Here is a 144179-nt window from a genome sequence, read left to right as displayed (position 1 = left end):
CTTGTTGCCAAGAAGGCCAATGGCATTTTGGGATGTATAAGTAGGGGCATAGCGAGCAGATCGAGGGACGTGATCGTCCCCCTCTATTCGACATTGGTGAGGCCTCATCTGGAGTACTGTGTCCAGTTTTGGGCCCCACACGACAAGAAGGATGTGGAGAAATTGGAGAGAGTCCAGCGAAGGGGAACAAAAATGATTAGGGGTCTGGAACACATGACTTATGAGGAGAGGCTGAGGGAACTGGGATTGTTTAGTCTGCAGAAGAGAAGAATGAGGGGGGATTTGATAGCTGCTTTCAACTACCTGAGAGGTAGTTCCAGAGAGGATGCTTCTAGACTATTCTCATTGGTGGAAGAGGACAGGACAAGGAGTAATGGTCTCAAGTTGCAGTGGGGGAGGTTTAGGTTGGATATTAGGAAAAACTTTTTCACTAGGAGGGTGGTGAAACACTGGAATGCGTTGCCTAGGGAGGTGGTGGAATCTCCTTCCTTAGAAGTTTTTAAGGTCAGTCTTGATAAAGCCCTGGCTGGGATGATTTAATTGGGGATGGGTCCTGCTTTTGAGCAGGGGGTTGGACTAGATGACCTCCTGAGGTCCCTTCCAGCCCTGATATTCTATGATTCTATGAAAACCTTTCTGTAAGTTGACTCAGCTTTTCATCTCTACAGCTGATAGGATGAAGGGTCTCCCAGTGTCCACACACAGGATTTCTAACGGGATCACTTCTTGCATTTGGACCTGCTACGAGTTAGCGGGAGTCCGTCTGCCACTGATCATCAGAGCCCACTCGACTAGAGTGCAGGCATCCTGAGCGGCCTTCCTGGCACACATTCCTATCCAGGACATCTGTAAAGCTGCGTTCGTGGCCCACTATGCCATCACACAGCAGGCTAGGGATGATGCTGGGTTTGGCAGAGCTGTGTTGCAATCTACATCTCTGTGAACTCCTTACCCACCTCCGGGGGTACTGCTGGGAGTCACCTAAGTTGAATGGACATGAGCAATCACTCAAAGAAGAAAAGACAGTTCCCTTTTTCCATAACTGGTGTTCTTCGAGATGTGTTGCTCATGTCCATTCCACGACCCACCCTCCTTCCCCACTGGCTGAGTTTCTGGCAAGAAGGAACTGAGGGTGGAGGGGGCTGGTGGTGCCAGAACCAGTCCCCTACGGATACTGCTGAGGGAAAAACTTACGGCACTGGTGCATGTGGCGAGCACACACACCTAAGTTGAATGGACATGAGCAACACTTGTTGAAGAACACCAGTTACGGAAAAAAGTAATTGTCTTTGCTTCACTATCACTTTCATTTTTAGTGGGAACTTCTTTTCATAGTCTAAGTTAATTATGGTTGTGTAAATCCCATCACTGGCTTTAAAGGGGCTTTTTAACAAATAAAGAAGATTGTTAGACTCTAATAGCAACACTCCACTCCAGAGTATGCATTCATTGGCTGTTGCTGCAGCTATTGAGCGATTGAATGCAAAAGGATGAAAAATGCACCTGTCATATACTCAAAGCACACAGGGGATTGATAGTTTGGGTTTTTTCCTATAATAAAATGACTGTCTCTGTACTGTGTTTTTTTTTAAATGTTGTTCTTCAAGTGCTTGTCTCTAGGTATACTGTATTTCAAGTTGTGCATGCACTGGAGACCGAAGAATTCTTCCTAGGAGCATCCGCTCACTGTGTGCCAATACCCCTGCTCTCCTCATGCTCCATGCACATTATGTAAGTAGTTGTGGTGGACCCTGCCATCCCAATTTCTTTGCGCCACTTGTGGTCCAAGACAGATCACACAAGTGTTCACAGTGCCTATTTTGGCTTCTCTGTGCTAGTTTGGGACCTAAATTTGGTCTTATTGCCCTGTGGGGGTGCCATTTGAACAGCTGTCATACTCCCTGCTGGCATTTTTCCATGATGTTGGCATTTCTGGCTCTGATCATGTTAGCCGGGAGCTAGGGGTGCCTATGGAAGATCTCCTCTAGCATGTTCCACAAGGACAAAGTATCTATGCGGTTACACCCAAGATTGATTCCTAAAGTGGTATTGAACTTGCATACTAACCTGTGTTCTATGCTAAGTTGCACATTTGCAGGCAGGATGAGTTTACACACCTTTGGATGTGCTTGGGGCCCTGGCCTTTTACCTGCAGAAGACTTAAAGCATGGTGGAAGTTCTGTTTGTCTACTTTGCAAAAAGGCTGAGGCCATTTCCACTCAGAGGCTGTCAAAATGGACCTGAGGCTGCTTAATGCTGTGCAATAAACTGAACAAGAAGAAAAGGAGTACTTGTGGCACCTTAGAGACTAACCAATTTATTTGAGCATAAGCTTTCGTGAGCTACAGCTCACGTATGCATCTGATGAAGTGAGCTGTAGCTCACGAAAGCTTATGCTTAAATAAATTGGTTAGTCTCTAAGGTGCCACAAGTACTCCTTTTCTTTTTGCAAATACAGACTAACACGGCTGTTACTCTGAAAGCTGAACAAGATCCCTCTTGAGCGCACTTGAATGCACACTCGACGGGAGACCCAGTAGCCTCATTCATGGATGTCTCTGTCACAGACAGCTGCAGAATGGCTACAGGGGCCTCAGTTTACACCTTCGCAAAACACTATTTTGACACAGATTGCTAGTTCAGCTGCCTTCCTAGGCAAAGGAGTCCTTCAATCAATAGTAGAACAAGGGTCCAAACACCCCCTGCCTTGGGGGGGGTACTGCGTGTGAGTTACCTGAGGTGCACTACACATTGTGACAAGCACTTGAAGGGGGAGTAGTTATTCACCTTGTAGTAATTGCAAAAAGAAAAGGAGTACTTGTGGCACCTTAGAGACTAACCAATTTATTTGAGCATAAGCTTTTGTGAGCTACAGCTCACTTCATCGGATGCATACTGTGGAAAGTTTAGAAGATCTTATTATATACACACACAGCATGAAAAAATACCTCCTCCTACCCCCCTCTCCTGCTGGTAATAGCTTATCTAAAGTGATCACTCTCCTTACAATGTGTATGATAATCAAGATGGGCCATTTCCAACACAAATCCAGGTTCTCTCACCCACCCCGCCACACACACACACACACAAACTCACTCTCCTGCTGGTAATAGTTTATCCAAAGTGACCACCCTCCTTACATTGTGTATGATAATCAAGGTGGGCCATTTCCAGCACATAGCCAGGGTTTAACAAGAATGTCTGGGTGGGGGGGTAGGAAAAAACAAGGGGAAATAGGCTACCTTGCATAATGACTAAGCCACTCCCAGTCTCTATTCAAGCCTAAATTAATTGTATCCAATTTGCAAATGAATTCCAATTCAGCAGTTTCTCGCTGGAGTCTGGATTTGAAGTTTTTTTGTTGTAAAATAGCGACTTTCATGTCTGTAATCGCGATCTCTCTGGTCACCATGAGTGGAGGTACCAGGAGGGCAAGCCTCTGAGGTCCCAATTGTTCAACCTCATCCGCCTCGCACAAAAATGGTTATGACCCGAGGCATGCAACCCGGAGGAAATGTTGGAAACTTTGGTCATAGACCGCTATATGAGGGGATTATTGCCGGCTCTTCATGCATGGGTGGGTCAGAACGACTCCTCCACTTATGATAGTATGATTAGATTGGTTGAGAGACAGATAGCGGCCTGAGAGCTGTCCTGACTACCCCGAGAAGCCCCCTCCCGAAACAAGTACGCAGCCCCAATCCTGGAAGGACAGACAACAAAGCAGTCGGGAAACCCCAGGTGGAAGAGGGTAGTGGCCACAGAGCAGCTGGGAATTATTACCCCAGAGGTGGGGTAATAGCCTGAGGTAAGGACCTCTCATCCAAGAGACAGAGGAGCACCTAGAGCCCTTTCTAGATGTTACGCATGTGGAGAATGGGGACACCTAGTGGCACAATGTCCCAATACTGAGGAGCCCATGCAGTGTAACCCGAGGGACTGGACAACCCCATGCACTCTAATTAACCTTGTGGGGATTGCAGTCACCCCACATCAATATACAAAGCCAGTAAAACTGAATGGGGTAGAGACCATGGTGCTTGTGGCCTCGGGGAGTGCTATCACCCTGATTTCGGGGAAACTAGTGAAATGCAGCCAGTTAATACAGGTTAAGTGTACAGGAGTAACATGTACATGGAACTGTTTGTTATTATCCTGTCATCTGAGTAAGGATCAAAATCCAGGGAACCATCACCAGGGTAAAAGTGCGGGTGGTCCCTAAACTCTCATTGGAAGGGATTTCCCGGGTTTTGGAAAACTGATCCTGCCAGAGGGGTGGGAGAGAGGAGAAGACCCAGAAGTGAAGGAGTCATCCCTAACAGAAAGTCACACCTCCCTTTTTGTCAAAGTATCTCCAGTTGTTCCCCACCCCCAGGAAGGGCAGAAAAGCCAACAGGGAAAGGAGGGTGGTGAAGGCTTTGGGCACCCGAATTCTGCTTCAGGGCCAGAACATGGTAGCCCGATAGCCCTGGTAGCCCGATAGACATGGGAAACTGAGGAAGAGACCCCCCCCCCCAGAGGGGAGGAGGAAGCAGAGGCTGGTCCCAACCCCAATGCCACTGAACTAACCAAGGAGGTGGAGGCCAGTTCCTCGGAGTTCGGGTTAATAGGTCCCGGAGGAGAGACTTCCGGGCGAGACCAGGCAGAAGACCCCAGCTATGATAATTTCAGAAAAGAGGTGGCTGAGATAGATGGGGTGCGTGTGGAGGGAAAGGCCAAAGGGCCAGCACCCTATTTCATGATTAAGAAGGACCTCCTGTATGGGGCGGTACAAATGCAGGAACAAGCAGTAAACCGGCTCCTGGTACCCCAAAAACACCAGAAGGCAATATTAAGTCTCACCCACCGTCATCTTTTGGGAGGACTCTTGGGGGTAGAAAAGACCCAAGCACAGATCTTGCACAGATTCTTTTGGCCAGGAGTACGTGAGGACGTCTGGTGGTACTGCGTCTCCTGCCCTGAGTATCAGTTGCACAGCCCTCACCCACAGCTAAGGTACCCCTACCAATCATCAAAATCCCTTTTGAGTGAGTAGCCATGGACCCGGTGGGACCTCTAGAGAAGACAATTCGAGGTCACCAATATGTGCTTATCTTGGACTATGCAACCAGGTACCCAGAAGCCATTCCCCTATGAAATATGGCCTCTAGAGGCTAAATAGCTGGGCTACATTGTGGAGCGAGGTGTAGTGAAACTCCAACTCAGTAAAACAGAGGCCATCCAAAACTGGCCCTGACTGGTTCGCAAGAAACAAGCCTGGGCATTTTTAGGAGTAGTGGGGTACTATCTACGCTTTATCCTCCATTTTGCCACCAGGGCAAGTGCCCTGACGGACCTAATAAAAGCTTGGGGACGTGAGATGGCATGATGGACAGACACAGCAGAAGGCATTTACAGATCTACAGACAGCTCTCTGCAGTAACCTGTACTCATAGCCCCGGACTTCACTAAGGAGTTCATCCTGCAGACAGATGCATCTGAAGTAGGACTAGGGGCTGTCCTATCCCAGATGGTCAGAGAAGAACAGCCGATCCTTTACCTCAGTAGGAAACGCTTCCCAAGGGAACAGAAGTATGTGGTGGTCGAGAGGGAATGCCTCACCATTAAGTGGGCCATGGAAACACTGCGCTACTACCTGCTAGGGAGGCAGTTTGTCCTCATGACTGACCATTCCCCTCTGCAATGGATGCAGCAGAACAAGGGAAAAAATGCCAGGGTGACCAGATGGTTCTTATCCCTCCAACCCTTCCAGTTCCACATACAGCACAGAGCTGGAAGTCGATGTGACTCAGGAAGAAATAAAGCAATAGTGCCCCAAGGTGTTGAGCGGGGGGGCGGGGAAGGATATCTGACAGACTCAGACCAGAAAGATTTAAGAGAGAGTAGTCCTATTGGATACTGGGAAGTGGGTGGCAGTCCGCCCACACCTAAAGGCCCCTCCCCCAGCCTGGGGAGGAACTACTGAGCCCAGACCTCAACTAAAGTCGTGCGACAACGAAGGAAAAAAATGGGACAGGTGTGGGGGTCAAAGGGCCATAACTAGGGAACCGGAAGGAAACACCAAGCAGAGAACCCCAGACAGTGCCCACTACTCCTCAAAAGCATCCAAGAAGCCAGTGGATGCCACCCAAAGGAACTCTGTGGGGCCTGTTTTCGTTCTTTCATCTGTTCAGTCACAGCCCTCCCACTCAGCCAACCTCCTCTCCCTGGTGTTATAAATGGCCACTTTGGCCATGGCTAGGAGGAGGTTGACGAGGTAGTCCCGCAACTTCGTGGGCCCATGGATGGGGTGAGCATATAGAAAAAGATGCAGGGAAAAGTGCAGTCAGAACCTCAACAAGAGGTTCTGGAAGAGCCAGAAGAGGTACTGCAACCTGGTGCAGTGCAGACAGACAACATGGTGCAGTTTCCCTCACACCGCAAAAAGGGCAGGTGTTGGGAAGAGGGATGAACCGTACCAGGTACACGCCTGTGCTCACGGCTCCATGAAGGAGCCGCCAACTAATGTCCCTGGCGCGTCGTCGAACCAGAATGGAATACAGGCTGGCCTACCGGGGTCCCCCACCCTCTGCAGCTGGTAAAAGGTCCAGCCGCTTAGTATCGGGGCGGGATGTGAGGGTGGGGACATGAAGAATGTGGAGCATGAGCATGTAGAGGTGGTCCCGTGGCGCAGTTTGGAAATGAACAGGCTGCAAATTGTGCAGCTGACTTGGGGTACAAAGGGGTGGGGGTATTGAAGGTTCATGGGACAGGGGCCCGCTTAAGAGAGCCGGAGGGCCTGGGGTAAGGGGTGGGCGGGGAATACCCTCTCGCAGGACCCGCTCGACGAAAAACCGAGAAGTGGGCAATAAGGCTGCCTCCACCTCCCAAAGTACGCGCCATGGGGTGCCAAGGGCGGAGAGCCCCATGCGCCTACCGAGCACGTAGGGATCCACCCAGTCCCCCCCAGTCACTGAGACCAGCTTTCAGGTCCAGGGAAGGTTTTGGTAGAAGACCAGCAGCTTGGAAGGGTCTCATGGAAGACCTCTCAGGTGAAGATAAAAGAGCTGCCGGTCATATCGGACGTGGGGGAGGAAGGTGTGCGCCAACATATTCCACACCGAGCTACCTCGGTGAGCACTGGGAGTTCATCCCAAAGCACCCCAGAGGCATTGGCTTTGGTCAGATCCAGGGAGAAAAGGCCAGCGTAGAAGGCCCTGGTCCTCTCACACATCTCCACCATATCCGTGAGGGGGGTGCAATTGTGGCAGATTTTCGTTACCCATCTGCCTGGGGCATCAGTTGATCAGGCTGATGCCGCAGGATCTTTGGGGAGGAGATACGGAACACATCATCAAGTGTCTAAGTTTTAAAGCTTTATTGATAAAATAATAAAACAGCAGAGAGTGCTGGGAACACTCCCACATCACTCAGGGGAAGAAATAAAGCATTAGTGCCCCAAGCCCTAACCTACTTTCATACTCACACACGCACTACCCGAGACTGGCCAGACCTGGGTGTAACGTCAGAAGAAGAGGGGGGGAAGGGTGGACGGGAGTGGTGTCCTGGGCCCAGGTTGTCCAAGGATCTACTATTGATCTCTGAGGTGCTCCAGCTCTCAGGAGGGTTTTAATCCTGGGCTCCTTGCGGGGTATTCCACTCAGGGACCTCTGCTTTTGGTGCTCTTTGTGCCAGTCCAGACCGGCTTGCTGTGGCCTCCTCGGTTTCCCAAACATCCCGGCTCTGGAGACTTTGTTTTCCCTTCTATTGGTCTTTGCTGTTGCCGTCTCATTTGCTCTCAATGTTCTCGCTGCTATCTCTGCAGCTCTGCTCAACTTAGTTCTCCTCTTCTCACGGCTGGGCAGCTGCAGATTTCTCGTCAAGCCCATGACCTTGGGCTGGGGCCAGCGTCTTATCTTCACATAGAGCTAGCTGAAGTGTTGACTTAGCCCATTCTCTGCTCTTCTTCTTGCTCTCCCCCACCCCAGGTTTCTCGTAGTCTGCAAAGGAAACTTCCACTCTCCGCTCACACACCTTTGACCCTCCCCAATTGCGATGCTTGCAACAGTGTTAGCCACATACAATGCTGATCTTCCCTCCCTGGAGACTCCCTGAGGGAGGGGACCATTTGGGTGTGACACCATTCTCTGCCAAAAGGCAAAGGATGTACTTTTTCACCCCCCTCTTTTTTTTCTAAGGCATAGAAGCACGAGCCGCGATCCATCTCCTGCAGGAGATGGATGTGAGATTAAACAAAGGCACCCTGGGCCCGGAGATCATCAAGGGCCCGGAGCTCCTCCTGCTTCTCCCAGCACGCTCCACAGACGGATGGATTGCCTCCAGCTCTAAGACCTCCTGTTGCAACTGCTCTATCGCCACATCCCTCTGCCAGCTGGTGGCCTGGGTGTACCTATGGCAGAAGAGCTGGGCGCAAACCTTCCCCACATCCCACCACCGTTGCACCAAGGGAAAGGCCTGCCTCTGCCCGCACCAGGCCAGGCAAAACACCTGGAAGGTCACCGCAAAGCCCACATCCTCCAGCAAGCTGTTATTAAAGTGCCAATAGCCCGGGCCCAGCCTCTTCGCAGTACGAGAGGCCTTCATGGCCACCAGACGGTGGTCCAAGAACGGGGCTGGCTGGACGCTGGAGGAGTGGGCCTGCGAAAGATGGTAATGAGATAAGTAAATACGATCCAATTGTGAGTGGCATGACCAATCAACCTCCACCTGGACATACGTAAAGGTGGAGTCATCATCTGCGTGGTGGTCGTGCCAGACGTCCACCAGGGAGTGATCTATAATCTCCCAGAGGAGGTCTGCGGCGGCCTGGCACTGCTCGGTCCCCATGTGGTCCCGCTTAGAATCATAGAATCATAGAATATCAGAGTTGGAAGGGACCTCAGGAGGTCATCTAGTCCAACCCCCTGCTCAAAAGCAGGACCCATCCCCAATTAAATCATCCCAGCCAGGGCTTTGTCAAGCCTGACCTTAAAAACTTCTAAGGAAGGAGATTCCACCACCTCCCTAGGCAACGCATTCCAGTGTTTCACCACCCTCCTAGTGAAAAAGTTTTTCCTAATATCCAACCTAAGCCTCCCCCACTGCAACTTGAGACCATTACTCCTTGTCCTGTCCTCTTCCACCAATGAGAATAGTCTAGAAGCATCCTCTCTGGAACTACCTCTCAGGTAGTTGAAAGCAGCTATCAAATCCCCCATCATTTTTCTCTTCTGCAGACTAAACAATCCCAGTTCCCTCAGCCTCTCCTCATAAGTCATGTGTTCCAGACCCCTAATCATTTTTGTTGCCCTTCGCTGGACTCTCTCAAATTTCTCCACATCCTTCTTGTAGTGTGGGGCCCAAAACTGGACACAGTACTCCAGATGAGGCCTCACCAATGTCGAATAGAGGGGGACGATCACGTCCCTCGATCTGCTCGCTATGCCCCTACTTATACATCCCAAAATGCCATTGGCCTTCTTGGCAACAAGGGCACATTGCTGGCTCATATCCAGCTTCTCGTCCACTGTCACCCCTAGGTCCTTTTCCGCAGAACTGCTGCCTAGCCATTCGGTCCCTAGTCTGTAGCTGTGCATTGGGTTCTTCCGTCCTAAGTGCAGGACCCTGCACTTATCCTTATTGAACCTCATCAGATTTCTTTTGGCCCAATCCTCCAATTTGTCTAGGTCCCCCTGTATCCTATCCCTGCCCTCCAGCGTATCTACCACTCCTCCCAGTTTAGTATCATCCGCAAATTTGCTGAGAGTGCAATCCACACCATCCTCCAGATCATTTATGAAGATATTGAACAAAACCGGCCCCAGGACCGACCCCTGGGGCACTCCACTTGACACCAGCTGCCAACTAGACATGGAGCCATTGATCACCACCCGTTGAGCCCGACAATCTAGCCAACTTTCTACCCACCTTATAGTGCATTCATCCAGCCCATACTTCCTTAACTTGCTGACAAGAATACTGTGGGAGACCATGTCAAAAGCTTTGCTAAAGTCAAGATACAATACATCCACTGCTTTCCCTTCATCCACAGAACCAGTAATCTCATCATAGAAGGCGATTAGATTAGTCAGGCATGACCTTCCGTTGGTGAATCCATGCTGACTGTTTCTCATCACTTTCCTCTCATGAAAGTGCTTCAGGATTGATTCTTTGAGGACCTGCTCCATGATTTTTCCGGGGACTTTAGTGATGCTTGCTGGCCTGTAATTCCCAGGATCCTCCTTCTTCTCTTTTTTAAAGATTGGCACTACATTAGCCTTTTTCCAGTCATCCGGGACTTCCCCTGTTCGCCACGAGTTTTCAAAGATAATGGCCAATGGCTCTGCAATCACAGCCGCCAGTTCCTTTAGCACTCTCGGATGCAACTCATCCGGCCCCATGGACTTGTGCACGTCCAGTTTTTCTAAATAGTCCCTAACCACCTCTTTCTCCACAGAGGGCTGGCCATCTATTCCCCATGTTGTGATGCCCAGCACAGCAGTCTGGGAGCTGACCTTGTTAGTGAAGACAGAGGCAAAAAAAGCATTGAGTACATTAGCTTTTTCCACATCCTCCGTCACTAGGTTGCCTCCCTCATTCATTAAGGGGCCCACACTTTCCTTGGCTTTCTTCTTGTTGCCAACATACCTGAAGAAACCCTTCTTGTTACTCTGAACATCTCTTGCTAGCTGCAGCTCCAGGTGCGATTTGGCCCTCCTAATTTCATTCCTACATGCCCGAGCAATATTTTTATACTGTTCCCTGGTCATGTGTCCAACCTTCCACTTCTTGTAAGCTTCTTTTTTATGCTTAAGATCCGCTAGGATTTCACCGTTAAGCCAAGCTGGTTGCCTGCCATACTTACTATTCTTTCGACACATCGGGATGGTTTGTCCCTGTAACCTCAACAGGGATTCCTTGAAATACAGCCAGCTCTCCTGGACTCCTTTCCCCTTCATGTTAGTCCCCCAGGGGATCCTACCCATCCGTTCCCTGAGGGAGTTGAAGTCTGCTTTCCTGAAGTCCAGGGTCCGTATCCTGCTGCTTACCTTTCTTCCCTGTGTCAGGATCCTGAACTCAACCAACTCATGGTCACTACCTCCCAGATTCCCATCCACTTTTGCTTCCCCTACTAATTCTTCCCGGTTTGTGAGCAGCAGGTCAAGAAAAGCTCCCCCCCTAGTTGGCTCCTCTAGCACTTGCACCAGGAAATTGTCCCCTACGCTTTCCAAAAACTTCCTGGATTGTCTATGCACCGCTGTACCGCTCTCCCAGCGGATATCAGGAAAATTAAAGTCACCCATGAGAACCAGGGCATGCGATCTAGTAGCTTCCGCGAGCTACCGGAAGAAAGCCTCATCCACCTCATCCCCCGGTCCGGTGGTCTATAGCAGACTCCCACCACTACATCACTCCTGTTGCTCACACTTCTAAACTTAATCCAGAGACACTCAGGTTTTTCTGCAGTATCGTACCGGAGCTCTGAGCAGTCATGCTGCTCCCTTACATACAGTGCTACTCCCCCACCTTTTCTGCTCTGCCTGTCCTTCCTGAACAGTTTATTACCATCCATGACAGTACTCCAGTCATGTGAGTTATCCCACCAAGTCCCTGTTAGTCCAATCACGTCATAATTCCTTGACGTCACCAGGACCTCCAGTTCTCCCTGCTTGTTTCCAAGGCTTTGTGCATTCGTATATAAGCACTTGAGATAACCTGCTGATTGCCCCTCATTCTCAGTATGAGGCAGGAGCCCTCCCCTCACAGACGTTCCTGCCTGTGCTTCCTCCCGGTATCCCGCTTTCCCACTTACCACAGGGCTTTGGTCTCCTTCCCCCGGTGAACCTAGTTTAAAGCCCTCCTCACTAGGTTAGCCAGCCTGCTCGCAAAGATGCTCTTCCCTCTCTTCGTAAGGTGGAGCCCGTCTCTGCCCAGCACTCCTCCTTCATGGAACACCATCCCATGGTCAAAGAATCCAAAGCCTTCTCTCCGACACCACCTGCGTAGCCATTCGTTGACTTCCACTATTCAACAGTCCCTACCCAGGCCTTTTCCTTCCACGGGGAGGATGGACGAGAACACCACCTGCGCCTCAAACTCCTTTATCCTTCTTCCCAGAGCCACGTAGTCCGCAGTGATCCGCTCAAGGTCATTCTTGGCAGTATCATTGGTGCCCACGTAGAGAAGCAGGAAGGGGTAGCGATCTGAGGGCTGATGAATCTCGGCAGTCTCTCCGTCACATCGCGAATCTTCGCCCCCGGCAAGCAGCAGACTTCTCGAGGGTAGCGTTAAAATCCCCACCCAGGACCAGACGTTCGTGAGGATCTAGAGAGCTGAGGAAGGCAGACACCTGCTGGAAAAAACACACCCGCTCCGGGCCCGATGTTGGGGCATAGACATTGATTAAGTTGACTAAGTTCAATGTCATCCCCTCCACCTGGGCCCAGAGGTGCAGCAGGTGACCCGGCATGACCTCGGTTGTCCCCAGCACCTTGGGCTATAGGTCAGGGGAGAACAGGGTAGCCACCCTGGCCTGATGAGCCAAAACGTGGGTAAAATACATCATGTTGCCCTACTCCAGCTGCCAGTTAGCTTCGGCTGCCAGATCTGTGTGGGTCTCCTGCAGGAAAATTACCAAGTACTCTTCACCATTGGGCTGCGCAACAATCTGTGAGTGATCCTGTAAGTAAGCAGGGAGTCATGGAAGCAGTGCGTTCACTGGTAGGCCAAAGAGCCCAGCCTCCTGGACCCTCTACCCTCCCTCAAAATGGCCCTCATGGCCTGGAGGATTTCATGAAAGTCCCCCCAGAGCTGGAGAGTGAGCTGCACCCACGGTCATTCTGGAGAAACTCTCGCAGCCTATCAGGAGGCGGGGTCCCTGGGCCCTCGCCGCCCTCCAGCGGGGCCCCTGTCGAAGCCCTGTGGCCTATCGAGATGGGCAGGTAGGGGGTGGACCCCCAGTGTGGCACCCAACGTGCTGGTCCCTTGCAGCCCGCCTCAGACCCCAGCTCAGTTGGGGGTGGTGGAGGGAAAATAGCAGCTCCTAGGTTATCGGGACAGGCGAACGAAAAGGCCGCTCTGTGGGGGTCATCCTCCGGGAAGGGGAAGGAGACAGCCCAGGGGCAGCAATAGCAGCATGGGAGGTGGAGGGGAGGGGGGTGGGGTTGGCATCAGGCACAGGGGCAGGACAGGGATCAGAAGTAGGGTTGGGGATAGGTCCGGAAGCAGGATTGTGTGCCCCAGCAGCCAAGCCACTGGGGAGTGGCACCTTTTGGCCAGGCTCAGGAGTCTGTGGAGTGGGCCCTTGCTGATGCCAGGCTCGGGCTCCAGGGTGGGTGTTTCAGCCACAGCATCATCAGATGGACAAGCGGCAGTGGGGTCCCCACCTGGGAAGGGTGTCGGCCGCCCTGCATCAATGAGGGATACCCCTGGTAACTCAGGTCCCGGCCGCGCTGCACTGGTCATCACCTCAATTGGCTCGGTGGCCAGTAGCAGGGTGCCATCCATGGCTGGGTTGCTGGAAGAGTCCAGGGGTCCCTCAGAGGCGGTAGCAGAAGCAGTGTGTAGGGGGAGGGAGCATAGGGAAAGGGGAGCCAGGGTGAGGTTGCACAGATTGAGGCCCTCTGGCAGAGGGTCACCCTCCCCCTGGGTGACTGGGGTCAGATCCAGGGCCTCGATCTCCTCAAAAATGGAGGAAAGATCACACACACACACAAACACACACACACCCCGGGACCTCTTTGCCGATGCCCGAAGTGATGCTCGCCTCAGGGCTTGCAGCGGCCTTAGGTGGCAAGGGGGCAGGAGGGGCTCTATTGGAGGCCCCCTCGAGGAGGGATTCTGGAGGAGGGGCAGTGCTACCCTCCATTGCTGCCACATCATCCCCAGCTGGCTCCAGCAGATGGAATTCCCCTGGGGGAAAGGCAGAAGGCTCGGTGTCACTGGCCCCCTTCCTGGTCTTTTGAGGGGCCTCCGCCTCAGATGGGAGGAGCGGAGCTCAAGTCTTCTGCTTGCACCACTTCTCCTGAACTTGGACCCAGCCCTCCATGGTATCATCGGTGGGCTGGTGAACGGGGTGGGGGCATGGCATGAGGGAGGGAAAATTCCCCTGGGGCGGGCCTTTTCCCATGCCCGGCCGTAATCCCGCAGCACCCTCCTGCAGAGGCCCTGCCAGACTGCATGCAGCAGAGGCAGGGCTCTCCCGCTCATCTAGGCGCGCTGCGGGAGGTGTCCCTATGGCCTGAGCAGGAGCAGTTGTGGGCTGGGGAGGAGGAGGGGCAGTTCTCTACTAAAGGACCTCCCCCAGCCTAAGGGGAGGATCCACAAGGTCCAGGATCTCAATTAAGTACGAGGGACAACTAAAGATATAACAGGTATGGGAGTGAGGTCACAGGGCTAAACAAAGGTAACCAGACAGGGACACGGAGCAGAGAACCCTAGACAGGAGAGCAGCTGCAGAAGAAGCAGGTCCCAGGATAGCTAAACAAAGGCTACTCCAGGCCAATCTAGACACCTGATGCCAATTAACTAGTTAAGGTAGTTAGGCTAATGCCAGCACCTAACCCCAATTAACTGGCATAGGGACAGTTAAGCCCATTAGGCTAATGGAGACAGCTGGAACCAATTAAGGTCCCACTCATACTGCTGAAAAGCTGTTCTTTCCAGCTCTCTTAAGAGCCTAGGTGAAAGGAGCAGGAGGAGAAGATGCAGCAGTATTGCTGAATCCTGAGGTAAGGGTGCAGTTGGGAGAAGGGGACTATGGGGAAGTAGCCTAGGGAATCAAAGCAACATCAGTGGTGAGGGGAAAGCTGCCAACAGCTGCTACCATTAGGGTCCCTAGGCCAGAACCCAGAGTAGAGGGTGGGCCTGCGTTCCCCCCTTCCCCCATACTCTACAGAGATCCCCTTGAGAGGGGACGCAGGACTCGGTCCAGGCAAGAGGCTGAACTGCACCCACAGAGCTCTACGGAGCAACAGAGACTGTGGGGTAATCCCCCTTCCCATCTACCATACTGGTCTGTGATGAAAGTAACTCAATAGACTGATTCTTACTGCTACATTGAGAAAGGGAAGTCATATTGGGGTCTTATTGAGTTTGAGGCCACTGAATCCACCCAGAAGCATGGGACCCACCACTACAGGCTTGGAACTTTGTCACAGTGGCTGATGGTACATTAGTAAATTTAGGTAAATTCCATTAGAGATGTAATTATCCCTACTGATGCATAATCTTTGCAAATTCAGAATTTAGTTGCACTTAAAAGAAATCCAAGCAGATTAAGATAAGAAAAGCATAGTTAAGGCACCCAAAAAATCTTAAATCTGCCCTAATGAGACATAGGGGGAATATTTGTTTTAAAAATATATTCTATTGTGTGATTGTAGACACTCATGTTGGAAAATAAGTGCCTTATTTTGAATTAGTTTAATTCACTTTGGAAGTCAATTAAGCTAATTTGAAATAAGGAACTCTTATTCCGGTATAAGAACTCCCTCTGTGGATGCTAATACAACATAGTTAAACAGGAATTGCTATTGCAGACAAACCCTAAAATGTGTATGGGTAAAGCATACCTTGCTGACAGACATCCAGTCTTGGCTAGGTGAATGGTTAGTGCACAGCAAGCTAGTCTGTCATGCACTAATTGTCTTTGTGGACCCTGCTGCCACATGCTAAAAGTTCTCTTGTGTTTTCATCTATTCCCATTTCAAAGTGGGGAAGATCAATGTGCACTAGAGAAGTTGTGCTTGGCAGCAGGGTCCACAGGGAAGGCATTTTTTAAAAAAAAAAGTTACTGATTTGAATTTATTTAGCTTCAGCTTCCAGTAGCCCTTTAGTATCTAGTATTTTCCTCCCTGTGGAGGCACTTACACATAAGTCAAATCCCTTCTTGGCCTGCTTTTTGGTAAGATTTTTGGCAGATTGAGTTCCTTGAGTCTCTCACTGGATGGCATTTTCTCCAGCCCTCAAATCATTTGTTACTCTTGTCTGCATCCTCTCCATCTTTAACATGTGGACACCAGTAGCATACAAAGGATTCTAGTATCAAGCACATCAATGTTATATACAAAAGCAAAGTTGTCTCCCTACTCCTATCCACAATTCCCCTATTCACACATCCAAGGATTGCATTGGCCCTTTTTGCCACAGAATCAGTGGGAGCTCATGTTGAATTTGTCCACTATGACCCCTAAATCCCTTTCAGAGTCACTGCTCTCCAGGATACAGTCTCCCAATCTGTAGGAATGGCCTGGGTGCCTTGTTCCTCAATGTATAACTTTTGTTTGAATGGGCCTAGGATAAGTGATCTCACTCTGTATGACTGCCATGTCTTCATTATGACAGGTTTCAGAGTAACAGCCGTGTTAGTCTGTATTCGCAAGAAGAAAAGGAGTCCAGCAGGACAGTGGGGTGGGAGGAGGTATTGTTTCATATTCTCTGTGTATATATAAAGTCTGCTGCAGTTTCCACGGTATGCATCTGATGAAGTGAGCTGTAGCTCACGAAAGCTCATGCTCAAATAAATTGGTTAGCCTCTAAGGTGCCACAAGGACTCCTTTTCTTTTTATGTCTTCATTATTTATCTCTTCCCCAAACTTTGTCATCTGCAATTTTATCAAGTGATTTTTTTATTTACTTCCACATTGCTGATAATGTTGAACAGCATTGGGTTTTAGTACTGATCCCTAAAAAATCCCACTAGAAGCCACCCATTTGATTATGGTTCCCCCATTGACAACTACTTTGAGGTGTCAGCCAATTTACAAGCCTGGTAATGTGTTATCAATAGTGCTAATTTTGTGACCAGAATGCCATGTCTTACTAAAGTCTAAGTATATTACATCTATGCAGTTAATCAAAATGTGTGTTCAAAGAATGAAATCAGGTTTAACAAGATTTTTTTTCCCCTCCCCATAAAACCAAGTTGGTGGTTGTTTTATGTTTGTTTACCCAGACATCTGTTGGGGAAAATACAACAGGGCACGGATTATCCAAAAAATTCTGTGAATGCATTGGAGACAACCTTTTAGTACAGAAGGTAGAGAAAGTGACTAAGGAAGAGTATTCTGGATTTGGTTCTGACAAACAGAAGAACTGGTTGAGAATTTGAAGTTGGAAGACAGTTTGTGTGAAAGATCATGAAATAAAGACCGTGGACTTCAAGAAGGCAGAATTTAACAAGCGAGGCTATGGGAAGAAAGTTCAGGTGAATTGGGCAGTTTTTCAGATACGTTATTATACAAGAGCAAACTATCCCAATGTATAGGAAAGCAAGGAAGTATGGTAAGAAAGGAAATCTTCAATGACCTGAAACTAAAAAGTGAGTCATACAAAAAGTGGAAACGAAGTCAGTTTACAAAGGATGAATATACAGAAGCATGTAGGGACAAATTTAGAAAGGCCAAGGCACAAAATGAGATTAAACTAGCTACGGATATAAAGGGTAACAAGAAAGCATTTTACAAATACATAAGAATCAAGACTAAGGACAAGATAAGACCATTATTAAATGAGGGAAAGACAACAGATACTGCAGCAATGGCCCAAGTGTTAAATGCTTTATACCAAACTTTGACTTGAACCAGTTGCTTAATTTTCCAACAATTACTACAATATGGTAGGAATTTTGGTACACAGCTTTTATAATTACAGTAGTCTGATCTGGAGCTCCAAAAGATCTTTCCATAATGCTGCTTTTCTGGGGATTGTCACAGTGGCAGCATGGAGAGTAGGGAGAACCAGACCACCTTTTCCTCCGCAATGGGATACAGCTCCTCCTGGGGGATTCCACGTGGGCACCAATGATACTGCCAAGAATGACCTTGAGCGGATCACTGCTGACTACGTGGTTCTGGGAAGAAGGATAAAGGAGTTTGAGGCGCAGGTGGTGTTCTCGTCCATCCTCCCCGTGGAAGGAAAAGGCCTGGGTAGGGACAGTCGAATCATGGAAGTCAACGAATGGCTACGCAGGTGGTGTATTTGGATTCTTCGACCATGGGATGGTGTTCCATGAAGGAGGAGTGCTGGGCAGAGACGGGCTCCATCTTACGAAGAGAGGGAAGAGCATCTTTGCGAGCAGGCTGGCTAACCTAGTGAGGAGGGCTTTAAACTAGGTTCACCGGGGGAAGGAGACCAAAGCCCTGAGGTAAGTGGGAAAGCGGGATACCGGGAGGAAGCACAGGCAGGAACGTCTGTGAGGGGAGGGCTCCTGCCTCATACTGAGAATGAGGGGCGATCAGCAGGTTATCTCAAGTGCTTATATACGAATGCACAAAGCCTTGGAAACAAGCAGGGAGAACTGGAGGTCCTGGTGATGTCAAGGAATTATGACGTGATTGGAATAACAGAGACTTGGTGGGATAACTCACATGACTGGAGTACTGTCATGGATGGATATAAGCTGTTCAGGAAGGACAGGCGGGGCAGAAAAGGTGGGGGAGTAGCCCTGTATGTAAGGGAGCAGTATGACTGCTCAGAGCTCCGGTACGAAACTGCAGAAAAATCTGAGTGTCTCTGGATTAAGTTCAGAAGTGTGAGCAACAAGAGTGATGTAGTGGTGGGAGTCTGCTATAGACCACCAGACCAGGGGGATGAGGCTTTCTTCTGGCAACTCACAAAAGCTACTAGATCGCATGCCCTGGTTCTCATGGGTGACTTTAATCTTCCTGATATCTGCTGGGAGAGCAATACAGCAATACAGACAATCCAGGAAGTTTTTGGAACGCGTAGGGGACAATTTCCTGGTGCAAGTGCTAGAGGAGCCAACTAGGGGGGGAGCTTTTCTTGCCCTGCTGCTCACAAACCAGGAAGAATTAGTAGGGGAAGCAAAAGTGGATGGGAATCTGGGAGGCAGTGACCATGAGTTGGTTGAGTTCAGGATCCTGACACAGGGAAGAAAGGTAAGCAGCAGGATACGGACCCTGGACTTCAGGAAAGCAGACTTCAACTCCCTCAGGGAACGGATGGGTAGGATCCCCTGGGGGACTAACATGAAGGGGAAAGGAGTCCAGGAGAGCTGGCTGTATTTCAAGGAATCCCTGTTGAGGTTACAGGGACAAACCATCCCGATGTGTCGAAAGAATAGTAAATATGGCAGGCGACCAGCTTGGCTTAACGGTGAAATCCTAGCGGATCTTAAGCATAAAAAAGAAGCTTACAAGAAGTGGAAGGTTGGACATATGACCAGGGAAGAGTATAAAAATATTGCTCGGGCATGTACGAATGAAATCAGGAGGGCCAAATAGCACCTGGAGCTGCAGCTAGCAAGAGATGTTCAGAGTAACAAGAAGGGTTTCTTCAGGTATGTTGGCAACAAGAAGAAAGCCAAGGAAAGTGTGGGCCCCTTACTGAATGAGGGAGGCAACCTAGTGACAGAGGATGTGGAAAAAGCTAATGTACTCAATGCTTTTTTTGCCTCTGTCTTCACTAACAAGGTCCGCTCCCAGACTGCTGCGCTGGGCATCACAACATGGGGAGTAGATGGCCAGCCCTCTGTGGAGAAAGAGGTGGTTAGGGACTATTTAGAAAAGCTGGACGTGCACAAGTCCATGGGGCCGGACGAGTTGCATCCGAGAGTGCTAAAGGAATTGGCGGCTGTGATTGCAGAGCCATTGGCCATTATCTTTGAAAACTCGTGGCGAATGGAAAAAGGCTAATGTAGTGCCAATCTTTAAAAAAAGGGAAGGAGGATGATCCTGGGAACTACAGGCCAGTCAGCCTCACCTCAGTCCCCGGAAAAATTATGGAGCAGGTCCTCAAAGAATCAGTCCTGAAGCACTTACATGAGAGGAAAGTGATCAGGAACAGTCAGCATGGATTCACCAAGGGAAGGTCATGCCTGACTAATCTAATCGCCTTCTATGATGAGATTACTGGTTCTGCGGATGAAGGGAAAGCAGTGGATGTATTGTATCTTGACTTTAGCAAAGCTTTTGACACTGTCTCCCACAGTATTCTTGTCAGCAAGTTAAGGAAGTATGGGCTGGATGAATGCACTATAAGGTGGGTAGAAATTTCGCTAGATTGTCGGGCTCAACGGGTAGTGATCAATGGCTCCATGTCTAGTTGGCAGCCGGTGTCAAGCGGAGTGCCCCAGGGGTTGGTTCTGGGGCCGGTTTTGTTCAATATCTTCATAAATGATCTGGAGGATGGTGTGGATTGCACTCTCCGCAAATTTGCAGATGATACTAAACTAGGAGGAGTGGTAGATACGCTGGAGGGCAGGGATAGGATACAGGGGGACCTAGACAAATTGGAGGATTGGGCCAAAAGAAATCTGATGAGGTTCAATAAGGATAAGTGCAGGGTCCTGCACTTAAGACGGAAGAACCCAATGCACAGCTACAGACTAGGGACCGAATGGCTAGGCAGCAGTTCTGCAGAAAAGGACCTAGGGGTGACAGTGGATGAGAAGCTGGATATAAGTCAGCAGTGTGCCCTTGTTGCCAAGAAGGCCAATGGCATTTTGGGATGTATAAGTAGGGGCATAGCGAGCAGATCGAGGGACGTGATCGTCCCCCTCTGTTAGACACTGGTGAGGCCTCATCTGGAGTAGTGTGTCCAGTTTTGGGCCCCACATGACAAGAAGGAGGTGGATACATTTGAGAGAGTCCAGCGAAGGGCAACAAAAATGATTAGGGGTCTGGAACACATGACTTATGAGGAGAGGCTGAGGGAACTGGGATTGTTTAGTCTGCAGAAGAGAAGAATGAGGGGGGATTTGATAGCTGCTTTCAACTACCTGAGAGGTGGTTCCAGAGAGGATGGTTCTAGACTATTCTCAGTGGTAGAAGAGGACAGGACAAGGAGTAATGGTCTCAAGTTGCCGTGGGGGAGGTTAAGGTTGGATATTAGGAAAAACTTTTTCACTAGGAGGGTGGTGAAACACTGGAATGCGTTACCTAGGGAGGTGGTAGAATCTCCTTCCTTAGAAGTTTTTAAGGTCAGACTTGACAAAGCCCTCGCTGGGATGATTTAATTGGGGATTGGTCCTGCTTTGAGCAGGGGGTTGGACTAGATGACCTCCTGAGGTCCCTTCCAACCCTGATATTCTATTCTATGATTCCCCAGCATTCCCAGGCCAGCCAGGAGATATAATCCCTTCAGCATGTCCTGAGTTGGCCTCGGGGCATCCGCCCAGTGGGACATGCTTGGTATAGTTCCAATGGAAGTCTCCCGGGGGCATCCTTATCAGGTGCCTAAACCACATCAACTGGCTCCTCTCAATCTGGAGGAGTAGTGGCTCTACTCTGAGGCCCTCCCAAATAGGCGATCTCCACACCCTCTCTCGAAGAGTAAGCCCAGTCACCCTACAGAGAAACCTCATTTCCACCACTTGTACCTGTGATCTCATCCTTTTGGTCATTATCCAAAGTTGATTACCATAGATGAGGATGGGGATGTAGAGCTACCTATAAACCAAGAGCTTCATCTGAGAACTCAGCTCCTGTTCCACCACCACGGATTGGTACAGCACCTGCATCAACGCCACCACTGCACCAAACCACCAGTCAGTCAATCTCTCATGAACAAGACCCCTAGATACTTCAATTCATCCACTAAGGGCAGCTGCTGCCCTCACCTGGTGAGAGCAGTCCACCTTCTTCTGGGAGAGAACCAAGACTTCCAATTTGGAGGTGCTGATTCTTATCCCAGCTGCTTCACACTCAGCAGCAAAACATTGAAGTGAGCATGCAGAGATGCCACCAAGTCCCCATACCAGATGACTCCACAACCTGGCTGTGCCTTGATATCCTGTCCATGAAAATAACATATTATGGCCAGATTTAAGCCTCTTTGTGAATTACTTTCATTATGCTTTTTCCCCAGTATTGAATCATAGAAGATTCGGGTTGGAAGAGACCTCGGGAGGTCATCTAGTCCAACTCCTTGCTCAAAGCAGGACTAACCCCAACTAAATAAACTTGAGAATAAGTTTATACCTTTATGTTACTCCCTCAAAACAGACCCAGGATACCAGCACAATAGCTCACCTATTACCTCTTCCTGGATTTCCAAGAGTTTCCCATCAGTTGACTCATTTATCTGTTTTTGTAAGGTGAAAGGGGGGGGGCAGCTTTTGAGAAATTGCCATGGTTTTGCAGGAAACTTAGGAAAAACATCCTACTCCAGCTTAAACCGTCTGCCTTTGGGAGGACACAGATACAGTCCTCAGCTATAATTGATTGACCTCCTGATCTTCCAACCCTAATCTTCTATGATTCTATGACATCCAGGCAGTATTCTTCCAAAACAAAGTATTTTATTTAGTTAGTGTAAACAGCCTTCCTTGATACAATTGTGACATTCTATACCTTAGGACAGCATCCTGTTACCCCCATATTTTTTAAAATGATCTGACAAACTGCAGAAATGGTCTCAAGTAAATAGGATGAAATTCAATAAGGACAAGTGCAAAGTACTCCACTTAGGAAGGAACAATTTCAAAATGGGAAATCACTGCCTAGGAAGGAGTACTGTGGAAAGGGATCTGGGGGTCAGTGTACCGCTGCTGCTGCAAAAAAAACCACAGACAAATCATTCTGGGATGTATTAGCAGGAGTATCATAAGCAAGACACAAGAAGTAGTTCTTCATTGTACTCTGCACTGATTAGGTCTCAAGTGGAGTATTGTGTCCAGTTCTGGGCACCACATTTCGGGAAAGATGTGGACAAAGTGGAGAGTCTAAGAGAACAAAAATGATTAAAGGTCTAGAAAACCATGACCTATGAGGAACGATTGGAAAAAAAAAATTGGGTTTGTTTAGTCTGGAGAAGAGAAGACTGGGGACATAAAAGGTCGTTACAAGGAGGAGGGAGAAGAATTATTATTCTTTCCCTCGATCTGCTGGCAATGCTTATTCCCCCCCTATTTGGCACTAGTGAGGCCACACCTGGAGTACTGTGTCCAGTTTTGATCCCCCCACTACAGAAGGGATGTGGGCAAATTGGAGAGAGTCCAGTGGAGGGCAACAAAAATTAGGGGGCTGAAGCACATGACTTATGAGGAGAGGCTGAGGGAACTGGGATTGTTTAGTCTGCAGAAGAGAAGAGTGAGGGGGGGATTTGATAGTTGCCTTCAACTACCTGAAAGGGGATTCCGAAGAGGATGGAGCTAGGCTGTTCTCAGTAGTAGCAGATGACAGAACAAGGAGCAATGGTCTCAAGTTGCAGTGCGGAGGTCTAGGTTGGATATTGGGAAACACTATTTCACTAGGAGGGTGGTGAAGCACTGGACTGGGTTACCTAGGGAGGTGGTGGAACCTCCATCCTTAGAGGTTTTTAAGATCTAGCTTGACAAAGCCCTGGCTGGGATGATTTAGTTGGTGTTGGTCCTGCTTTGAGTAGGGGACTGGACTAGATGACCTCCTGAGGTCTCTTCCAACCCTAATATTCTAGGATTCTATGATAGGACAAGAAGCAATGGGCTTAAATTTCAGTACAGCAGTTTAGGTTGGACATTAGGAAAAACTTCTTAATTGTCAGAATGGTTAAGCACTGGAATAAATTGCCTAGGGAGGTTGTGGAATCCACATCATTGGGGATTTTTGAGAGTAGGTTGGACAAACCTGTCAGGGATGGTCTAGATCAGTGGTTCTTTACCTGGGGTGCAAAATGCCCTTTCTGGGGGTGTGAGACATGCCAGATTTTTTTAGAAGGTAAATCAAACACAAATTAAGCACAGGCATGTAAGTACAACTACTTTGCTTCATCAGACCCATGTATTTATAAACAATTACTGTAATATAGAAAAGAAATCTAGGTTTAAAGAACTGACCTACTTCAACAATTTTATAATGGGCGCGAGAACATATTGAGAACCAAAAGGGTGCAGGCTGCAGTAAAGGTTAAGAACCACTGGTCTAGATAATACTTAGTTGTGCCTTGTGTGCAGGAGATCAGACGAGATGACCTTTTGAGGTCCCTTCCAGTTCTGTGATTCTATATTCCTCATTTATATACAATTGTGATGTTCCATATAAAGCATGCCATGTTTGGAATCAGGGGAAAGGTTATGATCTGCTGAAAGTCATTGTTCTATCATTAATGCATACAAAGTTATGAGAATGTTTTGTATGGTTGTCACTAAAATATGCTGAGAGTCTGGGAAGCACTCAGATACTAGCTCTCCAGAGACAATGACAAGGGTGGTAACCAATGCCCAGGTGTGTGCTGAACAGAGATCACCAGCCATTGTCCAGCAGAGGAGTTACAATTCAATGACTCTCACAGGACGCACACCAGGGTATTGCTTCACCTTGTGACTCAGCAAGGCCCACATACCTGGACTCTCCAAGCACATGGACTAAGGGTATAAAACAAAACACCATGGCCTGATGCTTAGCCTTTCTCCTTCCCCCACCTATGCTGCAAGCAACAAGGACGTTGCCAAGCCTGCTCCCAGTAAGCGTATATTGCCTATTCATTTCTTTAAGTAGCGTGTTTCTTGTTTGGGGGCTTTTCTGGGGGTGTGGCTTCTGCTTTTTTTTTTTTTTTTGGTTGGTTTGTTTTTTCCTGCTGGAGAGCATGATTGCTCAACTGGGAGACAATCTGCTTAAAAAAAAAAAAAGCTTTAAAAGACTGCTTACTGTTCATTTAAGAGTGAAGACTCCAACAGAGGGGACTGGCCCAGGTTTCAAGGATGAAACCTGTGTACTATGAACTGCAATATCCAGTGGGGTGAGGAAAAACTGCTTAATCTAGAAGTTTCCCAGTCTAATAGAGTTGAGAGTTTAGACTGCATGCTTATATTTTCTTTTGGTAACCACTCTGACTTTTTGCCTATCACTTAAAAAATTTATCTTCTGTAGCGAATAAACTTGTTTTATTGTTTACCAGCAAGTTTGTCTGAAGTGTTTGGTAAATCTGCTCACGTTTACAAAGGCTGGTGTAAATCCACTTTCCATTGATGAAGTGATGTACCAATTAATAAATTTGCATTGCTTAAGAAAGGGTCTTGAGCAGTGCAAGATGTTATATTCCTGGGATACAAGGCTGGGAGGATTTGGTTGGTGCCTTTCTCTGTGTGATTCATGAGTGGCTCTGAGGGCATTTGTTCAATCTAGCTGGTTGTGGGGCACCACATGCTGTTGTGCTGAGCGATAACAGTGCTTGGAGGGGTTTGCTGCTTGTCTCTCACCCAGTATTGAGAGAGACAGCCCATGCTGGAGAGTTAAGGGGGCACAGCGATCCCGGGCTGCACTCCAGGGGTCTTGTCACAACAATTAATCTAAACTAATCAAAACAAACAAACCCCTTAACACAATCTTTGGGTAAGAGTTAAAGTTACCCAAACGATAAACATCTAGTTAGAGCAATACTAAGCAACTACATTTGGTGATCAGTCGGTGACAGCATTCTTATTGTTTTATAAGTTTAACATTCATAACATCTTTATTCACAAAGATACAGACATAGAAATTGGATTAATGAGTATCTGTTTTACACTATAGCTAGTATGCTTTTCCTAGCTCCCTAGCTTGACTGACTTGCCTTCTGACTGCCTCTCTTTTATTCTGTTTTTATCAGCCACTAGACCATTTCAGATTGGCTTGTTTCCCAATCTTGATATTAGCATACTCTATCCTCCAATCACGTTTAAAGCCTTTTTGATTAGTCTGTTCTTATAGAAGAATCATAACTGCTAAATGCTGGCTGTCAATCACAGCAGTTGCACCACTAGCCTGAGTATTCTGATCTGTTTACTATTATGGTCTAGTTTCAGAGTAGCAGCCGTGTTAGTCTGTATTCACAAAAAGAAAAGGAATACTTGTGGCATCTTAGAGACTAACAAATGTATTTGAGCATAAGCTTTCATGAGCTACAGTGAGCTTATGCTCAAATTTTGTTAGTCTCTAAGGTGCCACAAGTACTCCTTTTCTTATTATGGTCTAGTGACTTACCTAGTTTTGCACTGAGCATACCTGACTGACACTTCCCTGCAATGCTGGAGTGACCTTTATCTGATCTCAGTCCACATTTGTCTTCCTGCCAACAGATCAACTATATACTAAGGTCAAACTGCTAACTCATTTTTCTTGGCTGTGCATCAACATTCCACACAGCAAATTACCACAACTATAAACAACCTCATCCTGTTAATTCATGCATCTTAATTTTATGGTCTGTTGTTGCCACCCTATTTTCAGTTAATGGTGACAATACTTTTAGTACTATGCTTAGGAAACAGTAGAGCAGCTCAAAATCTCTCCAATCATATTTGGTTTGGTAGGATCATTTTTCTTCAAGATTGGTATAAATGATGCCTTTAGTCAGTACCTCCCCTTGCTCTCATACCTTCTTGCATATTTTTTCTAATGCTTTGATACCACTTGTTACACTGGCTTGTAGCAGCTTATTCTTGTAGCTGTGGACTGGCATCAATTAGTCTCATCCTTTAATTATATTTCAGTTGAATCCCTTATCAGCTTTTCTGTTACTTTGCCTGGGGTTGATGTCAGGGTCACCAGTCTATAATTACCCTGGTCATCCTGCTTGACCTTTTTTAATATCGGCACAGCATTACCACTCTTCTAGTCTTTTTTTGAATTTCCCTGGTAGTCCAAGATTTACTAAAAAACACCAGTAAACCAGAGATCTGAGACAGCTCTTTTATGATTCTTGCATGCAAGTTATCAGGGCCTGCTCATTTTAAAAGATTAGTAGATGCTGTTTAATACCCTCCTTAGTTTAATAGATTGGAAAGTGTCTCTTCTCTGTCCTGCCAGATGGCCTTGAGGAAGAATTGCAGAAAGCAGGCAGTCAGAGATTCCAGCCAGTAGAAACCAAAATAGCTAAAGTAGGGACCTTTTTCACCTTTGGACATTAGTCAAAATTATAAAATACTCTCTCTGCTCTGTGTTTAGGTGTTTGCTCAAACAGCTTCCCCTCCCTCCAAGTCTCTTCAGCTCAGCTTCACTACACACCAACACCTCCTAGCCTCTCCTCCCCTTTTCTTTCTATTTAGCTGATTCCCACCTAATTAAACCCATGCCCTCCAAAATCATGGCACTGACGTCCCATTCACTGCTATCAGATTGTTCACCCTGTTTGCATGTTATATGCCTTCCCCTACCCTGTATCTTCCTTGTCTATTTAGACAATATTGCCTCATTATTTCTTTGTACTTTGCCATCTGCCTGTATCCATCTGTTGTCTCCTTCTTAGGGCTAGCCTACAGTAAAAGGCTTTGTCAATACAGCTATGCCTCTACAGCTATAACAGCAGAGACCACTACACATGCAGCTTATGCAGGCTGCAAGAGGGAGTTTGGGTGCAGGCAGGGACTCCAGGGCTGGGGATGAGGGGTTTGGCATGTGGGAGGGGGTGTAGGCTCTGGGCTGGGGCAGGAGGTTGGGATGTGGGAGGGTGATGGCTCTGGCTAGGGGGTGTGGGCTCTGGGGTGGAGCTGGATGAGGGGTTTGGGGTGCAGGATGGGGCTCAGCTGTAGGGAGTTGGGGAGGGGGTTCAGGCTTCAAGGTCCCAGCAGTGCTTACCGAAGCTCCCAGGAAGTCCTGGGATCCTGCTCAGCAGCATACTCTTCAGGACAGTCCTTATCTGCTTCAGGACACTGCCCCAGTCTCACCCCCTTCCAGGGAAGGATGTTATTAACAGCAGTCCTTCTGTCTGCACCTGCCTCGGTGGCTAACCACAACCCTGTAGTCTAGCCCCTTATCTCAGGGGCCAGTCGCTATCTGTCTCAGCTCTTCTCCTTGATGGCAGGTGCAGTGCAAAGGGGGGCAGGACCCAGGCCCACCCACTACTCTGGCCCCTGACCCAGGGACCCTCTAACAGCAGCCTCCCTCTGCCCTTCTTCCTTCCCCTCTTGCCTGCTCGGTTTCCCTAGGCCACTTCTCCTTTGGCCCTATACACCTTCCTGACTTTTTGCAGCAGAGCTACAGCCTAGCAGGTAATGGGCTAGAGCTCCTATCTACTCCCCCATACCTGCCCAGCACTGTTCTGTTTGCTACTCTTTTCATCAGGAACTAGTCCTTCTCCTTTGCTGGCCAGGGAGTGACTTCATTCTCCCTAGCTGGGCAGCCTTTATATAGGACCTAGCCCAGTCCTGACTGGCTCTGGATCCATGCAGCCTCTTTGGCCTGGTTCAGCCCTTTTTCTCAGGGAGTGTGGCTCTGCCCCAGCACAGGTGCCTAGGCACATGGGAGGCCAGTGGGGCTCCATGCGCTGCCCCTGTGGATCCCATTGATCATGGTTCCCAGCCAATGGGAGCTACTTATTTGGCATTGGGGGCACAGGCAGCACATGGAGGCTCCCTGAACACTTAGGGGCCACAGGGACCTGGTGGCCACCTTTGGGAGCTGCGCAGAGCCAGGGCAGGTAGGAAGCCTGCCTTATCCCTGGGGCCCTGCTGTGCCACCAATCGTACTTTTAATGGACCGGAGCCTCCAGGGTCCCTTTTCAACACTACTCTTTGGGTAAATTCTTCAAAAACACATCAAGTCAGTGGGTCTTATGTCACTTGGGCCACTTTTGAAAGTGATAACCTTCGTTGCTAGATGTATGACCTTGCATTTGGCCACATTAAAAAAACCCAGCATGTTGCTTGAATGAACTCAGCTTACCCAGCGACCTAGACCGCTCTGTTTTATCATTATTTACCACTCTATCAATTGGTGTATCACCTTGTTTACAAGCAATGGTTTGATATTTTTCCAGATGGCTAAAAGATAGCAAATAGCTCCCTGGTTCTGACTGTATTCTCTGCAGTACCCAAGAGATGGTGATACAAATGTTTTAGTCCCTTTTTTTTTAACCAGTGTTGTGGTGACACCGGGCTGAAAGTCAGCGGGGGGGGGGGGGTTGGGTTCACGGTGACAGTGGTGGGGTTTGCAGTGACTCCTGGCCGGAAGCCGGGGGGGGGAGAAGGGTGTGCAGTGACGCCAGACCAGAAGTGGGGGGGGTGTGCAGTGACGCCAGACCAGAAGTGGGGGGGGGGGCGGGGTGTGCAGTGACCCCCCCCAGGCCAGAAGCCGGGGGGGGCGGGGTTTGCAGTGTCTCCAGGCCGGAAGCCGGGGGGGCGGGGTTTGCAGTGACGCCAGACCAGAAGTGGGGGGGGCCGGGTGTGCAGTGATGCCAGGCCGGAAGCCGAGGGGGGCAGGGTTTGCAGTCACTCCAGACCGGAAGCCGGGGGGGCGGGGTGTGCGGTGACGCCGGGCTGGAAGCCGGGAGGCGGGGTTTGCAGTGACGCCAGACCAGAAGTGGGGGGGGGGGGCGGGTGTGCAGTGACGCCTGACCGGAAGCTGGGGGGCGGGGTTTGCAGTGTCTCCGGGCCGGAAGCCGGGGGGGCGGGGTTTGCAGTAACGCCAGACCAGAAGTTGGGGGGGGGCCGGGTGTGCAGTGACGCCAGGCCGGGGGGCGGGGTTTGCAGTGATTCCGGTCCAGAAGCCGGCGGGCGGGGTTTGTAATGACGCCGGACCGGAAGCAGGGGGTGGGGTTTGCGGTGACGCCGGGCCGGAAGTCGGCAAGGACACGAGGTGGCAGCGGTTGCGGGTGGGGCGCTCCGTCATGGCGTTGCCGGGAGAGCTCTGGGCTGAGCTGACCATGGAGAAGCGGATCTTCTGCTCCGTGCTGCTCTTCTCCTGGGCCGTGTACCTGTGGGAGGCCTTCCTGGCGCGTCGGCAGGTGCGGGAGGGCCCGGGTCGGAGCACAGGGCGGCTGGCGTGGGGCAGAGCGGGCGGTGAAGTCCCTCTGCGGCCGCCCGCCTCGTGCCCTGCCGAGTGGGGAGCGCAGGGACCGAGGAGACGGCGGCGATTCGGGAGGGGAGAACGGGGAGCACACAGAGCTCCTGGCGTGGGAAATCAGGAGAAGCCCGTAAAGCTCCTAGGATGTGGTGAAAGGTGGGAAGGGAGGGGACCCGGAGCTCTAACCCTAACCCTTCCCGAATATGATATTAAAGCCCTGGCTTATGGCATTATTTAGGCCTTGCCTGAATGCATGGTACTACTAGTGAAGTCAGTGGGATTGGTGGGCAGAATTTGGTCCTCTGCCTAGATTCTGCTCAGTCATCACCATGGCGCCCCAAGTCATGCTGTGTGAGACAGAGCGTTCCTGGGATCTTCATAAACCGTTTTTGAAAATCTTTTAAAATAAGAGAAACAAATAGACAAGCAACTCCAGTGTCAGCTTCTGGTCTCTGAAATAATAAATCACTCCGGCTTTACATTTGTCATTTGATAGGGTTTTGAGAACAACAGTTATTCTATAGATTCTGTTGCCATGTAGCTTTGATACATAAATAATCACACAAACCTAGTACTGGATATTGTTTCATCTTTACTGAAATTAAAATAACAAATCAAATATAGAATTTTATTAGATCATAAGAATGGCCATCCTGGCTCAGACTAATGGTCTGTCTAACCCAGTATGCTGTCTTCTGACAGTGGGCAGAGCCAGATGCTTCAGAGGGAGTGACCAGAAAAGGGCAATTTGTCAAGTGATCCATCCTCCGTTGTCCAGTCCCAGATTCTGGCAGTCAGAGGTAGGGATGCTTAGAGTATGGGGTTACATCCCTGACCATTTTGGCTAATAGCCATTGATAGATCTATTCTCCATGAACTTATCTAAATCTTTTTTTTTTACCCCAGTTGTACTTTTGGCCTTCACAATGTTTCCTGGCAACAAGTTCCACAGGTTGACTGTGTTGTGTGAAGAAGTACTTATGTTTGTTTTAAACCTGCTGTGACCCCCCCCCCCCCTCCCTCTTTGGTTTATTTAACATAACACATCCTTATTCACTTTCTGTACACCATTCATGATTTTATCCCCCCATGTCATCTCTTTTCCAAGCTGACCAATCCCAATCTTTTTAATTTCTCTTCTCCCTTCTCTAGTTTTTCTAATTCTAATGCATCTTTTTTGAGAGGGGTGACCAGAACTGCATGCAGTATTCAAAGTGTACCATGGTTTTAGAAAATATCATAATACCACTCTATATCTTATTATCTGCCCCTTTCCAGTTTCTAACATTCTGCTTGCTGTTTTGGCTTTGGCTGCACATTGAGCAGTGCTTTCAGAAAAGTATCCACAATGATTCCCAGATCTCTCTTGAGTGGTAACAGCTAATTTAGACCCCATCATTTTGTATCTATAGTGCCCACTCAGTTTTGTGAGATGCCTTTGTAACCCCTTGCAGTCTGCTTTCGACTTAACTATCTTGAGTAATTTTGAATTGTCTTCAAACCTTGCCCCCTCACTGTTTACCCCCTTTTCCAGATCATTTACGAATACACTGGTCCCAGTACAGATCCTTGAGGGACCCCTCTATTTATCCCTCTCCATTGTGAAGTTTGACCATTTATTCCTACCGTTTGTCTCCTATATTTTAACAAGTTACTGATCCATGAGAGGACCTTCCCTCTTATCCCTTGACTGCTTACTTGCTTCAGAGCCTTTGGTGAGGGACCTTATCAAAGGCTTTCTGAAAGTTCAAGTCACCCTAGTCCACGTTTGTTGACCCCCCCCCCCCCACGAGAATTCTAATAGATTGATGAGACATGATATCCCTTTACAAAAGCCATTTTGACTCTTCCCCCCAACATGTTAATATTAATATGTTTTTCTGTCTTTCAGAGGAAGGTATATAGAACAACAACACATGTCCCATGGGAATTAGGACAGATCATGGATTCGGAAACCTTTGAAAAGTCTCGTTTGTATCAACTGGACAAAAGTACTTTCAGTTTTTGGTCGGGCCTATATTCTGAGCTAGAGGGCACTGTAAGTACCATAGCTGCTGTATAATTTATACAATACTTGTCAATGAATCTGAATGTAAAATACTTTATATTTAATCCTTCAAGTATAGCTATACAACTCCAGGGTAAATGCTGTGGCATGCCTTATAAGTCTCATACTGTGAGTGCAGTCTTTAATAAGGTTTCTCGCTTTGGGTTATGTTGTCACTGCCAAAAAAGTGAGTTTCTGCACCAAGATTGCTATCTCACTGTCAAAATACTTTTTATTTAGTCAGTGCGAACACAGCAGAACGTTACTTCTCTATGTTAGCAAGAAAGTCACTGTGCTGACACAGAGCCCTGTGCAGATACAAAATTTGTTTCTGCTTCCGATCCACAACCCGCAGAAATGATCCGTGGATATCCGCATCAGTGGCTGAAGATACCTGCAGATATAAAGTGGATATCAGAGGATTTGCAGGGCTTTAGATATAAAATTTGGATCCACCTCCATCTGTGATCTACAAAAATGGTTTGCAAATATTCGTGGATATCTACAGATTTAAAGGGCTCTACCAACACTTTCATAACAAGGGTCTATTTGTTTGTAAACTGCCTTGGGTAGTTTCCTTGCTAGTACAGCATGCAGACAGGTGCCATGTTCATCTGGTAGTAATTCATCCTCAGCACGTAAGCCTGCTAGACTTGGAGATCTTATGTTATGATTTTGCATTGTCCCTCTTTTCTTTTCCCAGGCAGTATGTGTGCATTTGTATTGATTATTTTTCCTTTTTAAAAAAAAAACACACCAAAAAAACCTAGAAAATGTAAGGCAAAAGTTTGAATCTGCAACTGTAGTTCTGTGCCTTTGTGTGGATGCATTATTTAAGTCTTTAATTACATGATCTATTTCTTAAGTGTATGTAGAAAACACTGTAAATTTTCATGATAGCATTTTGTAGTACTGTCTGCCAGTGTTCCTTCTAATTTTTCCCACCCATGTGTGGAATGAATTTTATGTGCACCAATATGGAGGTGATGTGTCACACATGACGTTCATATTGGTGCACATAACAAAATTCATGGGGTGGGGGTGGGGCCAAGGGGTTTGGAGTGTGGGAGGAGACTCAGGACTGGGGCAAAGGGTTGGGGTCCAGAGGTGTGAAGGCTCCGGCTGGGGGTGTAGGCTCTGGGGTGGGGCCGGGGATGAGGGAGTTGGGGTGCAGGAGGGTGCTCCTGTGCTATGGCAGAGAGAGAGAGGACTCCACCCAGTTCTCTCTCTCCCTGCAGCAGCTCCTGGGCTGGGGGAAAGGGGCCTCTCCCCTCTCCAGCACTTGAGCTTCAGGATAGGCGCCCCTTCCCTGGCCCCAGCAAGTTCCTCTGGGGCTGGGTTTGGGCTGGGGAAGGGGCCCCCAGCCTAGCCTGGGTCTGCACCGCCCCAGCTGCACATGAGACTGGGCCGGGCCGGCCCATGCCTGAGTCTGCACCTCTGCAGCTGCAGCAGAGTTGGGGACCAGGCTAGGTTGGGGCTAGGGGAGGGGCGCCCCTCACCCGGCTGGTCCCTGGCTGGGCAGGTCCCCGGGCGGATTTCCTGAGTGCCTGCATGGTGCTAAATAGGTTGCTGTGTGGCCACACAGCGTACAGGGAACTTAGCTATCTGCTATGGTGGGAAAGTAGTGAATGATACGCACAACAAAATATTACAGTAAAATGTAAGCAACATATAAATCAGGGGTGGGCAAACTTTTTGGCCTGAGGGCCACATGGGGGTTGCAAAACTATAGGGAGGTCTGGGTAGGGAAGGCTGTGCCTCCCCAAACATCCTGGCCCCCGCCCCCTATCTGCCTCCTCCCACTTCCTGTCCCCTGACTGCCCCTTGGGTCCGCCCGCCCCCTTACCGTGCCGGAGCCAGCCATGCTGCTGTGCTTCCTGGCAGGAGCGGTGGGTCAGAGCGCCGGTGGCCCAGTGAACTGAGGCTGCGAAGGAGGAGGGGCTGGGGGCTAGTCTTCCCGGCCAGGAGCTCAGGGGCTGGGCAGGATGGTCCCGCGGGCTGGATGTGGCCGCGGGCCGTAGTTTGCACACCTCTGAGATAAATGCATTATAATAAAATGTGATATGGCATTATCAGTTTTCATATACAGTATTAATTAAAGTTCTGTAACTACAATATTCAGTATCTTTTTAAAAAGAATAGGAGGACTTTCTCATAAGTCTCATAACTCAAAGCTTATGGTCAAATAAATTGGTTAGTCTGTAAGGTGCCACAAGCCCTCCTAATCTTTTTGTGGATACAGACTAACACGGCTGCTACTCTGAAACCTGTATCTTTTTTAGTATATTTTACTGTTTCCATTGTATTCTGTACTTAAAACACTCCTTTATAATAAAATTAACAGTTAAGCTAGAAACATACCTACATTTTAATGTCAGTTTTATGGGGTGGGAGTTTAGTTTTCAGAGTAATTTAATTAGAAGTTAGAAAAATAATCCTAGGTTGCAAACACCCTTCAGAGGTGTAGCTATTTCCAAAGCAAGGTGTGGAAAACAGATTATATGACACATTTGTCATTAAAGTTATACCATAAAGTTATGATCATGAACTGTTATGTGAGAATGTAAAGCTGACCAATTATAAAACAAGGTTGGGAAAAGAGCATCAGCTTGAAATAGTATAAGATCGTATAATTAGACTATTGTAAAACATACACACAAGGGAGCAGAGTTAAGAGAGTAAGTTCCATCTTAACTTACGTTTCTTCAGTGCTTTTTGTGAACTTCAAGTTGCATTTTGTGTTTGTGTGTATACATGTATTTTACAGTTCTTGATATAACACTCATGTTCATGGTACGTGACTTAGGATTTTTGTAGCCGATTGTAAAATTGTTTGACACACAACTTTTATTTTATTTATTTTTTTTTTTTGGACCAACTTCAGACCTGATTAGAGGTTTTTTAAATTGTCCTAATTTTGAAAACCAAAACTGAAAAAAACTAAAAAATTTGTTAAACTGTCATTTCTCTTTTTTCCCTTCCTACACTAGTGGATTAATGAACAGATGGTCTCATGGCACCACCTACTAGAAGCAAAAAAGCAAGGAGTTCTGAAACCTCATCCTGATAATATTAGCCTCAGTCAGAACAGCCCCTCCCCAGGTTTGTTTTCTCTATGCAGAAACTTAGAGGCTTCGCTTCATCTCCTCTTTTTAGTCTCTACACTCTACACTGCGAGGGGGATCTGTCCTGCTTTGAGCAGGGGGTTGGACTAGTTGACCTCCTGAGGTCCCTTCCAACCCTGATATTCTATGATCTATGGTACGCAATTTCAGCCCCGAGAATAGTGTAGCTGAAGTCAACGTATCTTAGGTCGACTTACCTCACGGCACAGGGTCGACTGCCGCCGCTCCCCCGTTGACTCTGCTTCCGCCTCTCACCACGATGGAGTACAGGAGTCGATGGCAGAGCAATCTGGCGGGTAGTGTAGACGTACCCTTTGTCTTGTAGGGACGCTAATGGAAAAACGTGAGGCCGCCGCACTGCATTAAATCAGTTAGTGTGTGGAAGGCAGAGCTCACAGCTCTTCAGCTGAGCAGTGCCCTGAATCAGGGGCTTTCAGCTGGGGTCTGCCATTCACAGATTGTGAATCCCACTGGTCAGAGGCATGCCAGTGTGTCCGACCTTCCCCAATCCTCAGAAGTAACACCTCAGAAGTAATATGATGGTCATGAGCCCACATAAGGAATGTTGGTGTGTTCAGTCTTCCCTCATGCTTAGAATTCTGGGCTGCCACAAGAGGGACACTTAGCTCTAGCAATCTGTCTGCCTATCAACTTCTTTGAATGCTTGCTCATGTCCATTCCCTGCTAGGTGTGTGCACGCCATGTGCACAATTACTGGAGATTTTTCTCTCAGTGGTATCCATTGGGCTGGCTCTAGTGCTCTCTGGAGTCTCATGCAAAGAGAGCTGCTGGCCTCATGCCCTCTCAGTTCCTTCTTAGCACCCAGGACGGTTGCTGGAACAGCCCCTCCTGTTGCCACAAGGCTTCTTTCTCAATGGTTTGGACTTTCTCTGTACATATGTTGTATAGTTATTGTAGTTAGCATATATAGTTCTTAGAGTTAGTGTATATGGTAGTGCTAGTAGTTGCATAGAATCATAGAATATCAGGGTTGGAAGGGACCTCAGGAGGTATCTAGTCCAACCCCCTGCCCGGAGCAGGACCAATCCCCAACTAAATCATCCCAGCCAGGGCTTTGTCAAGCCTGACCTTAAAAACTTCTAAGGAAGGGGATTCCACCACCTCTCTAGGTAACGCATTCCAGTGTTTCACCACCCGTCTAGTGAAAAAGTTTTTTCCTAATATCCAACCTAAATCTCCCCCACTGCAATTTGAGACCATTACTCCTTGTCCTGTCATCTGATATCACTGAGAATAGTCTAGATCCATCCTCTTTGGATCCACCTTTCAGGTAGTTAAAAGCAGCTCTCAAATCCCCCCTCATTCTTCTCTTCTGCAGACTAAACAATCCCAGTTTCCTCAGCCTCTCCTCATATGTCATGTGTTCCAGCCCCCTAATCATTTTTGTTGCCCTCCGCTGGACGTTTTCCAATTTTTCCACATCCTTCTTGTAGTGTGGGGCCCAAAACTGGACACACTACTCCAGATGAGGCCTCACCAATGTCGAATAGAGGGGAGCGATCACGTCCCTCCATCTGCTGGCAATGCCCCTACTTATACACCCCAAAATGCCATTGGCCTTCTTAGCAACAAGGGCACACTGTTGACTCATATCCAGCTTCTCGTCCACTGTCACCCCTAGGTCCTTCTCTGCAGAACTGCTGCCTAGCCATTCGGTCCCTAGTCTGTAGCGGTGCATTGGATTCTTCCATCCTAAGTGCAGGACTCTGCACTTGTCCTTGTTGAACCTCATCAGATTTCTTTTGGCCCAATCCTCCAATTTGTCTAGGTCCCTCTATATCCTATCCCTACCCTCCAGCGTATCTACCACTCCTCCCAGTTTAGTGTCAGCCGCAAACTTGCTGAGGGTGCAATCCACACCATCCTCCAGATCATTAATGAAGATATTGAACAAAACCGAACCTTGGGGCACTCCGTTAGATACCGGCTGCCAACTAGACATGGAGCCATTGATCACTACCCGTTGAGCCCGACAATCTAGCCAACTTTATACCCACCTTGTAGTGCATCCATCCAGCCCATACTTCTTGAACTTGCTGACAAGAATACTGTGGGAGACCGTGTCAAAAGCTTTGCTAAAGTCAAGGAATAACACGTCCACTGCTTTCCTTTCATCCACAGAACCAGTTGTCTCATCATAGAAGGCAATTATATTACTCAGGCATGATTTTACCTTGGTGAATCCATGCTGACTGTTCCTGATCACTTTCCTCTCGTCTAAGTGCTTCAGAATTGATTCCTTGAGGACATGCTCTATGATTTTTCCGGGGACTGAGGTGAGGCTGACTGGCCTGTAGTTCCCAGGATCCTCCTCCTTACCTGTTGTTGAGGGACTTTTCACCCCAGGGGCTGGGCTTCAATCCGTGTACCTCGTGTGGCAAGCTGATGCCAGTTGGTGACCTGCATCCTAGCTGCCTAAACTGTTTCACGTTAAAGAGAAGTGCCAGACCTGCAGAGATTTCAAAGCCCGCATGAGAAAGGATACGGACATTTGGCTGAAGGCCATTCTTATGAAGGTGGCCCTCAGACCAGTCTCAGAGCCGAGCTGCTCTGAATCAGTGCCAAGAACCTCAACATCCATGTGGAGTGCTCCCCAGCACAGCTCTCCATCCCTGGTGCCGAGGAAGAGGCATAAGAAACAACGAACCAAGAGAGGGTGTTCTCCAGGTCAGAAGAGGGACAAGCAAGGAGCGACTAGTGTAGTGAGAGCTGCATCAGGCCACTCATCCTCCCCTGAGCCTCTGATGGCACTGCCAACTCTACCTAGAGTGCTGAGTCCAGTATGGGACCAGCCTCCGACTCCCTGGAGCAGTGGTGTGATCAGGCGTCTGCTGGTTCCTTCGATCCCAGAGGCTTTCCAAGCGGCAAAGGACCTGCTGTCACTCCCGATCCCGCTGGCCCCTCAAGGACCCTGGTCAGCCAAGGCAGCCGGGGACAGAAAGGAGCAAGGGTCAACAAGCTCCATGTGGCACCATCCAGAGGCAAGCTCTCCATGGTCCCGATGGACTGGTCACTGGCCTGTCCCCAGTTCCCCGGCACGGCCAGAGACAGAAGTGGATACTGCACTGCTATGGTCTCCAGGGGAAAAATAGTCTTCTGAGTCTGAAGGGGAATCCTTGGCTCCACCCAAAACCTACTGGTACACAGCCTACACGCCAGACTTTGGTACCTGCCCTCCTGCTGGTGCCTGGCCACTGGCTAATACAGTAGCAGTATTGGAATCCTTCAGCGTTTCCCCGGTACTGGGCCCCCCCTTCCCAATGCTCATACTCAGTGATGTCAGAAAGATAAACTACTCTCTCTTCCTGTCTGGCACTGGACCCTGATTTCAGTACCGATCCCGGTAAATGGCCCCAATGGATGTGGTGGAAGGTAGAGGAGTAGGAGGAAGCCGCCTCCTCTGGCGCAGGCCGCCTCCTTGTCATTCCCAGACGAGACTGTTGTAGGCCCTAGTAACCCACTCCTGCAGGACAACTTCGGGTCCCACCAGGAGTTCCTGAAAAGGGTCACTGCGAATTTGGGCCTGGAAATTGAGGAGCTTAAGGAGTCAGCACACAGCCTAATCTGGAATCCTGGCTGCAGTTGCTCCCTCCAGAGTGGCCTTGCCTGTTAACAAAGCGGTCATTGGGCCCCATCAGAACACTGTGGCAGACTTCTTCTCTGCCCCCCACCCCCAAAAAGGGCAGAAAAGAAATACTGTGTCCCAACCAGTGGGTTCAAGTACCTTTACTCGCTCCCCTTTCCCCTCACTGGGGTCTTTGGTAATGTTGGCAGCAAATGGGTGGGACAGACGGGCAGTCGAGTGCTACCCACAAAAATAGAGTCCAAGAGACTGGACCTGTTTGGATAAGAACACAAGAACAGCCATACTGGGTCAGACCAAAGGTCCATCAAGCCCAGTGTCCTGTCCTCTGACAGTGGCCAATGGCAGGTGCCCCAAAGGGAATGAACAGATAGGTTATCATCACGTGATCCTTGCCCTGTCACCCAATCCCAGCTTCTGGCAAACAGAGGCTAGGGACACCATTCCTGCCCATCCTGGCTTATAGCGATTCATGGACCTATCTTCCATGAATCTATCTAGCTCCCTTTTGAACCCTGGTATAGTATTGAACTCTGGTATAGCCTTCACAACACCTTCTGGCAAGGAGTTCCAGAGGTTGACAGTGCGTTGCATGAAAAAATACTTTTTTGTGTTTGTTTTAAACCTGCTACCTATTAATTTCATTTGGTGGCCCCTTGTTCTTGTGTTATTTACTCCTTCTCATAATACTTCCTTATTTACTTTCTCTGTACCACTTAGGATTTTATAGACCTCTATCATATCCTCCCGCAGTTGCCTTTTTTCCAAGCTGAAAAGTCCCAGTTTTATTAATCTCTCCTCATACGACAGGTGACCTCCAGTTACATATCTCCAACCAGCAGGCTCTACTGCAGAGATACAATTTTAATCTGTGGGACTCATTGTCCAGATTTAAGGAGAGACTGCCATAGGAGTCAAGGCAGGAGCTCTTCACAACCATCCCAGAGGAGGGCTGGACTGTGTCCAGGACTTCCCTCCAGGCGGCTCTGTATGTGGCTGACTCAGCAGCCAGTACTGTTGCATCGGCAGTCATCAGCAATCATGTGGCCTCCATCTTGAAGTGCAGCAGTCCATCCAGGACCTCCCCTTTGAGAGCACCTCCCTGTTCTCTGAACAGACAGATTCAAAGTTTCACAGCCTCAAGGACATGAGGGCCACCCTTCGCTCCTTGGGCCTTTATACACCTGCATCTTCCAGGAAGCACTTTAGGCCCCAGTAGCCTCTCAGGTTTGCAGTGTCTCTCAAGGAGGAGCCCTACAAAAGAAAAGGGAAGGGTTATAAGTGTCGCCAACACCTCCCTCCTACCTAGGCCTCCTAAACGGGCTCTCATAGATATCCCAGCAGGGCCAGGCAGGCTTTTTCAAGGTACGTCCGAGGGCAATATGCCAGTCTTCACCCCAGATCCATCTCCCCTTTTATTTTTGGACTGCCTGTCGCCCTTCAACCCAGTGTGGTCAGATATAACATTGGACCACTGGATACTGAGTACAGTAACTGTAAGTTACGTTCTCCAGTTTTCATTCACCGCTCCCTCCCACCCTCTACCCCCATCCCTCTTCAGGAACGATTCTCACAAGCTACTTCCCGTCCAGGAGGTGCAAACCCTCCTACTTGTGGGGGTCATAGAGGAGGTTTCTCAAGACTTGAAAGGGAAGGGGTTTTTACTCCTGATATTTCCTAATCCAGAAGGTTGGGGAGTGAGGGAGGGGGGAAATCTACGGCCTATCCTGGACCTGTGTCGTTTCAACAAATATTTCAAGAAATTGAGGTTCTGCCTGGTCTCCTTGGCCTTCATCATTCCCTCCCTGGATCCAGTAGACTGGTATGCCGCCCTTGACTTAAAAGATGCTTATTTCCACATCTCTATCTTCCATGGTCGCAGAAGATTTCTAAAGTTTGTAGTGGATCAGTATCGCTACCAATTCACTGCTCTTCCCTTCAGCCTATTGGCAACCCCACAAGTCTTCACGAAGTATTTGGTGGTGGTAGCAGCCATCCTCAGGCATCAAGGCATGTAAGTCTACTCATACTTTGACTACTGGCTGATCAAAGGTCAGTCACAGGCTCAGGTGCAGCACAGCATCAGTACAGTACTGGCCACCTTCCATCTGCTGGGTCTGTTAAGAAACGGACAACCCTGGTTCCGGTTCAGAGTCAACAGAAGTCATTTCTAGTCCTAGTTCAGAGAATAGAGTTCTTTGGGGCAGTGCTTGACTTAACCTAGGCCAAAGCCTCCCTTCCGGAAGCCCAATTTCGAGCTATATCAGACCTGATATCCAAAATCACGATCCCCCCAATAACGACTGCTCGGTTATGCAAACTGTTTAGACACATGATGGCATGTACCTGCATGGTGCAGTATGCAAGGTTGTACCTCATACCCCTCCAGATATGGCTGGTTTCCCCGAGCAGACACCACCTGGACTCTACTCACAATTCTGCCTCCAGTCTTCGCTGACATGGTGGAGAGGCCCAGGATACGTAATGGAAGTGGTATCCTTTGCTGCCCCTCAGCTGTTGATAATCCTAGTCTTGGATGTGTCAGCCTGGGATGGAGAGCCCACCTTGTCAGTATCATCTTCCAGAGGTGGGGGCCTCCCCAGGTGTACCTGTTTGCCACCAGACAGAACAGGAAATTCCATCAGTTCTGTTCGCTGCATGGGCACAGTCTGGGCTCCCTTTCCGATGCCTTCCTGCTCTCATGGGCAGACCACCTACTTACTGTATGCCTTCCCACTGATCACCTTGGTTCATAGGGTCCTCCTAAACATCAAACAGGACAAGGTGAAGGTTATCCTGAAAGCACTGGCATGGCTATCCTAGCATTGGTTCGGTACTCTTCTGAACCTCTCAGTGGCAGTGATATTCATGCTTCCGCTCCTTCCAGACTTGATTTCACAAGACCATGGCTAGTTGATTCACCCAAACCTCACCTCGCCTTCCTGCACCTAACTGCATGGGGGTTGTGTGGCTGAATCCTGAGGAGCAGGCCTGCTCAGATCAGGTTTGACAGGTCTTGCTAGGTAGTAGAAAGCCTTCCTCCAGGGTTACTTACCTGGCCAAGTGAAAACGTTTCACGTGTTGGGCCTCTGAACAGAATCTTTCTCCATCTCGATCTTCTCTGCATTCTATCTTGGACTATCTGCTCCACCTAAAGCATCAGGATCTGGCACTGTCATCTATTAAAGTTCACTTGGAAGCCATCTCAGACTTCCACCCTCCTGTGAATGGCAGATCAGTGTTCTCCCACAAGATGACGGTCAAGTTTCTCAATGGGCTGGAAAGACTACCCTTAGACTCAGAACCGACCCTCCTCTTCTCCCCCCCCCCCCCCAATGAGACTTAAACCTGGTCTTTTCGAGGCTCACAGGGCCTCCCAGCAAGTCATTAATATCATGTCCCATACTGCTTCTCTCTTGGAAGGTCACCTTCCAGGTAGCGATCATCTCAGCTAGAAGGTCTCTGAGATTAAGGCCCTTATGTCAGAACTCCCTTATACGGTGCTCTGCAAGGACAAGGTCCAGCTGTGTCCCCATCCAGCCTTCCTACCAAAAGTGGTGTCGCAGTTCCAGGACATTTTTCTATCTGTCTTCTTTCTAAAACTTCACAAGACTGCTGGGGAACGTTGGATGCTAGGCGGGCCCTCACAATCTATATTGAGAGAACTAAGCCCTTCAGCAAGTCCACACAACTCTTTGTAGAAGTAGTGGAAAGGATGAGAAGGGTACCTGTGTCATCCCAAAGAATCTCATCCTGGATAACTGCCTGTATCCAAACTTGCTACAAACCAGCAAAGGTTCTGCTTCTGGCCATCGTGCTCACTCATTCCACAACAGCCCAGGCTTTCTAGGCAGCATTCATCACACCAGTACCAATCCAGGACATCTGCAGAGCTGCTGCCTGGCAGTTGGTTCGTACCTTTGCTTCCCGCTACGCCATCATCCAACAGGCCTGTGAAGATGTCAGTTTCAGGAGAGCAGAATTGCAGTCAGCATGTCCATGATCTCTGAGCCCACCTCTAGGGGTACTGCTTGTGAATCACCTAGCATGGAATGGACCCGAGCAAGCACTCAAAATAAAAAACAGTTACTAACCTTTCATAACGGTTGTTCTTTGAGATGTGCTGCTCATGTCCATTCCAGAACCGACCCTCCTACCCCTCTGTCGGCATTACCGGCAAGAAGGAACTTGGCAAGGGGGCGTGGGGCTGGTGGCGCTCTTTATACCAGTGCATAACTGCACAACTCAAGGGCTGCTAGAGCTGGACCAACAGATACCGCTGGGGGAAAAATCTCTGGAAGAACAACAGTATGAAAGGTCAGTAACTATTTTATCTTGCCTCAGCTTGCAGCTTGGTGCCATAGCTGATACAGCTCTGTAGTAGCATCTTTGCATCCACAAAGTCCAGAAGTGCAGTTCTGGTAAGTCCCACTTTTGGGAATAACTGACTAGATGGTGGTAGTGCTGAAAAGAATCTGGGGGTTAGAATGGATCACAAATTGAATACGAGCCAACAATGTGGTATAATTCGAAAGGCTGGTGTCATTCTGGGGTGTATTAACAGGCATGTGTAAGACATGGGAGTTCTGCTCTAGCTGGCCTCTTCTGGAGTACTCTGTTGAGTTCTGGACACCACACTTGAGGAAAAATGTGGACAAATGGGAAAGAACCCGGAGGAGAGCAAAAAAAATGATAGAAAGTTTAGAAAACCTGCCCCCACTGGAGTGGGTTACCTAGGGAGGTGGTGGAATCTCCATCCTTAGAGGTTTTTAAGGCCCAGCTTGACAAAGCCCTGGCTGGGATGATTTAGTTAGAATCATAGAATATCAGGGTTGGAAGGGACCTCAGGAGGTCATCTAGTCCAACCCCCTGCTCAAAGCAGGACCAATCCCCGACTAAATCATCCCAGCCAGGGCTTTGTCAAGCTTGACCTTAAAAACTTCTAGGGAAGGAGATTCCACCACCTCCCTAGGTAACGCATTCCAGTGTTTCACCACTCTCCTAGTGAAAAAGTTTTTCCTAATATCCAAACTAAATCTCCCACACTGCAACTTGAGACCATCACTCCTTGTTCTGTCATCTGCTACCACTGAGAACAGTCTAGAGCCATCCTCTTTGGAACCCCCTTTCAGGTAGTTGAAAGCAGCTCTCAAATCCCTCCTCATTCTTCTCTTCCGCAGACTAAACAATCCCAGTTCCCTCAGCCTCTCCTCATGTGTTCCAGTCCCCTAATCATTTTTGTTGCCCTCCGCTGGACTCTTTCCAATTTTTCCACCTCCTTCTTGTAGTGTGGGGCCCAAAACTGGACACAGTACTCCAGATGAAGCCTCATCAATGTTGAATAGAGGGGGACGATCATGTCCCTTGATCTGCTGGCAATGCCCCTACTTATACATCCCAAAATGCCATTGGCCTTCTTGGCAACAAGGGCACACTGTTGACTCATATCCAGCTTCTCATCCACTGTAACCCGTAGGTCCTTTTCCGCAGAACTGCTGCCTAGCCATTTGGTCCCTAGTCTGTAGCGGTGCATGGTATTCTTCCGTCCTAAGTGCAGGACTCTGCACTTGTCCTTGTTGAACCTCATCAGATTTCTTTTGGCCCAATCCTCCAATTTGTCTAGGTCCTTCTGTATCCTATCCCTACCCTCCAGCGTATCTACCACTCCTCCCAGTTTAGGGTCATCTGCAAACTTGCTGAGGGTGCAATCCACACCATCCTCCAGATCATTTATGAAGATATTGAACAAAACCGGCCCCAGGACCGACCCCTGGGGCACTCCACTTGATACTGGCTGCCAACTAGACATGGAGCCATTGATCACTACCCGTTGAGCCCAACAATCTAGCCAGCTTTCTATCCACCTTATAGTCCATTCATCCAGCCCATACTTCTTTAACTTGCTGGCAAGAATACTGTGGGAGACCGTGTCAAAAGCTTTGCTAAAGTCAAGGAACAGTTGGTCCTGCTTTGAGCAGGGGGTTGGACTAAATGGCCTCCTGAGGTCTCTTCCAACCCTAATCTTCTATGATTCTATGACCTATGAGGAAAGGTAAAAAACACTGTGGTTGTTTAGTCTTTAGGAACGGAGAGTGAGGGAGTACCTAGTAAGTCTTCAAATATGTTAAGGGCTGTTATAAAGAGGACTGTGATCAGTTTTCCATGTCCATTGAGGGTAGGATAAAAAGCAATTGGTTTAATATGGAACAAAGGAGGTTTAGGTTTGATATTAAGAAAATGTTTCAATTGATAAGGATAGTTAAGCTCTGGAATAAGCTTCCAATGAACATTGTGGAATCTCCATCATGGAAGGTTTTTTAAGAACAGGTTGGACAAAGACCTGTCAGGGATGATTTAGGGTTACTTGGTCCTGCTTCAGCAGAGGGGCCTGGGTTAGATGACTTTTTGAGTTCCCTTCTAGACCTGCATTTCTATCGTTCTGAGATTTCCTTCTGTCAGTATGAGTGCATCTTAAAGACCAGGGATTCATCTTGGGATCCCTCAGTAAGGCTTAATCTTCATTAACAGGCTAGGATATGTACCTTTCTTTGACACTTTAGGGCAGACTTCTGTCCTTTAAGATACTTTCTTTGTTGCTGCAGTCTCACAATGATGAGGGCGTGAGCTCCTCTTTAATCATCCCTTCTCCTCACCCTCTGTTTTTTCCAGGAAGTTTTTTTATTCGCTTACTCTTTGTCCCCAAAGTGAACACCCAGTTCCATGTGAGTGAACTCATTGTTCTTCATCTGTCTGAACCCGCTACCCTCTTCAGACAATAGGCTGTGTTTTGTTAAGCGTGTTCTCAAGTTCGATCTTAATTCTCAGGAATTTAGGAAGTCAAAACAGCTATCTCTGTTTTGAGGGTTTTAAAGGCTGCAGCTAATGCCAGTGTTGTGCTTTAGGCTGCATTAGTTTGCGCTTTAGGCTGCATTCTTGCAGTATATGACCAGGTTGGTGGACTTGGCTTGGATTTATCAGGTGCTACTTGGCTAGAAAAGCCTCCTCTTTATGGGCAGTGAGCATTCATTTCCTAGGTATATAAGGTGGCAATGTGGTGGTCATCCTGCTTCTTGATATACTTCCTCATTAACTGGGTCTCTTTGCTTCTCAGGCTGTCTTTTGGCTCCAGGACCCTGCTAGCAACACAGTAGGGTAGGCCCCCTTCACCTCCTGTGACAACTATTTGTTACATACACTGTCTGTCCAGTAATGTACTTTCGTAGGTGGGAGAAGTGAGAGGCATATGACAAAGGAAAATCACTTACTGGTAATCTGCTTGTCATAGTTTCCTCTTCTCCTCCCCCCAACCCCTTTACAGGGTGCTTGCCTATTATTTCTCTTGGTGTCTTATAGACTGACTTTGGAAGTTAGACTAGAGGGAGGCTTTCTGGCTGAAACTCATGTAATCAGGATGGGATTTCAGAACTCTTTGACTCCTTTCTTCAAATAGGTGAAACTACAGCACTGTCTGGCCATTAATTCTGTGTTGTAGAATGATCGAAGAGGAGACTGCAACTAACAGAATTACCAGTAAGTGATTTTAGTATTTTCCCTTTCAACTCACTTTATTCATGATCTTTTACCGAAGAGAGTTAACAACTTGTCTTTCTATGACCATTCATCAATAACTGAAATTCTAGGTGTTAGGTGCCAAAAGGTTAGAGGCAACTTGCAAGAGCAGAAACACAGTTTTTCTTGTGTCCTTTTGCCATCTTTTATTATATCTAAACTTCAACCTGAAAGTTGGTTTTTCTTTAAATAAATAAATAAATAAATAATCGGCTTGTTTTTGTAAATCAGAAATTACATCCTATCCAGGCTGGAAGATGCTCTGATGACTTGAGATCTAGCGCAAGGTGATATCACACTAGTGAAGGAAGTAAAAGTCTGACTGTTTGAAAGTCTGTTTTTGTTTTTTATCAGCTATTTAACTTCACTGGTTGTCTTTCTAAATAAGGAAGCCTTTGTTAAAGATGTACCCCCAAATCTTCAATTAAGGTAGTAGAGGCCACAGTAACCATGCCCTGAGATGTACCAACATTTCCCAAGTGAAACCAAGGAAGGTCTGACTTGCTATTCCTGATGTCTAAGGTTAAAAAGGGAGGGGAGGGGGAGCTAAAAAACCTTGCAGGTGTTCTTTATATATTGTAAAGAAGCAAAAGGATGTAAAAAAAAAAAAAAAAATTCCATGTCACTTTTCAAAATTGGTCTTGTCCTTTTCAGGCTTTTTTTACTCCATGATAGCACAGAGTGAATTGAATCCATTACATGTTTTTTGTTATAGATGATTCTTCTCTGTGGAGGAATTCCTTTCCTTTGGAATGTATCTGGACAAATCTCTGGTCGTGCTGGTTTTGAACCAGAATACGAGGTAAGCATTTTTAACTGTTTCTGAAAATGGTGGGTTCCTAAACTGTGTGTATAACAGAATTTATGTTAAAGATCCCATTTACTTTTATTGTACTGTATTGTATTGTAGAGAAAGAAAGGATTATATATTTATAGTTAATTTTCTGATATGGTGAACTGGATGGTTCTGAGGAATCATAATCGTATATGAAGCCTTTTGTTACTAGGTCACTAATTCAAATCCAGCCTGGTCTCTGACCATCAAACAGCTTTTTATCACACAAGTCAGTTGAGATGGTTATCAGATTTTTAGTGGCACCCTTTTGCAATCTCAGAATGGACACAAAGAGGGCTCACTCCTAGATGTGGTCTTTCGAGATCAGAGATGTGGGGATGAAGCGTGAGGCTTCCTGGGTGATGTCTGTTTGGTGAATGAATTAGTGTTCTCAATGCTGAAAGCCCTGACAAGTAAGAGAAATTACTTACAATTAATAATTTTAAAATGGAAAGAAAAGCTTTTTTCCCTTCTTCCTCATTGTGTTGCCTTTCCAGATCCCATGTAACCACCACAGAGGAGATAAATTACCTTTCCTTACCCATCCCTCAGTTCTTCTCTTTTCACTGGCCATGGTAGTCATGGATCCCAACCTCCTTTGTGCATGGTCTGTTGCTACACTATGGGCACTATAGTAATACAGTTGTAGGGTAGATGCTTTCTGTTGTTCCATAACTGTAGGCACTCCACCTCCTCGAGTGGTGGTAGCTAGGTTAATGGAAGCATTGTTCTATCAATGTAGCTCTGCCTGCATAGGTAGGTTGGCTTAGCTAGGGCACTTGGAGTGTTGTTTGTTTTTTTTCCCCACACTCTGAGCACCATAGTTATGTCAACTTTAATTTTAGCAGTAAAAACTAAGACCTGGTCTACACCCTAAAAGTTAACACCATGTAAAACTTATCTTTTGTTGAATAGTTCTTAGTATAAGAACTGATCCAAACCCATAGAAATAAATGGGAAGACTCCCTTTGACTTCTGTGAGCTCTGTATAAAGCCCATAGTTAAGATTTGTTTTTGTAGCATTTAGGATTTATCAGACAGAACTTGCTGCTTTGGTAGACAGAGAGTGCAGAATAGGAGAAGAGACTTTCCTCTTGCATTGCTGGTTTGAACGTGACCTACCTGAACAGCAACTTCAGCATTTTTGTTTAGAAACCATTTTAAGCCACAGTCCCACAATCAAGAAAGAAGGCCATACCTGGTTTAGAGTGGAAGTGAAAGAAGATATTAAAACAGACAAAAAACAAACGGAAGAAAAGGGAAGTTGATAGTAATGAATATAAATCAGAAGCTAGGAATTGGAAAAAATTGATGAGGGAAGCAAAGTGACACAAGGAAAAATCTATTCTGCAGAGTTAAGGACAATAAGAAGTTTTGTTAGCATTTGTTTTAATCCTAATATGCTTATAATGATATTGGTCCTTTACTAGATGGAAATGGTAGAATAATCAATAATAATGAAGAAAAGGCAGCAGTGTACACTTAAAAAATTTCTGGTCAGTATTTGGAAAATACCTCACCATATCATGGGTGGTGATGGATACCTCACCATATCATGATGGTGATGACACACACTTTCTATTCCTATAATAACTCAGAATGATGTTTAACAGCAGCTACTGAAGTCAGACATTTTTAAATCATCAGGCCCAGATCACTTAGAATCATAGATTCATAGAATATCAGGGTTGGAAGGAACCTCAGGAGGTCATCTAGTCCAACCCCCTGCTCAAAGCAGGACCGATCCCCAATTAAATCATCCCAGCTAGGGCTTTGTCAAGCCTGACCTTAAAAACTTCTAGGGAAGGAGATTCCACCACCTCCCTAGGTAACACATTCCAGTGTTTCACCACACTCCTAGTGAAAAAGTTTTTCCTAATATCCAACCTAAATCTCCCCCACTGCAACTTGAGACCATTACTCCTTGTTCTGTCATCTGCTACCACTGAGAACAGTCTAGAGCCATCCTCTTTGGAACCCCCTTTCAGGTATTTGAAAGCAGCTATCAAATCCCACCTCATTCTTCTCTTCCACAGACTACACAATCCAAGTTCCCTCAGCCTCTCTTCATAAGTCATGTGTTCCAGACCCCTAATCATTTTTGTTGCCCTCCGCTGGACTCTTTCCAATTTTTCCACCTCCTTCTTGTAGTGTGGGGCCCAAAACTGGACACAGTACTCCAGATGAGGCCTCACCAGTGTCGAATAGAAGGGAACGATCACGTCCCTCGATCTGCTGGCAATGCCCCTACTTATACATCCCAAAATGCCATTGGCCTGTTGACTCCTATCCAGCTTCTCGTCCACTGTAACCCGTAGGTCCTTTTTTGCAGAACTGCTGCTGAGCCATTCAGTCCCCAGTCTGTAGCGGTGCATTGGATTATTCCGTCCTAAGTGCAGGACTCTGCACTTGTCCTTGTTGAACCTCATCAGATTTCTTTTAGCCCAATCCTCCAATTTGTCTAGGTCTCTCTGTATCCTATCCCTACCCTCCAGCATATCTACCTCTGCTCCCAGTTTAGTGTCATCCGCAAACTTGCTGAGGGTGCAATCCACCCCATTCTCCAGATCATTTATGAATATATGGAACAAAACCGGCCCCAGGACCGATCCTTGGGACACTCCACTTGATACTTAAATCTAAGAGTTTTAAAAGAACTAGCAGAAGTGCTCTCTAGACAGTTTTTTTTTTTTTTTTTTCAATAAGTCTTTGAACACTGCGGAAGTCCCAGAAGACTGGAAGAAAGTGAATGTTGTGCCAGTATTTAAAAAGAGTAAACGGGATGCTACAGGTAATTATTGGCCTGTCAGTCAGTCATTGATCCTGGGCAAGACAAATGCAAGGAGTAGGAGGAATTAAACAGGAAGAACTGAAAATATTAGTACATAAGCTAAATTAGTACTTAATTGTCATCATAGAGACTTGATGGGGGGAATATTAGTATAGAGTGGTATAGCTTGTTCACGAAGGACAGGCAGGGAATAAAGGGAGGAGGTGTTGCATTGTACATCAAAATATATATGCTTGTTCAAATGTCCAGAAGGAGGGGAGAGCCAGATAGTTAACATCGCTGGGGGGGATAAATGGAGGAAAAAAAGGGGACATCATGGTAGGGGTCCACTATAGACCACCAAATCATGAGGAGGAGATAGATGAGGCATGTCTAGAACAAATATCAGGAATATCCAAAACGTAAAACTTAGTAGTAAAGGGAGACTTTAGTATCCAGGCATCTGTTGGAAAAGGAATAAGGCAAAACACAAAATGTCTAATAAGTTCTTAGCATGCATTGGGGACAAGTTTTTTTTCAGAAGGTGAAGTAACCAGGGGGACAGCTATTTTAGATTTGATTCTGACTAATGAGGAGGAATTGATTGCAAATCTGAAGGTTAAAGGCAATTTGGGTGAAAGTGATCATGATTTTAAGGAAAAGGCATGAGAGCAGCAGAATAAGGACACTAGACTTCTAAAAAGCAAATTTTAATAAACTCAGAGAATGGGTAGATAAGGACCTATTTGAAAGAAAATGTAAGGGGAAAAGGAGTTCAGGATAGCTAGCAGTTTCTCAAGGAGACTGTATTAAAGGCACAGCAGTAAACTATCCTGATGCAAAGGAAAGATAGGAAGACTAGGAAGAGACCATTAACAGCTCTTTAATTACCTGAAAATCAAAAAGGAATCCTACAAAAAGCAGTAACATGAACAAATTGCTAAAGAGAAGTAAAAAGAATAGCACAAGGATGTAGGGACAAAATCAGAAAAACAAAGGCTCAAAATGCATTACAACCATGCAAGGGGCACAAAAGGCAATAAGAAGTTGTTCCATAAATAGATTAGGAGCAAGACAGTGACAAAATAAAGCGTAGGCCCTCTACTTAGTGGGTAAGGAGAGCTTATAATGGGCTACTAGGATGATCCGAGGAATGGAAAATCTATCTTATAAGAGGAGAGTCAAAGAGGTTACCTTGTTTAACCTAACCAAAAGAAGGCTGAGGGGAGATGTGATTGGTCTTCCCAAATACATCATAGGGATAAATACCTGGGAGGGAGAGGAGTAATTTAAACGCTAACATTAACAGAAGAACAAATGGATATAAACTGGCCATCTACAAGTTTACGCTTGAAATTAAACAAAGGTTTCTAACCATCAGAGGAGTGAAGTTCTAGAACGGTTTTCCAGGGGGAGCAGTGGGAGCAAAAAATCTGACTGGCTTCAAGACTCAGCTTGATAAGTTTATGGGGGGGATGGTACGATAAGACTACCTACTATGGCATTCAGCCCATCTGCCACTGCTAGTAGCAAATATCTACAATGACTGATGATGGTACATTAGATGGGGAGGGCTCTGAGTTAGTAAAGAGAATTCTTTCCCATGTGTCTGGCTGGTGGGTCTTGCCCATGTACTCAGGGTCCAACTGATCTCCATATTTGGGGTAGGGAAGGAATTTTCCCCCGGTTCAGATGGTAGAGACCCTGGGGTTTTTCACCTTTCTCCAGAGCATGGGGCATAGGTCACTTGAAGGTTGAACTTAGTGTCAGTTGCAGGTTCTCTGTTACTTGAATTCTTTAATTCATGATTTGAGGACTTCAGTAGCTCAGTCAGAGGTTAGGGGGTCTATTACAGGAATGGGTGGGTGAGATTCTGTGATCTGCAATGTGCAGGAGGTCAGACTAGATGATCATGATGGTCCCTTCTGACCTTAGAGCAGAGGGGCTGGGGCCATGACCACCCCACTTTTTAAGAAAATAAACCACCTTGGTGGGCAAGGACAGGTAGTGCTGGATTCGCTCTGCTCCAGAGAGGCACTGTGTTCTCCTCCTCCTCATCAGCCCCATATCACCTGGGGCTGCTCCGCCTCCTACCTGCATCTCATGGGCGAGCTCCCTGTGTGGCTGGAGCTCAGCCTGGCTCCGCAAGCAGCAGGTGAGTCCCATTGCAGGCAGAGGAAGCCCAGCTCATACTGAAGATGGGTGGGGATGCCCACCGCAGTGTTGAGAGAGGGGAAGGGGAGTCCATGGGTGCAGTTTGGGGGGCAGCAGGGGGTCATTGGCTCTTCAAACAGAGGCAAGGCGTGGTGTGTGTGGGGTGCATGCTGAGTCAGACACTGCTTCCCCCGCCCATCCCCCAATTTTTGCAAGCATGGAGCTGCTGTGTTCTGCCTGGGGGAAAAGTGGGCTCTGTCCTTCTCACACTCTCTCCCTCCTCTCCTGCATGTTCCTGGCTCACTCAGTCCCTCTCCCTGCCTCCTGCAAGGGTGGAGGCAGTGGGGAAGGGGGAAGGCCAGGAAGTGAAGGGGAGGGGATGGAGCAGGGAGGGGGAAACTCAAGGCTATTAGGAGAAATCTTCCTGGCAATGCAATCTCTGCCTTAGGCTGTGGAATAATCTCCCAAGGGAAGTGCTAGAAGAAACCAAGTCTTGAGACTTTTAAAAGGAGACTGGACAAAACATACCATAAGGATCAGCCCTGCAATGGCAGGGGGAGAGATCGAGCCGGGATGATCATTGAGGGCTTTTTCTCCTGTAACTTCTGTAATCCCATCTCACTATTCAGGGAGTACAAATTCTTGTACTAAAGGCCTGGTGCCTGGATCCTATTGGACTGGGATTGTGAATTAATACCTTGATATGCAACTTCTACTGGGCCAGTAGTGCAGATCCTGCTGCTAGTAAAGCTGTTTGCATGTGCCCTTGTGTTTAGCTAAACCATTGCCCTCAATCCCTGAGTGTATCCCCACTATACTGACAGAGTGTGCACTGTGACACTGCTATCCTGCTGTGTGGATCCCAGAGTGCTTGTACCGTGAATTTTTGACATGCTGCTATATTAGTCTCATTGTGCTGGTAGTACTAGTTCCCTGGTGTAATGATGACATTATGCTAGGAATATGAATCCTGAAAATAGTGCTCTGGTGTGATGGTCACTCTGGGCTGAATCCTCCATTTTTGTATGCAATATTGTTGTTGCTCTTCTTACTTCTGTCGGTGAGAGAGAGAGAGAAGCTTCTGAGCTTATGCAGAACTCTTCTTCAGGTCTGTAAGCTTGAAAGCTTGTCTCTCTCACCAATGGAAGCTGGTCCAATAAAATATATTACATCACCCACCTTAAAAAGAAAAGGAGTACTTGTGGCACCTTAGAGACTAAGCTGTAACTCACGAAAGCTTATGCTCAAATAAATTTGTTAGTGTCTAAGGTGCCACAAGTACTCCTTTTCCTTTTGCGGATAGAGATTAACATGGCTGCTACTCTGAAACCTATCACCCACCTTGTCTCTCTAATATGAATCCTGTCATTATGGCCCTTTTGGGCTGTTATAAAGAGCTGTTATAAAGAGGACTGTGACCAATAGTTCTCTGTGTCTGCTGAAGGTAGAATAAAAAGTAATCAGCTTAATCTGAAGCAGAGGAGATTTGTTAGATATTCGTGAAAACAGTCTAAATATACAAGTCGTTAAATTCTGGAATAGACTTCCAAGAGAGGTTGTGGAATTCCAGTTGTGACAGATACGGCAAATTTCCTGAAATGCCCTTTTGAGACCTTGAATTAAATTTGTGTTTTTGAGGTCCATTGTGTTAAATGTATTATTGTGGGCTGGGATTGTATGTAATGTGACAGATATGAGACTTGAGGGTTCAAAGTACTGTATTAGACAATGTGCAGTCAAGCATGGACTTCAGGAAAAAAAGTGTTAAGGTGAATGCAAAAATTTAGCCTTTTGAAGTTCTGCACTGAGGAGTGTGCCATTGTCTGCTGATCACATGTTACATGAGGCCAAGATCGAAGGCTCAAGCTGTAAAAAGAAGAGACTGAATTAGTCATGGTTGTTCTGGTTCTGAATCTGAGACAGTTATGAACATGTAATCATGCGGAAAACCCAGTTGTGGATTTTAAAAGACTGACATCTGCCAGAGCCCAAAGTTGGAGTTGGGGGTGACCTCTGGTAAGCTTTTTAACATGCATGTGTGTTCTTTTATTGTTTATAATGTTTTCTCTGTAATGCTTTCACCTTAAGAATATATGTGGTTGGTTAGAAAGAGCTGTGTGGTAACTTGTAACTGCTGGCAATTACCCTATTTCTAGCCTGAGGAGAGAAAGCAACGTACAGATGCTGGCCTGTTTAGGCAGTCTGGCTTGCTGGGGATACCACAGTGTAGGCAGAGAACAGCTCAGCCTGGAAAAACCCTGGCCAGGAGGGAGGGAGTAGTGGGTGTCCTTGAGGGACCAGAGAGCGGGCATACAAATGTAAAGATGGTCTAAGTGTAGTTGGACCTCCCTTACCACAAGGGAGTCCCTTCCTGACTTACATTGCTATGATTCCAAGGTAATGGAGTGGCTGATGTACAACTTGATTGATAAAGAATTAATGCCAGTCAATGTGGGTTTATGGAAAATAAATCCTGTCAAACTAACTTGGTATCTTTATTTGATGCGATTACAAGTTTAATTGATAAATGTAATAGTGTTGATGTAATATACTTAAACTTTCTCCTTTGAGTGTCCTCTGCATATTCCTATTCATGGGGTGCTCCAACCAGTGCAGCCTGAATGGTAAAAGTCTACTAGCAATGTGCCCTTCCCCCGAACTCTAGACATTCAAGGGCATGGGTTTAAAGGGAGTGTGGTGCTCCAGCACCTCAGTTCTTTCATCCGCCATCAGCTGAATGATTACATTCTTGTTGTATGGTCCTTACAGAAACATAGTAGCTGGATAGTTTGTATAGTGTTATAGTTTTAAGTTGAGATCGCTAAAGGATAACATGTCAGATCAGATGGCTAAGAAGTCTTGTTTCAAAAGACATGTCTCATGCCTGGCATAATTCCCAGTATCCGATGCACATGCCAGATGCTTGGAATGTTTTAGGGAACGTCATCCTCGCTCTAAAATGTCCACACTGCTCATTGTTTACTACAGGGGTGTAGAAAGAGAGACAAAACAGGCTCCCAGCAATTTTATTGCAGGAAACTCTGACAGCAGTGGTAGCTCCTCTGAGCTTTGGCTCCAAACAATTCAGCCGGAAAGAAGTGAGATTCAGCTTCTTTGTCAAGCGCAGAATCTTAGAGTTAAGGATGCGGAAGAGAAGAAGAGGTTTGGTTCAGTGAAAGACTCTGTTCCCAGAACTGTCCTGTTTCAGAAAGATTTGGTTGCGCCCCTCGGTGTTGGCCTTATTACAAAGAGAGGAGGACTTACAGGGACAGACTCTTATTATGAAGCCAGACTCTTGGGTCTGCAGGAGTTTAAGGATCCAATTAAAAGAGCTGATGAGAGTTCATTAACTAGTACAGCTCTGCATAGTATTACTATTAAAGCAGTAGTTCATCAGGCAGACCTGACTACAGCTCTGTTGACAGTTGAAGTGAGTACTGCATCTCAGGATGTGTCATGTGTTACTACAACCAATCAGGCTGTCTACTTCTCCGAGAGTCGTCAAAGAATAGGAAAGAGTCAGAGCTCTCTGTTGCTGCCTCCTCCTAAGATCACTTCTGGAGAAGAACTCCTTGCCGCTTTCCTTTTTAAGGAAGTTATGGTCTCCATTTCCATGGGAGCCGTGAATGGATTGGGGCCAGAGAGATGCAGATCACAGATTAGAACCAGGAAAAAAATATTATAATCCGTTCAATGCAGCCTCACTGGACCCGCAGGCACAGAAATATTTCCAGCCGGATCCATCGCTGGGGTGGTTCTTCGAGCAGTGTATCTATGGGTGCTCCACCTCAGCTCTCATCCCCTAATGCCCCTACTCTGCTTGCGCTAGATTGATGTCATCTTCATCATCTGGACCCATGGAAAAGAAGCCCTTGAGAATTCCACCATGATTTCAACAATTTGCATCCCACCATTAACCTCAGCCTGAACCAGTTCACACAAGAGATCCACTTCCTGGACACTGCGGTGCTAATAAGCGATGGTCACATAAACACCACCCTATACCAGAAACCTACTGACCGCTATTCTTACCTACATGCCTCCAGCTTTCATCCAGACCACACCACACGATCCATTGTCTACAGCCAAGCTCTATGATACAATCGCATTTGCTCCAACCCCTCAGACAGACAAACACCTGCAAGATCTCTATCAAGCATTCTTACAACTACAGTACCCACCTGCTGAAGTAAAGAAACAGATTGACAGAGCCAGAAGTATACCCAGAAGTTACCTACTACAGGACAGGCCTAACAAAGAAAATAATAGAACGCCACTAGCCATCACCTTCAGCCCCCAACTAAAACCTCTCCAACACATCATCAAGGATCTACAACCTATCCTGAAGGACGACCCATCACTCACAGATCTTGGGAGACAGGCCAGTCCTTGCTTACAGACAGCCCCCCATCCTGAAGCAAATACTCACCAGCAACCACACACCACACCACAGAACCACTAACCCAGGAACCTATCCTTGCAACAAAGCCCGTTGCCAACTGTGTTCACATATCTATTCAGGGGACACCATCATAGGGCCTAATCACATTAGACACACTATCAGAGGTTCGTTCACCTGCACATCTACTAATGTGATATATGCCATCATGTGCCAGCAATGCCCCTCTGCCATGTACATTGGTCAAACTGGACAGTCTCTACGTAAAAGAATAAATGGACACAAATCAGATGTCAAGAATTATAACATTCATAAACCAGTTGGAGAACACTTCAGTCTTTTTGGTCACTCGATTACAGACCTAAAAGTTTCAATTCTTCAACAAAAAAACTTCAAAAACAGACTCCAATGAGAGACTGCTGAATTGGAATTAATTTGCAAACTGGATACAATTAACTTAGGCTTGAATAAAGACTGGGAGTGGATGGGTCATTACACAAAGTAAAACTGTTTCCCCATGTTTATTTCCCCCCCCTCCAGCCCCCACTGTTCCTCAGAGGTTCTTGTCAACTGCCGGAAGTGGCCCACCTTGATTATCACTACAAAAGGTCCCTGTCCACATCCCCCCTCTTGCTGGTAATAGCTCACCTTAAGTGACAGGTTTCAGAGTAACAGCCGTGTTAGTCTGTATTCGCAAAAAGAAAAGGAGTACTTGTGGCACCTTAGAGACTAACCAATTTATTTGAGCATGAGCTTTCGTGAGCATCCGATGAAGTGAGCTGTAGCTCACGAAAGCTCATGCTCCAATAAATTGGTTAGTCTCTAAGGTGCCACAAGTACTCCTTTTCTTTTCACCTTAAGTGATCACTCTTGTTACAGTGTATATGGTAACACCCATTGTTTCATGTTCTCTATGTATATAAATCTCCCCATTGTATTTTCCACTGAATGCATCTGATGAAGTGAGCTGTAACTCACAAAAGCTTATGCTCAAATTTGTTAGTCTCTAAGATGCCACAAGTACTCCTTTTCTTTTTGTAGGTGTATCTGTGTCCTTGTGCCTCTAACCGGGGATTTTAGTTAGCAGTGTCCATTCAACTGCACTCTCCCTCCCCCATTGTCTGACTCAGGGCTATTTAGCACTATGCAGGCAAACCACACTCAGTTCCTTCTCCCTGGCCTTTGTCCTGGAATGGAGTGAGCAGTTCTCTTTGTTCTCTGCATCATTAGTATAAATAGTTGGTTTTAGTTCTTTTTGTTCTTCTTAATAGTTAGGGTTTTTTAAAAAAAATGAAAAAGAAAATAACTTTACGTTTCCCACCCTTTTGGGAGGGAACGCCCATCTGCCCATCCCCCTAGGGGCATTAGGAGATGTTCTAACTTCTCTTACTTTAAAAAAAAAAAAAAAAAAAAATGGGGAGAGAAAAGAGGACTGAACATCTTTCTTCTGCACTCCTCGCTGCTAGAGGGTGATAGCCCCTCCCCCCTCTCCCTGGCTTACCTAGCTTTAAGAGTTGCCTCTCCTGCAAGGAGTCTATTCCAGCAGTGGACAGACACTCTCACTGTGTCTGGTGCCTGAGAGAGTCCCATATCATGCAGAAGTCCTCCCTCTGACACCAGGTAAAGCTGAGGTCTTGCAAGAACCAGGAGCTGTAGTTAAAACTCCTCCTTATGGAGAAGGCACTTCAGCCTCCAAAGGACTCCGATGCTGCCTCCAGATCCTCCCTGGAACTTTCAACTTCAAAGTGGGTAGAGTTGTAGGGGGGGAAAAAGCAGATTTCCCTCTGTAAAGGCTTGAGAAAAAGGGCTCCAAGCCCACAGTCTGAGTAGTTGCCCAGCCAGAGTGGTTTCCCAGCGTGATCGACCACCTTGCTACCGACCGCTCTGAAGCATCAGGGTGCCTCCACTGTGAGCTCAGCCGCACTGCCTTGAGACGCCAAGGGCTCAGGCTGTGAGGTAGCGGTGCCACGCCCTAAGAAACGGAGACAAATACTGTATTTCTTCTAAAGGAGTGGCACCCAGTAAACCTTCAGTAACAGATGTGACACAGCTCCCATCTAGGGAGCTCTGTGCACCTTCACAACCATTGGCACCAACAACTTACCACAGACACTCCTCCGTGATACCGAGTGAGCTGACAATACTGTAAGAGTTCTGGCACCAGGCTCTGTGTACCACCAATACCTTAGTCAGCACCACCCTTACCCAGTGATAAGTGACCAGGACGATGTCATTTGCCTGGCCTCTCACTGTGTCCAGAACCCCTGAGCCAGTGGAGGAGGAAGCTTTGGAAGAACACAAAGAAGGGCTTGAAGGGGAAGCTGCCCCCACAGCAAATTTCTTCTCATCTTCACCAGATGAGGCTGTAATTGCCTCCACCTCCATCATCACTAGCTGATGATTTTAAGACCTTTCAGAATCTTACCAAGGGGGTGGTGGATAAACTGCAAATTCACCTGCAGGAAGTGACAGACACACATTACAAGCTGGTGGATATTCTACACACTTCTCATCCAGAATTGCCCTCCCAATTAATTAGGCGATTCTAGATGCTGCTAAAATCATCTGGCAGACAGCAGCCTCCTTAACACCAACTTGTAAGAGAGCCAACAAGAAGTACTATATCCCTCCCCAGGAGGCAGACTTTTTGTTTCAACATCCGCAACCCAACTCAATTAGTGGATGCGTTTAATGTACGTGGCAAACAAAATCATGCCAAGTTGACCCCAAGTCAATCAGGATTGGAAGAGACTACATTTCTTTTGGAGGAAGGTGTATTTGTCGGCAACATTGCAGTTTAGAGTTGCAAACTACCAACCTGTTATGGCCAAATATGATTTTATTAATTATGGGAAACTCAGTGCGTTTATGGAACATCTATCTACCAGAGGTGCAAAAGAAGCCATTTCAGACCATTGTCCGAGATGGCCAATTAGTATCCAGAACTGCTCTACAGACAGCACTGGATGCAGCCAATACAATGGCTCACTCAGTCTCCACAGCAGTGTAATGAGGCAGGCTTTCTGGATACGCCTTTCAGGGTGACCCAAAGAGCTGCAGATGACAGTGGAACATAGAATCATAGAATATCAGGGTTGGAAGGGACCCCTGAAGGTCATCTAGTCCAACCCCTGCTCGAAGCAGGACCAATTCCCAGTTAAATCATCCCAGCCAGGGCTTTGTCAAGCCTGACCTTAAAAAATTCCAAGGAAGGAGATTCCACCACCTCCCTAGGCAACGCATTCCAGTGTTTCACCACCCTCTTAGTGAAAAAGTTTTTCCTAATATCCAATCTAAACCTCCCCCACTGCAACTTGAGACCATTACTCCTCGTTCTGTCATCTGCTACCATTGAGAACAGTCTAGAGCCATCCTCTTTGGAACCCCCTTTCAGGTAGTTGAAAGCAGCTATCAAATCCCCCCTCATTCTTCTCTTCTGCAGGCTAAACAATCCCAGCTCCCTCAGCCTCTCCTCATAAGTCATGTGTTCTAGACCCCTAATCATTTTTGTTGCCCTTCGCTGGACTCTCTCCAATTTATCCACATCCTTCTTGTAGTGTGGGGCCCAAAACTGGACACAGTACTCCAGATGAGGCCTCACCAATGTCGAATAGAGGGGGACGATCACGTCCCTCGATCTGCTCGCTATGCCCCTACTTATACATCCCAAAATGCCATTGGCCTTCTTGGCAACAAGGGCACACTGCTGACTCATATCCAGCTTCTTGTCCACTGTCACCCCTAGGTCCTTTTCCGCAGAACTGCTGCCTAGCCATTTGGTCCCTAGTCTGTAGCGGTGCATTGGATTCTTCCGTCCTAAGTGCAGGACCCTGCACTTATCCTTATTGAACCTCATCAGATTTCTTTTAGCCCAATCCTCCAATTTGTCTAGGTCCTTCTGTATCCTATCCCTCCCTTCCAGCGTATCTACCACTCCTCCCAGTTTAGTATCGTCCGCAAATTTGCGGAGAGTGCAATCCACACCATCCTCCAGATCATTTATGAAGATATTGAACAAAACCGGCCCCAGGACCGACCCCTGGGGCACTCCACTTGACACCGGCTGCCAACTAGACATGGAGCCATTGATCACTACCCGTTGAGCCCGACAATCTAGCCAGCTTTCTACCCACCTTATAGTGCGTTCATCCAGCCCATACTTCCTTAATTTGCTGACAAGAATACTGTGGGAGACCGTGTCAAAAGCTTTGCTAAAGTCAAGAAACAATACATCCACATCTCCCATTTGAAGGGCTCAAGCTTTTCGCAGATAAGATGGGCTCCTCTCTTCAAAACCTGAAGGATTCCTGGGCCACATTATGCTCCCTGGGAATCTACAGTGCGGGACAAAAGAAAAGGTACAGCTCTCAACCACAGCACAGGTCACAACCTCATCAGTACCCACTGTCACAGCGTAATTACAAACTGCAGTGCAAAAGTCCCAGAGTACAAAAGCAGAAGCAGTCAGCACTCCAATCTGCATCCTCTCAGCCCTCTTAGCACTTTTGATGGGTTCGGTGTGGGTCTGAATAGTTATTCCTTGCAACTTCAGCTGCCTTCTGCGCACTTGTTTAGTCCCTTCGGAAGTCATCTGGCCATCTTTCACAACAGTAGGGGGAATATCACCGCCAACAGATGGATCTTGGAGATTTTTTCGAAGGGGTTATGCCATTCAATTCACATCGTATCCCACCAGGAGAGTGCCAGAGCTCCCTCCCTCTGCAAACAAGTACTCCTTCCCTCTGTACAGAAGCACTCAAACTTTGGAATTGGTGCATCTGTCACAACATGCTCATCTCAGCTTCCACCTACCAGGGATGCAGAATGTGACAGCTGACAGTCTGTTGCAACACACAAGGGAACTGAACTCAGAGGTGCTTTGTGACATATTTGCCCTTTGGGGAACTCCAACTATAGATCTCTTTGCTACTTACTGGACCAAGAAATGCCCTCGCTACTGCAGGGCCAGCCTGTGGAAACATTCACTGGGGGATGCCCTCTTACTCCTATGGGACAGGAACCTCTTGTATGCCTTTCCCCTTTTCCCTTTTCTATACAAAGTCCTGTTGAAAATCTGATGAGTTAAGCTAAAGTTATTCTGATTGTCCCTTCCTGGCTAAGACACGTCTGGTTTTGCCCTCACTTGCTCTCTCAGAACGACGGGAAGATCCTTCACCCCAACTTGCGGATCCTCCGCTTTCATGCTTGGTTCCTTCTCGATTTGGAGGTAGAATGCTCTGACAAGGTGAAAGATGTTGCTAAACAGCCAAAAGTCGACCACTTGATGCACTTACCTACAAAAATTGAAACTCTTCCAAATTTGGGGTCATTCTAAGCACATAGGCCCAGCCTCATTCTGCCTCTCTCTGATTTTAGACTACATTTTCGACCTCGAGGTCAAAACTTTTGCTCGGCTCCCTTAAGGTGTATCTCGTGGCCATAACGGCCTTCCACCATCAAGAAGACACATACTTGGTGTTCACTCAACTGCTGATGTGTAGATTCTTCAGGTAGTGTCCCTATGGGTGCTACACTGTAGGGTGTGGCCAAAGAGCTGCGGGATGGCCATGGGCTCCGGCAAGTTGCAGACCCCATGTGATAGCCAATCGGCTGAACAAGAAGTAGGACTGAGTGGACTTGTAGGCTCTAAAGGTTGACATTGTTTTATTTTTGAGTGCAGCTATGCCAAAAAAATATATATACATTTGTAAGTTGCACTTTCATAAGAGTTCGCACTACAGTTCTTGTATGAGGTGGATTGAAAACTATTTTTTTGTCTTTTTTAGTGTAAATATTGGTAATAAATAATATAAAGTGAGCACTGTACACATTGTATTCTGTGTTGTAATTGAAATCAATATATTTTAAAATGTAGAAAACATCCCAAAATATTTAAATAAAAAGTATTGTTTAATAGTGCAATTAAAACTGCAATTAATCACAGCTGTTTTTTTAAATCTCACAATTTTATTGCAATTTTTTTTAAATCATTTGACTGGTCTTCTTTAAACTTTGTTTTTCTTCAACACTACCCCTTCCACCCCCGGCCTGTGGCTCCCCTGGACAGGATATGAGTTCACCAAGCTTCAAGAAGTGTCTTAGTAGCAAAGAATCTAGCATAGTGACTGACGAACATTCTCAGTGTGCTCTCTCTGTCTGGGAGAGAACCACATTCTTCGGAAGTGTGGTTTATGCCAGCAATTGACACCCAAATCTAGAAAGGATAGAGAACTGAGGGTATGTCTACACTACGAAATTAGGTGAATATTATAGAAGTCTATTTTTAAAAATCAGTTTTATACCGTCAATTGCATATGTCCACACTAAGCGCATTAAGTCGGCGGAGTGCGTCCTCACTACTGTGGCTAGCATCGACTTACGGAGTGGTGCACTGTGGATAGCTATCCCACAGTTCCCACAGTCTCCACCACCCATTGGAATTCTGGGTTAAGCTCCCAATGCTTGATGGGGCAAAAACATTTGTCGCGGGTGGTTTTGGGTACGTCATCAGTTGCCCCTCCCTCCGTGAAAGCAACAGCAGACAATCGTTTTGCACCTTTTTTCCGTGCGGACGCCATACTGCTTTCAGCAGATGGTGCAGTAGGACTGTTAACCATAGTCATCCACCGCTTCCGCTGCAACTCTGCTCTGCTGCTATTGTCTCAATAGCGAATTTCTCTATGTTGTCTGTCATGGGCTCCTGGGTACATGTGTTCTTCTTCAGGAAATGTGCGCGGTGCTAACGGTCGTCCTCCACCGCTTCTGCTGCAACTCTGCTCTCATGAATCCACCTTGCAGGTCCTCTCGTCATTCTCTCTAAATATCCTCGTGGCATCCGTCATCAGCTACCGCTTCCACTGCAACTCTGCTCTCCTGCAGATGCCATACGATGGCATGCATGGAGCCTGCTCAGATCACCGCTGCAGTTATGAGCATTGTAAACACCTTGCGTATTATCCTGCAGTAGGTGCAGAACCAGAACCTGCAAAAGCAGGCACGGAGGAGATGGCAATGCGGTGACGAGAGTGATGGGAATATGGACACAGATTTCTCTCAAAGTACGGGCCCCGGCATCCTGGTGGCAACAGGGCAGGCTCATGCCATGGAATGCCTGATTCTGGGCCTGGGAAACAAGCACAGATTGGTGGGACTGCATAGTGTTGCAGGTCTGGGATGATTTCCAGTGGCTGCAAAACTTTCGCATGCGTAAGGGCATGGAACTTTCATGGAACTTTGTGACTTGCTTTCCCCTGCCCCGAAGCTCAAGAATACAGAGATGAGAGCAGCCCTCACAATTCACAAGCGAGTGGCAATAGCCCTGTGGAAGCTTGCAACGCCAGACAGCTACCGGTCAGTCGGGAATCAATTTGGAATGGGCAAATCTACTGTGGTGGCTGCTGTGATCCAAGGAGCCAACGCAATCACTGAGCTGCTGCTATCAAGGGCAGTGACTCTGGGAAATGTGCAGGTCATAGCAGATGGCTTTGCTGCAGTGGGATTCCCTAACTGTGGTGGGGCAATAGACGGAATGCATATCCCTATCTTGGGACAGGACGACCTTGGCAGCCAGTATGTAAACCGCAAGGGGTACTTTTCAGTGGTGCTGCAAGCACTGGTGGATCATAAGGGATGTTTCATTGACATCAACATGGGATAGCTGGGAAAGGTACATGATGCTTGCATCTTCAGGAACTCTGGTCTGCTTGAACAGCTACAGGAAGGAACTTACTTTCCAGACCAGAAAATAACGGTTGAGGATGTTGAAATGCCTATAGTTATCCTGGGGGACCCCTCCTACCCCTTAACGCCATGGCTCATGGAGCCACGCACAGGCACCCTGGACATTAGTAAGGAGCTGTTCAACTATAGGTTGAGCAAGTGCAGAATGGTGGTAGAATGTGCATTTGGATGTTTAAAAGCGTGCTGGCGCAGTTGACTGACTCAGTTAGACCTCAGCGAAACTAATATTCCCTGCTTGCCCTGTTATTTCTGCTTGCTGTGTGCTCCACAGTCTCTGTGAGAATAAGGGGGGAGACGTTTATGGTGGGGTGGGAGGTTGAGGCAAATTGCCTCGCCACTGATAACGCGCAGCCAGACACCAGGGCGATTAGAGCACAGCAGGGCACGCTGTGCATCAGAGAAGCTTTGAAAACCAGTTTCATGACTGGCCAGGGTGCGGTGTGACAATTCTGTTTTGTTTCTTCTTGATGAAAACCCACCCCCTTGGTTTACTCTACTTCCCCAACCACCCTCCTCCCTTCGATCACTGCTTGCAGGGGCAATAAAGTCATTGTTTCAAAATCATACGTTCTTTATTAATTCATCACACAAATAGGGGGATGACTGCCAAGGTAGCCCAGGAGGTGTCGGGGAGGAGGGAAACACCAGGTGGGGTGGGGGCGTTCTTGGGCATCTGGGTGAGGAGGCTATGGAACTTGGGGAGGCGGGCGGGCAGTTACACAAAGGCTGCAGTGGCGGTCTGTGCTCCTGCTGCCTTTCCTGCATCTCCACCAGACGCCGGAGCATATCAGTTTGAACCCCCAGTAGCCTCAGCATTGCATCCTGCCTCCTCTCATCATACTGCCGCCACCGCTCCTCTTGCTCCCGCAGCCTCTCATCTTGCTCGTCCCTTCTGTCCTCACGTTCATTTTCTGCTTTCCTGGACTCTGCCATTGTTTGCCTCCACGCATTCTGCTGAGCTCTTTCAGTGGGGGAGGACTGCATGAGCTCAGAACATTTCATTGCGAGTGAGTGAGGTTTCTTTGCCTTCTTATCTGCACTAGCCTCTGGAATGAAGATGATAAGGGGAGTGTTGAAACATTTGCAGCTATGGGAGGAAAAAAAGGGAGAGTAGTATTTAAAAAGACACATTTTAGAGAACAATGGGTAGACTCTTCCACGGTGAACCAAGCTGTTAACATTACATAGCACGTGTGCTTTCGGTACAAGGTCACATTTTGCCTCTTATATTGAGGGCCTGCTGGTTTGGTGTGTGAGATTACATATGCAGGGCCGGGCGACAGAATTTGGCTTGCAAGCAGCCATGGTAAGCCACAGTCTTTCAGCTTCTTCAACCTTCATAACAAGTGGGAATGGTTTCAAACAGCAGCGCCCTCCTTTCCCATACCAAGCACCTGTTGGGTTGGCCATTTAAAAGGAGGGGCTGCAGTTTTCGGGTTAATGTTCAGCACAAACCCAACTAGCCCCTCTCCCCCACCAAATTCTCTGGGATGATCGCTTCACCCCTTCTCCCACCACGTGACTAGTATCAAAAAAGATCCCTGCCAGCCAAATGTGAACAGCTCAGCGTGAATGGCCCCTTCTCCACCGCGTGGCTAAAACCGGGGATGATTTCTTTTCAGCCACAGGCAAACAGCCCAGCAGAAACGACCACCTTTGAATGTTCCCTTAATAATGTCCGTGAAGGATTTCCGCTCCATCCCCAGACATATTAATAGACTTTTCCAGTAGCTGTACTGGCCGCTAATGCATCCCAAGTCTTCAGGGCAAATCAGTCATTAAATACACTTGCCTTTAAACCATGTATTATAATTACAAAGGTACAGTCACCAGAGGTGCCTTCTCCGGCTTCATGGTTGGGGCCCGCCTTGGGAGGGTTTGGAGGGTATTGGCTCCAGGGTGATAAACGGTTCCTGGGTGTCGGGGAGAACGGTTTCTCTGCTTGCCTGTTGTGCGCTATCCTCCTCCTCCTCTTCCCCCAAATCCTCATCCGTGTTGCGTGAGACTCCCCCCTTGCAGATGTCCACGGACGGGGAGAGGGAGTGGTAGGGGCACCCCCTAGAATTGCATGTAGCTCATCATAGAAGTGGCATGTCCGGGGCTCTGACCTGGAGCGGCTGTTTGCCTCTTTGGTTTTTTGGTAGGTTTGCCTGAGCTCCTTAATTTTCATGTGGCACTGCTGCGGGTCCCTGTTATAGCCTCTGTCCATAATGACCTTGGAGATTTTCTCAAATATATTGGCATTTCATCTTTTGGAACGGAGTTCTGATAGCATGGATTCATCTCCCCATTCAGTGATCAGATCCAGTACCTTCCGTTTGGTCCATGCTGGAGCTTTTTTGCAATTCTGGGACTGCTGATGAGCTCACCAAGCTGGCCAAACAGGAAATGAAATTCAAAAGTTCCCAGTGCTTTTCTTTTGTACCTGGCTAGTGCATCTGAGTTGAAAGTGCTGTCCAGACTGGTCACAATGGAGCACTCTGGGATAGCTCCCGGAGGCCAGTATTGTCGAATTGCGTCCACGCTACCCCAAATTCAAACCGGCGATGTCTATTTCAGCGCTAATCCCCTTGTCGGGGAGGAGTACAGAAATCAATTTTAAGAGCCCTTTAAGTCAACAAAAATGGCTTCGTCGTGTGGATGGGTGCAGGGTTATATCAATTTAACGCTGCTAAATTCGACTTAAACTCATAGTGTAGACCAGGGCTCAGACTTAAGCTTCTTCTGATGAAAGCTACCCTCTAACAACCCTCGGAGCGGCGCCAAGACTCTGTACGACAGGAGTCCTCATGGCAACCCTCAACGTCTAAGGAAGGTGAGTCTAAGAAATTAACCATGAACCACTCACAAGCCTTCTAAGAAAAGAGCTGTGAGTCCTCACAGCGAGCCATGACTGAGTCGAATACGCTATCTGGCTCACTCACTATCAACAGCACTGAAGCGATCTAAATCTGGTACCCAGAGCTCAAAGAGTACCACCCTAACAGAACATGTTGGGCTGCCTAAGGACCTGATGGGTGCAAACAAGGAATCATCGGTACCAACTGGGCGAAAGGAAACTAAAGAATCCATCTTGGGGAAGGCTCCTTCGGTGTGGACATTGACGTCAGTACTGTCATTGGTATGTCAGGCACTGGCGGACCGTGCGATCAGGACTGCGTCGTTCACTCCTTTGGTGCAGTCATCTTGGCGCTGCCAACTGCTATTGGTACCTACACCTGTAGCACCGCCGGACTTTTGGTACGTGTCAGACCTTTCAGTGTCTGATGCATCAGACTGAACTCTACTCATTACCGGGTCTCCGGTACTAAGTCCACCCAGAGCTCCAAACTTGCCGGTGACGACATACTAGGCACCCCCATTTTCGAGTCCTGAGTCAGACAGTGAGCTGATGGACCGCAACCTTGTCATGGTGGAGAGGCTTGTCTGGGCTAAAGACCCTCAAAGCTATATTGTCCAGAACTTTCATACTCCTAGTAGGGTCACCCTTGGCAAACAGGTCTGAGGTGAGGCTCCTGACCAACCGTGGTCCAAACTTCACAAGCCCCCAACAGTAGATCAGGCGCATAAGAAGACCTTAGTACTCTGCAGCTGTGAGGGCTGCAGCAGGAGGGAGGCCCCTGGTTGTCTTGGATCCCTTTGTCACCAGGTAAGGGTCTTTCTCCTCTTCTGTGGTTACTGCCTATGCACTGGTTTCCCCATGTTAAAAGATTTAATGCGCAGGCCTCTGCCAAAGGGCTCACAAAGCCCTGCAGCGACGGACAAGTGGTGGTGAAGACAGGAGCAGTGTTCCCTGGGAGTCTTCAGACACAAATCTGCTCGCAGGTGTGGCTGTTGTCTTGTGCTTGGATGAGACAAAAGAGCATTTCTGTAGCAGTGGCTGTGACTGAGAAGGCCTTTTCAGGATCCCCTCTGCTCACCACAAATGGGGAGGGGTCTAGAAAAGGTGCCCCAAACATAGGCTGTTTCAGTCTTCTTGCTGGATGACCGCCTCTAATGGGATCACTCAACTTTGCAGCTGAAATAAGAGATACAAGACCATGTATTTTGCCACCTGATATGTCCGCACCCTTATGGACTGTCAGCACAGTGAATGCCCTGAAAGAACTGCCATAATGGCCAGAGGACTGGCAAGACTGAACATTGACATTGCAGCCCTTAGTGAGACCCATTGGGCCGGTGAGGGTCAATTAAATGAGGATGGAGGTGGCTACGCTTTCTTTTGGAAAGGAAAGTCATCAGAAGAGTGACGCATTCACGGGATTGGCTTTGTCATCAAAAATAAGATCACCAGTCAGCGTTTGGAACTTCCCGTGGGGATCAACGAGTGTCTCAGCACTCTTCAGTCTTGTCTTGACTGTCTTGACTCTTCAGCACAAGTTCAGCAACAACTAATATGCCACGGTCACCCGTGCATATGTCCCAGCACTCGATGATGAGGAAGATAACAAGAAGCAGTTTTATAGTGCTCTTGATGCGATCCTCACAAACACACCTAAGGCAGACAAACTCGTCCTCCTGGGAGATTTCAGAGTCAGAGAAGATTCCCAACTCTGGAGTGGCACAATAGGTAAAGGAGGGCTGGGAAATGTAAACCCCAATGGTAATCTCCTCAGCAAATGTGTGGAGCATGACCTGCTCATCACAAATACCATTGTTAGGCAGAGTAACAAATTTAAGACCAGCTGGAAAAATCCTCGGTCCAAACACTGGCACTTCCTTGACTGTTATAGTCAGAGTCCGAGATTACACCAACATCCATATAACACGAGCTATGACAGGTACAGATCACTATTGGACAGACCAGCAGTTCAGCAACACCTGTCTGAAACACTCTAACTTGCCTGACAACATCATTGACATTCAAGAGCAGTGGGATCAACTTAAAAATACCATTCACGGTGTATGCACTGAAACCATAGCATATTCCACTCATTGGCATCAAGACTGTTTTGACGAAAACGAGGAAATCCTAGCATTAATTCAGCAGAAAAGAAATGCATTCTGTAACTGGCAAAATGATTCCTCTAACCAACGAAAACATGAGGCCTATCACCTGTTCTAGTTGGAAGTCCAAAGGAGGCTACATGACATCAAAAACAAGTGGTGGCAAGAAGAAGGTCTCTGAGATCTAGGGTTTCGTAGGCTGGGATGACATGAAAAGCTTTTTTCAAGCAACAAAAGTTATATATGGGCCACGCTCCAAAAGCCCAACCCCCTTACGTTCCCAGGATGGCTCCACCCTCCTCAAGGATAATGCAGTTATTAAACAAGAGCACTTTGAGAGCCTACTAAACCCGAATCCATGGTCTCTTAAGAGACCATCAAGTTCATTCCACAATGCTCAGCAATGGAACACCTTGCTGATCCCCCATCTTCTGAGGAAGTCTGGTGTGCCATTACCCAGATTAAAAATTCACAAGCCAGACAGCATTCCAGCTGAGGTTTTTAAAGCTGGTGGAACAATACTCCAGCACAAACTTTGCCAATTCCTCGACAAAATCTGGACCTGCAAAGAAATTCCACCTGCCTTTAAGAATGTCAGCATTGTTACAATATTCAAGAAAGGGGACAAATCTTTGTGTGGGAACTACAGAGGTATTGCCCTCCTCTCCATCGCAGGGAAGATACTTGCACAGATCCTACTAAATAGTCTCCTCCCTCTTGCCGAGGAACTCGTCCCCGAAATCAGTGTGGTTTCAGACAATCCCAAGGCACAACTGACATAATCTTTGTGGCATGATGTATTCAGGAGAAGTGCAGAGTGAAACGCCAGGAACTGCTCATGGCATTCATCAGCCTAACCAAGATCTTGAACTCTATCAATCGTGAGGCCCTATAAGGTGCTGTGTAGGTTTGGCTGTCCACAGAAATTCATTTATATCATCAGACTACTCCATGATGGGATGACTGCCACCATTCTATGCAATGGCTCAGAGACTGAACCATTCATCATTCACACATGGCTCCAACACTCTTTTCCATTTAGCTTGCCATGATCCTGATTCTCATCCACAACCAACTTCCTGACAGAATTGGGATTGAGTATCATACAGATGGCCAATTCCTCAATCTCAGATGTCTCCAAACAAAATCTAAGATCACGAGAATTGGCATCACTGATCAGTATGCAGATAACGCACACACAAAGGTCGATCTGCAAAGCACCCTAAATCTTTTTGCAGATGCCTATCACAGCCTGCGTGTCTGTCTCAACATCTGGAAAACCAAGGTACTCTATCTGCTCTCACCTGCGCAAACTACTCTTGGTACTCCACAAATCACCATCAGCAGAGATCCCCTGGAAAATGTGGACCATTTCCATACCTTTGCAGCCACGTCTCACAAACAGCCAGCATTGACACAGAAATCGGATACAGGATCTGCTGTGCCAGCACATCCTTTGGAAGATTACTCAAACGAGTCTTCAATTATAGGGATCTGAAAACAGGCACAAGACCTTTGTTTACAAGGCAGTTGTCATCCCCACCCTTCTGTATGGGTGTGAGACCTGGGTAACCTACAGATGACATCTCAAGTGCCTGGAGTGGTTCCAGCAGTGCTGCCTCAAGAGGATTCTCAGGATCAGCTGGGAAGACCAACGCACTAACATCAGCGTTCTCTCTGCGGCCGACACAAGTAGCATTAGAGGTGCAGATCATGAAACCCCAATGCTACTGGGCTGGCCACTGTGTACGTATGCCTGACACTCGCCTCCTGAAGCAAGTACTCTTTTCTCAGTTAAGTTAGGGAAGAAGGGCTTGCAAAGGGCAGCGGAAGTACACCTTCAAAATGGAGGCATCACCCCAACAAACTGAGAGGACTTGGCACGAAACAGAACACAGTGGCTCCACACCATACACCAACCCCTTTAGCAGACACCATCCTTGTATCGAGGGATAGCTGAAAAAAGTCTCCTGCCACTCCTCTCATCCATGCTTTCGTATTTATTTCAAGTATGGATCTCAACTGTACCACCACTCTGACCACCAGCTTCTTGTTATGGGCAAGTGTGGTACCAACCTCCAGGGCACTTCCCACCCTCTCAGTGGCTTTACTGGTACCCATGGCAGGCACATGGATACCGTGGCTCTAGCATGGTTTATCAGGAGCCAATGAGACACCTCCCTTTGGCTGCTGCATTGAAGGCATTCAAGCCCCCGAACAGTTAGGAGAGGTACAGGAGGCTGAAGTTGAGGAGGAGATTACCCCCAGATTAACTTCTTGTCTTCATCACCGGACTAGACTAGTTATGTCCCCTCCTCTGTCATTGGCAGACAACTTTGAGCTTTTCCAGGAACTAGCTCAGAGAGTGGCAGATGTGTTTATAACTACCATTACAAGAGATGAATGAGAGACACCCTAAACTTTTGGACATTCTACACTCCTCTGCCTCCTCCAGAGTGGCTGTCCCTATTAATGAGGCCCTCCTAAACCCTGCTCACAGGGCAGACCCTGGCATCAGTCCCACCAACATGCAAGCAGGCCAATAAAAAATACTGTGTGCCAGCAAAGGACACGGAATTCCTCTTCTCCAATCTGTCCCCTTATTTGATCATTGTGGACGCAGTGAACTTGAGGCTGTCAACATCTTCTGAAGTCTTCCCCCCTATGACCTGCCTGGAAGCACCTTGACCTTTTGGGGAGAAAAATATAGTCGTCAACCACTCTGTAGTTCCATATCACAAACTATCAGGCCTTAACAGCAAAATGTGATTGCATCAACTGCTCAAAACTCAATTCCTTTATTGAGCAGATCTCAAATTTTCACAAGGGCCAATTCAAAGCCGTCATTAACGGAGGCAAACTGTTGGCAAAAACATCACTCCAGTCTGCACTCGACGCAGCTGACACAGCGGCATGTTCCATCTCCACTGCCATCATGGTGAGACAAGCCTCGTGGCTGCACTTATCCAGTTTCCCCAAAGAGGTGCAAACAACTGTGGAGGACCTTCCCTTAGAAGGCACAAAACTCTTTGTGGAAAAGATGGATGTTTCCTGTCACACTTAAAAGACCTACATGGCTACTCTTCGATTGCTCAGAATCTATGCACCTGGGCAGAAGAGAAAGTACAGTCCTCAGCCTTTGTTCAGGCCCTGCATGTCACGGTGTTCATCCCAATGTCCATATGAAACCCCCTCTCCTCCAAAAATCCAGGTTCTCCAAACGGAAATCTTCAGGCCTACTTCTTCACAGCCTTCCACATCAAAACAATAGTTTTGATGGGTTGGTCGAGGTGCACTTAGACCACTCTCTGCAATACCATTCAATGCTGGAAAACCCCTTTCATCCGTATGGATGTGTCTCACTCCCTTGCGCAGCACTTGGGAACGGTTAACCAACAAATGGGTACTGGAGATTATTCAAGATGGATACTCCATCCACTTCACAGGCACCACCCAACATCTTTCCCCGTCAGTCTTCAGAGACCCTTCTCACAAGAGCCTATTGCATCGAAATAGGTCATCTCCTCAGCGTAGGAGCCATAGAGCCGGTGCCCACACATCTAAGAGAGAAAGGCTTTTACTCTCGTTACTTCCTGATACCCAAGAAAAAAGAGGCTGGAGACCCATACTAGACCTCAGAGCACTCAAAAGTCCAAGATGGTCACTTTGGAAACGATTATTCCAGTGTTAGAAAAAGGAGACTGGTTTTTGGCCCTTGACCTCCAAAATGTGTACTTCCAAATTTCAATCATACCATGTCACAGAAGATACTTCAGATTCACCTGAGGCCAGGACTGCTACAAGTATAGAATATTCCCTTTTCACCTCTTTTCAGCCCCCAGAGTATTTTCCTGGGTCCTCTCTGTAGTAGCAGCCAACATATGTTCCCAGGGCATTATGATCTACCCTTACCTCCTCTGGACATGTTCCTTCGTCAAAGCCCAGTGAGTTACCCATACCACTCTGGATCTATGCAAGAATCTGGGCCTGCAAATCAATGCACAAAAATTGACATTAATACCATTAATACCAGTACAGAGACGCCGACCTCGACTCTATCCGAGTGAAAGTGCTCCTCCCACAACACAGATTCCTCAGTCCCTCCATGCTTATAAAGGTAGTTCAATCCAGCCCTCATATATTGGCCAGACACTGCCTTCAGCTTCTGGGGCACATGGCCGTGGGCACATCAGTGATAGCTCATGGCAGACTTTGCATGAAATGCCTCCAATCATGGTTCAGCTTGGTTTACAGACCTAACAAAGGTTTCAGAGTAGCAGCTATGTTAGTCTGTATCCGCAAAAAGAAAAGGAGGACTCGTGACACATTAGAGACTAACAAATTTATTTGAGTGTAAGCTTTCATGAGCTACAGCTAGACAAATGGCTATTGATGCCCACCAGAATCAAGAAATCCTTGAATTGGTAGACTCAGCAAACACCTGCACTGGAATCCCATTTGCTCAACCTTCTCCATCACTACTTCTCATCACCGATGTATCCCTCATAGGATGGGAGACACATCTCAACAATCTCACAGGGCAGTGCAAATTGTCTCTGTTCAAGACATGCCTTCACATCAATATACTTGAACTCAGTCGTCAGGATTGGCTGTGCTCACTTCCAGTGATCAGAGGTAAACACACATGCTGGACTATATAGCGTGCGTGTATTACATAAACCATGAAGGAGAAGCCAGATGGCCCTCCCTTTGTATGGAAGCACTAAAGTTATGGAACTGGTGCATTTCCCACAATGCACCGCAGACAATCTGAGCCACAAAATCCCTCATGACAATGAATGTGATACTGCGCGACATATTCCGACGATGGGGGACGCCCATTATAGACTTACCAGAACAAGAAATGTCCATAGTACTGCTCCAGAGCGAGCACCGGCCAGCACTCTTTTGGGGATCATAGAATGTCAGGGTTGGAAGGGACCTCAGGAGGTCATTAGTCCAACCCCCTGCTCAAAGCAGGACCAATCCCTGATTTTTGCTCCGATCCCTAAATGGCCCCCTCAAGGATTGAACTCTCAACCCTGGGTTTAGCAAGCCAATGCTCAAACCCTTGAGCTATCCCTCCCCCGGTCAGGATTGGGTGTGCTCACTTCCAATGATCAGAGGTAAACACACATGCTGGACAATATAGCGTGCGTGTATTACATAAACCATCAAGGAGGCGCCACATTGTCCTCCCTTTGTATGGAAGCACTAAGGTTATGGAACTGGTGCATTTCCCACAATGCACAGCGGACAATGGAGGATGCGCTCCTCCTCTAATGAGACAAGGGCCTTCTTTACGCCTTTCCCCCATTTTCTCTATTGCTGAAAGTCCCACTGAAAGTAAAAAGAGAAAAAGCAAACATCACACTTATGGATCCCATCTGGCCCAGATAGATGTGGTACCCTTACTTGTCACAACTGGCACTGTGTCCACTGATGACTCTTCCAACCACTCCTTATCTCCACTCACGGAATGAGAGATGCACTCTACATCCCAGCCTGCAGATACTACCGCTCAAAGACTTCTTAGTTCCAGCGCATAGAAACATCATGCTCTGAAGAGGTACAGGAAGTGTTATTACATAGCAGGAAAAGGACTACTCATCGTACTTAGCTATGGAAGTGGACCAGATTTCAGATCTGGTGCTAGTCCAAAAGAGTTTCCCGAGATACTGCCTCTCTACCTGTAGTTCTAAACTATTTGCTGAATCTCAAGAAATTGGGACTCTGTTATCTCGCTAAAAGTGCACTTACCAGCAATAGTGACCTTCCACCAGCAGGTAGAAGGATACTGAATTTTTTCCCACCCGACTAGGAAGAGGTTTCTCAAAGGCCTAGTGAGCCTCTTTCCCGAGCCCAGGCTTCCTACTCTACAATGGGATCTCAATTTAGTATTAAAAGGACTGACTAGACCACCCTTTGAACCCATAGCCACATGTTCCTTAACCCACCTTTCCATGAAGACTCTGTTCCTTATCGCCATTACTCAGCAAGAAGGATAGGGGAGATAGCAGCCCTGATAGCGCACCCCCAAGATCACTTCCGCATTTCACATGAACCTACTCATTCACATTCTAGCATTTTATTCCAAGCCTCACCATGATAAAAGGGAAGCCATCTTCCATGTGCTTGATATAAGGAGAGCCTTGGTCTTTTATTTGAACAGGACAAGTGTTTTTAGAAGATCTGAGACACTTTCTCTCCATCGTGGACAGGTTTAGGGGCACAACTATTTCTGCCAAAATACTCTCTAAATGGGTCTCCAACTGTATCAAACTCTGTTATGAGACTTGCAATTTAGCATTCCCATCCACAATCTGCACACATTCTACGAGATCAGTTTCCTCATCCATCGCCTTCTCCAAGGGTATCCCTGTATCAGAAATCTGCAGAGCAGCTACCTGGGCATCTGCACATATCTTTGCAGAACATTATGCCATCCTGGGGGACTCTGCTGCAGATGCCAGATTCGGCGTATGGTACTATCTAGCACAGACTCAACTCCAAAACCCGAGTCTCCAGTGCAGGATACTGCTCAGGAGTCTCCTACAGTGGAGCACCCATAGGGATGCTACTCGAAGAAGAAGAGGAAATTACTCACCTTTTGCGGTAACGATGGTTCTCCAAGGTGTGTGTCCCTGTGGATGCTCCACAACCCATCCACCCACCTTCCCTCTACTTTGGAGTTCTCATTGTACACTATGCAGTAGAGAAGAAATTGGGGACGGTTCGCCCATGCAGCGCGGGTTAATTTCTTGGCAGAGCATGTGGGAACAGTGCATGTGCGAGCTGAACGGACGTTGCTACCAAAATTCTCCGGTCAGGAGTGTAGGGATGCAGACACACTCTACAGTGGAGCACCCATAGGGGGACACATCTCGAAGAACCATCATTACTGCACAAGGTGAGAAATTTTCTCTTCCTTAAGGGCATTGGGAATCTCTTCTCACATGTGAGACCACCCACTCTGACCTGGGATCTTAACCTAGTTCTCAGAGCTTTGACTAGCCCTCCCTTTGAGTCCATGGCAACTTGCTCTCTCTTACACCTCCATGAAGATAACATTTCTAATCTACCCCCAACAAGCACCACTTTTTTTAAAGACAAAGTAACCCTGAGGCTGCATCCCAAGTTTCTCCCTAAAGTTGCCTCCACCTTCCATATGAATCAACAGAGCACTCTTCCTGTTTTTTCCCCAAAATCACATCGTGGCAACAGCGAGATGATTCTGCATATGCTAGATGTTAGAAGAGCACTAGCATTCTACTTGAACAGAACTAAAGTCACTAGGAAATCCCCTAAATTCTTCCTTTCGTTCGTGGAAAAATCCAGAGGCTCTTGTAATATTGGCTCAGAGACTATCCAAATGGGTCTCGAGTTGCATTAATCTCTGTTAGCAAGGATGCAACCTGTTGCCTCCGTCTGCAGTCCGTATGCATTCCACAAGGTCAATTTCTACCAAGGTTGCATTCTTTAAAGGTGTCCCTATCTCGGAAATCTACAGAGCAGTGACTTGGACCTCTGTCCACACTTTCGCAGATCATTATGCAGTCACTGGAGATTCGGCCTCCAAAACCATCTTCGGCTCCTCAGTACTTTCTGTAACAGATTCCATTCCTAAGTCCCAGCCCTCCGTGGGGGATACTGTTGCGAAGTCACCTACCGTGGAGCGCCCATAGGAACACTACTTGAAGAGGAGGAGGAAGTTACTCACCTTGTGCAATAACAATGGTTCTTTGATTTATGTTCCCCTGTGGGTGCTCCACAACCCACCCTCCTACCCTCTACTTCAGAGTTCTCAGTGTGGGACTCTGCAGTAGAGAAGGGACTGAGGGGAGTTTTAGACTGAAGGAATTTAGACTGAAGGAATGAATGTTGCTAAGCAACAGTTGAGAGCACCTTTTGACTCCTCAGATACTTAAGAAAGATCAGTAGCTTTGGCTGTCTCACAAAGGAGACACACATGGTTAAAATTGGTGGGACTCCCTCATGACAGAAAAGAGGATCAGCGACCTTCCCATTTGAAGGAGAAGGTCTGTTTAGTGTTCAGACTGATGAGATGCGGGAGAAGATGAAAAGTATAAGATCTACTACTAGATCTTTAGGTTTCTTTAATACAAGGAAGAGGTCATATCAACTCCATTAAACAAGTATTAAAGAGAATAGTCAACTTCTTCGTCTGCTTCAGTTCATTACAGTTATCAGAGAAGGGCATGTCATTTCCAACCTCAACATTACACCTCACAAGACCAGCTACAACAGAGGAAGAAAATCAAACCTTACAATAATAAAAGGAAGGTGTTTTGTCTTCATCTTGTACAGTTCCTCCAAGATATCAGATCTGACATAAGGACATGGAGCTTCAAGTCCATCTATTTGCACATTTTGTCCATAGTTTTGAAATTGGCTGTCCTGTTTTTATTACCCATGGGAGTTAATAACATCAGACAGATGGATTTTAAGTTATTTCATGTGTTTTACACAATTCAATTCAAACACCCCTGGCCCCACTCCCCCCACCCACCTGCTTTATAGCTGGACAGAGAGCAGGGTCATCTCAATTTGTTAAAAAACGTGGTTCAATTTCTACTATAGTTAGGTGCAATAGAGGTAGTTCCACAAGATCAAGGGGGAAGGGTTTTACTTGTGTTACTTTCTGATTCCCCCTTTGCCCTATTTTGGATTTAAGGAGACACTTCTATAAAGAAATTTCACTTCCGCATTGGTTGTCTCTAACTTCTATAATACTGTCTCTTTCCCTCCAGGATTGGTTTCAGGTCTGGACTTAAAAGACATACATACTTCCACATTTTTATAAGACCGTGTCAGTGGAAGAATCTGCATTTTGTTGTTAGAGAGGACCATTTTCAGTACAAGGTCCTCCCTTTCAGGTTGTCCGTTGCACCCAGGATGTTTACAAAATGCCTCTTGTTGCAGCATACCTAAGAAGGCAGAGCATGTATATTCATTAGAACACCAAGAGTTATGAACTGACCGGTCAACCACACACCTCATTTGGAACCGAAAATACGCAATCAGGCAGCAGCAGACACACACGCGCACACACACACAGCAAATACTGTGCAGTACTGTGTTTAAACATAAACTACTAAAAAAAAAAAGGAAAGTTTAAAAAAAAAAAGGCAAGGTAAGAAAATTGTTTCTGTGCTTGTTTCATTTAAATTAAGATGGTTAAAAGCAGCATTTTTCTTCTGCATAGTAAAGTTTCAAGGTTGTATTAAGTTAATGTTCAGTTGTAAACTTTTGAAAGAACAACCATAATGTTTTGTTCAGAGTTTTGACCATTTCAGAGTTACAAACAACCTCCATTCCCGAGGCGTTCCTAACTCTGAGGTTCTACTGTATACCTGTATCTAGTTAATGACTGATTAATAAAAGTGTCACCCAAGGAAGAGATGTTATTACATGTATGTCAAATATGTTCACTTCTGTTAGTCTGGGATTACAGATTTGGGAAAAGTCATGTCTAAACTCTACTCAGATTTTTTTTTTTATAGGAGGCATATTGGATTCAACTGTGGAGAAAACTTTTCTCCCAGAGTGGGGAGAGATCAAAATAAAAAGAGGTATACATCTCTTCAACCAGTCACTAAGACAATCTGTTCTTTTCTTCCTTTGGTTGCTGGGTCTGTGGGTGTTAAGTGCAGCAGTGACTCCTTATGCTTGTCTTCAGATGAGACCTTCAGCACTGGTTAGCAAAGAATTATAAATCCTCTTTAGACAGCGTGCATTGAAAAAATTAGTTCCTTGACAGCTGTTAACGTCATTAATATAGTGGATAGACAATCAAAATGCAATGAAAGGCACACTTTCAGTCACCATACAACATCTGTAATACTGATCAAGGATGCATCTGTCTTAGAATAGCGAGAACATCTGGCCATCAAATTGTTGGTCAAAGCTCATTATCACCAAAGGAAAGGAAATTACACATCAGTATTTTAAAACTGAGAGCAATCGAACTAGCTCTAAGATCTTTTTGACCTCAACTCAAATACAAAGCAATTTAGATTGTAACAGGCAGTGTAGTTTAAATAATATAAAGGGGACTCACTCTGTGAAATTATGCAGGGAGTCCAAGAGTCTTTGGAACTATTTGATAGAACATGATATTTATCTAGTAGCAATTCACAAAATGGGGGAACAGGACCCCCTTGCAGATCATCTGAGCAGGTCCTCTGGTCAGATGCATAAATGGTCTTTGAAGGATGAAGTGGTGAATCACCTCTTCAGTTTATGGAGGAACCCAATAATAGACCCGTTTGCATCCAGCAACAACAGGAAATGCCAGAGATATTGTTCCAGGGCACTCAAAGAAAAGGAATCTGTATTGGATCCTCTGAAGAGCTGTTCTTTATTTCATCCATATGTAAAAGCAGTGTTTTTGATAAGTCACTTTTGTGAGATTCATAAGTGAATTGCATCACACTCACCCTAAAATTTTACCAAAAATGTCAGATTGTCTCATAAATCAATCTATAATTCTATAATTTTACCAGTCTTCTTTCCCAAGCCCCATATACATGATGGGAAAGCTAAATTACGTGTGTTGGATGTGAGGAGAGGATTATCTTTTTATTTAGACAGGACTAAACAGTTTAGACAGTCTTCAAAGTTGTTTATAATTTATGGACCAAAAAACAAGGACAAAGCTATTTCTGTACAGTCTCTCTGTAAATGAGTTAGATTAGATTTTTATGAATCTTATAAATTGAAGGGATTATCCATTCCTCAAGTCACCAGAACTCATTCGGCTAGATCAAAGATAGCTTGCATGGTTTTCTCTAGACATATTCCTCTGATAGAGATATGTAGAGCAGCAACCTGGGTCTAGATTGGATAGAAAGCTTGGCAAGGTAATCCCGTTCTTTGCTTAACTAGAACTCTGGGTCCCACCATCACTGGTCAGAATACTGTTTATTAATCTAGCCCAGGACTGGGAATATGCAAGAACACTCAAAGCAAGAAATGAAGTTTATCTGTAATGTGTAATGGAGGGTCCACGGGATGGACTCTGCATTCTCACAATCCCCTCCCACCTTTCCTCACTAACATGGAGTCCTACTTACTAAAGGGCTGAGGTTGCAGGGGAAGGAACTCAGGGGGAGCATCAAGCTTCTTTTAAAACCTTGCCTTTGAATATCCACAGTTCGGGGGGGAGGGGGAAGATGGCAAGGGAGATGCATGGATGCTCCAAAAGCTGCTGCTAGTAGAATTTAACCATTCAGGCCGCCCTGGTCGGAGCATTCCATGAGTGAGAATATCCAATGAGTGGAAATATTGCAGAGTTCATCTTGAGAAACCTTGTTTCTAGGTAAGTAACATTTATTTCTTTAAGGCATATAACTTGGTACCATGCAACATTTTGATTTAAAATCTAGAATGAAACAAAGTTAACATGGCACACATTAAATGGATTAATAGCTGGCTATCTGAAAGGTCTCAGAATGTAATTATAAATGGGGAATCATCATTGAGCAGGTGTGTTTCTAGTCGGGACCTTCAGGGATTGGTTCTTGTCTCTAAGCTATTTAACATTTTTATTAATGACCTGGAAGAAAACTTGAAATCAGCATTGATCTGGATTGCTTGGCAAGCTGAGCACAAGCAAACAATATGTGTTCTAATTAGGACTGTCGATTAATCGCAGTTATTAATTAATTGTGATTAATCAGGCTAATAGAATACCAATTGAAATTTATTAAATATTTTTGGATGTTTTTCTAAATTTTCAAATATATTGATTTTTATTACAACACAGAATACAAAGTGTACAGTGCTCACTTCATATTATTATTTTGATTACAAATATTTGCACTGTAAAAATGATAAAAGAAATATTAATTTTCGATTCACCTCATACAAGTACTGTAGTACGATCTCTTTGTCATGCAAGTGTAACTTACAGATGTAGATTTTTTTTTTTTACATAACTGCACTCCAAAACAATGTAAAACTTTAGAGCCTACAAGTCCACTCAGTCCTACTTCTTGTTCAGCCAATCACTAAGACAAACAAGTTTGTTTACATTTACGGGAGATAATTGTGCCTGCTTATTTACAATGTCATGTGAAAGTGAGTACAGGCATTCACATGGCACTTTTGTAGCCAGCGTTGCAAAGTATTTACGTGCCAGATATGCTAAACATTCGTATGCTCCTTCATGCTTCAGCCACCATTCCAGAGGACATGCTTCCATGATGATGATGCTCGTTTAAAAAAAATTTGTTAATTAAATTTGTGACTGAACTCCTTGGGGGAGAATTGTATATCTTCTGTTCAGTTTTGCCCAAATTCTGCCATATATTTCATGTTATAGCAGTCTTGGATGATGACCCCCCCCTGCACATGTTCATTTTAAGAACACTTTCACAGCAAATTTGACAAAACATGAGGAAGGTATCAATGTGAGATTTCTAAAAAACAGCTCTCGACTCAAAGTTTTAGAATCTGAGAAGGGTGAGGTGTGGAGCATGCTTTCAGAAGTCTTAAAAGAGAAACACTCAGATGCGGAAACTACACAACCTGAACCACCAAAAAAAGAAAATCAACCTTTTGCTGGTGGCATGTGGCTCATGATGAAAATGAACATGTATCGGTCTGCTCTGCTTTGGATCGTTATTGAGCAGAACCCATCATCAGCATGGACACGTGCTTTGGAATGGTGTTTGAAGCATGAAGGGACATATGAATCTTTAGCAGATCTGGCACGTAAATATCTTGCGATGCTGGCTACAACAGTGTCATGCAAACACCTCTTCTCACTTTCAGTTGACATTGTCAACAAGAAGCGGGCAGCATTATCGCCTGCAAATTTTAACCTAACTTGTTTGTCTGAGCGATTGGCTGATATAGGACTGAGTCAATGTGTAGGCTCTAAAGTTTTACATTTTTTATTTTTGAATGCAGTTTTTTTGTACATAATTCTACATTTGTAAGTTCAACTTTCATGATAGGGACTGTACTACAGTACTTATATTAGATTAATTGAAAAATACTATTTCTTTTTTACAGTGCAAATATTTGTCATCAAAATAAATATAAAGTGAGCACTGTACACTTTGTATTCTGTGTTGTAATTGAAATCAATATATTTGAAAATTAGAAAACACCCAAAAATATTTAAATAAATGGTATTCTATTATTGTTTAACTGTGCAATTAATTTCTTGGCAGCCCTAGTTTTAATACGGCTAAATGTAAATGTAATCATAGACTTGAGGCCAAGAGAAACCATAATGATCATCTAGTCAGACTTTTTCTGTGCACCGCAGGTCACAGAATCTTACCCCACCCCACCCCTGCAGTAGTCCCATAACCTCTGGCTGAGTTACTGACTTCCTCAAATCTTGATTTAAAGACTCCAAGTTACAGAGAAACCACCATTTAGTCTAGTTCAAACAAGCAGGTGACCCATGGCCTACCCTCCAGTGAAGGTGAAAAACCCTCAGGGTTTCTTCCCTCAGGTCAAATTGGCAAAATTCCTTCCTGGCCCCAGATATGGTGATCAGTTAGACCCTGAGTATGTAGGTAGGCATCTGGGAAAGAATTCTCTGTAGCAACTAAGAACTCTCCCCACTCTAGTGTCCCATCTCCAGCTGTTGGAGGTATTTGCTAATAGTGGTTGTGAATGGGCCATATGCCATTGTAAGCAATTGCATCAGGCCATCCCTTCCACAAACTTATTAAACTCAGTCTTAAAACATGTTAGTATTTTTTTTGCCCCCATTATATGTAGGAACAAAGAATATAAGCCATTCCCTACAGTATGGGAGGAGGCAGTGACTAAGGAAGATATTTTGGGTTATGGTGAGTAATCAGCTGAACATTAGCTTTCAGTGCAGTGCTGTGACCAAACGGGCCAATGCAAACATTAGGTACGTAAACAGGGGAATCTTGACTATGTACAGAGAGGTTATTTATTTACCTCTGTATTTGGCACAAGCGTGACCACTGCTAGAATACTGTGTCCAGTTCTGGTGTCCACAATTCAAGAAGGATGTTGATAAATTGGAAGGCCAAGAAGGCCAATGGCATTTTGGGATGTATAAGTAGGGGCATAGTGAGCAGATTGAGGGACGTGATCGTTCCCCTCTATTCGACATTGGTGAGGCCTCATCTGGAGTACTGTGTCCAGTTTTGGGCCCCACACTACAAGAAGGATGTGGATAAATTTGAGAGAGTCCAGCAAAGGGCAACAAAAATGATTAGGGGTCTGGAACAAATGAGTTACGAGGAGAGGCTGAGGAAACTGGGATTGTTTAGTCTGCAGAAGAGAAGAATGAGGGGGGATTTGATAGCTGCTTTCAACTACCTGAGAGGTGGTTCCAGAGAGGATGGTTCTAGACTATTCTCAGTGGTCGAAGAGGACAGGACAAGGAGTAATGGTCTCAAGTTGCAGTGGGGGAGTTTAAGGTTGGATATTAGGAAAAACTTTTTCACTAGGAGAGTGGTGAAACACTGGAATGCGTTACCTAGGGAGGTGGTAGAATCTCCTTCCTTAGAAGTTTTTAAGGTCAAGCTTGACAAAGCCCTGGCTGGGATGATTTAATTGGGGATTGGTCCAGCTTTGAGCAGGGGGTTGGACTAGATACCTCCTGAGGTCCCTTCCAACCCTGATATTCTATGATTCTATGAAATTTTAAAGGGCTCAGACGAGCTAGGAGAATGATTAAATGATTAGAAAACAGCTAAATCTCTTTCTCTTTACAAAGAGACCGGTTAAGGAGTTATTTGATTAGTCTGTAAGTACCTATCTGAGGAAAAAAATTTGATAATTTGTCTGCTAGACTGAAGAGCCAAAGTATAACACAATCCAATGGCTGGAAATTGAAGTTAGACAAATTCAGATTAGAAATAAATTGTAAATTGGGATTCTAGAGAAAATACATCCAATTCAGACACAACATGCAGAAGTTACAGCCATTATAAAGGCTACTTTGACACACACAAAATGGAAAACGAGTGTCAAGAGGTCTGACTAGTAGTCTGGTAACTGTATCTGTGACAAAGTTCCACTCTGTCATACTACATTTCCTGAGGGTTAATCAGAGATGTCACTGTCAATGCACTTGAAATGAAGAGATGTTCACTATGATTCTCTTTCCTATTATCAAAGAGATTGCTGAGCGCTATTCCTGGAGAGCACTGTTTTAAAGCCTAGGGCTGGCCCTTCTTGCGGGCAATTCTGAGATTAGGAATTTTTATCAATTTTGTGTCTGGTTTTTTGCATTGTACTTTCCTCAGAGGCAATGACGCTCTCAGACATGATGATTTCTCATCAGATCTACCTGACAGCAGAACATCTGGTGGGAGAGGGCAGGTTGCAGGAACACTCACTAAGCAGGACACAGGGCCAGCTTATGTCTTCTTTTCCTGGACCAAGAACTGCAGAGGAGAGTTCTCTTTCTTCAGGAGTACCATCATGACAAGCGCACACAATGTCAAATATGACAGCCCTTTTCTACAAGGTCAACAGAATTGTGTTTAACATAGTGCTTGAAATTGTTAGTTAGGGTGTGTTATAACATATCTTTTTCAACTGTTGACAAGCCCCTATTGTACAGCCTTCAAATAGCAAGTATCTTGTCACTTTTATTGCTTCTGCCTGTTTCGGATCTGAACAGTGAAAACTGACCAGCTGGCTACCGATAATTTTCACTGTACTGCAACTCTGAAGGCTATGAACAGCTACAGAGTCAAGGATTTGGTCCTGTGAGGAGAAGCAAGAGGGCAGGAGGGAAATGTCCTTTCACTCCCCTTTCCAACAAATATTGGATTGAGTCCCTGACTGCTGTTTCTTGTAGCCTTTGCAGCAGCTGTGCAGTGGAAAGAAACTGGTCAGTCTCACTGGCCAAAATGTAATAGGCAATTAAACTGACCAGGTAATTGTTATTTATACATCCTGAAAAATTGATGCCAATATACTCATAGTTTCAGCTTTTATGACTGACTTGATGAAAGCTCCTAGGAACAGGAGCTTAATGCTTAACTGTTCCAGTCAGCCAGTTGTATTTTTTCTCTATTAAAAAAATGCATGCTGGATCTAGCTTAGTCAGTGACTTGTCAAATTAAAAACCTTGCCATCCCGGACAAATTGACTTCTATCCTCCATAGAAAGTGATAAGACATGATTAACAATGGTCAGTACTTTGGAACAAATCAAGACTCAGGAGGGTATCCTGTTATCAGAAATTTGTGTATGTAACTTCCCCCTGTATTCTGGGCTCTAATTAGGGCATCCTGTGTCTGTTACGTTGTTGGGCTTTACATATTCACACTTTGCCATGTATATTTCTTACCGTATCTTCAAATACTAATAAACCTGTTTATAGATTCATAGATTTTTAAGGCCAGAAAGGACCATTATTATCATCTAGTCCAAGCTACTGCTTAGCATAAGCCAAAGAATTTCACCCAGTAAATCCTTCATTAAGCTCAAATGTTGCGGTTAAGCTACATCATCTTTTTGGTAAGACGTCCAAACTTTATTCAATCACTTGGAGTATTAACCTGCTACATCTCCAGACAAGTTGTTCAATTGGTTAATGACCCTAAGCATTAAAAATTTGCACCTTATCTCTAGCCTCAATTTATCTAGCTTTAGCTTTCAGCCAGTTTCTGTTATACTATTTATATACATTTGCTTCATTGGCAATAAGATGTCTAAATTATGTTGTAAGAAGTTTATAAGTAGGAACTCTTTCTTATGTATGTATAGATCGCTCAGTCATTGGTGTTTCTGCTGCTTGCTACGCTCTTCAGTGCGGTGACTGGCCTCCCATGGAGTCTATATAATACCTTTGTCATAGAGGAGAAACATGGCTTCAATCAGCAGGTACTGTGAAATATACATGTACGGAAATAGCTTTCCAAATTAAAGTTAGTTTATGGAAAATGCCAGGTGGACAAATATCTGTAAATATGTCCTATTTGCCAGTGATATTTCTTTTACCACATGCCATGTGACATTAATATTTCTGTGGGAACCTAAATCTCTGAATGTTTTGACCATGATACCCAGATACTTCTGCTTTCCCTTATATCATCAGATCACTACCTGTTCCAGACCACCAATTCTTAGTACTTAGCTCTTTCTGCAGCCGTTCTCACACAAACATCACACCAGCACCTACGAAGGGATCAGTCATGTCTTATGTCAAGTTGTTCAGGGAAGATGGTGGCAGCTGTTGCAGCAAAGAGAAGAGGAAATATATACCCTAGTTGTGTAGCCAAGAATCTCTCCTGTCTCATCACTTCCGTTGTCAGTTAGGTCTTGTCTCTGCCCCCTACAGCCTGGTTCCCCTTATGCTGAAGAGGTCTAATGAGTGTTCCTTTGCCAGGCTGCTGCCTAGCCCTCCCCAGAAGCACTTCTGACACCCAAGTCCAGGCACTGCATGTAGTTGATTGAGTGAGGCTGAGAGCACCATCTCTGGTTTACCTCCTTAATCTGCCTCATGAATTCCGCCTTCTGCTAAACCAGAAGGGTCATCTCTTCATTCACACTTCCTACAAACTACTCACTTGTCTTGTTCCAGCAGCTTCAGTTTCCTTAACTTGCCCCTTCCCCATCACCTGCATAGGTCTCCCTCCTGCACTGGCAGGATTTCTCTCGTCAGAGAGCTTCCCCTTCTCAATTTCTGCATTAGTTCTTGCTCAGCTAGGGGTACCTCCTCAGGGTAAATCAGGCCTGGTTCCTTCCTTCCTTCCTGGCCCTAGTTCTTTCCAGTTCCTCTGAAGAAAGGGTTTGCTTCTGTGAGAGGGAAACATTTCTATCCAGATCATAATAGGCAATTTATTTCTGTGGACTTTGAAGCCTTGGCTGTAGCTGTCTGCACAGCACTATATCTCTCCAGGAAAGGACTGTAGGGCCCAGAGCCCACCAGAAAGTTCCAGTTTAACACAGGCTGAAAGTTGGGAAATCAGGGAAGCCCTTTATCATATTGTAGAGAATTTATCTGCTTCACCTGCAAGAGCGTCATACCAGATGCCCTGGGATTTTCTCATTTCTATTTGCAGTTTCCAAGGAGCTAGGAGGACTGAGTCGAAGCTAGATCTAAAGTAGCTGAACTAGTTGTTTGTCACTTATAGACATTTCAAAGTAGAGCCAGTGTAGCAGTTACTTCATCCTTACTGCGGTAGAATCAGTAGACTGTTTTGCCTCCATCAACCTACAGGTGACTCACAAATGAAAAATAACTGAGGCTTTTTTACTACGATGTATAAAGAAGGCCTGAAAATTTTCCTCATATGTTCTCTCCTGCTCCCCCACACTCTGCTCCCCAAAATCATCTTGGTTTCACACATTAGAATTACATGTCTAGCCTAGCAATTTTTTCCTGAAATTCCCTGTGGGCCATGGAGATGGTGTGAATATGACATCACAGATACTACAGAAACAAAACCTAATTAACCGAGAAGGGAGATGACATCTGTTCAAAATATCTAAAACTTCATGTTTTATTTCACTTCTTACACACACACTCAAATGCCTGAGAAACATCTGAGGGAAGAGTGTTGTGAGTTCAAAACCAAACCCCTTTCAGCCTTTCATTCATCTTCATAAAGAAGCAAAAAGAGCACAGACCCATTTTTCCTCTTTGCAGGACAACATGTTCTCATGAAGCAGAGCTTGCCTGATGTTTGCTCTGGACCATGAATATTTCAATTTATCATCTTGTCCTACTATCTGCTCTGTGTGTATTCTCCAAAGTGGTTGTCATGGCAACAGTATTTTGCTCACAGAAGATGCATATTGTACCTGTGGCTGCTGATAGTTTCTAGATACTCCATCCTTCTTGGCAGGCAGAGTCATCAAGTGTAAAGGTCAGCCCAGTTAATTACGGTCATGGACTTTATAATCAACTCTGAGAAAAGTAATTTCCTTCTTAGCCCCACTTAGGCAGTCTGTGGGCTGGTGGAAGCATCATGCACCTAAACAGAAATGTGCCTCTCCACAACTTTTACTGGTCAGTCATTTCCAAAGCCAATGAGCAATTTTTATCTTTGGGTTGACTTAGGGCACCTGGCCAAGGAGGCAAAGAAATGTCTGGATTTTTTGCAAACTCCAGTCCATGCAATTTTCCCTAATACTCTTCAGAAAGCACATCTCCTTGTCCTCATCCAACTGGACAATATCTAGTGGATTACTTATTTAGGCAAAGCAGAACTTGGAATAAGGCACTAGTTTGTAGAAGCAATGTTTATAATGTTTGCAAAACATTATCTTACCTCCCTCAGACCAGCTCATCTTGTAAGGTTCTTACATTTCTAATGCCTTTCTGTCAAGGGAAGGGCTCTTGAACACATGGCCATTCTGCTGAAAATGGGGCTCTCCAGGCCTGGATCAGCTTTCCACAGCCAAGAACGCCTACCCAGTTTATGCTGATTTTGTTGCGAGTTCAGAGACACTTGAATGATGGATGCCTTTTTAATCCCTTGGAATGGAGAGGGAAGGAGAGATTTGTAAGTTTTCCTTACCCCTTTGTACTGAATTTGGAGGAATCTGAAAGTTGTAGAGGAAAGATAATCATCACTGATTCCCTTTAGGAGTTGGTTCTGTGAATTGCTGATGCTGTCAGCCCAGGATCTGCTTGCCTTCCCGCTAGTTCCATATCTTCTGTCTCAAGGCCCAGAAGTTCACAAAGGCCTAGAGAATCTTCACCTCAAACCCTGGTTTGAGAAAGTTTCCTTGAAATTTTTTTGTTTCTTTGGTCATGCAACTGATGTTCTCCTTAAGTTCTGCAGGCAGTCCCCTCCAAATTCTAGTATAGTGTCTGGAATTTGTTTCTGCTTAGTATTTTTTGAAGAGATTCAGAACTCCCCTAGGCCTTGGATTTTGTTTTCCCCAGATGTCTTGGAAAATGGTCTAATCCTACATCACTTCAAGTGGCAAGCTTCTTTTCTCAAGACTGTTATTCAGCCAGTTAATTGGATCTCATCCTCTGCTCACTAGAGTCCAGGAAATGGAAAAGTTAGAGAGTAGACCTTACTTTTCTTCACCCTGCTTACCCATCTCTTTGTTCGTTCTCAGTCAGTGAGGCATTTGCCATCTGCTTGCTATCTCCAAAAGTCTTTGTAGCAGCCATCATCTTGTGGTGCTATGTAAGGGAACGTTGATTCTTTCCTAGTGTTTTGTAATAGGGTGCCCTTTTGTCATAGAAACCTAAAACGTTACCTCCTTAGAACTCAAGACTTTACATTCTCCACATCTTTGTCCTCTGCCACAATCCCAAAAAAGGGATAAAAGGCATCCAGACCAATTTGAGCAAAATTGACTTGGATTTGTATCGAAGGTTTATGTTGTAGGTTGCAAATCCTAGCTCAACTTCCTGGGCCAAACAAGAGCCTGGCCATGCAGTAGATTTGTCAGGCATCCACCTGGAGCACTGTTCACACTTTTATATACCATTAGTCTGTGCGTGTAGTTGCTTCCTTGGGTCCAGCATTCAGGTGGTGAGCATCAATCTAATGAGGAGAGGACTTCTCACAGAATGTTCATGTCCATGGAGTTTTTGCGGGTCCTCAATGGTCGTTTGGCCCACCCTGGATGTTCCCGAAGACTGGAACCACAAAGCCCTGTCCGTCATAGTGAAACCAGACATTGAACATTCCATTGTATCAGATGCATCTAGAGTAACTTTTGCACAGATGTTTAGGCCACTAGTTGCTCCTCACATACTACAGATCTCTCTTCTCTTTTATTCCTCAGTAAGCTTTGCTACAAACTGCAACACCTTGTCCCAGATAGAGCAGCACCTGCCAAGAAGTTGATGACAGATGCCACACACTCAGATGGGGAGCTCATCTGGGGACCACCTTTAGACTCTGTGCCTCTTGTGTCTCCGCCCCCGCAGGAAATTCTCATTATTGTCCTCGAGCTCAGAGCCATACATCTAGTATGTGTGGCATTTCGACATTTGCTACAGGGATCCACAATCCAAGTGATGACGGACAATACAACAGCTATGTATTATGTCAATAGGTGGGGAGGAACATGATCAACTTGACTCTGTCAAGAAGTCATTAGGACTGGTGCATTGGTCTTCAAATCTAACCTGTGGCTTTGCATCCTCCAAGCTTACAAAATGCCCCACTGGATCAGCTAGGATAGCTAGATCAGACAACCACACGCTAACTGTGAAACTCAATTATGCGGAGTATCTTTTGTGGGTAGGTCTATTTTGGAGCCTCCCTATTTGCCACAGTCTAGAAGAAGAAATGCTGGATGTTCTGCTTCAGAGAGGTTTGATCATATGCCTTCCTCGCCTCATGGACAGCAGAGTTCATGTATGCCTAACCATCGATCCGATTAGTAACAAGATTTCCTGAAGAAACTTGGACAAGATTCAGTCTGTGATTATGGTAGTTCCAGCTTGACTTAGACAGTTCTGGTACTCTCATCTGATAAATCTGTCAATACAGCTGCTTATCACATCTGTTCTACCCAGTGTGGTTTCACAAAAATAGAGGTCGTATCTTACACCCAGTTCTAGCATCATTCTATCTGGCAGCCTGGATTCTGGCTTGCAAGCGGTCATCCAATGAAGCTGTTCTATGGAAGTCCAGAACACTTTGATATGTAGTAATAAAATTTCTAATGTACATCCCCCTCTCCCTTGGAAGCCCTGGTTTCTGTTATTCTGGTCTGTCTGCCTGCCCTAAAACATTCAGGGCTATCCAGAAAGGGTATAGTTAGCAGCAATATGGGCGCATCATCCACCTGTTCAGGTTTATAGCATGTTTTCCTCCCAACAGTTGCTAGATTCCTCAAGAAGCTCATTCATGTGCTTGCCACAGTCTGGGAGCCCCCTCCTTTCTGGGACCTTAGCATAGTATTACTGGTTTGATGTGTCCCCCTTTTGATCCCTCAGAGACTGCTCTTTATGCCACTTGTCTATGAAGACTACATAATATAAGCATGCAGAGTAGAGGAAATTCATGTTTGGTCCACCTTAACTAGCCTTTCTGGAACACCATGTAATTCTTAGGCCTGATTCCAAACTCTTTCTTTAAAAAGTCTTAAATTTTCATTTAAATCAGCTGATTCACCTTCCAGTCTTCTTTCCCAAGCTCTGTTAAAACCAGAGGGAAGCCAAACAGCACACCATTGTATGAAAGAGGCCTGTCCGCACCAACTTAGAAAAAACAAGTGTCACAGATCCACAGTCTTGATACTATGCCCCAGCTTTTAAACAGTCTCTTGGAGAAATCCCTTCAGTAATAGACTCCCAAGGGGTTTCACGTTCTTCCTTCATAGAATAATAGAATATCAGGGTTGGAAGGGACCTCAGGAGCTCTAGTTCAACCCCCTGCTCAAAGCAGGACCGATCCCCAATTAAATCATCCCAGCCAGGGCTTTGTCAAGCCTGACCTTAAAAAGCTCAAAGGAAGGAGATTCCACCACCTCCCTAGGTAACGCATTCCAGTGCTTCACCACCCTCCTAGTGAAAAAGTTTTTCCTAATATCCAACCTAAACCTCCCCCACTGCAACTTGAGACCATTACTCCTTGTTCTGTCATCTGCTACCACTGAGAACAGTCTAGAGCCATCCTCTTTGGAACCCCCTTTCAGGTAGTTGAAAGCAGCTCTCAAATCCCTCCTCATTCTTCTCTTCTGCAGACTAAACACTCCCAGTTCCCTCAGCCTCTCCTCATGTGTTCCAGTCCCCTAATCATTTTTGTTGCCCTCCGCTGGACTCTTTCCAATTTTTCCACCTCCTTCTTGTAGTGTGGGGCCCAAAACTGGACACAGTACTCCAGATGAGGCCTCACCAATGTCGAATAGAGGGGAACGATCACGTCCCTCGATCTGCTGGCAATGTCCCTACTTATACATCCCAAAATGCCATTGGCCTTCTTGGCAACAAGCGCACACTGTTGACTCATATCCAGCTTCTTGTCCACTGTCACCCCTAGGTCCTTTTCTGCAGAACTGCTGCCAAGCTATTCGGTCCCTAGTCTGTAGCGGTGCATTGGATTCTTCCGTCCTTAGTGCAGGACTCTGCACTTGTCCTTGTTGAACTTCATCAGATTTCTTTTGGCCCAATCCTCTAATTTGTCTAGGTCCCTCTGTATCCTATCCCTACCCTCTAGCTTATCTACCTCTCCTCCCAGTTTAGTGTCATCTGCAAACTTGCTGAGGGTGCAATCCACACCATAGTTGGCCATGCAGCCTCACCCACTCAGAGGCTGAGCCTCTGGGCTCAGGCACTCCTATTTCACACTGTGAGCTCTGCCAGCAAATCCAGTTGTGATAGACTCCTAATCAGAGGCTTGTGCACTCTTCAGGGCCTAATTCACCTCAGCAAATACTTGCAGTGACACCAAGCAGTATTTTCAAAATAGAGTAGGATTTATTAGTTAACTGGAATACAACATTGGAAGTCCTTAGTTTAGCACAGAGAAATAAAATGTGTGTGTCCACCTGGCCAAGCCAGAGCAATCCATCAGCCAAGCTGTAATGGGTTCCATTATTGCTTTTGTCTCCGACTGTTTTGTCAGTCCCACATGAGAGCAGCCAGCCTTTTCCAGAAACCACTCTTAATCCCCTGCCAGTCACCTCTCTGTCCTTTAAAAAAAGAAAAGGAGTACTTGTGGCACCTTAGAGACTAACCAATTTATTTGAGCATGAGCTTTCGTGAGCTACAGCTCACTTCATCGGATGCATACCGTGGAAACTGCAGCAGACTTTATATATACACAGAGAATATGAAACAATACCTCCTCCCACCCCACTGTCTTGCTGGTAATAGCTTATCTAAAGTGATCATCAGGTTGGGCCATTTCCAGCACAAATCCAGGTTTTCTCACCCTCCACCCCCCCCACACAAATTCACTCTCCTGCTGGTGATAGCCCATCCAAAGTGACAACTCTTTACACAATGTGCATGATAATCAAGGTGGGCCATTTCCTGCACAAATCCAGGTTCTCTCACCCCCTCACCCCCCTCCCAAAAACCACACACACAAACTCACTATCCTGCTGGAAATGGCCCAACCTGATGATCACTTTAGATAAGCTATTACCAGCAGGACAGTGGGGTGGGAGGAGGTATTGTTTCATATTCTCTGTGTATATATAAAGTCTGCTGCAGTTTCCACGGTATGCATCCGATGAAGTGAGCTGTAGCTCACGAAAGCTCATTCTCAAATAAATTGGTTAGTCTCTAAGGTGCCACAAGTACTCCTGATCTCTGTCCTTTGTTTCTGAGCTGGTCTCTTCTCAGCTTTCCTGCTCAGAGGCGGTGGGAAAAACCACCTTTCTCGTGGTGATTGACTACTAGGTGTGAATGTTTTGGTCATTGGGGTTTCCCATTTTCTCTTGGGAATCATGCTCTGATACGGGTAGCTTTCTGAAGGTTCCATCCTATTCCTTAAGGACCTGTTCATTGTGGCCCAGACAGCAAAGTGACAAAAACACCTCATATCTGCTGTGCTGCCCTGAGAGCAGACTTCAGCCTCCCGCCCCCTGCCCTGCCCTGGATAGCAATGGAAAGTACAGAGGGAAGCGGAGGCACACATAGACTTCATAAAAATATTATGAAAAATTCCCATTTTGTTTGGGTTCACTCTACCCTTTTTATCTTTGAGTGGGGGGAGGGGGTGCAAGGACATCTATGGTGCAAGTGCAGCTCCATTGGATACTGCTGATCAAGAGAATCCTATATTGTATGCATGGGATGCATGTGCACCAGAGTGGAATCCATGTATAGAATACATCTTGAAGAACCACAATTCCTGAAAGGTAAGTAACTGTTCTTTCAAAATTTAATTGTTGCCTTTGCTGTGTTGCTGTATGGCACACATCAGTATTGCTGTATTCCTCTTACTTGTAACCTAGAATAATTTTTGAACATTAGGTGAAAGACCAGTTCATTAACCCACAGTGCCACTTAGATAACTACAATATGAATATCACTAATGTTCTTTCTTTACAGACACTGGGATTTTTTTTTAAGGATGCCATCAAGAAGTTTATCGTGACTCAGTGTATTCTGTTGCCTGTGACCTCTCTTCTGCTTTACATTATTAAAATAGGGGGAGACTACTTCTTCATTTATGCCTGGCTGTTCACATTAGTTGTTTCCTTGGTGAGTATGGAGGTACTTTTTTGTCCATTTGTAATATTAGTTTGTTCTCGGAGTATAGTGCACAGAGTTTTTTAAATAATATATTCTTAAAACTGGAAGAAATTTAAAGTGGGAACCTTATCAGTCTTTACAATCTTATGACTATCATTAGTGCAGCAGCAGCAGCTCATGTCTGTTATTCCTCTGAATGTTCATAAAAGCTTATTAATGTGACATTTAAATTAAAAATACATTTAATCTAATATTGAAGTGTCTTCTATCAAGAAGAAATAACAGTTTGACTACATGTGCATTTCTGTCAACAGTATCTGACATCCTTTTTCAAGCATCCAACCACTGGTCCTCAATTACATAGTACTTAGGGTATGTCTATACTTAAAATGCTACGGCGGCATAGCTGCTGTAGCACTTCAGTGTAGACAATCGCTACAGTGATGCGAGGGGTTCTCCTTTTGCTGTAGTGAATGCACCTCTCCAAGAGGCAGTAGCTAGGTTGATGGAAGAACTGGACCTGGTATTCAGTGATGATCTCCCTAATGTTGACAGAGGTAGTATCAAGTAGAAGTAGGGAAAGTATTATTTCCCTGCTTCTGTTTCCAATTGTTAGGGTTCGTTTTTCATTAATGAATAATGAAATGTCAGATAACTCAAATCGGTTTATTAAACAGAAAAATTGGCACAGAGAGGGTCGTACGTGATCAATCTCTGGGAAGTGGTCTCACAGCAATCACAGCTCACATCATCTGTGTCTGCTCCGAAGTGTGAGTTAATCTGACATATTTTTGTCCACTTGTTTACAGCAAGTAGAAGATTAATACACCTTACCCCTTTTCCTTATCTAGTTTCAGATCTGTTTTCCAGTATACAAAGACATCTATACCAACCAGACACCATAACTTTCCAGATGTTCATGAACTGTAGAGTAGAAGTAGCAGCAGACCATAGTGACATAAACTGTTTTATATGAACGATACTTACCAACAATTCATATATAGCAATCCTTAACAGAACACATCTTACTCCTGACAAGTTCAGCGCACATAAAGAACAAAGGTTGTACATTGTTCACCATAAGCTTAGCATAAGTGCAAAAGCATGCTGGAAGTTGGGTTCATAACTATACAGCTTTGCGTAAATACAAAATGTACAAAGCCTTCTAGAAAAATATATTGGCTAATGCAAGGATTGCATTTACTGTCTTAGTGCATCATACAGGGAGTTCATGTTCAGTTGATTTCCACCATGACTGTCCTGTTCAGAGATGCTGCTTTCCAAGATACAGGTCTTGATATTATAAATGTGGCCTGTGCTCTTTGCTCCTAGATGCATGACTTTGCATTTGGTTGCATTAAAGCCCATGTTAAAATGAGCCCAACTTACCAGGTGATTTTGATTGCTCTGTGGAACTGATGTGTCCTTATCATTATTTGCCTTTCGAACAATTTTTGCCACTTGCAGGCTTTACCAGCAATAACTTTATTTTATTCCAAATCGAGGGTGGTTTGATTTAAATCAAATTATTTAAAATCGACTTCAATTATGTTTTGCATTTGTATTTTTTAGTTCCTTTTTCCTTAAAAAAAAAAAAAAAAAAAAAAAAAAAGTTGGTTTGTCATTGGTTGGTAACCATTAAAACAGGTTTGTTTGTAACTCAGTGTAGCCTTTGCACTAAATTTGGTGCCTTTTACGAACCAGGAGGATATGTTATATCTATACACATTTATTTAAGCAGTTATGTAGCTTAACTTACACTTATTCAAATTCTTAATGTATTAATTTTAGAAAATGGCAAATGACACATTTCTTATTTACTAAACAGTGATTTATTTGTGATTTGTGTCAACCTTCATTTGGATGGAAATTCAATTAAAAGTGCACAAAAACAGCATTTTAACTTTATTAAATAAAACTACCTTTAAATGTGCTGGAAACATAAGAAAGTTTATCAAAACACGTTTTGCCTTTAAAACTGATTAATTAAACAAAGGAAGTATGATCTGTAATTGAACTGATTATCTCTGGTCAGTGTGGGTGGGATCTGTGAAGGTCCTTAGGTGCCTAAACCAGAGATTTAGACACCTAAGTTCCATTTGTGATCCACAGAATTTTTGCTGAACCCTGTAGCCACCTAAACTCACTCACTAAGCACACCTGGTGGATCAAGTCCCAATTCAATCCTGATGGTGATGTGGCTGCCCAGTGGTTAGACTACTCACCTGCCTTGTGGGAATCATAGGCTTATTTCCCATCCCAGGCAGAGGGGGGAGAAGATTTGAACAAGGGACTTCCACCTCTCTAGAGAGTGCTCTAACAGTTGAGCTATGGGATATTCTGATGTGGGGCTTCTTCCCTTTCCTGTTGAAGCTGTTACACTGTAAGTAAATAATGAAAGAATGATTGAAGCAGGGGGACTGGACATGGGGTCTCCCACCTCCCAGGTGGGTGCCCTAACCGTTGGACTACAGAGTCATATTCTCTTTCTCTCTCATCCAATTGTCCCTGGTCCAATCACTCTTTCATTATTGACCCACCACACACCATGCCTCCCCGTCTTGTGTGGAGTCCTGCAAGAAATGCCTTGGGCACCTAAGTTGTCTGATTCTGGGGTGGGTTCCTGTTCATGGATCGCTAAGCAGAATTAGGTGTCTTCCTGCAGCCTGGACTTAGGTGCCTGTCTTTGTGAGAGGGGCAGGGCTTAGCACATCCTCCTCTCTTTGGCATCTCCTATTGGCTAGCTTAGGCAGCTTCTCACCTAGCATACTGACTTTTGTGGATCATTCATTGTATAAGGAGCCTAGGCATTTAACTCAGCTTTGTGGATTGTGTGATTTTTCTAGGCTCATAAAAGTTAGGCACTCTGTGACATTCAGCCTTGCAATGCCCAAGTCCCTTCATGGATCTCACCCTATGTCCTTCAAGATCTTAGAGTACATCTCATTCTCTGATACCTAGTTTTTGTTCATAAATTGGAAAAGGAAAACAAGCTTTCCTGCTTTTTTCAACTCCCAGATGGTTTCTTAACTTTTGAATGAGCTAGTAATTGAACTGAACTAGTGGAATAAATTGAAATGAAGAAAATAGTCTCTCTGTACCCAGAGAAGAGTCTATGGCTGTCAAAAGCTGGTCTGGCGCTTCAGCAAACTCCAGTTCCAGATGTGTTGCCATTGACTTCCACCAATTCAGTAGTTTGACTTTCCAACTTGGCAGCAAATAAGTATTACTTAGTATTTTTTGTATAGAAAGACAAGTCGGATGAGGGTAATATCTTTTATTGGACTAACTTCTACTGGTAAAAAAGACAAGCTTGCAAGCTTACTCAGAGTTCTTCCTCTTAATTTAAATTATTTTAATAGATTATCATAAATCTAGCCTTGACATAGGTTGTCAGTTTCAAATTTAATTTTTGAATAATTGTCCATAGTGCATTATAAACAATGTATTTGTATCAGATCTTAGGTTTACAGAAGAAGGAAAGGCAGTTCAAAAGTGGCAAAGGAAAGATATTTTATACTGCAGGGGTTCTCAAACTGGGGGTCGGGACCCCTCAAGGGGTTGCGAGGTTATTGCATGGGGAGTTGCGAGCTGTCAGCCTCCTCCCTAAACCCTGCTTTGCATCCAGCATTTATAATGGTGTTAAATATATAAAAAAAGTGTTTTTAATTTATAAGGGGAGTTGCACTCAGAGGCTTGCTTTGTGAAAGGGGTCACCAGTACAGAAGTTTGGGAACTACTGGTGTACTGTATGTATCTCCCAAACAATTATAGCATTGCCCCTTGTGCTAAGTAATTCAAGAATAAAGTTCTAATATAGCAATCCTTTGGGCCCATTTCGTAATTACGTCCAACCTAGGAAGCACAACAAAGCCTGCAACTAGAATAACAATATTCTTGTAGTTTTCATCGGTATGGAGAGCTATTTGAAGGTATTGGAATCCGGAATAATAATGCATGCAACCAAGCAGAGTGGGCTATGAGTCTGCCCATAGTTTGATGAAGGGTGAAAGTCCTAGAAAATGAGGGGCATGAATTTGAAAGATTGTGGTCATAGGACAACTAATGGAATATGGGCAAGTTGGTCCACATTGATTTGCTAAATCCCTAATAAAAAATAATTAGGTGCTACAGATACAAGAAACTCCAGAAATGCAAATAGGGAACTGGAATGTTTAGATTCTAAATGGCAGGTTTCAGAGTAGCAGCCGTGTTAGTCTGTATTCACAAACAGAAAAGGAGTACTAATGGCACCTTAGAGACTAACCAATTTATTTGAGCATAAGCTTTCGTGCCACTAGTACTCCTTTTCTTTTTAGATTCTAAATATTCCAGATAATTCAGATCTTATACTCCAAGTCCCAATGATTTTCAATGGGACTTGGGTTCCTAAGTCACTTCGTTGCTTTCCCAAATTTTACCCTTGGCTTCAGTAGTTGATTGATTGACTCAAACCAACCATGCTGGCTCCACACACTAGATACTCTCCTGCCTGGAGTAGACAGGAGTCATTGTATCTCCTGGGACTGTGGGGAGAAGAGGCTGTGCAAACACAGCTATGGACTGGCTGTGGAAACATGGACATCTGTGGAAAAATTGCATGGTGAATGCAAGTAAAGGGTCAGCAGCAGTGCTGCATGAAAGCAAAAGAACTTCAGGCAGATTTAAAGTGCAAAGGTTGGTTTAAAGATCATAAAATACATATGGTACGTAATCTGCAATAACCTAAATTTAGGTGAATACATTTAATGGTACAATTTAGATATTAACATCCAAATATTCGGATACATCACTCATGAAACCTATCAATTTAATCTATCATTTAAATCAGCTTTTGTACCAAATGACTGGAGGATAGCTAATGTGAAGCCAATTTTTTAAAAGGGTTCCAGAGGCGATCCCAGCAATTACAGGCCGGAAAGCCTGACTTCAGTACCAGGCAAAGTGGTTGAATCTATAATAAAGAACAAAATTGCCGGACACATAGATGAACATAATTTGTTGGGGAAGAGTCAACATGTTTTTTCTAAAGGGAAATCATGCTTCACCAATCTACTAGAATTCTTTGAGGGGGTCAACAAGCATGTGGACAAAGGGGAATCCAGTGCATATAGTGTACTTAGATTTTCAGAAAGCCTTTGACAAGGTCCCTCACCAAAGGCTCTTAAGCAAAGTAAGCTATGATGGGATAAGAGGGAAGGTCCTCTCATGGATTGGTAACTGTTTAAAAGATAGGAAAAAAGGGGTAGGAATAAATGGTCAGTTTTCAGAATGGAGAGAGGTAAATAGTGGTGACCCCCGGGGTCTGTACTGGGCCCAGTCCTATTCAGCATATCCATAAATGATCTGGAAAAAGGGTAAACAGTGAGGTGGCAAAATTTGCAGATGATACAAAACTACTCAAGATAGTTAAGTCCCAGGCAGACTGTGAAGAGCTACAAAGGGATCTTTCAAAACTGGGTGACTGGGCAACAGACTAGCAGATTAAATGTAATGTTGATAAATGTAAAGTAATGCACACTCGGGGGAGGGATAGCTCAGTGGTTTGAGCATTGGCCTGCTAAACCTAGGGTTGTGAGTTCAATCCTTGAGGGGGCCATTTAGGGATCTGGGGCAAAAATTGGAGATTGGTCCTGGTTTGAGCAGGGGGTTGGACTAGATGACCTCCTGAGGTCCCTTCCAACCCTGATATTCTATGATTTTATGAACTATAAATGATGGGGTCTAAATTAGCTATTACCACTCAAGAAAGAGATCTTGGAGTCATTGTGGATACTTCTCTGAAAACATCCACTCAATGTGTAGCGACAGTCAAAAAAGCGAACAGAACGTTGGGAATCACCGAGAAAGGGGTTGATAATAAGACAGAAAATATCATATTGCTTCTATATAAATCCATGGTACAACCACATCTTGAATACTGCCTATAGATGTGGTCACCCTATCTCAAAAAAGATATATTGGAATTGGAAAAGGTTCAGAAAAGGGCAACAAAAATGATTAGGGGTATGGAACGGCTTCCGTATGAGGAGAGATTAACAAGACTGGCACTTTTCAGCTTGGAAAAGAGATGACTGAGGTCTATAAAATCATGACTGGTGTGGAGAAAGTAAATAAGGAAGTGTTATTTACTCCTTCTCATAACATAAGAACTAGGGGCCCCCAAATGAAATTAATAGGCAGCAGGTTTAAAACAAACAAAAGGAAGTATTTCTTCACACAACACACAGTCAACCTGTGAAACTCTTTGCCAGAGGATGTTGTGAAGCCCAAGACTATAACAGGGTTCAGAAAAGAACTAGATAAATTCATGGAGGATAGGGCAAACAATAGCTATTAGCCAGGATGGGCAGGAATGGTGTCCCTAGCCTCTGTTTGTTAGAAGCTGGGAATGGGGGCAGGAGATGGATCACTTGATGATTGCCTGTTCTGTTCATTTATAGAATATCAGGGTTGGAAGGGACCTCAGGAGGTCATCTAGTCCAACCCCCTGCTCAAAGCAGGACCAGTCCCCAACTAAATCATCCCAGCCAGGACTTTGTCAAGCCTGACTTTGAAAATCTCTAAGGAAAGAGATTCCACCACCTCCCTAGGTAACCTATTCCAGTGCTTCACCACTCTCCCAATGAAAAAGTTCCCTCTGGGGCACCTGGCTTTGGCCACTGTCGGAAGACAGGATACTTGGCTAGATGTACTTTTGGTCTGACCCAGTGTGGCCATTCTTATGTTCTTAAAAGTTATACAGAGAGTTGGTTGTGGAAAGCAAATATATCAATGAGTGAAGGTTGTCCCTCAATTGAGAATTTAGGGTAGTTTGTCCCTTAGAAAATACAATCCATCAGGGAAGTACGTTCAGTTACTTTTCAATGCTACTCCAGCTCATCTCTTCTGGTGTTTCCTATGTCTGGTGATGTGTTCTAGATCAGTAAAAAGAAAAGGAGTACTTGTGGCACCTTAGAGATTAACCAATTTATTTGAGCATAAGCTTTTGTGAGCTACAGCTCACTTCATCGGATGCATGCATCGGATGCGAATACAGACTAACACGGCTGTTACTCTGAAACCTGTCATTATTCTAGATCAGTGTTTCCCAAACGGTAGGTCACAGAAAATTTATAGATGGGTTGCAGGCCTGGTGCAGGGAGGAGATTCTGGGGTGGAGGGTGTTGAAGAGCAAGCCCACCCTGCAGTGGCAGCTCCTGTCCTGGCTCCCCACTCTGGACATTGCAACCTGGTGCACAGGATCACAGTACTTATCAGGTTTGGCCTGGTTGACTGTTATGACAGATGGGCAGCTGGACCAAATTTTAGTGAATAGTGTTGTGATCTGGCATACAGAAGGGCACTGGGCCAAATCTGAATGGTGTTACAACCCTGTGCGCCAGGTCATAACACTCAGAGTAGGGAGCTAGGCCCAGCACTGAGGCGCAGAAGCCCCCACTGCGGGGCGAGGGTGGGCAAGATCACACTCCTGCCCCAACCCAGACCTCCCCTCCAGGCTGGGATTTGGCTTGTAGTGCTGCGGTGGAGGGCGCTGCTGTGGGTGGTCATTGACCCCTTGGCAGGGCAAGGAGGAGAAGGTGGTGGAGAAAGAGAAGGACACTGGCCTGTGGTTTTGGGGGGCCCTCCCCAAATTTGGAGCCTTGGTGGGTCACAAAAAAGACAAAATGCAATTGGTTGGTCACCTTACTTAAAAGTTTGAGAACCACTGTTCTAGATAGATGTCCCTCGACCACCTGATGCTTTCCGACACCATGAGTGTAGCACTGACTGATTCCACATTCCTGCAATAGTCACTCATTACTGGGTTCTCATGCGTCCTGGGCCCTGATGATCAGAACGTGTGTTTGAACCTTGTAACCCCTAGCTCTCAAGGCACTGGCCAGAGGAGTGTATTTCTCTACTTTTCGAGCTCAGGTGTTGTGGAAGGCCGGGGTCCTGTTCTCAAAGGGCGCTGTGATGTCCACCATGACGATCTTCTTCCATTCCTAATTGGTGGTGATGGTGTCCAGTCGCAGTTAGCTGTCCGTTCCGGGGATGGTGGAGTTCACAGCAGCCTTCCCATCGGGTGGTGGGATGGCTCTGATTAGGCGATTCTAGATGGCGTTGTGTCACAGCTGCCAGGCTCTGGAATGGGACTTGAGCTACACAAGACATGGGGTAGCATCTTGCTGGCATAGCCGCATTTCCTGCATCGCTTGTCCCGTATCCCAGTGCAGATGGCTCTGTTCAGCAGGATGCAGTTGAGCCTGGCCCTGTGGATGAACCTCTTCTCAGCAAGTCAACTGAAACTGTCCTTGTGAGGAAGTGGTTGTTGGCGTCCCACTTGCATGTCACCTTGAAGGCCTTCCCCTGGTCTGGTTTCAGTTCAGGTTTTCAACATACTGGCAGCTGATGGCATCCTTCAGGGTCCTCTCCAGCACAGTTCTGGCTCTTGGAGTGATGATTGTGTGCTCTGTATTCTTAAGCTGTGGCCCTAGGACTCTCCGCTCCTGACGTTCCTCACGCCACGTCCAGTGACAGCTGATACGCTTCTCCATTCGTCACATAGCCTTGCAGGCACGAATCCAGAGTGAAGCATAGTCTTCCCTGTTTTTTCCAAATTCGCCTTCCAATGAGCTGCTCAGGTAGGTGGCGACATGTTGGTTGGATGGGGTCCTATCGATTTGCTTCCTGATGACATCCTGCATAGCACTCTCTGTGATGTTCCTTATCATGGTGTCCGGGCACATCAGAAGGCGGAAGGTGTGAGTGATCACCACAGCGTTGCACAGATCACCCATTCGAGGGATGTTGGTGCCGGTTGCAAAATGGTTTCCCACTGACCAGTAGCAATCTAGTGTTTGCAAGCTTCTAGAATGCAGTTGCCACTTGTTTCTCCACTGTCAGTGCAGCTCTTAATGTGGTATTACTGCCCTCGAGTGCTGGGATGAGCTTGGCATACAGATCCAGGAATCTGGCCTTTCACATCTGAAAGTTCTGCAGGCACTGCTCATCGTCTTGAACTTCCATTACCATATGATCCCACCAGTTAGTGCTCGTTTCTTGTGTCCAGAAGCAGCGCTCAGCCATCCGCAGCTACTCTGTAAAGGCTACCAACAACTTTTCAGTGTGTCCCTCAGGAAACAGTCCTCGAAGAAATTGTCATGTCCCTCATTGTTACTGTACTTCCTGTGGGTCTGCAAACACCGGGGAATTGTGTACCATTCATGAGATTAGTGCAGAGGTCTGTGGGCTTCATGTTTCTGTTACAGATGGCAGACACTGAAAAGAGCCATGTGAGGTTGTGGAATATTTTTAAAAAGACACAAATTATGGGATATGAATAGCATGATGGGATGGCGAAAGTTGCATTCTGAGAACTTGACCTCTAGCTTCCAGGGATCCATGGGCAAGTCTTTTCTATCCCACAAAATTTGAAAATATCCCAAAAGGCATTGTGCTGGATGGTGGCATGTGACTCACTGGAATGCTTACTCATGGTGCACTACAGTTTGCATTGACACAAGCACTCTGGTGAGTATGTGCCGCGCCAGTTCAAACAGGCAAGTATGCATGAGCAATAGACAAAATTCGGCAGCTGTACTCCCACATAAGTTATGTTGACCAAAGCTTTTAAGATATGATCTCAAATGAGGGGTATCAGATTTAGCCTATGGAATGGGTTAAAATGTTTCATAGGCTGGACTATATTCATTTAGGGCTACATATGCGCTGATGTCAATGGGAGGTTTTACACAGAGGTCATGGGTAAAATATGGTCTTTATGTGGTAACTGAATTTTAGAACCATTGACTTCATGGAACTAAATCACTTAGCTGAGGATCTGACTTTTGTTTGTTAATATTATTTGTTCAATACTTTATTGTTGCATTTAGCATCACTCACTGGGGAAAATCCGTGCCCCGTTAAGGCCATAGCTATTTCTGCCCTTTGTTTTTAACCCTTCTCCATCCTCTCCCTTCACTGTTTGTCTCCTTTGTTGTTCTTATTCCACATGTGCTTCACTCCCTTTCCATCTGCTATAATGGTCAGCAATGAAATAGTTAATTTTGACTTCTAAAATGTCATCTTCAGGCTTTCGATTTACACCTCTGAGTGAGATTAATGGAGCTGGGGAAGTTGACACCTCTGAGTCAGACTGTCTGCACTTGGAAAAAGACAACTTTGTGTTACACTTCGATCACATTTTGGAGACTTGTGCTAGAAGGTTATTTTTTTTAAAAGACAAACCAGCAGAATCTGAACATGTCATGCGGCTCTCCATAACATTAAGAAGGTCAGACATTTGACTTAGTTGGACTGAAACAGTCAGCTTTTCTGTATTGTATGCAGTGTTCCTGGATTGACATGGCTACAATGATTTTAGAGAGAGAAGATGAGTGAGGTAATATCTTTCATTGGGCCAGCTTCTGTTGGTGAGACAGACATGCTTTTGAGCTTATACAGCGCTTATCTTCAGGTCTGGGAATTGAAACTCTGAGCATATTTCCCACACCAGAAGAGCTCTGTGTAAGCTCAAAACCTTGTCCCTCTCATCAACAGAAGTTAGTCCAATAACAGATATTACATTCCCCACCGTCTCTCTCTAACTTTACTGTTACTGATTCCGCCTATTCTTAAGTTTATCAAGCATGGTAGAAATCATTTCTTTTGAGAAATCCTCTTCTGCTGCTGCAGTTTCTGAAGAACAAAATGATCTCTCTGAATGGTTCACTCCGCTGCAGATGGAGCTATCAGTTTGGAACTTTTTCCCATTTTTTTTAGTGCTCACTCTTTTTTTTTTTTTTTCTTTTTCCCCTCACATTTTTCAGTTGAAAAAAGTAAAGTGAATGTTGTCATCCAACTGTCTCCCTCCCTTGCTCTGTCCCACTTTCTCAAACTTTAAACATTTTTCTAACTTTTTCTATTGTCAGAAAAGTATATAGGGAAGGGAGAATGGGTTTGTCTTGGTTTAACTTCCCCATCCTTTTTCAGTGGGGGTAAAGAGGGAACAGATGAAAAAAGAGGTCAGGGGATGTAGAAAAATGAAAATCAACAACCAAAAATAATGACAGGTTTCAGAGTAACAGCCGTGTTAGTCTGTATTTGCAAAAAGAAAAGGAGTATTTGTGGCACCTGAGAGACCAACCAACTTATTTGAGCATAAGCTTTTGTGAGCTACAGAAGTGAGCTGTAGCTCACGAAAGCTTATGCTGAAATAAATTGGTTAGTCTCTAAGGTGCCACAAGTACTCCTTTTCTTTTAACAACCAAAAAGTTTTAGTTTCTGAACACTAAACTAATGGAAATTGAAATGAAAAATATGATAGAGAATGAAATGAAAATTTTCAAAATTCTTGCAAAAAATAAATTATTGTTCAAAAAAAAATTTCAGTAAAAAACCATGTTATTTTGACCTATTCTACCCAAGTCCTAGCTCCTTTTCCAGAGCATACGTTATGTAGGATCATACTAGATACCTGCTTTTGTATGATTGTTTGATCTCGGCTTGTACTCACTGTGATGTTGTATGATTAAAACATGACAATGTAGATCATTGTTGCTACCACTGTTATATAATTGCAACAAATTATATACAAAGTGTATCAAGTAAGGTATCAATGGAAAAGTAATGATTTGCTGAATATGATTATGCTATTTGTATGCATGTATCATTTTTGTATCTCAAGTTATGAATATTAACTATGTACCTGTATTTCAAATGTGTTTGCTCATGTGGTAACACCCACTAGGTATTTAGCCAGCACATTGTGAAGGAACTATATAAGCTGAAAGAAAAGGAGTACTTGTGGCACCTTAGAGACTAACCAATTTATTTGAGCATGAGCTTTCGTGAGCTACAGCTCACTTCATCGGATGCATACCGTGGAAACTGCAGAAGACATTATATACACACAGAGACCATGAAACAATACCTCCTCCCACCCCACTGTCCTGCTGGTAATAGCTTATCAAAAGTGATCATCAAGTTGGGCCATTTCCAGCACAAATCCAGGTTTTCTCACCCTCCGCCCTCCTCCTCCCCCCCACACACAAACTCACTCTCCTGCTGGTAATAGCCCATCCAAAGTGACCATTCTCTTCACAATGTGCATGATAATCAAGGTGGGCCATTTCCTGCACAAATCCAGGTTCTCTCACTCCCTCACCCCCCTCCAAAAACCACACACACAAACTCACTCTCCTGCTGAGTGACCCATCAAAGAACACTTAACTCACAATGGACCATGGAAGATGCCTATCTATACTTAATGGGGTTTTCCTGAGGACATTCTAACTAGAGTATGGGTAATGGCTTCTGCTATGACTAAGCAAAGCAGACATGGACATGTGACTTGCCCATGTGACTCCAAACCCAGTTCTCAGTGGTGACAGATGACAGAACAAGGAGCAATGGTCTCAAGTTGCAGTGAAGGAGGTCTACGTTGGATATTAGGAAAAACTATTTCACTAGGAGGGTGGTGAAGCACTGGAATGGGTTGCCTAGGGAGATGGTGGAATCTCCATCCTTAGAGATTTTTAAGGCCCAGCTTGATAAAGCCCTGGCTGGGATGATTTAGCTGGGGTTGGCCCTGCTTTGAGCAGGGGGTTGGACTAGATGACCTCCTGGGATCTCTTCCAACCCTAATCTTCTATGATTCTATGACTAAGCAAAACGTGCATGGACGTGTGACTTGCCCATGTAACTCCAAACTCCGTCTTGTTACCTGTAATTTTCACAAACTAGAACAATGGGTTTTCCTTCACTTGGCGGAAGCTATAAAAGGCCCTGGAAACATCTCCATTTTGCCTCTTTCCTGCTCTGATCTCTGGACTATGAACTTATACTAATGGGAGCATTCTAACCAAGGGACTGAGGACCTTCCAGTGATTTGAAAGCAACCAGAGACTGAACAAGCCAGCAGTTTATTCCATCATTGCTACAGGCATGATCCAAGAACCTTGCATTTATTGTTACATACTTTTAGCCTGTTTTAACTCTTACCTTTCTTTCTTTTTATAAATAAACCTTTAGATATTAGATACTAATTAAGCATGATTATTGGGTAAGATCTGAACTGTATATTGACCTGGTATGTGTCTGGCCCTTTGGGATCAGAAGAACCCTTTAGTTGATGAAACTGAGTTTAAAAAACCACTCATCATTAAGTCTAGTGTTTTTGGTGGTGATATAAGGACTGGAATGCCTAAGGAGACTGCTTTTCTGACTTCTTGTTAGCGAGTGTGGTGAAACAGAAGTTTACTTATGTTGCTGGTTTGGTATATCTTATGGGAGAATAACCACCAGTTTGTGGAGGGTGTCTTCCCTATTTCTCAGCAGTTTGTCCTGAATTTGGCATTCTCAGTTGTGACCCACTGAGGCATGGTGACACTCACCCTGCCCTTTTCTTCCTCATCTCTCCACCCTCCTTTTCTTGCCTTAAAAAGAAAAATATATATTTTTTCCAGCTTGTTGGCACTCTGGGGCACTTGGGCCTCTAAAGTCTTAAATTTGAAAGAGTCCTGGTTTTATGGCTGGAGGCAGAAAAGTGCTCACCAGACCTGCGAGGCTTGTTCCCCTGTCAGTTGAAATGTTGGCAGTGGGGAGCACCATGAAACCTGACAATCATAGAATATCAGGGTTGGAAGGGACCTCAGCATGTCATCTAGTCCAACCCCCTGCTCAAAGCAGGACCAATCCCTAATTTTTGCCCCAGATCCCAAAACAGCCACCTCAAGGATTGAACTCACAACCCTAGGTTTAGCAGGCCAATGCTCAAACCACTGAGCTATTCCCTCCCCTGGCCCTTCAATGTTTCAGAGTAAAGGTGTTATGCTAAAGAATGAGAGTGTCGTGTGGAATGGTAAGAGGAGGAATAATGGAATACTTCATTGCCTTTTAAAAAAAAAATTGAAAGGACAGTTGCAGCTAAGCTTTGATTAGTCAGTGGTTCCAATCAGAGGAAGTCTTTAAGGACTGCAGACTTTTGCTGTAATGCGTACAGGTCTCATTTTCAGTGTCTCATTTTGTTCTCTGCATGGTCTTCTTTCAGTCCCTCTTCTAAGGGAATGGCTCCTTAATGTCGCCTTCTGCTGCAAATATTATTCTCAAGTTTTAAGATTTACTTTTGGTCTAGTTTACCAAGAATTTTTCTATGCCTGGTTTTAACACCTCTGTTTCTTTGCAGGTTCTTGTCACAATATACGCAGACTACATTGCCCCTCTGTTTGATAAATTCATTCCACTTCCTGAGGGAGAGCTCAAACAAGCAATTGAAATGATGGCAAAAAGTATTGACTTTCCTTTGACTAAGGTCTATGTTGTAGAAGGTGAGACTTTTAAGTAAACACACAGATGCAGTTCATAAACTCCTTACTTTTTAGTTTCCTTTTAGTTTTATTGATTGGGGGGTTATTTAAGTTTGCCAGCTCCTATGCTTTAGGTGAGGGCATGTGCTCTAGTTATTTCTATGAAGGCACATTTGTGTCTTAGGGTTAGTAAAGTTATAATAAAGTTGCCAGAATGAAAGTTGTCTGTGCAACCTTAAATCAGGCGCGTGCGTGCACACACACACCCCCAGCCCCCCGTGTGTATGTATTTTCAGCGTTTCATAGGAAGTATGTCATAGAGCAAAGAATAGAACCAGGCCTTCTGGGTCCCAGTTCAGTGCATTAAACAAAGGAAAATCCTCTCACAACCCTGTGCCTCATTAAATGTCCATTTTCTACAGTCGCTGAAGCAGGTATCTGATGGATGAAATTCTTCCATCATGATTAAAGGCAATGCCATAATTCATATGCACAAGGAAGTCAAATTAAGGTTACCCAGCAACTTTCATTCCAGGATTTCCTAACTTTTAAGCATTTGACATTTCAACCCTTAACATTCATTGAAAAGATACAAAAATCTATGCTTTCCTAGATTTAAAACCCTCTGAAAATTCATCATGTGGAAACATATCAGTCCCACACGTCATCAGTTGCCTGAATCCAAGACCTTTATTTCACAGCACAGATCTCCACTACTTGAGCTAAGAGAGTAACAGTTAGTAGTAGTAGACTGTTATCTTCTGTGTGGACCTACCGCTAAAAGAGGGTATGATATCCTTTTGCCAGTGGCTTTTCACAACTATTTATTAGAAGAATATTGTAAGTTAAGATTCCTGGGTTCTATTCTTGTTTTGAGGGGCGGAGGGAGGGGTCAGGTCTAGTGATTAGACTGTGCAGCAAGGCACATAGATTTGGCACATTTATTCAGAAAGGCAATGTGGTCAATGTATGAGATTTGGGTTCTATTCATGACTCTTCCAGATGCCACCTTGTGTTACGTCTGCAAAATGGGGTGAATGATATTAGCATGTTTTGTAGGGCATGATGCCATGCTTAAGAATAAGGGCTGTGAAATTCATAGAATTGTTAAAACCAGTCAGTGGAAGCCTTTAGACTAGAACCCATGTTGTCTCTTAACTTCCAGCACAACGCACCTTTTCTTAGGTCAAAAGGATATTTTGCAGCTCCTGTTTTGCCTGTATCCCATCTAGAGCCATGTAAGGCTCTCTGGAGTCTAGGAGCAGGTACCGTGGAGTTGCCATAGAGGGAGCTGTGGGGATGGGAACGTGCTTGGTGAAAAAGGTCTATAATTTCAGCAATGAGCCTCTAACAGGCTCTGCTCATCTTGTGTGAATGACAACTTTCAGAGGCCAAATACAGGTTAGTTTTCATGGAGACAGCAAAAAGCACCTCTCTGACCTAAAGAGTATCCATCCAAATTTTAATTTCACATGCCACATTGAGGCACTGGAGCTCTTTAAAGAAATAGTTGGGGGGGAAAGGTGAACATTTGTAAAACTACCTATTTTTTCCCAACATAATTCTTGGAAATAGCTGAATTGTTGAAACGTACAAAACATTAGACTGAGGTAAAGAGAACAAATGGAAAAAATTAGCCCAAATGGTTATAGTTTGGCAAAGTTCTGAGCAACTAAAAACAGGCTCACAATGGAAAGTGTTTGCAAACCTTACCTGATCAGTATCAGCTCTTCCTATTAATTAACTATGGTACTAACTTCAGATCTGATCTAAAGCGCCTTGAAATCAGTGGGAGCCTTTCCATTATCTTCACTGGGCTTCGGGTGAGCTTTTAATGTTTAAATCAGTCTTATTAAAACTTTAACAGAGTTAAGGTTGCCTGTTGATCACTCGTGCCCTTCCGGAATGTCGAGTTCAGCGAAACTCAGACTTCTGAAACCAGGAAACGCAGAGTTAAGGTAAATGCCCATGCAACCTTAACTTTGCCCCCCTGGAGCTGGCAGTGGCCAGTGGGAATTGATGATTAACGATGGATAGGGGAAAGAATAAATTTCTGTGGCATCCTGTATGCAAGTGTGAAGGAGTTGTAAAAGGATATGAAGTGAAAGCGTGGTATTCTCTCAAGGCAGTAGGCTCAGTGTTTGTTTGAGCACAGGGCAAGTGCAGGTCGCACCTGTCCAATACAAGGCAGAGTGGGAGTGTGTATGTATTATGGGTGTTGTGGAGCATTGCTCAAAGAAGGCAGAGGTAAGATTGTGTGGTCATCGTCTTTAACTTTGTATTTCCTGATTTTCAGAAGTGTAAGTTTTACTGAACTTGATGTTCTGGAAAGGGACAAGGTGTCACTAGGCAACCTTAACTCTGTATTAACAAAGTATTTTGCTATTTAATTTTATTTTTTTTTAAACAACAAGATTGTTTTTGGTAGGAGCAGTGGCCATTTAGGTAGTTTTGCCTCTTACCTAGATTTGCAGTTGATAGGCTACTGGGCTAGGTAATAATCAAAAGACCTAGCTTTTGTACAGTGCTTTTCTTTACTAGATATCAAAGAACTTTTCATTATCTCCATTTTACAGGAAACTAAGGCACAGAGTTGAAGTGATTTGCCCAAGGTCACCCAGCAAACCAGTAGCAGAGCTAGAAATGGTCCCAGTCCAGTGGTCTTTCCACTGGTTGCTAGGTGATTCCTCAGTGCTCCTTTCCCCCTCCTGTACATCTTGTTATAGTGCAATGGGGATGATGGTCATGCTTTGAAATGTTTGCAGTGTGTAGTGGCTGACAAGGCCAGTGAGAGAAATCTCAGACGTTGTCTTTGTCCCGAAATCTTGACAGTTTTATTATATGGTGGTTACCAAAAGTTTTAAGCATCTTAGGGCACGTCTTCACTGGCAACGTTAAACGTTTAACATGGTTTATGTAGTCGCAGCATGGAACTGGGAGAGCGCTCTCCCAGCACTCTAAAAAAATCAACCTTAATGAGGGGAATAGCTACCAGTGCTAGTGCACTGTTTACACTGACACTTTATAGCACTGAAACTTGCAGCGCTCAGGGGGGTGTTTTTTCACATCCCTGAACGAGAAATTTGCAGTGCTATAAAGTGCCAGTGTAGACAAGCCCTAAGAGAAGACTGGTTTGAGTCTCTTTCTTCTTCCTTTGTCCCACCATTCCCTGCCAACGTTTCCAGGGTGATCCTCCCCTTACAATCCAATTAGCACCCAGAACACAATAGCAGCGTAGCAGGCTCAGAGAGGTGTTCATAGAATATCAGGGTTGGAAGGGACCTCAGGAGGTCATCTAGTCCAACTCCCTGCTCAAAGCAGGACCAACACCAACTAAATCATCCCAGCCAGGGCTTTGTCAAGCCTGACCTTAAAAACTTCAAAAGAAGGAGATTCCACCACCTCCCTAGGTAATGCATTCCAGTGCTTCACCACCCTCCTACTGGAAAAGTTTTTCCTAATATCCAACCTAAACCTCCCCAGGTGTTAAGTGGTCCATTCATCTCAATGAGATGATCTTAGCTGAAAAAGCATACCCAGTGGAGCTGAATATAGCCCGAAACATTAGCTCTGAAACATCAACTGCTGCATTCATGTCAGTCGGTGTTCTTTGCTCCCCTTCCCACTGCTGGAGAGTTTCCAGTGTCAAGCATTCCCAGTTTCAGCCATGTGTTCTTGGTGGCTGTTCTAAGCTCCCCACCCAGAGCAGCAGGGCTTCCACAGATCATGGCTCACATGTTGGGATCAGAAGGAGAGTCAGACCCCTATAGCTGGGCAGGGCCCACAGATCCTCGTTTACAGAGGGGGAGTAGGGAGACAGGCTTAGACACACACCCACCACTACCCGCAGAAAGGCAGGCTTCTCAGATCACAAGGAGAGCCAGGAAGAGGGACCATACCCCGTAGATGGTCCTGGGGCCCCCAGGTGCCCCTGCTCGTATTCTCCCCCAGTCCTCCTGTCACCACCAAGACCCCCATCCCAGTGTCCCACCCATTACCTGACCCTCCCCCTCCATTAATCGCCTTCCAAATCACCTCTCTTCCCCTCACTGCATCCCATCCCCCTCTTCCCATCTGCTCTTCCACCACTAATCATGCTTCCCTCCCAGGGAAGTTACACGTTTGCACGTGTAACTTATTTTCTTCTCAAAAAACAGTTTAATTACCAGCTGAATATTCTGCTGTCTTCAGATTGCATTTCCCTAAAATAAACCCTTTGACAGATTGGAGCCCGTTTTCTTTTTATTTCAGAATTCTGTCCTGGGTTGGATTTGAATTCACAGTGCCTGGAAGCTATTCAGATTCAGAGTAGCAGCCGTGTTAGTCTGTATTCGAAAAAAGAAAAGGAGTACTTGTGGCACCTTAGAGACTAACCAATTTATTTGAGCATAAGCTTTCGTGAGCTTATGCTCAAATAAATTGGTTGGTCTCTAAGGTGCCACAAGTACTCCTTTTATTCAGATTCAGTGATTGGTACATTCTCCCTTGAGTCATTCAGGTCTTGTAATGTAGAGTTAGTTTTCCAGATAGTTAGCCCCTCTCTCTCAGCACTTGCTCAGTGTAATTTGTTTGACATGCCATCAAGCATTTCAGAGGGTACCTCTCCTAACTGAAGAACTAAAGTCTTTAGCTAATAAGGTTATAATTTGATTTCCCCCAGGGCTAGTGGGTGGCTAATTCTCAAGCACCTGAGACCCTGGTGTGATCTCAGCTCTGCTTTGATCTCTGTGAGCAAAAATTCATTGCTAGATATGTGAACGTTAAGAAAAGCTGTTTTTTGGGAGGGACTCTGTCTTGGGAATCCCGGATTCAAATGACCCCAAATTTGGGTTACTGATCAAACCCCACACTCCCACGTGGCACATAAAATTTCAAGGCAATCCAAGTAACCATGCAGACTGTAGAGCATTTCCAACAGTTGGACTTAAATCATTCCTAAAACTAGCAAAAATTACTCCACATATTTATGAAACAGCGTTTTTGAACAATTCTCTGTTTGTAGCAAATAAAAAAAAGATTTAGTCCTCAGTGTGGACTATCCAAAAAAGGAAAAATATTTTAAATGCAGTCATTTCAGTTTCCCAATAGCAAAGGAGCCTTAGGGTATGTCTACAATATGGAGACTATAGCAGTATCACTATGTCACCGTATCTATGCCAACATAATGCTGTAGCATAGATTCAGCCTACATGGCAGATGGGGTTTTTTCATTGGTATAGAAACTCCACATTCCAGAAAGACAATAGGTATGTCAGCAAACGTATTCTTCTGTAGACATAGCTGCATCTATAGGAGGGGAGGAAGGGTTAGGTCAGGGCATCATAGCTATTCTAAAGTGGTTGTGTGCCAGCATAAATGTAATCAGGGTCCCTGGTCTCATACAGCTTAACTCTTTTGCAGCATTAATTATATAAATTTATAAGGCCAGAAGGCACCATTGTGATTATCTGTGACATCATGCATAAGCTTCTTCCATGCTGAAGAGTAGCCTGTGGGAGAGGTGATGAATCAGGCAATCAAGGCTGGCCTGATGGGCAGTGCAATAAAATTTATAGGGAAGATGAGGCTATGTTGTGAAGGGCTTTGTAGTTAAGAATAAAAGTTTGTGCTTGACACAGTGGAAGAGAACTGAGTCAAAGATGAATAGAAGATTATGGGCTTGAGAGACAGAAAGGATGAGGGTACCATCTCTTCACTAATTTAGAGATGAGATGGGCAGGGGAGGGCCTCTAGGAAAAGATCAGGAGCTCTATTCTGACCATGTTAAGTTTCAGTTGATGGCTTGATGTCCATTAGGAGATTCCAGAAAAGGGGATGGAAACATTAGTTTAGATGGAAGGAGATTTGTCTGTGGTAAAGAGATAGATATGAGACATCAGTGTAAACATGGGGACAAACAAATTTCTTAATTTCATAGAGATTAAAGTCAGGAGGGACAATTAGATCATCTAGTCTGACCTCCTGTATAGCACAGGTCATTAATTTTCACCCAGATACCTCTATATTAAGTCCAAAGACTTTCGTTAGACCAAAGCATTTCAGTTCTCAGGAGCCTAAAGTGTGTGCCACAGGGAGAGACCAAGGTGCCACCAGTGCCCATGGCCCCTGCAGTGACAGGAGATTGATTAGATGAGATATGCCCAGATGATCACAGCAGTTGAGCCATACTCCAAGCTGCAGAGACAAAAATGCACATCTCTTCTCCAGATCCCTGCCAAACTGACCACGTGAAAATTCCTTACTGACCCCAGATCTGACGATCAGTATCACCCTCAGCATGTGAGCAAGATACTAGTCAAGCATCTAGAAAGAGGATTCTCTATACCATCTTAGAGCACTGCCCACTCCATCTGGTCTCCATTCCAGCTGTGGCCAATCTGATGCTTCAGAGGAAGGCACAAAAAAAAAAAAAAAAAAATGGAGAGAGCAAGGGAGATTGAGAATATCTGGCCACTTGTGTACTGGTGGTGGGCCAGGGGAAGATACCTTCCTGACCAATGCTGGTGACCATCTGAAGCCATGAAACATGAGATTTGATTATAGACATTATCTTAATGCAGAGCTGTAAGTGTTAATCCCCAAGGCCCATGAAGGGAGGGAATGAAGGGAATTCATAGATTCACTGTTTCCAAGGCCAGATGGGACCCCACAACTATCCAGCTCTCCCCAGCACTCAGAATGCAGAACTTCTCCCAGAAGTTGGATAAAAGTATATTTTTTAAAAATATATCTAGTTTAGTCTGAAAGGCTCCAAGCAATGCTGAATCCATCACCTCTGCTTGTAAACTGTTCCAATGTTTAATTAACCTCACAGTTAGGACATTTCATCTTAATTAAAGGTTGAATTTATCTAAACTCAACTTCCAGCCATTGCATCTTGTTATGGCTTTGTCAGCAAGGTTGCAAAACCCTCCACTATCATATCTTTTCCATGTATATAAGTACCAGAATTGCCATTCTAAATCAGACCCATAAAATCATAGAAGATGAGGGTTGGAAGAGACCTCAGGAGGTCATCTAATCCAATCCCTGCTCAAAGCAGGACCAACCCCAACTAAATCATCCCAGCCAGGGCTTTCTCAAGCCAGGCCTTAAAAAACCTCTAAGGATGGAGATTCCACCACTTCCCTAGGTAACCCATTCCAGTGCTTCACCACTCTTCCAGTGAAATGGTTTTTCCTAATATCCAATCTAGACCTCCCACACTGCAACTTGAGACCATTAGTCCTTGTTCTGTAATCTGCTACCACTGAGAACAGCCTATCTCCATCCTCTTTGGAATCCCTCTTCAGGTAGTTGAAGGCTGCTATCAAATCCCCCCTCACTCTTCTCTTCTTCAGACTAAAGGTCTATCTAGACCAGTATCCTGCCTCTAACAATGGCCAGTATCATATGCTTCCAAGGAGGGTGTAAAAACCCCATGCTAGCGGATATACCACCTGGACCAGGTGAGTTTTTAAATTACTACTTTGTTCCGGTGCCATTTCTTCTAAATCTTCATGTGTCACCCAGGTTAAATGCCAGTATCTCATTTTATACTTTACCTGTTAAAACACTGGACAGTAATCAGTCAAAAGCCTGTGTTTCAAAGTTGCAGTAACTCTAAAACAGGTAATGCTAACTTTTATGCAGGCAGTTTGGTCTGATGGCTAGAACAATCGGGAGACCAGAGTTGTATTTCCAGCTCTGCCATTTGGCTACTGGACAACTTGGGCAAGTCACTTCACCTCTCTGTTCTTCAGTTTCCCCATCTGTAAAATAGAGATACCCAACTCTTATGTAATGTTGTTATAATTTTACCCACCTGTTCCTTCTTAAATAGTTGGTAACTGTGGATTTAAATATTCATATGAATCCATCCACCATATTTCTATAATAGCAACTATTGAAGAATTTTTCTCATACTCAAGAATTTTCAGTCCTTCCAGTCCAGACTCTTAACATTGGTATATACCACAGCAATTTAAAAATAGTTCTTTTCACATTCTGTGATACCTTAATTTGTTATGTTTGTGACACTTTGAGTCTGAGTTATGTCTGGTCTGTCCCCTGCAATTCACTGCCTTTGCTCTAGTTAATTCCCTAGTGATATTCCTGTTGTTGTCACACTAAGTACTTCCTATCAGTGTTGATACATTTAATTGTGTAGAAGTATTTGGTTCTTTCATTTTGTGATCACAGCCTCTTTAATGCTACATAAGGCTGAGTCTACACATAGTTTTTTGTACCAATTTGAACTATTTTGGTTTGGGGTGTGCCTTTTTATAATAAAACTAGTGAAATCAGCATTCATCATGGTGTGGATGCAGTTGTATTAGTATGAAGGTGTTTATACTGGTATAGTTTATTTCTGTACCTGTACAGGAGTAAGCTACATTGATATAACTGGTATACGAGGGAATTGTATGGCTTTATACTGGTTTCCAACAGATTGTAGTTATACTAGCACAGAATTCATGTAGTCAGGCTCTAAATTTGGTAGTGTATTTTCAAGATTACAAACTTCCTTCCAACGCAGCTGCCACTTGCAGTTTATGCACAGGAAGGAAAACTCTCCCTTCAGGAGGGAAGGAAAATTTAGCACATCCCTTGAAGATCACAATAACTGTTTTTTCACTGGTTATCATAGTTACCAGAGTTGGATTATACATCTAGAAGGAAAGTGCTCTCGTTGAATCTCCTGTTCACTGTTCAGGAGTTTGCTTTATAACTGTCTTTTATACATAAATATTTCCTTTCAGAAGTATCTGTACCTAATCTACTCAAGATTTCCCTCTGCCAGTTTTTTTGTAAAATAGATTATAATGTTTTAAATACACACCAACAATCAAACATGAGAAACTCTCCTGACAAATTTTAACAAGAGATATATTTCTTACACAGAGCTAAACAAAAACTATATAAAATTCAAGGGGCATAATTCATAGATTTTTAAGGCCAAAAAAGAACTCTGATGATGATTTTGTCTGTTCTCCTGCATTACATATGCCTGAGAATTTCACCCAGTGATCCCTGCGCACAGCCTATAACTTCCGGTTGAGGTAGTGCTTATTTTTTAGATATCCAGTTGTGATTAAAGACTCCAAGTGATTAAGAATCTACCACATCCTTTGATAAATTGTTCCAGTGTTTGATTACTCTCACCATTAAAAATGTATGACTTATTTTTAGATTGAATTTATCTAGCTATTGCTTCCAGCCTTTGGATCGTGTTATGCTTGCTAGACAAGAGAGCCCTTTACAATCAGAAATCCTATTCCTATGCGTGGTACCTCTTAATGTTTTTTTTTTTTTTTAAATAAGCTAAATAGATTGAGCTTCTTTAGGCTCTCACTGTAAAGCATGTTTTCTAGACCTTCGATCATTCTTGTAGCTTCTGTGGACACCATAATGGGCCACAGTATTCCAGTAACAGTCTCACTAATTCTGTATGCAGTGGTAATAACAGCTTGATATTTTTTAGCTCAGTGTTCGACTCTCATATATCCAACTGTCAGATATGCCGTTAACCATCATGTTTCACTGGGAGCTCACATTCAGTTGGTTTCCACTATGGCCCCTAAGTCCTTTTTAGAGTCTCTGCATTTCAGGATAGTCTTCCATCCTAAAAGTGTGACCTAACTTCTTGGTTCCTAGATGTGTGACTTACATTAACCTGTACTAATTCAATCCACGTTGCTGTGTAGAACTGACTCGTTCTTATTGTTTACCACTCCACCAATTTTTGTCATCTGCAAACTTTTCTGGCAAGGAATTTATATTTTCTTCCCTATCATTGATAAAGTTTTCAAATAGAAGTGGACCAAGAACACATCCTTGTAAGACCCCAATAGAAATGTACCCATTGCATGACTATTCCCCATATGCTATTACTTTTTGAGATATATCAGCTAGCTATTTTTAAATCCATTGAATGTGATGCATTGATTTTTGTATAGTGCTAAGCTAAAACTATATATAAAACTATATATATGCCATATTTTATGTCCTTTTCTGAACACAGCCTTAACTGTGGTGTTGTATTCAGTGCCTCTATAATAGGTTTTGCAGATAAAGAAATCTGTCCCTACAGTATGTATGTAGTACAGTAATAGATTAAACAAATCTAACAGGGTGTCTAAAAATATGCTTCAACCTGAGATTTAATGCATTTTGCCATGAATCAATGCCTACTGATCTCATGGTGGAAAGGAAATGCCCTTGAAAGACTGTTAAATAGAAGGTTGCACAGTTAGATTTTAATGCACACAAAGTACTTTGACGTATGTTTTTAATGTGAATTTTCACCCCCACTAGGTTCCAAGCGTTCCTCCCATAGCAATGCTTATTTCTATGGCTTCTTCAAGAATAAGCGGATAGTGTTGTTTGACACCCTCCTGGAAGATTACTGTGCACTGAACAAAGAACACTCAGAGGGAGAAGAAGGTGAAGATGATGACACAAAGTCCAAAGTCAAAGTGAGCTTCATTTTTGTTCTCCTGTCATGTAGTTTGCCTGATCCCTCAGCGAGATTCTCCCTTACATCTTCTCCATATTCTGTTGTAGGATTGTGAAACTGTAAGAACAAAACCTTGAAAGCATTTGAAACTTCATGATTTATTTACAAAAGAATCTCTGAGACACTGGTACAAATGCACCTTCCAAGGCTGTGGATGGGTGCAACATCAGGAGCTCAAGAATCTTGGCTAGAGGTTCCTAAAAACCTCTTGAGAGCTCTGTTGGGCTCTCTTTCCACCTTAGAAGTTCTGGGTTCTACCTTCCTATCCATTTTTTGCCTCATTAGATCTTGATATATCCCTCACCTGTATCTGTTTTCAGCTGGAGACCTTATAAATTTACTTCTCTCCCCATTCAAAAATCTTTTCCAGGCAGTCAGCAGCATGTTTTCCTATCCAGTTTTGAGGGACTGGCAAAAAGATTCCTGACTTCAATTCAGGAAGAGCCTTCAGGGGGCAGGGTTGGACAGGGCTGGTCTCCTGGTTATATTTCAGCTGTGGGGTGAGAAACAGACCTCTTCTGCGGAACAAAGTCTGCATCCTGAGAAAGTCTGGATAGCAAATGTAATCCACCAAACTGAATTTGTAAAACCCACTTGAACCAAAAAAGTGGATTTCAGTCTGCCCAAGTTATAAAGGTTTTGGGGAGATAGTTCAGACTTGAACTGTTTGGAAGAACACATTTAAATGTCTCCAAATGATGTGTTCTTCAGTAGAATAAGCAAATTTGTTTTACAAAGACTGATTGTACAGTAATAACTTTCTCCACCATCCTGTATGTCAGTCTGGACAGTGTCCTACCAGCAGAGAGAGGACAGGACAAAACAAAATCTAGGACATCCTCAGCATTATGAAGGTTTCAGAGTAACAGCCGTGTTAATCTGTATTCGCAAAAAGAAAAGGAGTACTTGTGGCACCTTAGAGACTAACCAGTTTATTTGAGCATAAGCTTTCGTGAGCTACAGCTCACTTCATCGGATGCATACTGTGGAAAGTACAGAATATTTTTTTATACACACAAACCATGAAAAAATGGGTGTTTACCACTACAAAAGGTTTTTTCTCCCCCCACCCCACTCTCCTGCTGGTAATAGCTTATCTAAAGTGATCACTCTCCTTACAATGTGTATGATAATCAAGTTGGGCCATTTCCAGCACATTATGAAGGTAGCTGGCTCAGCAGAGTTTTCTTCCAAGCAGCAGACAGTCCTTTCTCTGTTCACTAGAAAAATTCTTGGAGGATAGATCCATCAATGGCTATTAGCTAGGATGGGCAGGGAAGGTGTCCCTAGCCTCTGTTTGCCAGAAGTTGGTAGTGGGTGACAGAGGATGAATCACTTGATGATTACCTATTCTGCTCATTCCCTCTGGGGCACCTGGCGTTGGCCACTGTCAGAAGACAGGTTACTGGGCTAGATGGACCTTTGGTCTGACCCAGCATGGCTGTTCTTATGTTCTTACCCGAACAAGAATTTTCCTTAATCTTTTCTTTTTGCTTCTGTCTCCTCTGTTGAGCACTCTGGGTAGGGCAGTGCACTATCTCTGTGTGTTTGGCTTCCTTTTAAATAATGTCTCCTGGTTTTCAATGGCTTGTTTTGTTGTCTCCTTGCCTGGAGACCAGAATTTTTATTTTTGAGGTATATTAAAGCCCCCAGATATAGCAAATAAGACCAAACAGATAAAGCTCAATGGTTATTCATTATATTTTTAATTTAACTCATTCAGTTCCGTTATAAGTGGAGAGACATTATGAAAGTTCAGTATAAAAGTGTCTCTATGTTGATCAGACCATCTGCTGGTAGGTAAGATTATGTAGTATTGTTCAAAAGTTTGTAGCTTCATGAATGGTTATTAGGCACAGTAAATGGCTTCTCGAGTTCAGCTCTTATGAGTGAGTTCCTATATAAAAAAGGGGTAGAATATTACAAGAGGTTAGTTTTTACTTGTATTCCTCTGCTTAAAAGAGGAAAATAACTGCTTTCTGAGCTGGCATACCGTGGAGTTTGGAAAAAACAGATCAGCAGGCAGGAAATTGGTTAACTGTGTTATGTGAGATGTTTGAGATTTTTCTCTCGTTTTGCACAGAATAAGAAGCAAGGATGCAACAATGAAGAAGTTTTGGCAGTGCTTGGCCATGAACTGGGTCACTGGAAGCTAGGTCACACGATCAAAAATATTGTCATCAGCCAGGTAAATAGTAGTATATTGATGGTATTCCTGGAGCATTTTTTCAATTACAAGGTTCAACAATCTAAAATTGTCACACTCCATGATTCACACACAATCATGCTGCCTCCAGCAAATGAAGGGGAGGTCTGTGGCATCCATTGGGCCATTCAGATTTCCTTGTGTCCAATGTCCTACACTAGCATCTCCGTAGCTATTTGGGGACGGTATTGTAAACCCATGGCCAAGTGCCCAAGTCAGCACTTTACTCCTTCTAATTTGTCTGGCTCCCCTACTTCTTTCTGAATCTGAAGCAGGATCAATGCCTGTTTACAGTTCTCATCTAGGGTTCTGCATCCTGCATGCAACTCCTCTGCCCGGCACATCCAGTCACACCCTCAGGGAACACACACCTTAGTACAATCCAAACAAAGGGAGACAACATCCAACGTTTTAGTCCTCCTCTTCCTACAAAACATCCTCCTACCCCCCAAAGTCTCAGCTTCTCTCATGTTCCCCAAATCGTTCCTTGAATACATCTTTTTGAAGTTCTGGATTCCCTGAGAAGGGTGTGTGTGGTGCATCTTCCATCATGCTCTAGTAGACGGGTGCTCTACTCCCTTCTACTTGGGCAGTAGAGCACTTCCCCCAGGTTCCCAAAATGAGGTGACTCTTTGGAGAGGCTGCAATGAAAGGGCCCCCCCAACATTCTGAGGTGAGGTTGTTACCCTTTCTTGGAACCAGCCAAGGAATAACCACAAACAAAGGTTGAATTGAAGTAGTACTGAGGGCTGATTTATTGCTTGCTTCCCTTATTTGCGCAATTATATTCACACACACATTCCATGCATACTGGTGACAGGCTGCAGACACTGGTGTTGCTTTTGATCTTAGGTGACTGAGACTGGCCAGGTTCCAGCTTCCCAGAGATCAAACCACTAGGCGACAAGAGTCCCCTTCGTGTCTGCAGGAGGTAGGGTGACCAGACAGCAAGTGTGAAAAATTGGGACGGGGCTGGGGGGTAATAGGAGCCTATATAAAAAAAAATCCTAAAAATCGGGACTGTCCCTATAAAATCAGGACATCTGGTCACCCTAGCGGGAGGGCTCTATTGCTTCTGGTCTGGTCCTGAGTTTTTGCTGTTGTGGGTTACATCTCTCTGACCACTACTGCCATAAGTTTATATACAGTCCCATGTGCACCTTGATTATCCTTACACGCTAATATTTCGGTTTAAGCCTTGAGATTGGTTTCTTACACTCATACTATCTCACTCACTCCTTACATATTGATTACATATTCATAAGCATGAATACAATTAGTAGTATAGCTTTAAGCAAGCCCCTCACATCAGCGAGGACTTCCTTTGTTGTTTGTGGTTCAGACAGAAAACTGCAAATGTCACTTTAAGAGCAAGGTGAAGCTGGCATAACAGGAAGTCTACACAGACACATTTAAAAAAGCAGATGTGGGGGGGCCATGGGCTGCCCCTCCTCCCCATGGAGCAGGAGCTGCTCCTGCCTGGCAGAGACCAAGCCATGGACGGGGCCGTGTCCGGCTACAAGGTCTGACAAAATCAATTAACTCATGCAAACCAGTCTGGACAATGCACAAGAGCTAGAGAAACATTCCCCGAATCTCCCCTGTGCTCCAGCATTGTCTAGTTCCAACAGTTTTCTGTCTCCATAGAAGATATCCAGTATTCCGCTCTAAACTGCTATTGATTACCAGTGTCGATCTCTTTCCTTCAGTCGCTCTTGGTGCTGGAAAAATCTTTGACGATCCCAGCAATAACCCTATCCTGAGTTCCCTTCCCAGCATTCGGGAATCATCCCTTAATCCATCAAATTTGATCATGTTTTCTCTGTGGCAGTCTAAATGACAGTTTTTGAGCATTCTGTGGTATTGTCTCCTGTCCCATCCAAGGGGACAGCACACTGGCTGCCTTTTTTTATCTTGGTCACTGCAGATGTTCCACATTAAGATGTCACTATCAGGTTGCCACTTGGGATGAGTCTCCATTTCTTCCTTTCAGGAATTTTATTTTTATCCACACAGCTAAAACTGTCACCCAGGAGCTCATCATCTCCACCTTGACTGTTGTAACTTTTTTCTCTCGCTTCTTTATGTAACAGGATCCCCAGGGTGCAGCCTGGGACTGTGGGATTGCTGTGCTCCTTTATCTCTCCAGTCTGGGCTATCTCTCACAATGCCTTGCTAGTGACAAGCAGCAAACCCCTCCAGGCCCTGATATCGCTCAGCACAACAGCATGTGGAGTCCCACACCCAGCTAGATTGCATGAATGCTCCCAGAGTCACTCATGGATCGCACAGGGAAAGGCACCAGCCAAATCCGCCCTGAATTCCCAGCCTTGTACCTGAGGAATATGCCATCTTGCACTGCTCTTCAGGCAAACTCACTGGTAAAGATAAACAGTTTAAACAAATTAAGTGATTATAAGTGATAGGCAAAAAGTCAGAGCTAGTTACCAAAAGAAAATATAAACATGCAGTCTAAATTCTCAACCCTATTAGACTGGGTAACATCTATAGAATCATAGAATATCAGGGTTGGAAGGGACCTCAGGAGGTCATGTAGTCCAACCCCCTGCTCAAAGCCGGACCAATCTCCAACTAAATCATCCCAGCCAGGGCTTTGTCCAGCCTGACCTTAAAAAGCTCAAAAGGAAGGAGATTCCACCACCTCCCTAGGTAACGCATTCCAGTGCTTCACCACCCTCCTAGCGGAAAAGTTTTTCCTAATATCCAACATAAACCTCCCCCACTGCAACTTGAGACCATTACTCCTTGTTCTGTCATCTGCTACCACTGATGACAGTCTAGATCCATCCTCTTTGGAACCCCCTTTCAGGTAGTTGAAAGCAGCTATCAAAGCCCCCTCATTCTTCTCTTCCGTAGACTAAACAATCCCAGTTCCCTCAGCCTCTCCTCATAAGTCATGTATTCTAGTCCCCTAATCATTTTTGTTGCCCTCTGCTGGACGCTTTCTTAATTTTTCCACATCCTTCTTGTAGTGTGGGGCCCAAAACTGGACACAGTACTCCGGATGAGGCCTCACCAATGTCGAATAGAGGGGAATGATCACGTCCCTCGATCTGCTGGCAATGCCCCTACTTGTACAGCCTAAAATGCCGTTAGCGTTCTTAGCAACAAGGGCACACTGTTGACTCATATCCAGCGTCTTGTCCACTGTAACCCCTAGGTCTTTTTCTGCAGAACTGCTGCCTAGCCATTCGGTCCCTAGTCTGTAGCAGTGCATGGGATTCTTCCATCCTAAGTGCAGGACTCTGCACTTGTCTTTGTTGAACCTCATCAGATTTCTTTTGGCCCAGGCCTCTAATTTGTCTAGGTCCCTCTGTATCATATTCCTACCCTCCAGCTTATCTACCACTCCTCCCAGTTTAGTGTCATCTGCAAACTTGCTGAGGGTGCAGTCCACGCCATCTTCCAGATCATTAATGAAGATATTGAACAAAACCGGCCCCAGGACCGACCATTGAGGCACTCCGCTTGATACCGGCTGCCAACTAGACATGGAGCCATTGATCACTGCCCGTTGAGCTTGACGATCTAGCCAGCTTTCTATCCACCTTATAGTCCATTCATCCAGCCCATACTTCTTTAACTTGCTGGCAAGAATATTGTGCGAGACAGTATCAAAAGCTTTGCTAAAGTCAAGGAATAACACGTCCAGTGCTTTCCCCTCATCCACAGAGCTAGTTATCTCATCATAGAAGGCAATTAGATTAGTCAGGCATGACTTGCCCTTGGTGAATCCACGCTGGCTATTCCTGATCACTTTCCTCTCCTCTAAGTGCTTCAGAATTGATTCCTTGAGAACCTGCTGCATGATTTTTCCAAAGATTGAGGTGAGGTTGACTGGCCTGTAGTTCCCCGGATCCTCCACCTTCCCTTTTTTAAAGATGGGCACTCCATTAGCCGTTTTCCAGTCGTTCGGGACCTCCCCCGATTGCCATGAGTTTTCAAAGATAATGGTCAATGGCTCTGCAATCACATCCGCCAACTCCTTTAGCACTCTCAGATGCAGTGCGTCCGGCCCCATGGACTTGTGCTCGTCCAGCTTTTCTAAATAGTCCCGAACCACTTCTTTCTCCACAGAAGGCTGGTCGTCTCCTCCCCATGCTGTGCTGCCCAGTGCAGTAGTCTGGGAGCTGACCTTGTTCGTGAAGACAGGCAAAAAAAGCATTGAGTACCTTAGCTTTTTCCACATCCTCTGTCACTAGGTTGCCTCCCTCATTCAGTGAGGGGCCCACACTTTCCTTGACTTTCTTCTTGTTGCTAACATACCTGAAAAGAAAAGGAGTACTTGTGGCACCTTAGAGACTAACAGCTGTAGCTCACAAAAGCTTATGCTCTAATAAATTTGTTAGTCTCTAAGGTGCCACAAGTACTCCCTTTCTTTTTACGGATACAGGCTAACACGGCTGCTACTCTGAAACCTGTCAACATACCTGAAGAAACCCTTCTTGTTACTCTTAACATCTCTTGGTAGCTGTAACTCCAGGTGTGATTTGGCCTTCCCGATTTCACTCCTGCACGCCTAACCAATATTTTTATACTCCTCGCTGGTCATTTGTCCAACCTTCCACTTCTTGTAAGCTTCTTTTTTGTATTTAAAATTAGCAAGGATTTCACTGTTAAGCCAAGCTGGTCACCTACCATATTTACTATTCTTTCTACACATCGGATGGTTTGTTCCTGTAACCTCAATAAGGATTCTTTAAAATACAGCCAGCTCTCCTGGACTCCTTTCCCCCTCATGTTATTCTCCCAGGGGATCCTGCCCATCAGTTCCCTGTGGGAGTCAAAGTCTGCTTTTCTGACGTCCAGGGTCCGTATTCTACTGCTCTCCTTTCTTCCTTATGTCAGGATCCTGAACTCGACCATCTCATGGTCACTGCCTCCCAGGTTCCCCTCTACTTTTGCTTTCCCTACTAATTCTTCCCAGTTTGTGATCAGCAGGTCAAGAGGAGCTCTGCCCCTAGTTGGTTCCTCCAGGACTTGCACCAGGAAATTGTCCCCTACACTTTCCAAAAACTTCTTGGATTGTCTGTGCACCGCTGTATTGTTCTCCCAGCAGATATCAGGGTGATTGAAGTCTCCCATGAGAACCAGGGCTTGTGATCTAGTAACTTCCGTTAGTTGCCGGAAGAAAGCCTTGTCCTCCTCATCCCCCTGGTCCGGTGGTCTATAGCAGACATCACCCTTGTTGCTCACACTTCTAAACTTAATCCAGAGACTCTCAGGTTTTTCTGCAGTTTCATACCGGAGCTCTGAGCAGTCATACTGCTCTCTTACGTACAGTGCAACTCTCCCACCTTTTCTGCCCTGCCTGTCCTTCCTGAACAGTTTATATCCATCCATGACAGTACTCCGGTCATGTGAATTATCCCACCAAGTCTCTGTTATTGCAATCACATCATAATTCCTTGACTGTGCCAGGACTTCCAGTTCTCCCTGCTTGTTTCCCAGGCTTCTTGCATCTAGATCGGGGTCGGCAACCTTTCAGAAGTGGTGTGCCGAGTCTTCATTTATTAACTCTAATTTAAGGTTTCCCATGCCAGTAATACATTTTAACGTTTTTAGAAGGTCTCTTTCTATAAGTCTATAATATATAACTAAACTATTGTTGTATGTAAAGAAGGTTTTTAAAATGTTTAAGAAGCTTCATATAAAATTAAATTAAAATGCAGAGCCCCCCGGACTGGTGGCCAGGACCCAGGCAGTGTGAGTGCCACTTAAAATCAGCTCACCTGCCGCCTTTGGCCCATGTGCCATACGTTGCCTACCCCGATCTAGATTAGGCAGTTTTTCTCACCCCATTGGATATTGCAGTCCTTAATATACAGTCCTTAAACTTGGGCTAGTCTCCACTGTCAGACTCTTCAGTTTTCTCAGTGTCCTTGTTGCTTGAAGCATAGATGGGGGAAGAAGAAAGACCCAGCACAGGGCCACTGTGTTCTGTTTTATACCCTCCATCCCATGTGCTTGGAGAACAAAAGTCCAGGCATGTCTGGTAGGCATTGCTGAGTCCCCAAGCAAGGTTGAGCAATTCCCCTGGTGTGGTCTTATGCAGATGAATCATTGAATTGTAACTCCCTTGCTGGACTATGGCTATTGATGGTTGTTTGTGGCACCCGCCCGGGCATTGGTTACATTCCTTGCTGTTGTCTCTGGGGAGCTAGTATCTGGCCGATTCCCCAGCTTACAGCATGTTTTACTGACAACCATACAACACAATCTCATAACTTCATATGCACTAATGATATACATATTTAGATAGAACAGTGACTTTCACCAGATCATAACCTTTCCCCTGATATCTTACATGGCATGCTTTATATGCAAGATCACAATTATATATAAATGAGGAATATGGGGGTTACAGGACACTCCCCCAAGGTATAGAATGTCACACTTTAACATCCATGTTGCTCCCTACCTGCCCAAATTCGGCTGCTAAGATCATCCTGTCGGACCATTGCTTGGACTGTATCACCTCCCTCTTTCAATCTGTCCACTGGTTCTCCCATTTCACTGCATTAAGTTCAAACTTCTTGACCTGCTCTTCAAGAACCTTCACAAATCTGTCCCTCCCTACGTCTTCTCCACTCTTTCTTATAACAAGCCCCTCACCTATTGTGCACTCTCAATTTTTCATGCAAACATCTCTGTGCCTTCTGGCATGCTGCCCATTACACACATAACACTTACTCTGAACAGATCTGTAAAGTTGCCACAGAATCCTGCTTTAGAAATTTTCACAGGAACTGCCTGTGTCTGTATATTACCATCCTGTCTGTATAAAGCCAGCCTAGTCGTTGGCAGAGAGGGATAATGGACAGACTTTATTCATAATTACACACAGAAAACTACATTAAAAGAACATTATTAAGGTTGCAAAGTCAGGTACTTGAAAGTTAGGAAATGTCAGAACTAAGTTGCCTGTGAACCCTTAATTTGGGCCCCTGTGCATATGCATTATGATACAGGGTTTAATTACATGATCAGTTTTTTCAGTAGAACCCCTGCTTTTGAGCACCTTTGTAATAAGCATTTAAGCAATAATCTTGTGGATAGCTGAAAGGGTCATATTAATGGGAATATTTTGTTTCCTCTCTTTCTAGATGAACTCCTTCCTCTGCTTCTTTTTGTTTGCAGTATTAATTGGTCAGAAAGAACTCTTCGCTGCATTTGGTTTCTATGAGACTCAGCCCACCCTGATAGGACTGATGATTATTTTCCAATTCATTTTTTCACCTTATAATGAGGTAAAAGTTAGCTTTGTGAAATGGCCTCTTAAAAAGATAGACATTTGAATATCATACTGTTTGCTAATTTGTTGTTATTTCAGGGAATAGTTTGAGGTTTCTGATGACTAGTTTATTTCTCTTTGATTTATTCAGGTTAGTGATTTGTCATGGTAAACTGCAATAAGCCTCACAATCTCTGACTGCAGTGTGTAAAGCACTGCTGCAGTGCAAATAATAAATAAGCTATCCCGCTGGTCAAAGTGAAAAAAGGAAAATCATGAATCTTTAGAAAATCATGAATTTTTAGTAAAAATCCCAATGCACAGGTTGCATTTTTCAAAATAGCCTGTTTTTATTTTCAGTAAAAATAATTTACAATGATTTCACATTTAATTAATAGTTAAGACTATTTTAAAATTGCTAAATTTGCTTGTGCCCATCTTTGGAGCCTTGCAGCACCTACTCCATTCCTGACTCAATCCCGTGACTACCTGACAAAGCACTAGCGCTTTAAAGAGTTCCTGTTGTGTTAGTTTCCCCTGCATCCCAGTCTCTCACTTGGTAGCTGTGTAGGTCTAGCTGTTACTGTTGCATCCATCTAGCCACACACACCCACTAAACGTCAAGCCAGGGTTATTTTTTTAAATTGAAAGTCATGGAATCTATGACTCCTGTGACAATCAGTACAGAAATGCAGTTTTACTGATTTTGTTTTCTGAAATTTGAGGGCTGTTGCAAGAAAATGTTCTCTGGTAAAATGGCTGCTGGTTTGCTTTTTGTTTGTCCCATCCGTTGTTTTTTTCTCTCTCAATTTTTACTTACAGCTCAATGAGTTATGTTGTTTTCTGTTTAGACTTTAAGGCCAGAAGGGACCATCATGATCATATACTCTGACCTGCACATTTTGGCCACAGAACCTCACCCACCCACTCCTCTGGCTGGCCCATAACCTCTGGCTGAGTTAGTGAAGTCCTCAAATCTTGATTTAAAGACTTCATGTTACAGAGAATCCACCATTTACGATAGTTCAAATCAGTAAGTGACCCATGCTGCAGAAGAAGGTGAAAACGCTCCAGAGTCTCTTCCAATCTAACTAGGGGAAAATTCCCTCCTGACCCCAAATCTGTCCGTCAGTTAGACCCTGAGCATGTGGGCAAGACCCACCAACCAGATACCTAGGAGTAACTCAGAGCTCTCCCCTTCTAGTGTCCCATCTCTGGCTGTTGGAGATATTTGTTTGTTGCACGGTCATTTCTCTGTAGAGTACTGTATTTGCAGACACCAGAATGAAGTAAGATACAATAGCTGCAAAAGCAGTCAGAACTTGTAACTCCCTACATTCCTGCTTCACTTCCTACTATCCCCTTGGCCTGTCTCTCCCCTACTGTGGGGGGAAAGGCAATAGGGCAGTGAAGTTTTAAATTGCCTCTTTCCTCCACCCCCACAAGCCCTACTGACTTCTCTTGCTACTTTCAGCTCCCACTTTGCATTAAAATGACCTTAAGAATGTCAGTGTTTATATTATGTAATGTTAGTGAGAGTGGCCTCTGGATCACAAACTGTATTTGGAAAGGCAGCCAAGTTCATGGGGTTGGAAATGGTGGAGGAGTTTTTTCTAACAGTAAATATAATCAAAATATATATATAGATTCCAACGGCATGTAAATATATTCATCTCAGAACAAAGAATGTAGGCTTTGCCCAAACAGTGACTCTGAAAAAGCTTTGGGGGTTATGGTGGATAATCAACTGAACATGAGCTCCCAGTGCAATCATGTTATGCGTTTGTCTGCTAGCTAAGAGTCCATTATCAAATATTTGTTCCCCAGCTAGGTACTTGCAAAGAGGGTGTTAATATCCTTTTCTCTGTTCATCTCACCTCTTCGCTGTGAACTAGCTGTCCTGAAACAGGCAAATCCATGAAAGTAGCTGAGACCCTGCAGGCATCCAAGAAATCTCTTCATGCAGAATATGCCAAAAACTGGTTTAAATTCAGTGACTGGGTACAGTGCAAAAAACATCAACCCAAAATTGGCAAAAATCCTTGCATTAGAATGGCTGGAAGAACGGCTGGCTGTACACTTGAAACTGCTTTCCAGGAACAGCCTTCAGCAATCTCTTTTTGATAATAGGAGCATAAGTGAATTTTTCTTCTTCATTCCAAGTGCTTTCTGAGAAAGTCATCTCTGATTAATCTTCAGGAAATGCTGAGCGACACAGTGAAACCTCATCATAGATACAATTGCCATACTACTAGTCAGACCTTTGTCACTGATTTTGCACTTTCTTTGTGTCAAAGTAGCCTTTATGATGGCTATAACTTCTGCATGTAGTGTCTGAAGTGGGCAACTTTTCTCTGAAATCGCAATATATTGTGCTGTTCTTTGTATCAGTCCAGACTTTACCCCCGAAGTAAGTACTCTGAGCCATGGTACCTATGTGTATTCCACGCGGGGGTGCGCATGTACACCGTGCACGCACATCCAGAAATTCTTCAGAGTCCGTGTCCGTTGACCCACTCATGCACAGTAGCTCCCCTCATGCTCTTAACTGAGGGTGTAAGAGGCAGTGCGGATTGATGCCTCTCTAGTTCCTTCTTACTGCCACACGGCCTGAGTCAGAAACATGTCCTCCATTCTGTACATAACCTGTAAAGTAGAAAGTATTTGTAAATAGTTTTATCTCTTAGCTTAGCAGTTTAAATTTGTAGTTACTATAGTGTCGTTTTTCCTCCCCTGGTTGAGGGAAATTCAAGAATTGCATCTCCTGCCCTTCTTTCTTCTCCATCTGTGATGAACATCAACGGTGCTTGTACTGTCTGGGTGAGACGTACAACTTTGCTAAGTGCAGTATGTCTTGAGCCTTTCCACCCAGAACTCGAGAAGTCTAGGAGCTTCACCTAAGAAAGGTTTCAGAGTAGCAGCCGTGTTAGTCTGTATTCGCAAAAAGAAAAGGAGGACTTGTGGCACCTTAGAGACTAACAAATTTATTTGAGCATAAGCTTTCGTGAGCTAGAGCTCACTTCATCGGATGCCGTGAGCTGTAACTCACAAAAGCTCATGCTCAAATAAATTTGTTAGTCTCTAAGGTGCCACAAGTACTCCTTTTCTTTTTTCACCTAAGAAAGTACCTCATGGAGGAGGCTATGAAGCCCCACTCTGATCCGGCCCAGCGAGACCTCCCTGTCCATTGGTCTTAACTGACCAATAATGCCCCTCCAAGCATGTGCCTTGGAGCAGAGCCTCTAACGCTGAAGCCCCAGGACTTCAGGGCTCCAGGGCTCCCCTTGAGAGTAGAAGACACTCTGATGAGCACAAGAATAGATCCCCACAGTGGACTGTCCATACGAAACACAATCCTTCCCTGAGCTGGTCCAAGTCAGGTAAGACATTGTGCTCAGAACCCATGGAACTGCCTCTGCCAAATACCCCCTGGTTAGAGGGCAAGGCATGCAAAAGGAGAGATCCACCTTGTTCCCATGGTGACTGTGATACTGAAGCATAAGCACAAATGCTTGCCAGTTCCATCTACGAGTGCCGATCCAGACCTGTCATCGACACCACCTTGTTTATCTAATGATCGTTCAACTGCAACAGATGAGTTGGGTCCTTCAGGCATCGCTGCTGGAACTTCTTGGACCCCACGCTGTTCAGAGACTTACTTAACATCAGAGGATGTATTCCTCCCCTATCCCCAGTCTCCACTCCTTTCTGACCCTGTCCTCCTGAGGGAGGTCTTTACTCCAGAAGAGGAATCTATACCAATGTCCGAGGAGCAGTTGCATCTCCAGCCATTAGGCAGGAGTGCCCCAGTATCAATGGGACTGCCACTACTGATGGAACAGTCCTCGGAATCAGAGGAGATAGCTGTACCAGTATCTCCATGGACCTACAGGATTCCCAACTACGGTAACTCCTCACTTTAAAGTTGTCCCGGTTAACGTTGTTACATTTGCGGAATGCTCCCTTATAACGTAGTTTGGCAGCTGCCTGCTTCATCCACTGCTTGCAGAAAGAGTAGCTGGTAGGGGCTTGGAACCAGGGTGGACCAGCAGCCCCCCATCAGCTCCCCGCTCCCCTAAGTTCCCTGTGCAACAGCTGCCCAGCAGGCTATCAATTGCCAGGCAGTTCAGCTGTCCCGCCCCCCACTGCCATATGCTGCTCTTGCCCTCTGCCTTGGAGCTTCTCCCAGGAACCTCCTGCTTGCTGTGCCGGGGGGCGGGGTGGGAAGAGGGGTGCTAATGTCAGGATGTCCCTCTCCTCCCACTCCTGTATCCCATCTCCATAGAATGGGGACTGACTGACACGACAGGACTCAGGATGGAGGAAGCTTGCTGGCAGCAGCTGCTGACTCAACTTGCTGATCTACTTAAAAAGCCAGTATACTTAGACCAGTGTCCGCATACTTAAAGGGGCCGTGTGCATCTCTCTTTCTCACACACGTCTCTCTCTCTCTCTGCCATGCTGTCTCTCCTCCCTCCATTCATGCTGCCTTGTAGAGTATGAAGCTACATTAACAACAATGTGTTAACCCTTTAGGGCTTAGCCGAGTGCTAGGTTATCATTTAGCAGTAAGGCATTCCCTGGGAAATATCCCACCCTCTTCCACCTTCTGACTTCACCACCTCAACCAATCTTCACAATCGTCACTGCTGTGTACAGTATTAAATTGTTTATTTAAAACTTATACTGTGTATATGTGTGTGTGAGTGAGTGTATGTGTGTGTATGTATATATATAAAAAATATATAGCCTTTTGTCTGGCAAAAAAAAATTCCCTGGAACCTAACCCCCCATTTACATTAACTTTTATGGGGAAATTGGATTCACTTAACATCGTTTTGCTTAAAGTAGCATTTTTTCAGGAATATAACTACAATGTAAAGCGAGGAGTTACTGTACCGGTTGAGAAGCTATGCTCACCATCCCTCCAGCTATGACCCTCTGTAGTGACCGCTTGTACTCATTCCCTTAGGGTCCCCCACAACTGATGGGTCCCTCCTTCTGGCCTGATATGGCAGGCATCTGGGGCCTTCTCAGGAGTCGTACCACTCCTCTTCCTCTCACCAACTGGTTCTGTTGGTGAACAAGGAGGAAGAACCAGCAATGGTTCCAACAGAGGCTGCTTCTTCATCTCTGGACAATGCAGTCACTCCTTCATCGCCTTCTCCGTCAGATGACTACCGACAGTACCAGGCGCTGTTACAGAGAGTCACAAACAATCTACAGATTCCATTAGAAGAGGTTCAGAATCCTCAGCACTGGCTCCTGAACATCTTGCAACTGCAGGGACTGAATAAGGTGGCCCTTCCGTTTAATGAGGCTATACTAGAGGAAGCCAGAGCAACATGGCGCACACTAGCATCCTGTGCCCTTACACTGAAAAGGGCCAAGAGATAATACTTTGTTCCTGTCAAAGGAGCTGTCTTTTTATTTTCCCATCCTACCCCAAACTCGTTGGCGGCCACAGAAGGAGCTCAATCATACTACCAGAAATCCACCCCAGTAATAGATCTCCTGGGAAGGAAGATCTATGCAGGTCTGCAGTTTTATACTGTTAACTGCCACGCTTTGTTAGCAAAATACGACATTTAATAACTACTCCAGGCATAAAGAAAAGGAGTCCTTGTGGCACCTTAGAGACTAACCAATTTATTTGAGCATGAGCTTTCGTGAGCTACAGCTCACTTCATCAGATGCATACCGTGGAAACTCCAGGCATGCGGACTTCCAAGATAAACTTCCCATGGAAGACCGAGTCCATTTTCCGTCTCTTTTGGATGAAGGCAAAGGTGGCCCTTCAGGCTACAGTAGATTCTGCAGACACAGTGTACAGAACTTTGGCCACAGGACTAGTCATGAGGAGGGACTTGTGGTTACAGTCATCAGGGTTTCCTAGAGAGGTCCTAAACACCATGCAAGATCTCCACTTCAGTGAATCCAACCTTTTTAATAAGACAACTCCCTGCACTTACTAAAGGACTAAAGATCTACTCTGTATTCCCTCTGGATTTACGCTACAGCCCCCAGGAAGAAACACTAGAGGCAGCCCTTTAGACCGAGGTCAACACCTTTTCATACACCCTATTACCAGCGTCCAGCTCAGCCTCTGCACCAGAGGATTGAGAGGCCCCGTTTCTTTGCTCCCTCTACTGCCATAGGCTCCAATCACTCCCAACTGCTGGCCAAGGGCCATTTTTGACATACAGGTCAGGGCCTGTGTACCACCACAGATACCACCCACTTTTTCTCCTGTCACCGTTAGGGGCTGTCTTATACAATTCGCCCACACTTGAGTCCTGGAGATTATCCATTAGTGATACTCCACAGAGTTTCTCTCCTTCCCTTCTCACAAATCCCCTTCAGGGACCACTCTCAAGAGTTGATTCTTTAAAGGGAGGCATATTCCCTCTTACATCAAGCGGCGATAGAGTGCATCCCACCTTAGTATCAAGGGAGAGGGTTATACCCACATATTCCCTAATTCCAAAAAAAGTCAGAGGAGGGAGACCTATCCTGGATATCTGGCAACTCAACATCTTTATCCCAAAGCTGAAATTCCAAACGATTACATTATCATCTATAATCCCCTTTCTTCAGGAAGGGATGTGGTTCTTTGCATCTCTAGACATGAAGGATGTGTATTTCCATGTGTATATTCACTCATCACACAGAAACTTCCTGCATTTTACAGTTAGCCAACAACCGTGTCAATTTCGGGTCCTTCCCTCTCCCACACTCAGGACCACCACTGTGACAGATGCCTCTCTCATTGGGTGGGGTTCTCATCGGGACTACCACCCTGCTTAGGGTACCTGAACCCCACAAGAGGCCAGGCTACATATAAACTTACTGGAACTGAGGGCAGTCTGCCTAGGGTGCAAGGCCTTCCTTCCCCTCATACGCTTGCTCCATGTACAGATAATGTTGGACGATATCATCACGGTGGTGTATATAAACAAACAGGGAGGAGCAAGATCTTGTCCCTTCTACCTTTAAGCTGTCAGACTTTTGAACTGGTGTGTCAGGAACCACATCATGATACAGGCTGCTTACCTCCTGGATATTCACAGCTCCCTTCCAGCAAACGAAGCAGAAGTTTCTCTACAGACCACAAATGGCAGATTCATGCACAGTCCTAACCGTGATATTTACACAGTGGGGTAAACAGAAACAGAAAGCTTTCTATATCTTGTTCCAGGGGAGCCATGGGTCATGACTCCCAGAGTGATGCTCTCCTACTTCTTGGATGGATGACCCCAGATACACCTTTGCTTCCATCCCCCTACACCCACAAGTCATAGGGAAAGTACGCCACAACAAAGCCACCATCATTCTCCTAACATCCTACTGGCCCAGACAGTTCTGGTTCACTGAACTTCTAATGATGTCCACCCAGGAATCTATCAGGATCTGCCCATTTCCTGATCTCCTAACCAAGGACGGGGAAAATCAAGCACCCCAACCCACGCTCACTTCACCTCACAGTCTGATGTTTGGATGGGCATTGGAAATAGAATGTTCATGCTCTGCCCCCGTTCAGGAAACCCTTAACCAAAGTAGAAAAGACCCTGCTACCTAGCCAAATGGAGGCACTTTCTGGACCGGGCACAACTCCACCAATGTTTGCTAGGTACCATGGGCACTCCTATCCTTGAAGAATATATGTCTAGCTCTTAGTTCAGTGCAGGTACATCTAGCAGCAGTTAGTGCCTTCATCCCTCTGGAGAAGAGTTCCATCTTTACACACTCAACTCATATATTTATGAAGGGCTTTATCGGAACCTTCCCACTGACCCTTAAACCTACTCCTCAGTGGAATCTTAACCTTGTCCTGTCAACGCTCACCAGTCTACCCTTCGAACCTATGGCAACCTGTACAATAGCCTAACTGTCCATGAAGATGGTCATTCATAGTGAGCATTGCTTCGGCCAGGAGAGCCAGTGAGTTAGGAGCCATCATCGCACACCTTCCCTAGACGGCATTTCACAAAGAGATTGTTCTTCAAGTGCTTGTTCGTGTCCATTCCATGTTAGAGTGTATGTGTGCCATGTGCACTGTTGCCAGAGATGTTTCCCTCACTGGTATCTGTTGGGCAGCCCTAGCACCCTCTGGAGCTACATGCTTGTGTGCCAGTATAAGGGGAGCTGCTGGCCCCACACCCTCTCAGTTCCTTCTTTCCTCCCGTGACGTTTGCTGGAATAACTCTTTTTGCTCCTGCAAGTCTTTCATCTCAGTGTTTCATTGGCGGTTATCATAGTTTAGCGTATATAGTTTTTTGTAATCAGTGTTAGTGTATATAGTTAGTTCCTATTGTCAAGGGACGACTGTGCCCCAGGGGCTGGGCATGCCGTGGTCCCTGGGCTTCAAACCTTGTGCCTCCTGTGGCAAACCTCTGCCCATGAGAGACCCGCTTCTTAAATTGCTTGGGGGAAACTCATGTGAGGGACAAGTACCAGATCTGCCAGGACTTCAGACCCTTCACTGAAAAGGACAGAGACGTTAGGCTGAAGGATATCCTCATAGAAGCTGCCCTCAGACCAGTCTCAGAGCCAAGCTGCTCCCATTTGGCACCAAGTACTTCAGCATTGGTGCGAAGCACTCCTCAGTGACGGAGCTCTTCCCAGAATGGTTCATCATCTCTGGTGCCGAGGAAGAAGCAGAAGAAGCAGCACACTGACGGAGGGCGCTTGTCGATAAAGAAGAAAGACAAGCGAGGAGAAGGCAGCACAGTGAGACGCATGCCAGGCCACTCTTCCACTCTTGGGCCCACAGTGGCACCGTCAGCTCTGCATAGAGCGTTGAGTCTGGTCCGGGACCTTCTGCTGATACCTGGAAGCTACCACGGTGCCAGCAATCTGATGGTTGAATCAATCCCGGAGGCTTTCCAAGCAGCTAGAGATTTTCTTTCTCTACCGGTCCTGTCAGCTCCAGTGCAACACCTGCTAGCTCTTGTGACTGGAGGCAAGGGAGGGAACAAGGAGCACTGGGCTCCTTTCTCAGCACTGTGCACCTGGCACCCTCTAGGGTCAAGCCTTCCCTGATCCTGGCATCCCAATCACTAGTCCGTCTCTGGAACCCCAGCACTGCATGGAGGCAGAAGCTACCGCTCCACTGTGGTTTCTGAGAGGACTCCTTTTCTGAGTCCGAAGGGGAACCTTACGTGCCAAAGCCCACCAGCTTATGTGCCACCAGACTTTGGTACTAATCCCCCTACCAGCACGTCAGTGACTGATGCAGTAGCCTTACTGGAACCCCGGGGGGTTTCCCCCAGTATTGGGCCCCTCCCTCCCATTGTTCCTACTCGGTGGTTTCCGAGAGACAGGCTACCGCTCCTTCCTGCTCAGCAGTGGACCCCGACTCCGCTATTGACCCCAGTACCGACATCCAGGAGGTCGCTCCAGCAGACATAGTTGAGGAAAAGGAAGGAGTGCCTCCTCCGGTGCAAGCCGCCTCTTCATCCTCCCCAGATGAGGCTGTCATGGGACCCACGAGCCTGCTTCCACAGGATGACTTCAGGGCCCTTTAGGACCTTCTGAATGAAGCTGTTTGCTACGAAACTGGGTCTGGAAATGGAGGAGCTCAAAAAGTCATCTCACGGCCTTATTGATATCCTGGCTGCAGCAGCTCCCTCCATGGTTGCTTTGACCATCAGTGAGGTAGTGATATGGCTGATCAAGGCCCTGTGGCAAACTCCTTCTTCTCTGTCCCCTACCTCAAAGAAGGCAGAGAAGAAGTATTATGTGCCAGCAAGCGGGTTCGAATACCTGTAGTCGTATCCCCCCCAAGGGTCCCTGATGGTGTCTGAAGCAAACGAAAGGGACAGGCAGGGCCAGTTGAGCACTATCCCTAAGCAAAAAGACACCAAAAGACTAGCTCTTTTCTGAAGAAAGTTTATTCAATGGGTGGCCTTCAACTACGTATCTCCAACCAACAGACTTTGCTGGGGAGATATGATTTTAATCTGTGGAACTCCTTGCCCGAAGATTCAACAAAGCAGTTTGCTGTCCTCTTGGAGGAGGGTGAGAATGTGGCGTATATTTCTCTACAGGTGGCTCTGAATGCTGCCAACTTGGCAGCCAGGAAAGTGGCCTCCACTGTCACTATGAGGTGGTGTTCTTGGCTCCAGTTGTATGGCCTTCCTCATGAGGTTCAACAATCTATCCAGAACCTCCCCTTTGGAGGCCCCTCTCTTTTCTTGGATACAAGACTTCATGGCCTGAAGGACTCAAGGTCCACCCTATGTTCCTTAGCCCTGTAAGCACTGTCAGCTTCCAGGAAGCAATTCAGGCCCAGCACCCTCGTTAGTTTTTGGCACCTCCAAGACAGGAACCCTACAAAAGAAAAGGTGGAAGTTATAAATGGCAGCAACCCCACTCCCATCCACCTCAGCCTTCCATTTGGAGTCTCAGAGATGCAGTGCAGGCCCAAGCAGGCCTTTTGAAGGTGTGCCCAAGGGCACTGTACTAGTCGCTGTTTCAGATCTGCCTCCCCTTTTATTTTTGGACTATCGCTCTTCAGCCCAGCATGGTCGTACATAACATCGGACCGTTGGGTCCTGAGTACAGTGACAGTCGGAATATCCTTCGGTTTTTATCCACCCCCTCATCCCTGTCTCTCTTCAGGGAGTCTTCTCACGAGCAACTCCTCATGCAGGAAGTGCAATCCCCCCTACATATGGGGGCTGTGGAGGTCTGAAAGGGAAGGGGTCTGAAAGGGAAGGGGTTTTACTCCTGGTATTTCCTAATCCCAAAGGCCAAAGGGGACCTCTGACCCATCTTGGACTAGCGTTGCCTCAACACATATCTCAAGAAACTGAGGTTCCATATGGTTTCCCTGGCCTCCATCATTCCCTCCCTGGATCCAGGAGACTGGTACACATCCCTCGATTTAAAGGATGCATACTTTCACATTTCTATCTTCCATGAGCAGATTTCTCAGGTTTATAGTGGGTCAACGCCACTACCAATTCACCACACTTCCATTTGGCCTATCGGCAGCTCCCTAGGTTTTCACAGTATGGATGCTGGTCATAGCAGCCTTCCTCAGGTGGTGAGGCATACAAGTCTTCCCGTACCTTGACAGCTGGCTGATCAGTAGCATCACCACAGTCCAAGCCACCTTCCAAGCACTGGGCTTGTTAATAAAAAAGCAGAAGTCAACTCTTGTCCCAGTCCAGAGAACAGAATTTACTGAGGCAGTGCTTGACTTGACCCAAGCTAGGACCTTCCTGCTGAAGGCCCAATTCTGGACCATGTTGGACCTGATACTCAGTGTCAGGGTTCACCCAATCATGACAGCTCGGATTTGCCTCAGGCTACTGGGTCACATGTTGGAATGCAGTTATGTGGTTCAGAATGCAGGGCTGTGCCTCAGGCCCCTCCAGATGTGGCTAGCATCAGTTTACTCCCGGAGCAGACACCACTTGGGCTTAGTGCTCACAGTCCCTTCTCTGGTCCTCGCCTCCCTGGACTGGTGAAAAGAGCTGAGATCAGTAATAATGGGGGTGCCCTTTGTTACCCCTCAGCCATCGGTAACCTTAATCTCAGACATGCTGGACCTAAGGTGGGGAGCCCCCCTCAATAACCTCAGGACTCAGAGCCTCTGGTTCCAAGAAGAACTCTCCCTGCACATAAATGTCAGGGAGCTCAGGGTGGTACTCTTAGCATGCCAAGTGTTCCTTCTCCAGATCTCAAGCAAGGTTAAAGTACAGCACAAGAAAGGCATACTGAGTGTCAAAAACTTCCAGAAAAGATTAAAGCCCATGAGACAAAGGCATTAGCTATTTATTAGACACCAAAAAATGTTGTCCCCCAAGTGGCAGCACAAATCAATGGACTGGCCTTTCTTGAAGGAAAAAAAGTGTCATGTGCTTGTGTGTGTGATCAATCTGTTATCTATGCTGCAAAGGCATTAGGTTTTGTTTTTCTCTTTAGTTATGTAGACAAATGGTTTTCAAACTGTGGGTTGCGACCCAGTACTGGGTCATGGAATGTAAGGCATTGGGTTGTGGTGACTGGTCCGCACTGTCACCTGGGCTGTTAAAAGTCCCGTTGGCGGTGCTGCCCGGCAAATGCAGGATAGTCCCTACCTGTTTTGACAGCTCGCTGTGCCCCGGAAGTGGCCAGCAGCAGGTCCAGTTCCTAGGAGTGGGGGGCCACGGGGCCCCATGCACTGCCCCTGCCCTGAGCATCAGCTCCAAACACCCAGCTGGGAGGCGGGGGGGTGGTGCCTGCGGGCAAGAGCCATGCAGAGCCACTTGCGTACCTCCGCCTAGGAGCCGGACCAGCTGCTGGCCACTTCCAGGGTGCAGCACAGTCCGCGGTGCACCCCGCTGCGCCGCTGAGTGGAAGCTGCCCAAGGTAAACCCGTGCCCCAATCCCCTGCCCCAGTCTTGACCTCCACCAAACCCAGAGCCCCTTCCGGCACCCCAAACCCCTCATCCCTGACCCCAACCCCCTGCCCCAGCCCAGAGCCCCCTCCCACACCCTGAACCCCTCATTTCTGGCCCCACCCTACAACCCTCACCCCCACACCCCAACCCTATGCCCCAGCCCTGAGCCCCTACCACACCTCAAACCCCTCATGCCCAGCTCCATTTGGTTGCAGACATCAACAATTTTCTTCAACTGGATCACTAGAAAAGAAGTTTGAAAACCACTGATCTGGATGTTGGGGAAGCTGCTGTAGCTATGAGCTTCTCCCATGTGACAGGATCCTTCCATTACTAACCAGAATGTTAGCCGAATCTTTAACGTTCCAACCTGCCCATTTATGACACCATCATTCAAAATGTGTGAAAAATGAATGAAATGTGAAACATCTGTTTTTTACACCATAATTAAATTATGTTTTTAAGCTATTAAGCCTATTGTAAGAGTGCTTTCTCACTCTGTGGGTTATATAAAGCAGTGTTCTAAACAGTTCTCAGAGTAACAGCCGTGTTAGTGTGTATTTGCAAAAAGAAAAGGAGTACTTGTGGTACCTTAGAGACTAACCAATTTATTTGAGCATAAGCTTTCGTGAGCTACAGCTCATTTCATTGGATGCATACTGTGGAAAGTATGGAAGATCTTTTTATACTCACAAAGCATAAAAAAATACTTCCACCCACCCCACTCTCCTGCTGGTAATAGCTTATCTAAAGTGATCACTCTCCTTACAATGTGTATGATAATCAAGGTGGGCCATCTCCAGCACAAATCCAAGGTTTAACAAGAACGTCGGGGGGAGGAGGGGGGAGGAAAAAACAAGGGGAAATAGGTTACCTTGCATAATGACTTAGCCACTCCCAGTCTCTATTTAAGCCTAAGTTAATTGTATCCAATTTGCAAATGAATTCCAATTCAACAGTCTCTCGCTGGAGTCTGGTTTTGAAATTTTTTTGTTGTAATATCGCAACTTTCATGTCTGTAATCGCGTGACCAGAGAGATTAAAGTGTTCTCCGACTGGTTTATGAATGTTATAATTCTTGACATCTGATTTGTGTCCATTTATTCTTTTACGTAGGCTTGAATTAACTTAGGCTTGAATAGAGACTGGGAGTGGCTAAGTCATTATGCAAGGTAACCTATTTCCCCTTGTTTTTTCCTACCCCAAGGGTTCTTGTTAAACCCTGGATTTGTGCTGGAAATGGCCCACCTTGATTATCATACACATTGTAAGGAGAGTGATCACTTTAGATAAGCTATTACCAACAGGAGAGTGGGTTTGTGGGGGGGGGATGGACACCTGGATTTGTGCTGGAAATGGCCCAACTTGATTATCATACACATTGTAAGGAGAGTGATCACTTTAGATAAGCTATTACCAGCAGGAGAGTGGGGTGGGGGGAGGTATTTTTTCATGCTTTGTATGTATAAAAAGATCTTCTACACTTTCCACAGTATGCATCCGATGAAGTGAGCTGTAGCTCACGAAAGCTTATGCTCAAATATTGGTTAGTCTAAGGTGCCACAAGTACTCCTTTTCTTTTTGCTAAACAGTTCTATCACAGTTCTGTCACAATCATAAGACTCCTAACTCCTCAGAGATCTGTGATGGGTTGAAATCTTGCTGCCTCTGAGCGACAGGAGTAATTGCTGCATAGACTAACCATAGACTTGATGTACTCTCTTTCTGTGGGTAATGTTGCTAGACATGAGTAAAATACTGGAGAACGGAACTCTCGGATTCTTCCTCTCCCTCTGATTGTGACCTGGTGGTTAGAGGTGGGATAACCAATGCCTACTGATTTGGCACTTTTATTCTGAGAAGTGTGACTGATTGGATAAGACATGTGTCTGCCATATTAATGATCTAGACTGTACTCCCAGCAATGTGTGAAGAGGCCTTGTGCATCCTCTGTTAACTTATTTGTAAAATGGGAGATTAATATTTGACTTTCTTCTAGGGTTGGGGGGGGGGGTGCAAGATTTTCAGTGTTAAAGGCTATGTAGTGCACTGAAATATTAGCTCACAGTAGAGGTGAGATTTGAACTTGTCTACCAATTTCAAGATAAGTGTGCTTCCCCTGGCTACAGGGTACTTGGTTGGGAACTCTCCTGGAACAGTTCCCAGCTTGGTGGTATGGGAAGGAGGACTGAGCTCAAATGCAGAATGTTGCACAGCCCCGATGTTAAAACTTTCCAGCTGGTTTGCTGATAGACTGTATTCCTGCTGAATGATTTACTGACGCTATAAGGAAACTGTAGGCAGCTGAGATTTTATACAATTTTCATCTATTTTCCCCACAACAGGTTCTCTCCTTTTGCTTGACTGTGTTGAGCCGACGATTTGAGTTTCAAGCTGATGCATTTGCCAAGGAGCTTGGAAAGGCTAAAGACCTATACTCTGCTCTGATCAAATTAAACAAAGATAACTTGGGATTTCCTGTTTCTGACTGGATATTTTCAATGTGGCATTATTCCCACCCTCCTCTGTTAGAAAGACTTCAAGCCTTGAAGGATGCAAAGCAAGATTGACTGGAATCATTGTTGGTTCAGAGACAGAGCTTCCATCTCAGAAGCAAAATTCAGAGCTATTTTTTATTTTTTTTAAAGTAATCCTTCCAATGTTCCCTGATCTGAATGCAGTTAGCTTCTGAAATGTGTGTTAAATTTACTGAACTGAATTTTTAAGAAAATAACTTGTGGGACTGAATTTGGAGAATATATTGTATAAAGGCTTTTCCTTTTCACTAAATTTTATCGTTAAATGACAGAACACTTTGAGGGAAAGCAATTCCCCTTGTCCCCATAAGCAAACACCCCTTGAGTTTGTGTAAATTTTGAATGTAGCTTTTGACATTTTGACAATTTCTCAGTTTTTTGTAAAGTGAATTGTAGCTTTTCACCTTCATCAGTTTGATTGGCAGCACCTCAGCCCTGTGCTCCTAATTCAGAGCGAAAAAGGTTTGGGTGACTTAATTCCTTATGTGACAAATGCTTATGCTAGCTAATCACTGTTCAAATGTATTTAAAAAGTGGTTGTATTGGATAGAAGGTGCACTTTTTCCATGGATTCAAATTCCTGTGTGCAGTGAATGAAAAAGCTACTTTCCTAGGTATAATAAAATTGCCTCTTCTTTCAATGGAGGAATAACAATAAATTCCATCTCCAGAATGTGTCTGATCATTCTTGACAAAGTCATTGCTTGTGCACTGTAACCAGCAGCCCTATACTGGACCTTGGTGTCAGCTCCAGTGACCGCTTCTCACCCTTCATTGGGCCTGTGGACAATGGAGGAGGGGCTACAGAAAGGCAGCAAGAAGATCCATAAAAGGGAGGAAAGCTGCCAACTTTTTGTCATCCCTGTCCCCCTTCCCCCCAACTCCCCAAAATTCCTGCTGCTTTCAAGGAGTGGCAGCTGCTCATAAGAATGGATATACTGGGTCAGACCAATGATCCACGTGGCCTAGTATCCTGTCTTCCAATAGTGGCCAGTGCCAGATGCTTCAGAGGGAATGAACAAGA

The 144179-nt window shown here is 45.4% G+C and overlaps 1 protein-coding gene across 4 annotated transcripts; it reads left to right on the top strand.

Moving 5' to 3' along the window:
- The first annotated feature begins 29455 nt into the window (after positions 1-29455).
- On the top strand, positions 29456-143828 carry ZMPSTE24 (zinc metallopeptidase STE24). 4 transcript variants are annotated; one of them, XM_077838091.1, is made up of 10 exons: positions 29456-29619; positions 31570-31716; positions 46739-46825; positions 85615-85731; positions 93833-93985; positions 108147-108288; positions 118564-118724; positions 120849-120953; positions 128099-128242; positions 142964-143828. In XM_077838091.1, the coding sequence occupies exons 1-10, from the start codon at positions 29503-29505 to the stop codon at positions 143186-143188; spliced, it is 1398 nt and encodes a 465-aa protein (XP_077694217.1). In that variant the 5' UTR covers positions 29456-29502; the 3' UTR covers positions 143189-143828. The 4 variants fall into 4 exon arrangements, with proteins under 4 accessions (XP_077694217.1, XP_077694218.1, XP_077694220.1 ...); XM_077838093.1 differs by lacking the exon at positions 29456-29619 and adding an exon at positions 29813-29834; XM_077838092.1 differs by lacking the exon at positions 85615-85731.
- Positions 143829-144179: the final 351 nt, after the last annotated feature.

Source organism: Eretmochelys imbricata, chromosome 19 (assembly GCF_965152235.1).
Source record: "Eretmochelys imbricata isolate rEreImb1 chromosome 19, rEreImb1.hap1, whole genome shotgun sequence".
Classification (NCBI taxonomy): domain Eukaryota; kingdom Metazoa; phylum Chordata; order Testudines; family Cheloniidae; genus Eretmochelys; species Eretmochelys imbricata.
This window is presented reverse-complemented; position numbering and strand designations above follow the sequence as displayed.

Excerpts from the sequence above, each read along its gene's own strand:
- ZMPSTE24 (XM_077838091.1), top strand. The coding sequence starts at position 29,503 with ATGGCGTTGCCGGGAGAGCTCTGGGCTGAGCTGACCATGGAGAAGCGG. Across the intron at positions 108,289-118,563 it reads TAAGGTCTATGTTGTAGAAG|GTTCCAAGCGTTCCTCCCAT; the intron begins GTGAGACTTTTA and ends CACCCCCACTAG. Across the intron at positions 118,725-120,848 it reads ACACAAAGTCCAAAGTCAAA|AATAAGAAGCAAGGATGCAA; the intron begins GTGAGCTTCATT and ends CGTTTTGCACAG.